The 143,050-nt window shown below is 46.6% G+C and overlaps 1 protein-coding gene across 29 annotated transcripts; it reads left to right on the top strand.

The window, feature by feature from the left end:
- The first annotated feature begins 28,372 nt into the window (after positions 1–28,372).
- On the top strand, positions 28,373–140,397 carry MBNL1 (muscleblind like splicing regulator 1). Of its 29 annotated transcripts, none has more exons than XM_082320627.1 (12): positions 28,373–28,730; positions 57,515–58,474; positions 85,061–85,150; positions 109,532–109,702; positions 115,694–115,894; positions 122,923–123,180; positions 124,271–124,324; positions 125,222–125,375; positions 131,125–131,160; positions 131,860–131,954; positions 135,322–135,396; positions 136,994–140,397. In XM_082320627.1, the coding sequence occupies exons 2-11, from the start codon at positions 58,301–58,303 to the stop codon at positions 135,376–135,378; spliced, it is 1,290 nt and encodes a 429-aa protein (XP_082176753.1). In that variant the 5' UTR covers positions 28,373–28,730; positions 57,515–58,300; the 3' UTR covers positions 135,379–135,396; positions 136,994–140,397. The 29 variants fall into 29 exon arrangements, with proteins under 29 accessions (XP_082176753.1, XP_082176748.1, XP_082176752.1 ...); XM_082320626.1 differs by lacking the exon at positions 28,373–28,730 and adding an exon at positions 36,946–37,149; XM_082320615.1 differs by lacking the exon at positions 28,373–28,730 and adding an exon at positions 37,337–37,464.
- Positions 140,398–143,050: the final 2,653 nt, after the last annotated feature.

Raw genomic sequence — 143,050 nt, 5'->3', positions numbered from 1 at the left:
TGAAGTTCGCTGTTTCAATATGATAATAGCCCATGAAACATGATCATCAGGCCATTTGGGAAAACAATGTGCTGGAGTGTTTGTGCCACAGACGATGGGTGTCTTTGGCAGCTGCCCGGACGAGTGTCCCGCTCTGTCGGGAATAAATCCTGTGGAGAGCTGGAGCCGCCTGCCCAGCCCGGAGCATGCAGCCGTGCCCCATTCAGCGGGGCTGGGGGGAAGGTAGGTGCTTTCCTGGGTGTTTTAATTGAAATTCTGTGTACTCAAGCCAAGATTTCAGTGGGTGTAACTTGAAGAATGCAGATATATGGTTCTTTCAACCAGCTGGTGTTGTCTACTGTGATAGAGTATTTTATTAGAGTTTATCATCTGCTCCATGCCTGCAGATCTCATCCCAAACCTTAATTTGACATTTGGGCCGTGAAGACGGCACACTGCTTGTTCTGTTATAAATTGTGCCTGAGAAGCTGGACGCGGGGACGGGCAGAGCCCTCTGCCCCGCTGCCACCGGCGCAGCCCCCGTGGGAGCCCTGAGGCAGGGCAGGGTGGGCTCCGGCCCCGCGGGAGGTGCAGGGCCCGCAGCCCCAGCCACCACCGCTCGGGTCCGTGGCGTTGGCGTGACAGGGGCAAGGCTGTGAGCGCAGCCGGGAGGGACTCACCAGGATGTCTGATGGGAGATGCTGCTCTGGGCATCGGATTATCAGTGTGGTGCTTCTCACTGCCAGTTTTGCTTCACTTAGAGAAGTGTCAGGAGGCATTTTAGATGGCTTTATTCCATAAAATCCCTTTTAATTCACAGCTTTTGTTTGTTTTTTAGGATAAGCATTGTGACCCCTGAATGCCTGTCCCCGTCCTCATCCTTGCCTTTGCCTAGAACCAGTTGCGCATCTTTTATCTTCCTCTTCATCTTGTGCATGGAGCCAGAGTGGGATGGGCAGATGCTCTCTCCTTTGGTTTAATTTCTGTTATTTCCTAGAGTGATTTCAGTAGTATCCTCAAAGCAGCCAGATATGAATTTTCCAGTCACCATCAGAGGTTAACATAGCCTTTGTTTTCTCCTGACTGCAATACCTTTGGGCATAGTATTTGGTTCAACTTGGCAAGGGAAGAAATAACATCAGAATTGACCTTGGTACCAAAATAAATAGAGAGGAATTGATGTTTAGTTATAATTATCCTGTTCTCATTAACAGTTCCTCTGCTTATTGTAAAATATATGATGTTCCAAGGAGTTTTGTGTGACTTTTGTCGTGTTTATGAAAGTAGCTTTTCAAGACCTACTGCCTGGGCAAGGAAGAAAGAATAAGCCTACATGCTGCTTAAAATGGTTTTCAGACTGCTCTATGTAACACTCAGTATTGCTTTACACAAGACAAAGATCAAAATAAACAGACTTAAATGCTTCCTCTTAACTACTTTATTCCTATTTTGAATTAAATCAAAGAGAAATAAGCTTTTTTGATAGTTGCTGCATATCACGACAATGATTCAATCTGTTGTATAATGTACTGATATAATGGAAAATAATCATTTTCTGAAACAGTATGTCTAAGCATGAAGTACTTGAATTTTATTCCTTGTGCTGGATTTAAATCTTATTTCTTATTTTAAAGAAGGTTTCCGCTTTATGCCTTTAACAGGCAACCTGTAAATCTGTTTTAATGGACTTGCTGTCTGGATGTGAACTTTTTATTTATTTTTGTGTCTTTCTGTAATTTGATCTTTCATACCTTTTCTTCATATCTGTTTCTAAAACATAAGGTACAAATAATGGTGCCCACATAATTTGGGACTCTCCTTCTGCAGAGTACTCCGTACGTGCTGTTGCTCTGCTATAGGGATATAGTCTGCCATGGAGAAGGCAAACTAGCCTGGAACAGCAAAAACACAGCTTGGCTGAAAATGCAGTGTTCAGAAGCTTGACTTCACACAAGGGCAAGAAATGTAATGTTTGTGACATTCCCCTACTCTTTATCCGTATTCATTACTTCAGCCATCTGAAGGCTATTAATTAAGCAGCAGTGCATTACAAATATTTTGGAATTAGGAGCGTGACGTCTGGTGACCCATGAAAGGAGCATCTCTCCACAGCTGGCTTTTCACTCCTGACATGCTGCTTTGTAGAGGCTGTACCACGACACAACACAATACAGTAATGTGAAGGTTTGGACAGTTTTTCTTCAGTATGATTTTTCAATACCCTTACGATCAGAAGTTGAATGTAATGACATATTTTGTTTTATATCAAGAAAGTTGAAAAACTGTAAAAATTGGAAAAATATCAATTTATTTAAATAAAGTAACTGGAAATGTGTGCATTCTGCAAATCCTGAATTGCTTACTGTAATGAAACTGCCTGCTGTTAACCTGAACCTTGCACCAGGCCAGCGCGGTCTGTAGCGGAGGAAGCACAAGGCAGGGCAGGTCTTTGGCGCAGGCGCCTGGTGATGGTGGGGATCTTGTGCTCAGTGCTTGCTTCACCTCTCTTGGAGCAACTCAGACTTAACCTCAGACATGAAAATGAGATGTGATCAATAATGAAATACACTTATTAGGTCTTCTCCTTGCAGCTATGATTCGGAGAGGGGGGTTCCCCTGCTGAGATCCTTCATTTAACAGAGACGGGTGACCCGAGGACGATGGTGCCAGGGGTCGGCGTTTGGGTCCGTTCGCAAATAGCAAAGTTCTTTGCAGTGGAAGAGGTTTAAAGTTTACTGCGGCAAGGAGAGGTAAACAAGACTGTGGTCTGTGAATCCTCAGTTTGTTGTTACTCATATGTTTAAACTGTGACAAGTCAGTAATATTAAACATGAAATACCTGAGTTACATGTCAAATAACAAAATAAAGGATAAATGTATTGGAGTATAACAGAAAAGTAATTAATCACATTTTAAACAGTTTAAATAAGGTGAATTTCCATTAACATCATAACTGCAGATTCAATAACAGAATGTGTATCTTCAGGAATAAAAAACTCCAGGAAAGTAGTTTTTACATTCATGCTACAAGTATTTTTGGATTTTTGTTTGTTTATAAAATAAATAGCAAAAAACCAGATACTTGCATATTTATCTCACTGAGCCAAAGGCACTGCCCACTGGCTTTGCCAGATCTCCTGCAATTCAGCCTGTAATAATTATTAATAGGTAGCAGGGAGCTAAATGTTTTTAAAAATGTTGCTGAGAAAACTACCAAAGAGTAACTGATAAGCTGAACAACAACAAAGCAGCTTGACTAGCATTTTTATCTCTAATAGGAATATCAGGAAATAAGTCAATGCTTATTAAATCTCTCAATACATAATGTAAGAATAAAAAAATCCGTATGCACCTTCCATTATCCAGTGCTCTCTTAAATTCCTATTATAAGGCTGCTTTCCTATAACCGATGTCAGTGTCTCCTGCAGGCTGACAGAAGATGCTGCCAGTGCCACTTCCACCTCCGAGGGACAACCCTGGCTCGCTGGACTCGGCCGGGTGAAACCGTAACCACCTAAACCACCAGCAGCCTGCCCCGGCTTGCGCCAGTGTTGTGGTTCTGTCCTCTGCCCTCCGGCTGTGTGTGACCAGGCTTTGCTGCCAGGGAGGCGGGTTAGAAACCCTCCTGCTCACCCGTGTAGCTGTTGATCTTGGCCACCCTGTTCCTCCAAGAAACCCCCCTTCTGCTCCCTCCCAACCATTTGCTGCGGGTACCACTGCGCTTTGCTTTTTGGGGTGGCTGTCCAAAGATTTGGTTAATGCCCAGGTCAGCAGTTAGTGGCACATGGAGCGTGCTGGTGATACGGCTTTATTGCTTCCCCTCTGGGATCCCCTGGATTGCCTTCGGCGTGCTCATTGCAATTTGCTCCCCAGGACTCGCTCCCCAGCTTCTTGTGTGTGTCACCTGAGTGGCTGCAGAAACACAGGAATGGGGAGATTAAATCTTTCTGCCACTACCGAGTCTTGAATATAAAATGTAAAGCTGAGCAGTTTCTTGTGCTTAGGAATGAAAGGTTTGCTTTTCTGTAACCCTGCCATGAATTTTGTTGTTTCCTGCAGGATTGGATAACATCCCAACATAAATAATATTTAAAACTACTTACATATAAGCATGATGTTAGCATCAAAAGTGTGTAATTTTTTAATATACTTGTCAGAGTGGGAGAGCAAAAATATGGAAACACAAATCTCAGAATAGACCTTTGCTCTTTCACATGCTGTCTGTTGGTATTTCACAGCCATACAATGACAGGACTCTCTTTGGTATTTACTGTTTATACCAACTTACTCAAATTTTCATCTTTCAGGCAGTTCTGACCTAATGTGGTCATTAATAATAAACCTCTAATGAGGACTGGCCAGTTCAATGCTCCCCTCTGTTGACATGCAGTCTTAGCTCATGTGCTTAGACTTCTCTAAGGTATATTTTTTCATTATGCCTTTTATTTTCTTTTAATTAGCAATCATTCCAAACTAGGAATCCTTCCTGCTCAGCTGATCATCCATGATGTGTAAATGATGGAGAAGCTGGGCGCCAGCACTGCTCTCCCTGCCCTGTTGGTGCGATGGCTCCCGCTGAGGGCTGGGCATGATGCTTTCATGAAACCAATTTTCAAGTAATGTAGAAGGCACTCTTTCATGCCACTGGTGCACCCACAGCTCAAAAGCTGGATGTTATTTTTCAAAATATTCTTTTTCATCACTGCTCTTTACACACCCCAGCTGTATCCAGGCCCCTGCAGCATCGTGTCCACCACTTGCTCGGCTCCTGAAGCCACCTGCGGCATCACCTCCTTCTCCCCAGGCAGCACTTCTTAAAGGTACTTTCTTAAGTATTTACCCATACAATTCTTTAAAGCAAAAGTAATCTAGTGACCTTAAAAAATACGAACTTTATATTATTACTAAAGCTCTAAGTTTTGGTTCTGGTTTGGAAATTTTTTTCTGTCTTGTCCCATAATAGCCCTTGGAAACAGTTAACTGTTTCAGTCTGGTTTCCCCAGTTGTGTCCTCTGCTGACTTAGTGCCAATGGTGGTTTTTTCAGACTAGCATAGAGAAATGATTGCATAACATTTCCCATTAACTGAGTCGTGTTTGAATTGCACTTCACCCATTCTTTCTGTCAGTGGTTAGTGACAGGAGGCTAGTACTTTTTTTTTTTTTTTTTTCATTTTATGCTGTGCCTAATCCAGCTGAATCCTTCTAAATGACTGTTTTACCAGTACTGCTGTCCCTCACAGGCCGTGCCATCCCATACCTCTGCAGCGCCTGCCCGACCAGCCCTGCGACCCCGACCCGCTGCCGCCAACAGAGGGGCCTGGCAGTTGAATAGCCCTGGGTTGGTGCAGGAGTCTAGATCTGTCCTACGTGCAAAGACAGTCCTATGAAGATCTTGCAGGAATAGGATTAGTATACCGACAGGCTAGTAGTGGATTCATTAGAAGGTTTTTTCCCTGAAACATCAAAATCTTTCAAAACAGAGTATTCTGAGAGGACAAATTTGAAGCTCCGCTCTGCTTTCCACCTTCATGCCCTGCTGACGGCACTGTTACTGCTCCAGGTGATCACCTGCATTGATGCAGCTTCTGGGGCAGGGCCAGACCAAGACACACATATTCTCCAGAGTCATACTCAAGTTTCAAATTTATTTTCAGCTTGAAAAAGAGCTTCTCAGCCTGGCAAGAAAGCTGATCAACCTAGTGGTCACGTTATTTTCCAGCGTACATCAGCTTCGGATATAACTCTGGGGCAGGAAAAGAGTCTGGCAAATCGTCAGCAATGTCACTCGTCTGCAGTGGAGGACCTCAACACTTTTGAAATGGGAATTCACAGTTGGAAGAAATAGCTCTGCTTTTAATATTATCTAATAATGTGAGGCGGTTGTGAGAATGATGAAGTCTGAAATCTTTTTTTTTTTTTTCCTTAAGTCAGAGTTTCTACCTTTGTGTCATTTCTGACCTTGGAAACAGATTGGTAAATCCACTTCAAATCCATAGTGGCCACTGCCATAGGAAGCAATTAACAGCTCACGGATTAGGTAAAATAAGGTCTGTACTAGCAGATGAGCCTGGAGTGTGAGCACACTGTCATACAGAGGCCAGGACTGCAGTGCCACCCACCACGAGGGAAGGTCAGGCTGGAGCCAGGCTTTCCATCCCTTCGCACTGCTCCAGACACACAGCCAGCCGGTCTGCACTCACGCGCGTCTTGCACCGCTTTGGAGTAAGCCTCTCTATTTACAGCCCTCGGTGCTATGAGACAGCAGCGACTTTGCCAGTGCAACAAGGCTACCATCACACTTAGTCTTCTGCAAGGATCCTGCAGAGGTTTGGGATTTTATCACCATTTATGTCATCGTGTGTTCAGTTCATTCTGGAGTGAGGTTACCAGGCTGCGGGCAACCAGAAGACACCTGGGAGTCAACTAGGAAGATGGTGAAAGGACATCACTGGAGATGGCTGAAGCGCTCTGTCAAGCACGACTGCAGACGAGATGCAGAGGGACCAGCTGTAGTGGGGAGCCTGGACTGCATTTCTGAAGGTGATGCTGTCCCCAAAGCAGAGATCTCTCTGAGAACACGGCAGCCACCCCAGGATACGCTGGGGTGGGGATTCTGCTCTTTGCAGCTCCAAATGAGCTTTTGGCAGAACCCAAACGAGGCAGCCTTTGTCATCTTGAAGTTGTTTCCACTGTTGGCCATCTTGTTTCTCCATCAATAGCCTGTTTCCCAAAGTTACTGTTACTTGGTTGATCCCAGATGTGGCATTTACCAAGTACAATTTTTTCAGTTAAAGTGATGTTTAAAAGCAGCTGCTGAATTTGACCTTCCTTTTTTTGCTGCTTCTTTCATTAGCAACATCTGAAGTTACCACCTCCAGCACTGTGCTCCAGATGGAGTGACAGTTCAGCTAGTGAATGGGCAAAGTGCTGCTATAGCCCAGTCCCCACCGGTGCTGTGTGGAGCCTTACAGGTTGTGAAGGTCTGTGTATCCCCCAAAGGCCTTTTTTCCACTAAAAAAAAAAAAAATATTAAAAATTGACCTAATATTCATTTACCTGAAATCTGGTTGTTATGACACGCTTCTATGCTTACTACTTATATATAAAGAGTACAACTTTAAATATTGAGTTAGAAAATCCAGCCTATGTTTACGGAATAAGCTAATCATTAACCCATGGTGCTAAGATATTGCCCTATGCCCTATGACGTCCTTAGCTTGTAATGATTGCATCAACTGAACTTTACTGAGTGAGCACTGTTCTGTCTTTATTTCAGTGGGATGGCAGGCTGTGGAAAGGCTGCGCTCTGAAGCGAGCGCTTCCAGAATACGGTCATGAGCCCGTACACTTGATGAACGGGATGGCTGTTTCTACGAACATGTGTGTCATAGAAAAACAGATCGTGGAATTTTTTGGGTTGTGTTAAAACGAAGTGAATGGCATGTTTTCTGTCTGTTTTCTGTCTGTCTTCTTGTCTGTCTGCTGGGGTTTGTGTTTGTCACCATGTTCTAGTTAAGTGGTAGGTACATGAGCCTGTTTGTAGTTCTTGAGAAATGTGCGATTACAGAAAAATCCCTGAAATTGGGTTTTTTTTTGACGTGGCCAGACTCAGATCCTAGGTGAGAGGAGGACAGAAGTAATACTTCTGTTGTCTTCCCATTTTTTTGATCTGATAACTTTTAATTTGGGCACGAAAGGATGGGTCTGGCTGTGTATGGACGAGGGCTGCTTGCAGGGGAAGCTGTCATAACAAAGAAATGTGGCCTCTTGAGATGCTGTAGACACAATGCCAACCCCAAAATACTTTATCTGTGTTGGTTAATTCCTTACACTGGGAAAATATGTGCTATAAAAATGCCTGTTTGGAGGGTGCTTCAGAGCAGATGACGAGTTTGAAAGTACGTCTCAACTAGACCCGTGAGAATTAGCAGTGTCTTCTAAAGAAATTGAGGACTATGGTTTATGGAAGAGAAAAGGAATTACCAAAGGGTGAGGCAGTAGTGATCTGTGAACTAGAATACCTTGGAATTAGAATTTGCAATCAGCAGTGACTGAGAAATTTCCTACAGACATCAGATTTTGATGTAACTTTCGCACCGGGAGCCAGAGCTGCAGCTGAGCCTTGGCATCTCTGGAACAAGGGGGGGAACTGTCGACATAATGCTGCAGTGTTTTTCTTCAAACCTGCAACAGCATGCTTAAGTAATGTCTAAATATTTGGTTTAAGCCACAGGATCCCATTTTCTGCCGTGAGTTGTAAAGCGTAAAGCACCGTATGTGCTTGCTCATGGCAGCCCTGGGTGGTGCTGGCCAGGAGGGCTGCGGGGCATGGGGACGTGCGTGGCTGTGCCAGTGCCTGTGCAGGGGCTTATGGCAACCCCCCGGTCTAACCCATCTCCCATGATGGATCCAGATCCCACAGTGGAGAGTTATCCCTTCCCACACGGTGCTGCTGTCCTCATGCTTCAACTTCTCCCCTTTGCTTTGGGGGCCCTTAATGTGTGTTTCTGTAGGCTGAATCAGCATTTTTTCCTCTAGATGATCTCTGCAGAAGATGGAATAGAGCGTGTGCTGCTTGCACGAATGTTGTTTAGAAGAACATTCTTTGCTGGGGGCTGGAGAAGCATGCTCCCACGCCTGCCTCCGGAGCCACCCCTCACAGATAAAGGGCTGGCTGGGCACAGTGCCCCAGAGGATGCTTTGGTGAGCTGGGAAACGCAATTGGGAAAAGTATCTAGTCCTAAGGCAAGTGGCCCTAGAACTGACAGCCCCAAAATGAAAGTATGTATACAGCTTCCTCCAGAGCACTTGTGATCCACTGCTGCGCTCTTCAATATGGAATTTTTTTTTTCCTTTTTCCTTTCTCCTTTTCTGTCTTTTTCTTTCATTTTTAACATGCTGTAGGATATTTGCATAATAAGGACTGTCGCTATCTACTACTGCTATGACAAAACATCAGATTTAATGTAGATTTTTTATTTTAATTTGAAAGGCCCCAAAGCCAGGCTGCTAATTCTTGTTAGGCTCAGCACCCTTTTTGGGGCAGGCTCTGTGAAGAGATGCTGAGAACGACTGCTGTCCCCTGGCAATATGTTTCATTGGCACAGACGGGACCCTCTGACCTATAGGAACAGTCACTCACTCTTCTGAAACTCAAAAACTGGTGTCCAGCACGTATAGAGCTTTGACTGTTTGTCATTTAGGGACTTAATCACTATGGAAATGTTTTGTAACTTCTAATGACAAGTAGTTGCAGAGTAATTCTATTACTGTCTGCAGTAACGCAGTCAACTAATTCCCCTGCATCCTTACGCAGCCTTCTGTAGCTTGCACAGAAAATGTTTTTCAACAAGCAGATTTTTCATCACCTTAATAAGAATATTTAGAGTGAGATTCTGCAATTCAAGGCTTTACCATAATGGCTGTATCTGCAGAAGCCAAACGAAAGCTCTCCCAGCTACGCTGCCCCAGCCGCGCTGCCCCAGCCATCATCAAGGAGCACAAAGCCCTCTTCCTAAATATCAAGTTTTCTAGTAGTTTTAATAAAGACTTGGGGATTGACAAGCCATATATTTGGTGAGGACAACATTATATCAATCATTTGGTCAACCGCTAGAAGAAAAAATGACTCAAGCACAAATGTTCGTTGATTTAGAGCACTGCCTAAATAAGGTCACTTCTTTCATTTAGAATATTCAAGAGTATCATTCATTGTAACATATTCCCAACCAACATTAATAAAAAAATAATTATTCAATGATTACAGAAATGCCTGTTTTCAAGAGCTCTCAAAGTTAAAGCAATTTTCAAAATACAAAAATATATCAGGCCCAAACACTGGGAATGTTGGAATTCCTCTTCTTTTCCAGCCGATACTAAAGCCTTGCAATCTGTCATGGTTCGGTAGCTGTCAGTGCGGTCTCCACCACTGTGGCTGGGGTCATACTGCTTCTCCTTGCTGCTGGGGTGGGAAGTCCCATTTAATTAATTTTGTTTCCTACCTTGATCAGGTGTCCAAGTAGGAAGCCATAAAGAGGGCAGAGACGTAGTTTGAAGCCAAGCAGGTTGTAATGCAGTGCATAGTGCTTCACATACAGGGGAACTAATCTGCAAAAGCAATGTGTACCTTATCGACCATAGCTTTATGTTTTATTTTTCATGAAAACTGCTGTAATGTTGTATTTACAGAATCCTGCCACTCGCAATGTGTGCAGAACAAGGGATGCTCCCGCACTGCCAGCAGGCAGGACACCAGCACGGCTTCTCTTCTCAGGTGTTGTACAGCTCCGGTGGCTGCTTTAGCTCAACGCGGTGTTTGGGAGCATCCCACTTCTGGGGAGCGGGAGTGGCACATCCACCGCCCCTCTAAAGCACCACCCGTCCCCTCGAGGTCCCCGGGAGTGAGGATGAGCCCCAGCACAACTAAAATCCTGATGTGCAGGATCCATCAGGTGGACAGTGTCGGGGGATGATGTGGCTGGCAGACCTTGATTCAGACTATTTCCCATTACTAAATACTTCAAAAATTTGAAAATCCCAAGGACTGGTGGTGGTGGTGACATGTATCTTTGAGGCCCTGTTTCTCAATTTTACTACTCTTATGTTAACAAAACGACAGGATTTCCCCCTGATTTTTGTCAGCTCTTCATCTTCGTCATTTAGGGATGGATGAGTGTGCTATTGCATTTCCCCTACGTACATGAAATCATCTTTGGGTTTTCTGGACTGGATATAGATTTGTCTCATTTATATATAAAACATTTTTTCTCTTTTTGAAGTTTACAGTTTCACCATATCCTAATGCCCACTCATTCGGTGAGCCTTACTGCGACACTGAAAATGGATATTTAAAAAAAAAAAAGCGCCAAGTGGCTAATGACTAAAATAGACAAACCACCATTAAATAACTGTCACGTAAAGAAATAAAGGAGGGGAACAATGTCTGAAACCATGACGCTGTCCCCTTCCCTTGGTTATTTAAATAACAGATGATGTGAAATGACTGCCTTGGGTGGAGCTGGCGGGTGGCTCACCCAGTGTTCCCAGATCCTGGGGTGGGGGGAGCAATGCAGGCGCTTGGAGCAAGGGAAACGGGATGAGATGTGGCATTTGCACAGATGACTGCAACTTCAACACGACAGCACTCGCTGTCCTTCTGTTGAAAACCAGACTGGAGCCAGCCCGCGGGCCCAGGGCAAGTGGGGAGGAAGGGTGAGCCAGCATCCCAGCTGCGCTCCCCCTCAGGCTGACCCGCTCGGGTCCCCGCCGTGAGCCCTGCGAGCCCCCAGCCCTGCGCAGCCTCCAAGCCCCCCGGGCACCCCGAGCCCTGTCGCCCTCCAGGGATGGGAGCCCTGGCAGGATCAGCCCTGGGCTGGTCACCATCTTGTCCCAATGCATCCCCCTTCCCCGGACACGCTCCAGGTTTGAAAGCTTTCAGGGACACGCTGCTTTGCAGGGGATGTCTGAACCAGGGCAGCTACCTCAAGAGGAATTGCAAACCATCTGTGGAGCTGTGCAAAACTAATTAACCCCGTGCAACTATTTCCCCACCACTTTTGGCCACCATGTGGGTCAGCCCCTGCCTTCCCATGGCCCTGGGGTCCTCCCTTGCGTCCACCCCCTCGCCAGGCAATTGCTCCCTCTTTCTGGGGGTGAAGGGTTGCAAAGGGCAGGGTTGGTGCTGAGCAGAAATTTGTGGTTTTGCCCTGCGGGTTTTCCTATGCCAGGCCCCTGAGCAGCCCTGGTTGGTTCCTGCCATCTTTGTCTTGCCTTTGCCATGTCCTGCCTCCCGCCTCAACAGCAACAACTTTGCCTGGCTGGGGAACAAGTGCAATCTTGCTCTGCCTTAGCAGATAGCCACAGTAAGACCTACTGTTTTCTATAACATCCCATCCACCTGAAAGCCCTCGAGTGAGCTACAGCCCTGGAAACACAGACATGGCTCTGGGCTAAAGGGGTGCACGCACCCGTCCCCAGAAACACTATGCAGAAATTAAGGAATCTCTAAAAAGCAGGTAGAGCATTTTGTGTGGCCTGCTCCATCAGTCATCTACATAGTACTTGAGCTGGTTATTAATTTTAAAAAATTGTACATGAAAGAAGAAAAAGTGGAACGGAGTGTGTGCAGAAGATCTATTGATTTGAGCACTTCAATTTGCAGGGTTGGAGGAGAACGTTAAGCATCACTTCAATAAAGTGATAAAAAAGTGATGCTCTTTCCTAGCAGGGAACTAAACGGCCTGTCTCTGTTGCTTCATGCTGCCTGAGCATTGCTTTTCCCCTGGCAGCCCCCAGGTTCCCCCGGGGCCACCCTCCCGCTCCGGAGGGGATGACTACAGCCGGTCCTCTCCCGGGATGCCGCTTGCTGCCCTGTTTCCTCAAGCACATTCAGCCATCCTCCCCTGGAGCTGGAGGAAACGTGCAGGAGCTGAACTGTGGAAACAACCTCCTTGCCATGCTTTTGCTTCCCTGCAGTGAACTGTTTTGTCAGTCTGATGCAGACCCGAAGCCAAAGGCCTTTCATGGCAGCCAGCCATGGCAGGTCCTGCCACCCTCCTCCCCAGCCCGTCCCCTCAGAAATAACCACCCCAAACACTGACTCACATGTATTTTTTTTGCGTTTGAGCGTTCATCGCTCTGCTTTGACACGAGAGTGCCCAAACTCCTTGCTTTTTGGCACCGCAAGGACTGCATTTTGTTGTTTAAAGCAGTGCAAGCAGACAGGGAGGGCTGTGCCCAAGCAGGCGGCTGTGACGGGCTGTGGGACACCCCCGGGGGTCCCCAAGCCCCATGCTCCTGTCTCCGCTCCCTCTCCCAGCAGCACCGCTGATCGGCAGATGCACGGCCGACAGGACGAGGGCAGGACGTTTGGTGGCCCGAACTAGGCTATTTGCAGAAAGATTTATGAAACGGCATTTCCAGTAGCAGCCAGAGAGAATTTGCAGCATTTTTGCAGAGCCAGCGTTGGTGCTTTGCTCCTGTGCTGCTCCCGGGCGCAGCAGCTCCTGCCCGGCACGCTGCCGCTCGCCTGCCTGCCCGTGCCTGGGCTGCAGGCAGGGCTCAGCTCCGACAGACCAGCTCCCGCCGGGGCCAGGACCGTGCGGCCAGCCTTAAAAGGAGAGGAATGGCATTGCCTGCTTGGCACACGGGACTGGCATTCTAAAACGGGAGTGAAACGGCCTTTGGCTTTGCCGGAGCTGGCAGAAGGGGTGTGAAACTAAACAACAGCGTACAAAAATGTGTAAGTCACCAAAACAAGGCGTCTAGCTGGAGCTGGGACACTGCTGCTGCCAGAGCTTTGAACTCTTTTGCTAAAAAATGAAAAAAATAGCATTCTCTTTATTTGGCTACAAATATGTGGGGCACAGAAGTCTGCTACACTCATTATAATGTAATTATTTACGTGTATGTGTAGACTAACCTGCAATAACTCTCCATGTTCACATCAAAATGAAATCTGACTTTGAAATGTAATTTTAATCTCCCTCATTGGCAGGAGGGAAACCATGCTCCCTATCACAGACCTCCCATCACACAGGACTATGCGAGCGCTGTTAGTGTGACTATACGTGAAAGGCCATGTATTATTTTACTATACATGAAAGGCTGTGTATTATTTTGGAGCCATTCTGCTACTCACAGTGTTAACGTGAGCCAGCAATATCAATAGGTCTCAGCATTTCAGTGGTAAATCCAGCCAATACCACTCTGGCGAGCTAATGTTAATCAGCTGATGTTGCTGTAGCAAATGTCAGAAAAAAATGATAGTTGTCCTTTAGATTGTGATCCCTTAAAAAAACCTCCATTCCTGAAATTGCTGTATTCTGCGTAAAGGAAGAGTTGCCGTTTACTTCCACTTGTGCAACCTGACCGTTTTGCAACAAAAGACTTTGAAAACGTGCTTGCTTTGGATCGCAGATATATAAAACCCGCTTGCAAAGCAAAGGAAATACTTTGATAAAATGCCAAAATGCCAGAGCTCTCAAACAGATGAGTTTACTGCTTCTGTTAGCACAGCAGCATACATACTTCTAGTTAAATACTATAAGCAACTAATAAGTAGCTGGCTACAGTGTCTTTCCATGAAGAATTTCTTCATTTCTAAATGTAGCTGGTAAACTATTTGATACCTCTACTCAAACTGCAGTTCAAAATGTCATTTAATTGCTGAAGCATACAACAACGTCTTGCTTGTTTCACAAGATAATAAAGGTCAGTAGACCTGTCCCTCAGGTGCAATTCTTTATTTGCTCCAGCTGATTGCTCTTTTGCTAAATTGCATCATTTGGTGTGCAGGTATGAAATGCAGAGCAAAGCCTCCTTGGGTGCTTTGGAAAGGTTTGGTAGTTCTCTCCTTGCAGTTGCTTGTTCATACAGCAGAGTTTGTGGTAGGGGGGATCTGCTGGCTTTCCAGTATGCGCTGGGGAGATGCAGGAGACAGGTACACCTTGCCCGCTGGGGCAGCCTGTTTATGGTGGGGTGCTGCCTGGGCAGCGGGGCAGCCCCATGGGAGCCCTTGGGCAGAGTGAGGGTGTGCGGGCAGGGTGCTGCCTGCTGGGCTGAGGCTGCCCATGCTGCCTCTCTAGCCGGTCTGTACAGCCCTAGGGACTCTGCTGTGGACCTGAACCAGGTAAGAGACAAGGAAAATATATTTTTTTTCCCCCTGAATTTCTGCATTATTGGCTATTGTGGGTTTTCAGGAGGATTCATGTCCAGGATTTTAATTCCTGCAAGGTCTCTGCTTAATTTGATCTTCATTTCAAACAAACAAGCTGGAGTCATTTCAAGTGCAATACCTCAGACAAATAAGAAGTTGAAGCTGCTGCATTGTTATATTATTTTGGCATAAACAGTATTTTTCCTGGGGAAAAAAGGTAAAGGAGTGCTGGGGGGCCAGACTGGGACAGAAAAATGCCTGTGCCCGGGCCCAGCAGGGCTCCCTGAGCGCAGAGCATCAGGGCAATCCCCAAATCAACCCCTGTGATTGCCCAGCCTTGTGATGAAGGTGTGCATGGTGCAGGGTCTGGAGAGAGCTGAATACTCCAGGGAAGCAAGGTGAACCTCACCTACCATGTCTGTTCCACAACTTACGGAAGAGATTTGTTATTGGTACAAGTTCCCAAATCCTATTTTATTTTATTTTTTACTAAAGTGGCTACAAGATGTTTTCTGCTGTTACAATAAATGCTGTTGTGTGCTCCCAGTATATGAACTGGGCGCTTGGGCTCTTTGGAGGGAGGAAAATAAGGTCGAAGGGAATGTTTCTGTGATAAAATATCAGGTTTTTACTGTTAGGTGAAAGGCCACTTGTGCAAATCCTGTGGGCCTTCAACTGTGAAATAGCATACAAGTCTAATACTTTGTATTTAGTTAAAAAAAGAAACGAAAGAGTGCTGGGATTTGGCCCGTGAAGGCCAATTTAGAATACTGGAGGGATGAGTTTGGCACAAAGAAATGATGGTTAGTTATGGGTAAGTAAAGAGATATTTGTGGTATTTGCTGGGCTTTTTCCTTTATTAGACATACAAGAGGTGTTCAGTGGCTGTTAGAAGCATTGTTTGTACTAACACTTGCGAAGCTATGTCTTGTCTGGCAATACAGGGTCATAAAATGTGAAGAGTTACATTAATGGACCTCTATATTTTAATAAAATCAACAATTAGTTGGTTTCTTTCTTTTGAAGATATTTCTTAGATGAAGGTATCAGGGTTGCCTCTACTTCTGGTTGGCTTCTAATACCAAGTATTTCTAATTCCAGTAAACATTTAGAACTGTTACAGGTTTTATATTGATTTGAAAACAGTGTTATTTATGCTGATCTAATTTACTTTTTGGGGACTGTCACAGACTGTCTTGTTAAGAATTAAGATTTAAAAATTGATAGAATTCAAGTGTTGTTAAGGAGGATAAATGAAAATATCTGTTTGTGAAGTTTGCCAAAGCCTGTAATAAATGGTGGAAATACTCTAACAATGCTGGCATGACCCTTTACTTTAAAGGGTTCTCATTGCCTGCAGGGTGTCCTCTGTATGGTAGCCACGTTTCTCCTTCAGAGTGACTTAAGCACAGCTTTGGCTAGATGTGTGTGAGTCAAAAGCATGCATCCTCTCATATTCTGTTTAAGAGAATAGCTGTATGTTTGGGGAAGCTGCCGTACTGATGACCATATAGCAAAACATGGGAGATGCAAACACAGGGAATAGGCAATGTCTCTCATGGATCTCATAGCTGGGTAGCTAAAATTTGACATAGTAGGTTTAGAGATGAGAGAAAAGTGTCTGAAGTTATGGTTGTACAAGATGGTTGAATAAGATGCTGGTGTGCTGAGGATGGCAGGAGACGGGTCCAGCTGTGCCTTCCTCTCCTGCAGAGGCAGGGGATCCTCATGGCTTGCACCCTGTTTTCACAGCTGGGTAGATGGAGGTGAGGTGGTGATTTGGCCGCCCTTAAGAGGCTGCTAATTAAGTGACTGCTTTTGATGGGCTGCTTTGTGGCTTCATGGTAATTCAGTGAATTCTTTAGATGGTCTGCGCTGTGGTTTCGTAAAATCTGAGACTCCAGATGGCTCCAGAGGAGGAGGTTGGTAAAATCAGATCAGGGTACCCACAGTTTGGTCAGGCTGTGACAGGAGTGATGGCTTCTCTGCGTGCTGCAGCCATAGAGACCACTGTGAGTTACTGCCTGCGTGGGGCTGAGGTACCAGATGTGGATAAATACATCTGTATGGGATTAGGAGAATAAGAAAAGCTCTTATACATATAGTGTGCTAACGACCCTCTGCTTTACTCTTGTATTTAATTGGAAAACCAGTCCAGCATGCAAATAATGCCTCCCCAAACAAGCTACCAATACTGAAGAAGCACAAGGGGAGAATCCATATGAAACTTCTGGCTGGATGACATGTATCTCAATTTGTTAAGGATTAGTGACTTTGGAAAACATTAGCAGCAGTTTTAGCCATTTCCAGAAGCCTTACTGCAGGGGGGTGTATATATCACCTTGGAGGAGAAAAATCATTTCCTTCTGTAGTAAATTCGGTTCTAGTCTCCCTACTGAAGTAAGGGAAGAAATAAGAGAAGCAAGAGAAAATGAGCCTCTTGATGGAAGCTATAACGAGCAAGGGTTTATGGTGAAGTTACCTTTATACGGTGACAGAACGTTTGATAACGTGCCTTATGAAGTGGTATTGAAGAGACAGTTCTGTGTGGATTTATAGAAAGGATGAAGGACTATTAAGGGAGGTTAGTAACAAATATTTCTTCACTATGATGTCAAAGGGGTGAGGTTAAGTCAAACCACCTTTAATATCATTAAGGATGTGGAAGGGAAATGTAATTATGCTATCGGATGACACAGCTCGGTAGGGATCCCACAAACCCAACACAAGCTTGTGGGTCGGGCAGGGGAGAAGTGACAATCTGCTCTGAAAACCCCAGCTGTGCCTGCTGGCGAGTGGCTGTGAGCACAACCAGTCCTTGGAAAAAGAGAAACCTGGCACGGGTGATGCAGGGCTAAGCAGCAAGTTAGATATTAATGTGTGACACAGCATGGGAGCTGAGGAAGCTCAGGTATTTCTGGCTGCGCACACCTGCATGCTGCAATCCGTGCACCAGAAGTGGAAAGCCTTCCTCCGGAGAGCTGCTGTCCGGCACCTGGGATGTGCCGTCGGCCTCACAGGCACACCAATACTGGCAAACCTCAGAGCTTAGGGGGAGCCTTGCCCAGAAGATAAGTGAGAGAGAGAAATGAGGAACATTTCCAGGAGTTAATGTTTAATTTGGCTGAGTTGGTATGGGCAGGAATGTAATACTGCTCTGAAAGAACAGGGAGGTTGTGAAAAGCAGGGAAGGAGAGGAGTTACGCTGGCTGTTTGCCAGGCAGTGGGGTGATAACAGGTAGAACTGAAAAAGAAAATTAAATAAAGCACTGGGCCTGAAAATCTGCAGAAAAGATCCATGGTGGTGCACTGCACTGCAGAAAGATGGCCCGAAGAAAGAGTGATGCCATCAGCTGGGACCTGCACAAAGCTCCCGAAAACATGCCGGGAAGTAACAGCACGTGCTTCCTTTTAGCAAATGGATATAAACTATTTTCATTCCTAAAAATCTACAACTCTGCTGTATTAGGCATTCGCGTTTGTCTTGTGAACGAGGCTCAATTGTGAAGAAGTCTGTCCTTTGAGAGGCTGGCATTGGCAGAATTGTTGCAGTAAGAAACCCATATTCCTCAGGAAATAATAAACACTTCAGTCTGATGATCCACTTCTCAAAGCCCTTCGGATTTAGGAGAAATGAAATTAGTTGTGACTCTTGGGAGTCAAAACAGCATTTTGAAGGGCTGAAGTGAATCTTCAGACTGAAGATCTTCATTATTTCCATGGCATGGAATGAGATTTTGAAAGTAATGTTGAACAGCAAGGCCGCTAGTGACAACTAACTGTGTCATAGGTCTTACACCAGTATTTGATACTGAGGAAAAGAAAAGGTATTTTGGCAAACAGAAGGTCAGGGTGGGGAGTGAACTGGTAACCTTACCAGTCGATTAACTTAGCAATACACAGTGCTCCATTAATGCTCCTGATATGAAATGAGAATGTTTCTGGTTCCAGATTCACAAAGCAAGTTAATTAGAAGGTGAAATGAAGATATTATCCTGTACTAAGAATGAAATGCATGGGAGCATGGCTGGCTTGCCTATTTTAAATGCCATGCTTATACTGGCATGTGTCCAAGGAGCAAAGTAGTCTTGAGTATAAACAGATTGTAAGAATCAGCTGTTTGGAGGACTTGTCAGCCTGCTCTCCAGAGCACTCGCTGGCTCACTTCTTAAAACTATTTATTATTTTATGCCTGGATATGTTTACTAAAAAAAAATCCAGCAGAAAGGCCTTTAATAGCTATCAACGTTGTTTGGGATTTAACTTCTGAAACACAAAAAAGCAAAACACGGAAGCCAAATAAGTATCAGCCATTTTACCTGGAGTATTTTGCATTGATATACTGCCTATCTTCCATATTCAGGAATTGCATGTTTTACTTCCTTGAGCCAGCCTCCTCCTACTCCTTATAGTTGGACTTGATGATCTTAAAGGTCTTTTCCAACCTAAATGATTCTATATCAGATGGAGCTCAGGGAAACTGAGGAGCTCCCACTGCTGCCCGTCAACACCAGAGCTGATGTGCCGACGGCGCAACTCGCGGCCAGCGCAGGTCTGCGCTCGAGTTACGCAATTTCTCATGGAAAATAGGAAAGTTGCCTGAACAACACATGAAGATACAAGAGGGTCTTTTGCAGCCCCGGTTTATTACTACAAATTACGCTGGTTCTTAATATCAAAATATTAGGATCCTGCTACTAGTTCCTGTATCGGGGAAGTGACCTTTGTTTCCAGTCTGGATCTGTTTGACATGATATACAGCAGGAAGGCAAAGCTGTTATCTCCAAACACTGGGACGAAAATGAGGAGAGAGAATACTTTATCTCCTAACTAGGGAGAGAAGAGTTTGTCCATATGTTTCCCATGTTTCCTCTGATTCAGATAACCCTTTACAAATTAATCAAAGTGTCCTCATTCTTTTCAAACAAAACAAAATGCTTCTGCCCCTGGAAACTTTTAAAATCATTATTTTTCAAAATAGACCCTAAGACCTGATCAAAATTCAGAAAAATAATGAAAAGTTTAAAGTCAGGTGTCTGGCCAGACAAACATCAGCTTTAATAAGAAAGTGTTAAAGCTGTTGACATATGCAGAACAGAAAACTCTTCAACACAGAAAAAGAAAACAGCACTGTAGGATCAGTTCTGTTCTGATGGAAATGGCCTAGATGTCTCCTTTCTCACTGGGAAAACAGTAGAATTCAGGAAGTTCCAAACAGATTTTTTTTCTTCTTGGTTTTGTATTTTACTAGATCAGCATTTGAACATGTAGCTTCAGCTTAATATATTAGCTTCCCTTTTTTTCCCTATTGTCATTCATCATCATTCCTATGCCACAGAAAAAATCAGATTTAATTGCACAGCTTTTGTATGCAATGTCAGAGACCCTCTCCTTCCCTTGCTATTCTGTGCCATCAGTGCATGTGCATTCCACATGGCTCCAGTTGCTTCTTATCTGAGCAGATAAAGTATCAGTGACCGCATTTTATCCTTAACAGGGGCTAGCAATTTTTTCCCATATTTCAAGACCGTCTTTTCTCTCACCTGCCTGATGGCCTCAGCAGGCTGGGACATCCATTGACCGTTCTGGATGACCCTGCAGTTGTCTGTGCCATAAGTGGCACTGCCCCTTGTTTCGGGTCTGAGGTGCCAGGGCTGGGTTTGGCTGTAGGGAAACAGGAGCTGGGAAGTGCTGGGACTCCCCCGGAGTGCGAGGCTGAGGCTCCTGGGAGCCGCCTCGTGGGCACCAGCTCCGGGCTCGCACTGAGACCATCCTGCAGGACCACCGAGTGGGGCAGCCTCCCAGCCCTGGGATGGCACACCCGCCCTGGGCGGACCCAAAGGGCCTTTCTGGGCTTTGTTAAGGGCTCCCAGCTTGGTAAAAAATTCTAGAATAGAAATTGAACCTGATGCCAGTGCTCCCCAAAGGGGGCTGGCTTTAAAGACTCCCAGGTGGGGATGAGCAACCTCAACTTCTGTTGCCACTAAAATTTGGAGAAAACACTCAACACAGGTTATCGCTAGGATTTCTGGCAACATCCAAGTCTGCCCCATGTCTTTTGGAAGTGAAAGATGTAACTGTCTCCTTAATTTTTAGTGATTGTTATATGAAAATCATATTAGTAATCTCATTTTTACAGTACAAAGTGTTTTATTAATGATCCTATTTTCTTTTTCTAGAAATATAATAATTTGGGCATTTTGCAGTTCCTAGGTGTACTCCAAAGTTTGTTTCCTTTGGCAAAAGGTTTATTAAGGTTTTACCATCTCATCAAAAGCACAGACACAGGTGTCATGAAACACAAGGGGTCTCCAGAGCAATGGAAACACTAATTTTAAAATGGTTTTGGCATGTCATAGCCCTTCTCTGCTAATGTTGTGAAATGAGAAAGGAAGAAATGAAAATGTAAATTAGCCTGCTGCTAAATGGGGCCAGTTCTGTTTAATACTTTACCAATCATCTGGACGAAGGGATCGAGTGCATCCTCAGTAAGTTTGCAGACAACACCAAGTCGGGGGGAGTATTGATCTGCTGGAGGGTAGGAAGGCCCTACAGAGGGACCTGGACAGGCTGGATCCATGTGCCGGGGCCAGCTGGATGAGGTTCAACAAGGCTCAGTGCCGGGTCCTGCACTTGGGTCACAACAACCCCATGCAACACCACAGGCTTGGGGAGGAGTGGCTGGAGAGCTGCCTGGTGGAAAAGGACCTGGGGGTGCTGGTCGACAGTCGGCTGAATATGAGCCAGCCATGTGCTCAGGTGGCCAAGAAGGCCAGTAGCACCCTGGCTTGTATCAGGATTAGTGTGGCCAGCAGGACCAGGGAGGTGACAGTGCCCCTGTACTCGGCACTGGTGAGGCTGCACCTTGAGTGCTGTGTTCAGTTTTGGGCCCCTCACTACAAGAAGGACATGGAGGTGCTGGAGCGTGGCCAGAGAAGGGCAATGAAGCTGGGGAAGGGTCTGGAGCACAAGTCTGGTGAGGAGCGGCTGAGGGAGCTGGGGTTGTTTAGCCTGGAGAAGAGGAGGCTGAGGGGAGACCTTATTGCTCTCTACAGCTACCTGAAAGGAGGCTGTAGCGAGGTGGGGGTCGGTCTCTTCTCCCAAGTAACAAACCATAGGACAAGAGGAAATGGCCTCAAGCTGCGCCAGGGGAGGTTTAGGTTGGATATTCAGAAAAACTTCTTCACCAAAAGGGTGGTCAGGCACTGGAACAGGCTGCCCAGGGAAGTGGTTGAGTCTCCATCCCTGGAGGTATTTAAAAGACAGGTAGATGTGGTGCTCAGGGACATGGTTTAGTGGTGGACTTGGCAGCGCTAGGTTAACGGTTGGACCTGATGATCTTAAAGGTCTTTTCCAACCTAAACGATTCTGTGAGGTCTGTGTGCCTTCCTGGGTCCTTTTAGCCAAGAAATTTGCAGAGCTTTCACTGAAGCTAGGAGTTTTATAAATGAGGTTTGTGGCAGCAGTGGCTGGTGCAACTTTGTGAGACCACAGGAACAAAATGGGAAATATCAGGCCACAGTGTGCCTGCATGGGTTTGCTGTGCGAAGGTAGCTTTCCCTGTTGGCATTTCTAATGATTTTTGATGGGGTTTACAAAGACTTTTTTCTGTGTCAGTGGGCCTTTTGTGCAGAGCTACCTGGGACTCTTAGGAACTGCCCGAATCCTTGCTGACTTTAGCACACAGTTTCCCTGGAGAATTATTTAATTTAGCTCTTGTTACTTGGCTATGCTGTTCTCTTTCAGGTCCTGTCCTGCTGAATATTGGATGACCGAACTGGGAAATACCATACATACAACTGACGGCCGGTTACATCCTTCATAGCACATGAATGCTATGAAGTACACAGATGATGTGTCTTACGTTTCTGCTTCTTGCTCAAATGTCTTTTTTAACATAAAACAGGTATTAATGAGAGTTATTCCCACCCAAAAAGCAGAAATTCTTTGGGGGGGGGGGGGGGGGAGAACACAACAAAACAACAACAAAATAACCCAAACAAACCACCACCAAGAAAGCCCTGACTATAAACTTGGAGCCTTTCAGCCTTATGGAGGATATTTGGTTTTGGAAGAACAGTTTGCCTTATGAATTTTTCATCTATTCTGCAGCCAATATAACTTGCATAATTATGAAATTGTATTATTGACTCAAGAAATGAAGTAATGTAGGGCTGTTTACAAACCATGAACAATTGTACACCCTGGTTTTGCCAGCAGTTACCACAACAGCTGTTGAACTGGACATTTGTTTGAGTCTTTGCCTCTGCAGACAGCAGTGGGTGATAATGTTGGGACTTGCTCGCCCGGAGGCTGGAGAGCAGGTTCCAGCTCCCCTGCGCCTGCTGCCCAGCACCAAGGGGCTCAGCAGAGCTGCTCTTCCTGAACGAGGCTTTTCTTTCAGGCTTTGACCTGAGACCTGCTGGTCTTCCAGCCACTCAGTATTCAAAAATGTAAATCTTCAGGTTGTGTTTGCCCACCTTTCCAACACCCAGATTCTGTTTATGAAGTGGCATCCCAAATAGAATAACTAAAAATACAATAATGATTTATTACATAAACAATACTAGAACACTCACCCCCCCACCCCCCAACAGTAATATGTGTTCAGCCCTGTAATGGCAGTGTCAGTTTATGGCTCTCTGCAGCCCTTGGGGGTGAAGTGCTCCCCCCAGAAGAATTGCCATGGGAGGGAAGGAGCTGAAGCTCACCCAAGGAGTGTTATCCCCCATCACTTCCCTGGTCCTGCACAGTCTGCAGCACTGTGTGCTCCTCTCTTCTGAGGCTTTTCAAGTGGCTGCCATGCCATGCAACGGCTTCTTCAGAGCTTTGTCATGTGAATTACTGATTGAACGTCTTGACACATTTACATTTTCAAACCAAAAGCCCAAGTCCCAGCAAACCCCTGGTGCAGGAGGCAGGCGCTGTGCCACAGTGGTGGCTTTGCTGCTGCACGGCACGAGCCCTGGGTGCAGGCATCTGCCCTCGGGATGGCACGTGTGGTCCTGCACAGCCCCGGGAACAGACACGTTCATGGTTCTCTCTGAAGATCCTTCCTCCACAGGGTTAGCAATTGCTAATGACATTTGCAGGGAGAAAAAAAGCATTTTGCTCAGCTCTTCTGCTTTTGCATACTGTTTTGCTCTCTGGCATCATGTTCCCATGTTTGCGATACAGGCATCTCCACAGCAACAAGTCACACGCAGGGCTATGACTTCAGCTGGGGAACATGCAGAAAGCATCGATGAGCTGCCAAGCAGCAAAGATGTTGTTCCAGCGTGGATGCAAAAGGCAGACAGTGACACTGCGCTTGGTCTCTGGCTGTCCTCCTTCCGCTGAGCTCCCGCTGGAGGGAATTTAGGCTCAAGAGAGAAGAAAACCCTTCAGAAGGAACTCGTTATTTAATATCTGCAGAATAAGGACTAAGAAAGACCTCAGGCTTTGAACAACTCTTTAGGAGTAATAATAATAAAAAAGGAAGAAGCTAGACAGAAAGCATTGTCATCTGACCTACTACCATAAACCTCTCTAAGCAGTCTGGTGTTGACAACACTTCAGCTCGATGCAAAAGAAACAGAAAAGCAAGCGACAGTCTGAGCAAAAATGTGCCAACAAGTTCGTCTTTAATCAGTAATTAATGAACAGTTTTACTCATTCATCAGTGTGTGAAGACTTCCCCAGCTGTGTTTCTGACACTGCAGTGAAAGAAGTGTACTGGCCCTGTTCTAAGCATCTTATAAGCCCATGTGTTAATATCACATTAAAGTGAATTACCTGGAGAGACAAGAAGGGGTGATGTTTGCTAACATGCTGTGCCTAGCAGCACAAGAACTGTATGACAAATGAGAAACATCTCTTTGTCATTTTCGCTGTGATTTTCAGACCAGAACAGGACATCTCTCCTGGGATGCCTCTGTTCCGACGGAGACCTCGAGGGCATGTTGGGCTCCTGCACAGGTGGCTGGCGCACATGGAAAACCGTATGTGTTGCACCTCTGTAGTTGAAATTTCTGAGTACCTTTCGCTCTCATCGGGGGTTTTACTCTGACCAGGCTGCTGAACCTCTGAAAAGCCTTGACAAATGACCAGCGTGCCTGTGCTTTGCCTGGAAAGCAGGCTTCTGGATGGGAAAAGTGGAGCTCCCCCATGCATGGTATCCACGTCCTTGCAAAAATGCACCAAACTCTACACTAGGAATAGGTCTTTCTTAAAAGTATGTTCCAAAATCTTAGTAAAATCAAATCAGCTTATCATTTACATTCTGCAATTTATGTGTATTTTGTTATTTATTAGACTCACTATTTGGATCTTCGCAATGTCCTGGATCTTGCCTTACGTTTGAACTCTCTGTTTGGGAAGGACTGCTGGTTACCAAAAGGAGAGAAGTACATTTTTCTGGAAAAGGTAACTACATTTTTCCTGCTCTGTTTACTATGGTAATTCCATCAGTTGATTAAACTAATGATGCAAACCCCAGAAAGAAAAGATTTTATCCTTGAAACTGTCAGAAATAAAGTTTACCCTGTGCTTCACAGAACATGCAATTACTTAGAATATATTTGTATGCTACGTGGTCCTGGTAGATTTGGGGCAACTGTGATACTTTTGAAAAGATAAGGAAAACAAGATTTTAAATGGAATAGCTCTTTGATTACAAAGCCTTACGTTGCTGAAAAATTGCATAAAACCATTCAGGCACACCAGCCCATTTTCAACTCTCTTGACTGCTTGCCTGCGTCTGGTGGCTCAAGAAGAGTTACTTAGTAATAATATTTCCAAGACTTTTATCTTGTGAGAAGCATTTTGCTGGTAAATATACATACCAAGATTGCACACGCTGCTTTCTAGTGTTGGCCTCGGGCATCCTGGCGTTGGCAGGGTGCAGTGTGCGCCCCGTGCACGGGCAGCCTCGCCTGCAGGCTGGGAGAGCTGGAGCTCTGCACGGCACCCGCCGCGTCCCAGCAAAGCGTGCTGCTTAGATGCTCAAATTAAGAAACTTTGCCCTGTGGTAACGTGCAGCAGATAACGCTGTCATGTGAAAAGCAGCACACGATGCCCGGCATCACCCCAAAGGGCAGGGGAAGCTGGCGCACTCCAAGCCGCATCTTTCCAATGCCGAGATGCGCAATTAGAGGAGCGCAGTGGGTCAGAACATAGAAATCGTTTATCTGCCCGGGGCTACCCTGTGCGGGACAGACAGCGTTTCTCCCCCGCCTCCTTAGCAGTCCCTTCTCTCTGTCAGCCCTGCTCCTGCAGTTGTGTTCAGTGGTTTGCATATTTTACACCAGTAATTAAAAAACAAACAAACAAACAAAAACCCCAAACCTAAGCAGTGTAAATTTCCTTAATCTTTTTCATTGTAAAACCTAGGAGCACGTGTGAAGTTTGTGGGCTTGGCCTTCATCCCCCCAAACAAGCGGCAGCTGTAGAAATAACATGATTTAAAAATTCACTGCTTAGTGGACAGCTGTACTATGAATTCCCTTAAATAGTTAATGCATTTTAATGTACTATATATTAAAGAGCAAGTAACACTTAAAGATTAAATGTGTTTCCCACTGCCGTTGCTGTGGATTAAGGACTTGCAGTATCTGATATTCAATCGTGTGCCTCAGCTTAAACAAACCTAACACAATTTAACAGCGTTCATACAAGGGATTTTGCCAACCTAGTTAAATCACTTTCTGACAGAACGAGGGCTCGTCTTTACAGGCGGGCGGGAGGAGGAGAGTCCGAGGGCGGCTGGGTGCTGCACGGGAGGACGTGGCTCCTGAAACACGCCATTCAACCGCAGCTGCCCCGCAGAACAGCGCTTTGCGAGTCATTAACAAACGTTTCCCAGGGCTGTCCATTAATAACTATTTCATTAATAGTTGTTGTTTGGGCTTTCAACATGGAAGAAGCCTGTTTTGTAAATCATCTCCTAATTTCCAGGTATAAAGGCAAAACATGGTTGTTGCATAAGGTGCCAAAGTAATAAACCTGGAGCATCCTGCTCCCTAAAAAAACAGGTTTTGGAGCTTTATCCTGTAGGAATTAGTAGTTAAGTCCCTCCACCTGCAAAACAAATGTAAGCCTAGTACAGCAAATATATTGTGCTGTCTGCTTATTTCTGCTTTGAAACCCATGTGTTATTTCCCAGGAATAGATCCTTGAGAGATGCTGTCTGAGATGCTCGGCTCTTTGAAAGAGTTAAGCCAGTGGCAAGAGCTTAAAATGCTTCAGATGAGGGGGACCTTGGGGGCTGCTGCCGAGGGAGGAGCGTGAGGGTCAGCGCTGCCCCACTGCTCCCTCGGCAAGAAGCCTTCCCCATGGATGCTGCCCCTCCAGCCAGCCCACGGTGCAGAAGTTTGACAGCGGTTACAAAAGGGAGCCCTGGCACTCGTACAGCTTCTCCTCTCGCCAGCGTGCAGGGCTGTACCGCTGCCCCCACTGCTGCTGGCAAGGGCCATCACCCAGCACTGGTCCTGCTTGGTCCTGCCAGCTTTTGCCTTCCCACCCCGCTTCAGGCTTCAGTGATGCCGATATAAATGACCAGGTCTGGAGAAACTGCATTTCATTAAACAGCAGCTCTTGCAGCGACCTCGGCGATGAAGCCATGCAGGCAAAGACACCTCCTCCCAGTCCCTGGCAGCGGGGCTGTGCCTCCTCTGCCAACACACCAGCTCTGGGTTAGCTGGTACATGCTACGGTGCTGGGAGGGGTATGAAATGGGCTGAGTAATTTCTGTAAAGCTGTTCTGTTAACTCATGCAGCATCCTGTAGGATAAGATGGTGAACCTTTGTGCCTTGACACCAGCCTTCTGACAGCAGTAGAGGGAGATACTGGTAGAAGGGCGGAAAGAAATAACAAGAAATCCTGAACATAATTCCTGATAGTGTTGACTACAGCATCCCTTTGCCATGGTTTCCAGGCTGCTTTTACCTGCAGGTTGCACCTCCAGCACACCCTGGAAGCCCGGGCAGTTAAGGGATGCAGCTCCTGAGAAACAGGCCGCTTTGCAAGCTTAGGTCTTGTGCACTGTACCCTGCGAGTAGGCAGCCCTCTTGCACCATGTGTGGAAAGCAGCTTAAACAAGCAGAAAGGAAGCCAGACAGTGCTTCCGCTGCAGCGGTGCCCGTGCTGCTGCTCCCCAGCTGCCACCCACGCACTCCTCCTGGCCTGTGCCATACCCGCCACGGGCAGCCGGCTCCTGCCGAGGCACTGCCCCGGGTTGGGAGCCGCTCTGCGGTTTTACAAAGCTGGTAGTGACTGGTGAAGCCGAGGGGGATAGCACTTCCCTCCCTGGGTTGAGCAAGGGCCATTTCTAGCAAATTCTGCAGCGCGCGGCAAGCTCTCGCTCTGCAGGGCTTTGGGCGGAAGGGCTCTTGCTCGTGCAGGAAGCCCAGAGATGGCGGCAGCTGCAGCAGAAACAACAAAAATGGTTCTAAATGTCTCTGGCCGGTGAGGCCAGCTGTGCTGTGGGCACTGCCAGCAGTGTGCCGGCAGCAGCAGCGGCGGTGCTGGCCGGGCAGCTGTTATCTGCGGCTCGCAGCAGGAAGGGAGCCCCAGGGGAACCGCCCCAACCATCGCCCCATTTCCAGGGACTGCGGGCGATGGCGCGGTTGGGCAGCCTGAGCCTGTCCCCCCGCCAGATGCCCATGGGCAGATTAACGGGTCGCAGCGGAGACGTCTTCAACCGGTGCATTTCAGAATGCGCATTTGTGCCCGAGACGCGAGCTTCCCCAGCAGCCAGCCGCGCTGCAACTCGAGATGTGGCTGCAATGCAAAAGCACTTCCCCTTGCGTCTCTTTTTTTATTAACTGAAAGTAATTTTTGCTTCTTTAAGAAAATATATATGCAAACCACAGCCTGTCGCCATGGTTACTGCTGTATGCTACTGCGAATAGCTTATTTCACATCCTTAGACCTATAGGGTTTGGAAAGCGTAATTCTTCTGGCCTTTCACCGTTTCCCCTCTCGCTAGGCCACCATCCCACTGTTGCAAAAAAAGCATGTTGTAATTAGCCCCGCGCGCTGCCGGAGGAGGCGGTGGCTGCGCTGCCAGAGCGCTGCAGCACACGCCGACGCACCCCGCGCATCAAGCCCCCCAGGTAAGAATTACGCTTTTTACCCCACTTTGTGGCCCTTGCCGACTGTGCAAATTCGCAGCAGAACAGTGTACAGTTGTTTAGTGGGTTACAGTAAGTTGTTCAGAAAGCTAAATTGGTTTATAATGTCTGCATTTCATTGCGCCTACTTTGGCATATAGGTGTTGCTATCTTGAGATAAGTTAGGGAAGACTTAAATAATACGTTAAAGAAATGAGCACGAAATGTAAAATTTTGTTGTGCAAAGTTTACCTAACAAAACTCTGGAGTTCTTAAAAGTATTAAAAGTAGCAGCCAGATTCTAAAGCAGACCCTACTGGGGCTTGCTGGGGGCGCAGCGGGACCCCCGCGGTGTGGAGCTCCTCTGGGACCCTGAGCGAGCACCAGCCCACCCCCAGGAACATGTGGGACAAACCCAGCGCGGGAGCCGGCCGCCACAGCGCCGGCGGATGCATCGTTCTTTTGTCTTCTGCTTTACTATCATTTTGCTAGTTAATCTCCTGCAGTGCTTGCTCCGCTGGAAAAGTTGAGAGAAAGATTTTCATGTGCTTTCAAGAGCCCCATGAGTTTGTTTAACAGTTTATTCTGTACTGTTGGTGGAGACAGGGCAGGATGCTTGCGCTGAGGCACCACCGCCATAGTTGTGCTGCAATTCGGGTGTATTTCTCAATGGGGGCCAAGCGCTGCTCCCCCCCGCGGGGGTCCCCTCCAGCCATGGGCAAGGCGGGTGGGTGCCCGTCCCCGGAGCACCACTCCCCGGCCCCATTCCAGCTCCCCAGGACTCGTTGGTAAAGCCCACAAGAAATTAAAGTGACATTAATCCCCTGAGAGTGAACCCTCAGCTTCCTGCAATGAAATACGGTGCTGCCGGTGAACGTCCCGCCAGTTTTCCGTGATTAAATACTATGTTGGATCGCAGGCAGGGTCCACCCGGGCTGAGCATCCGCGCTGCTCCCCATAGAGGTTAAAGTGGACCCTGGCACTGCCAGCTGGGCTCCAGCACGAACTGAAGAGCAATAAAGAAATCATCTTTACAGAGAACGCAAAGGATGTAGCATATATCATAATTATTCGCTGTGAAATTAACAGTGTGGATTTTGCTCATTTATATGCTTGTAGACTAGTAGAGATTTTAAATACTTTATTACTTTTAACAAAAATATTGTCATTGGCAGTTGCAGGAGGCTTTAAAATAAAAGGACAATACAGTGAAAGGGCCAAGTCCGAAATTTGTACATTATCTTTACTAAAATGCGCATGCAGATAGTATCATTAAAACAGAAAAAAAAAGTTTTAGCACTGTAGTGTGAAAGCGATGGCCTCCGTGTTGCCGTGAAGCAGAAGCGGAAGTTCGTTACTGGAGAAGTTGCACTGTGTTAGAAGAGATGCAACGATTGCTTGCTTTATTGGCAAGACTGAAATTTAATGTCCGACCTTTTCGGGGAACTTGAGTTTCAGGAGTGTCGAACAAATAACAGCCTAAGGCATCGAATAGCTTGTCCAGGACCGTAATTTTGTTTAGTCTGCATTTGCAGTAACTTGTGTATCTGCCTTTAATAGAGACCAGGAAAAAAAAAAAAAAAAAGGAAAATTAGAGTACAAGGTTTATTTTGTGACTATTGTATTCCAGCTATTTGGTATGACAAAATGAAGCCACAAGACATATTTCAAGCTAGATGGATTTGCACTGTGATTTTTATTTATCTGTTTAACAGACAGGGGTATGGCAGCACCCCGTACCCCTTGTGGGTGGGAGTTCTGCAGTCGATCTGCAGCGAAGAGCAGCTTGGTGCTGCTGTAGTCACTGTGCGGATCGGGGGGCAGGCTGCTAAGGAGACTGCGGATCTCTTAGTGGAGTTATCCTTTAAGTGCTATGTTACTGTAAATATTAAGGAGAGAAGCTTTGCTTTCGGGTGCACGGCGGGAAGTGCCTGTGCAGCTGAACAAACCGTTCCGCGCCCGTTCCTGCCCAGGGGTACCGTGGGCACCGGCGCAGTGCAGCACAGGCGGGGAGGGCGCTGGGGCACCGGGCACCTGGGAGGGCTGACGCTTCGTCCAGGCCGCACTCACCCAGCGCCAGCTACGCAGCTGGCTGGAGTCCAGGGACTTTTTCAGCTAGTTCTGAATTAAATTAGGTTCTTCACTGACTTTTTCTTTTGTTCTTCTTCTTCAGCAAAAGATTCCTGTTCAATTTACAATCTTACTCAAGCAGGAGCTGGGGTTTGAAGTAAAGCACTGGTGCAAGCCGAGCTGGAGGGTTTGGTCCTCGCTGGCCGTGTGTGCATCAGTTTGCACACCTCCAGTCACATACGCCTGCCTGTCTATAGGTACCAGGCCTCTATAGGGACCCTGAGGCTGCATGGGGAGGCAGCAGGCAGCAGACTGCCAGGGTGGCTGCTTTTATGGAGTAATGATTGAAAAACGGTTGCTGAGCTGGCGCTTAAAGTAGCCATGGTTCGTGCATCACAGGTTACCTTCTCCTGCCCATACTGAATGTCTTAAGAAACTGATCTCTGAGGGAGGGCTAGAAATCATGGCTAAGTCATCCATAACACAAGTTTCTCAATTCTGCAGACTTAAGTCATCTTTCAGAGTATTTATCGTTTGCAATGCCAAAGAGAAAATGTAAATACATTTTCACCTTGTGTCCCTAATGCCATGCCTGTTAGAGGATGACCTGTCACTCAGAGTTTTCACTTTAAACTTTACCCTTCAGATCATTCTGAAGTAGGAACTGAAGTGGGAAGTGCTTTTATTCCGCTTGAGGCGTAGTGATGAAGAGGATGCCAACAGCCATCTTCACACATGGCACCCAGGACACGTTGGTGTCCCACTGCTGTGCTTGCAGGGCTTCTGCCGGCCCGGGCTGGATCATTGTTGGCCCTGCCGCCTTCCTCACTGGGTTTTGGAGGGAAGAGCAGGCAACCATTGCACAATTTTCAGAGGTCAGACTCTTGCTTCACTTGCGCGAGGGCTGCGTTAGCTCAGCCAAGAGAGTTCCTCTTTTTTGCTCCAGTTGTAATAACACTTAATGACTCTAAAACATAAAATGTCTCTCAAAATACTTTCTCTGTACAGAACGTGTTTCTTTTTTCCCTTGTCTCCTAATTTATGTCTTTTTGTTTGAATGACATATGAAGCTAAGTGTACAATGACATATTTCTTTATCTTTCTCTGCTGGAAGATAATCAGTCCATTGTCTTGTTTGGTATCCCAGATGGTAGTTACCATGATCAGATGATAATCTGGGAGACCCCTGGATCTGTGATTTCCTTACGGTTTCCTCTTTACCATGCCCTGCCTGGACATCTTGTTACTGCAGAGCTTGTGCTTGGCATCTGTGCTCGAGGGTTTAACCCCCTGTAACTTGTATAAACCTACGTGAAATAGAATACAGTCACTTTATAGGATATAGTGAGAAATGACACCACAGGGCATAAACCCAACGATAAGGCAAACAACTGGCCCCGCACCTTGTCAAAGCAGGGACATGTCTGAGCAGGGCTCCCAGCAGGAGCCAGCACCAGAAGAAAGGCCGGGCGGTGGCGGTGGCAGCTCCCCGGCAGGGCTGGCAGGGGAGGCTGGCAGGGCTGCTGCCATCGCAGGCAGCAAGTACCAAACCCAGCAGGCAAGTTGCTGTGTGCTGTCACGTGAAAATGGACTTGATGGGAAAATGAAACTAAATAAACCTAATTACCAATGCAACCAAGTAACGGCTGTGGAGCTAGGCCCTTTAAAAAGAGGGGTGGAGGGGGCTGGGTAGGGAGCTGCCATTCCAGCTGTGAGCATCTCGGTGTCCACGTACCCACCCTGCTGCCGCTGCCGAGGCAGGACAAGGAGGCACAGTTTAGACACCAGTTATTTTTTAAAGCTAGCTCTGTGTACAGAAAAGATCATTTGTGCAGACACTGGCCTACCGAAGCTATTTAAGAGAAATCTGGGCAGTGAGGAGTTTGTACAGAAAACTTTGTGACCGGAACAACTGCTTTGAAAATGCCCAGCGTACTGATGTAAGCATATAGAAAGGAAACAGCCTCACGTATTTCTTTGTGATAGAACAGAAACAGGAAGAGCGACAAATGATCCATTACAATATTCGTTCCCAGAGACTATCAAGGCGTGTGCAACCAATGCTGATCTTATCTGAGTGGTACATCTGTACCGCTGCTGCTTTATATAATGACAGGCAAAGTCACGTATGTCAGGCAAATAGAAAAATACAACGGGATACCAATTGTCGTGAATTTTTTAGTGATCTGGATTAAACTTCTTCGAAACACAAGTGTAAATTCATGGCATATTTTCCTGAAAGAAAAAGGAATGTTTCTTTATGTCCTTTCAGTCTCCAGTTTCTATAAAAGAGCTAAAAAAGATAAACAGAAAAATATCAGAAAGCTCTCCCAGTCAATGACGTGCCTTGGCTTCCTCAGGCACTCGGCACTCCAGGACGCTCCCCGAGGCTGCTCGGGCTGGGCAGCTCCCAGGGAGGGACATTCAAGGCATCCCATTTCTCGCTGTGGGTTCAGAAGTGCTGCGTGGTCTGTTGCAGGGTGTGATTAGAGCACACAAAAAGAAAAGTTAATTATATTCATGTCAGGCTGTATAATAGAACAAAAAGCCTTAAGAAGGAAACAGCTGGAGTTCAGATCTCTTGAGCAGGTAATATGATTTGTCTCCCAAAGAAAAGTGAGGAATTAGTCATTAAAGCTGAAAAGCACGTTATCACATCATTTCACAAAACAGAATTCTTTGCTTAGTTCAGCCCCGAGTACAGATCAGGGAAAAAGGCAAATTTAAAGGCAAATTTCTTCTAGTCTCCAAGCCTAATAAATTTCAAAGCAAACACCAAAGAGGTTTGGCTTATTCTATTACGGATTGAAGGATGCGGCGGATGTAATTCTGGGCGATCATTTGAACTTTCAGAAGCTCAGTATCTATAAATGAATAAAAGTAGCATTCAGTTGCAGTGGAGATGCCCCTTTAGTACTGATTTTTTTCATTTGTAAGGTAAAAATAAACGTGTTTTGGAACAACTGAGTATGGGTAGCAGGTGATGCTCAGAATTATAAAGACAAATTACAAGATTTGGGGGGAAAAGACAAGCACGAGAGGGAGAAGATGGAAAGGCAAAGTTCTAGCAGAACTATAACCCCCAGTCTGTTTGGTAGAAAAAATAAAGTTGAAACAAAGTGCCTGTGTTGACAGAGATGCTTAACACAAGCAAGTTACACTCCTGATACTGGAGATGATAGATAAAGCCTTTGTCTTTTTCCTTGTCTTCCCTGATGTCGATGTACCTTGTAGTTTCCTTGTAATCTGCTGTTGACTGGGAACGAACACCAGCCTCACAGTTTAAAAAAATACATGGCATGGGAGTCCCAGCCTGCGGAAACAGAGGCAGGCTGAAATTAAACCACGTCTGAAAATGGGAGCCTGCTCAGGGGGGAGGGAGGCCTTGTGTTTATTTTCTGGCAACAGGGCACCACTGCACGACTGCTGCTTGTCACAGCATCCAGCCCCAGGTGTTGCTGTGGCCACCGTGCGCTTCCAGTTGAGAGAATCCAGTGCAGTAGTAGCACTGAAAATAGTAAAGAATAGAAGGATCAGAATTCAGAATAAAGTCACCAAGGAGCATAAGGTGTAAAGGACAGAGGCGTTCGGAGCATCTTGTATTTCCACACAAAAGGAGGTGAGCAGGAGGAGAGACATGGGACATGCCAAGCAGCACGTGCACCAGAGCATTAAATCAGCCCCTTTGGTGCAGTGCCTGTGCTGGGCTGGGGCACTGGCCTGAGCTGTTAGGGAGTTAGAAGGGAGATCAGACCAAATTTGAAAACTTAACCATGGAAAAACCTTCTATAGTTTTTTGTGTTTTAATTTCTGAAATGTGTGGTACACAACTCCTTGCAGCAGCCCTTGAACCTCTCCTCTCGCTGTGCCTGCCCCCATGCTGCAGTCCCTGCCAGTGAAGGAACGATGCTTAACAACTACAGGACTTCAGAAAAAATTGCCTCCTTATAGACATTATGATGTCTTTTTGGCATGGTGTAGATTACACTGGCAGCAGAACTCCTTTATAGGATTCACACTCTTGGTGAACACTTGTTTATCTGATGGCTCTTAATTTTCACAACCAAAGTGAGGAGAAAGCTCTATGAAGGTGGAGCTGCGAGCATTTGACATGCCCATTTGGTAATGCTTTCCAAACCTACAAGCGGTTGAAGCCTCTGTGGAAGCTCCCTGCGGTAACAGTCATTCCTGCGGGGAGGCAGGAGTGCAGCGCTGGCAGCCAGCAGCCGTGGGCAACCGCGCTGGTCATTGGGCAACCTGCCGCCGAGATACCTACAGGCTGGGGGCCGGGCATCGGCCTGGGCTTCGGCACCCACGGGAGCTGCTCAGGCAGAGCCTTCGCCGAGGGGGAAGCAGGGATTTCCTTGTCTTGACTAATTGGCCTACCGTTACATTTAGCAACAGGGACCAGGGAGGAACAGAAACTGTTCACCACTGGCCGTAAGGTAACAGTTCTCTGAATTGTTCCTTATGGAAGAAAACAGAAATTGAAATTAAAAGTTTAACGGAAAACAGAATAATTGAGGTTTTTTGAAAATGTATGTGTATATGCATTGAAACGTACTCAGACTTATCAATAAACAGTTGCATCATATGGTATAATACTTTGAAAAAAAAATACTAAGCAAAATGTCTCCTGGAATCATTGCAAATATTTGTAGGGTTTGGGTGTCAGTTTGGCTAAGACACGACTGCTGCCTAGATATCAAAAGACAGAGAATCCTGCTACTGATTTTTATTAAAATAGTAAAATATAGAGAAATGAAAAACATGGTTTTCAAAGACACAGGAATCTTTTATGGCAAATGGAAAAAAAAAAAAAAAGAATTAACAATGTAAGAGGTATATCGTGAGCCTCGGGGATGGAACAGACTGCACACTTTAAAAGAGAAGTATAGATCAAAAAGAGTAAACCTCAGCAGGGTCAGAGGAGGAAAGAGCTAGAAGAGGGACCACAAAAGGTCACTTAATCCATTCCCTTGCCCCAGGCAGGATGGAGTGTACCTGAATCACTCCTTGAGATGAGTGTCTAACCTTGATTTAGTACCCTTGTCCGTTCTTTTTTCCCCTCTAAGTCCAGCCCGAATCTCTCTCGCTGCAGTTTAAGCCCATCTTCTTGTCCTCACCACCATAAATACAGAGACAAGATTGTTCCCTGCTCTTTATAGTGTCCTTAAATCTTGGAAGATCATTGCTGTGCTTCCTCCAGTCTTGGCGTTGGCAGGCTGTTTCCAGTTCTTTCCATCGTTTCATCCCCACCGCTGTCTGGAGCTCCCATCCCGCTTTCTGCATCCCAGTGGGCTGATGCCAGTGCGACCGGACCCTGCGTGTCCCCCGGCCTGGCAGCCTGCCTGCCTCTCTGCGTATTTAGCTGTATGTCCTTCTCTTTTTCTGTCCCTTAGGTTAGTGCCACGTTGTTTTGTTGAGATTCCTTCACGCGTGGCCCTAGATGGGAGCGTCCCAGCAAGGGACACATTTATGTTGTGTCTGACTATATTATGGTAGCTCCTTTTTCTGCACTGCTCCCGTCGGCGTCAGCGGTGTGGCGGGACCGACACCTGCCCGTGCAACACTCGGCAGAGCAGAACTGTCGCCTTGGCGATGGCCCTGTTGGTCTCGACGGGACAGGGTCTCTTTGGAGCCCGGGGAGGCTCAGAGCAGCGCCCGGCCGTCGCGGTGGCTGCCAGCCACCTGCTCTGGCCAGCGTGCGTGCTGGGTGCCGTGCGTGCTGGGTGCCCCGGGGCCAGCAGGGATGCCCCTGCCCAGGGCACGGGGACCCCGGCGGCAGCCGTCACCCTTCGGGCTGGCCTTGTTCCGACCAAGCGGGCAAAAATCAGCAGTTTGCAACGCACTTTGTTTGCCAAGACGGAGTGGGGAACGGGCCGAAAGCACGGTCTTTTTGCCTGCTCTGGAAAGAAGAGCAGTACTATTGCCTCATTAGAGGAAAAGCATTTGGGGGGGGTCTGGAAAAAGCGGTATTATAACGGGTAGCGCAGCGTGAGGCCAGCTGTGGTGACGACCCCGCGGCGGCAGGCCGGGCGGCCAGCGGCGGTGCCGGCAGAGCTGTTTTGCCGGAGACATTTTCCACTCGCTTCCCTCCCCCCGCTTTTCTTCTTTTTTTTTTTTTTTTTTTTTTTTTCTTCTCCTTTCCTCCGAAACCGGAGGCGGCGGCGGCGGGGCCGGGCACGTGTGCTGGGGCTCGGGCACCGTGACTCATGAGGCGCCGGGCCGCTCCGCCGCGGCGAGGATGAAGGAGGCGAGTCCCCGGGGGAGGGCAGCCCGCGACGCCTCCGCTCTTCACCTTTTCCTCGGTTTTGTCTCGCCCGGATCCCGGAGGCTGCGCCTGGCTTAGGTGAGCGCGGCCGGGCCGGGCCGGGGCCGGGCCCGGGCTCCCCGCGGGGCCGGGGCCGGGGCCGGGTCTCCCCGCGGGGCCGTGGCGGGGCCCGGGGCTGCCCGCGGGGCCGCGGCGGGGGCGCGCTTCCGGGCGGGGCGGGGGCGGCGGCGGAAGCCGGGGCCGGCGCGGGGAGCCCGGGCCGCTGCCGCCGCTTCCCGCCCGCCGCGCCGGCGGCGCTGTCAGCATGCGCCCCTGACTGGGCCGGGCCGCCGCGGCCGCCACCGCCGTGCCCGGGCAGGGCCGCCGCCCGCCCGCCCCGCGAGCATGCCAGAGGTGAGTGCCGGCGGGGGCGGCTGCAGGTGCCCGGGGGCGCCGCTACCCCCGGCCCGGCCCGGCCCGGCCCAGCGGCCTCCCCCGGCGCGGCGGCTGCGGCGGGCCCCGCGGGCGGCGGGCCTGCCAGGGGCGGCGGCGCCGGGGGAAGGCGGGGTTCTCCGCTCCGCTCGCCGGGCTGCGCGGGCCGGCGGGAGCCGGGCCGGGGCAGGGGGCAGCCGCCGTCCGCCGCCGGGGGGGGCCGGGAGCGGGGCCCCGGGGCGCGGCCGCGCCTGCCCGGGCGCCCCTGCCTGGCGCTGGCGCCGGCGGAGGTGTTGCAGCCCGGCTGTGGAAGCTCGCCACGCGTGACCCGTCCCGGGTGCCGGGAGCCCTTCCCGGCCGCGGCCCCGCTGCCGTGCGGGGCAGGTGTGGGGGGCGAGCGGCGTCTCCCGGGGCGCTCGGGGGAGGAACGGCCCCGAGGGCGGCGGCGGAGCTGGGCGGGAGGCCCGGGCCGAGCCGGGCCGGGCCGGGGGTGCCCGAGGGCCGAGGCGGTGTGAAGCGGGCGGGTGCCGCGGCGGGCCGCCGTGCTGGGGCTGCCCCCCCGGCTGTGCCGCGCCTCTGTCCTGGAAACGCGGGTGCTGGAAAAAAGCACCATTATTGAGGTTAGATTTTTAAAGAAGACGGTAACTTCAAAGGGACGTCACCAGCCTGGGTGCGCGCACATCGCGGTGCTGAGCTAAATCCCACCTGGGTACGTACTGGCTGTACTGCCTGTCCCTTCGGGAGTTTCCGGATTAACTGGGTGGAAATAGAGCTTTTTTTTTTTCTTTTTTTTTTTTTTACTTTTTAGAGAAAGCTTTTGAATTCAGAACTTTGTTTTGCATCTAGTTACTGCAAACAAATCAGTTTGTTAAGATGTTAGTATAGTGGAAGAGAAAAATGCAGGGATGTCGTCTGTATGAAATGGTTATTTTAGAAAAATATATAATTATTTCCTTGAGAAAGAAATTATTTCCTTTGGTGATTTTTTGAGGGGGGGAATATATGCTGCCAAACATATGGCAGTAGCAGAAGGACACAGGTGACAAAGAAGTAGAGATAGCGAAACTGCATGAGAGCAGGTTTAACAACGAGACGTAACGGATAGGAGAGAGGTATGTAAATAATGAATAATAACATTGAACAAATAGCTGGACTGTATCTGCTTTAGCACTACAGAAAAAAAGGTTCTAATGAAACGACAACATGTTCCAAAGTGACAACAAGGAAATAATTTGCGTAACGAATAATTAACCGATGGTACTTATTACTGCAGGGGAAGTTTGAGGGTGAGAGCCTGAGGTCGGTGATGGATCGCAGGCTGCCGCTGGGGCGTGCGGGCTCTGTCTGCTTTTGTTTGGTGCTTACCCTTGCCAGACCTGCTGACATGTAACAATATTATGACAGTTTAAAGTAGATAAAAGAGAGAGAAATTAAAGGCTTGGCATCACCGGTTTCACTGAAATGGGTGACCAGACTGCTGTACGTGGAAGGCTGGGACGTACCAGCGCAGAAACCCAAGGTGTCGGGAGTCTCTCCGCTTGCAGGGCGGTGCGGGCTGAGCCGGGAGTGCTGCCTGTGAGGTCTTCTGCAGAGCGGAGCACCCCGGTGGTCCGTCTGGAGGGGACGGGGATGCTGGGTGTACGCTGAGCTGCGCTCTGTGGTCGCGGCGTGTGCTTTTGCAATTTAAATTTTGTGAGGCCTATGTCTCTCTGCTTTCCTCAGCTCCTGTCGGATCAGGTGTAAACTAGAACATTGTAAAGTGGAATTGGACTTCCCTGGATTTAAAGGCTGAGCTTTTTGAGCTGCAAAACTTCTTTAGGCTTAGTTGAAACAAAAGATGTTTAAATAGAAGAGTGATGGTGATGACTGAACATTCTAAGTTTTATAACTCCAGACTTGATAAAATTTTGAAAACTTATTACCCTGTGTGTTGTATGCATGAATTAATGGTAATTGTGGAGCCTGCCTAGTTTACATGACACCTAAAAGTACAGGATTGTGCACTTGTTATTTACTCGGGCTACTGAGGAAAGATATGCAGGCAACAGATTTCTTTGTCTAGTACGTGAGAGGGAAAGTGACAGGGCATATTTATTGTCCCATTTCCTTAAAGCCATCATTGGATTAAATTTATTTTGAATGGGCAGGCAAGGGTCTGAGTCCAAGGATGCTTAGTTGTACTATGAGGCAGTTGAATCAATGGGCAAAATTTGGGCATTATGTGAGCAATTTGTAATTTGCTTGAATCGGGAAGCAGTGTCAGAACTGTCCTGTGAAAACTCCCCTCAGCTGCAGCGGAGGGTATGGTTTCCATACATCCACTGCACAGTGCCGGCATTCCCTGCGGTGGGAACAGCCTGGCTTTGTGATTTCTTTTCATTTACCCACAAAATCCTCCTTTATGCTCGCTGTCTCAGGAGCGTTGTGAAGCACAGCTGTGCCACGTGCTGGATCGGCACGAGCTTCATGTTTTTCTGGGCTGGAAGCTGTATTGCAAATGCGGGAAATCGCCAGTTCAGATGTATCCGACAACTGCCTGCAGCTTGGATCCTCCTGGGCAGTTGTCTGACCCACGTTCTTCACCCTCGTGGCAGAAGATGTTAAGAGTTTTAGATCTAGTAGATTAAGAAGGCAATGGGTAGTATCTATATTCAGAAGTATCAAAAAACCAGTTTAATTAGTGGAAGCAGAGATTTTTAATTTAAAATTTCTCTGGTGTAGTATTATCTAATTGTGGAAGTAATTATAATCATCATTCAGAGTAGTCTTTACTCAAAGGTTTTTCTGTAGGCAATCGGGGCCAGGAAGGTATTCTTTCACTGACTCGCTGCCGTCGGCATACAGCATTGTGAGAGCTTTCAGCCCAGTTCATCCTGGTGAGACTTAGGAGATCAGGAAAACATAATCCTAAGCAAGATACCTGAATGGGGGTTTAGTAGGATGCTGTGCAGGTTCCTGGAGTACCTCACCATCGCAGCGGCCACAGCACGGGCGCCTCGGAAGGGCTGGGGCTGCGGTCAGCGAGGGGCACGCAGCCCTCTGCTGCTGCCGGCGGTGGCATGCCTGGGGGGGACACGTAAAAATTTCAGGGTTTTTTGCTGATCTTACTTTAGACTGGAAATGCTCTTACTTCATTCTGCTTTGGGAAGTTCAACAATATAATCGGAAATAAATAAGTGTGAATCAAGCTGCTTCAAGCCTTAAAAATAGACATTCATTTTCAGTTACGGAGAAGGGTTAATTTTGTGTTGCATTACTCCACCTCTTGAATTCTACTACTTTGTTGCTTCACTAAGTCTCTGATGCTGTTCATCATTTTCTAGTATTGCTAGATAATAATTACTGAGTTTATCTATATTCTGCTTCTTATAGTGAGGCCAAGGATTGAATAAACTAACATTTTTAGACACCTCTGTGACAAATACCACACGGTGACAAGCATTTGAAAGTAGCAGGTGCCGCTGTTGCTTTCTTTTGAAACCTGTTTTGCATGGAGGTTTCTGGTGCTTGTCCAGTTTGCATGTCTCAGGAGCACTGAAAATGCTACTTTCCAAAATTTCATAAACACGGAAGACAGTATTGAAAAGACTCTGTGATGCCGTTCACTGCAGTATGTCCTCCAAGGGATTTTTAGAGGACTGGTAAATGTACTTGGTCTGTGGCCTTTGCACTATGTCCGAGCTGCAGCGCTTTGCATCCCTGCATCAGGTGCAGATCTGACTTCCCTGAACTTAGAGCCCATGTATATTGGAAACCTGGAAAACAAATTTGAAGTACAGGAGATGGTGATGCATCACACCACACAGCTGAAACAAACATTAAACAGTCAAAAGGGTGTTGCTCCCCAGAGCCATTATTTTGGTTGCCCAGAGGAGACAGACCATTAAAGCTGCATGGTCTTTACCATATTGTCCAGGACGGGTTACGTGGCCACAGTAAAGGTTCTTAACGTGTGGTGTAGATGAAGATCTTGTGGCCAGCTCAGATTAAAACATATGCTTTCCTCTCTGTTTTTATTTCCTTTAAGTACTTGTTTTATTCTGCTCCTTCAGATTTAATGCAGAGGTGGTAACGGCACAGGAATGCCTGTAATTAGGAGGATGAGCCTTAGCACCTCTTGATGTCCAGAATAGAGGATGATTGCTACTTAGGAACCGCGTATATAAACTGCAACCATCGTTTTTCTAACAGCGCTAACCCTGAGGAAGTCGCACGTGTTGGGTTATAAAAGATGCCTTGCAGTAGCTATTCATTACCTTCAAAGGCTTAATATGTGTTTTCCTTTGCCTTATGTGCACTTTAAATGCAAATGCTATGAAGAGGTGATTTTGCTGTTAACAAACACCAGCTCATTAAGATAAAATGGCAAAAAAAGTTCTGTTCCCTTTTGTTGTCATGTTTTTTATGATTTTTGTCCATGCTGAGGATGACTTCTGTAACTATGAATATAAAAAAAATCCTGCAACTGCTCCTGTCCAGAAGGAATTTTACTGTGGTTGTATTTTGTGTATTTTTATGACAATCTTCCAGTATGAGCAAGGAAGGACACTAATGTCAGCGATCGGGTGTTGCCTGAAATGATCTGGTTTTGTACTGTTGTTCGTTTGTAAGCAGTGGCAGGATAACCCTGCGCACAAACATGCAGGTGCTGCCAGAGGGCTTAGAGACCTGCCGGAGTGTGAGCAAAGCTCGGATGTGTAGATCCAGGATTTTGGTTAATGTGCTTTATACACCTAAGAGCTGTAAGGTGTGGAATCTGGCTGGGTTTGATCACGTCCCTCGGGACTCCTGTGTTCAAATCTGCCCTGCTATTTTCAGCCCCATGCAGGGCAGAGAGGTGGCAGAAGGACCCGGGGCAGACAGAGGCTCCAGGGCTTTCCTTTGCCTGCATATCTGGTGGTCTCCACTATTTGTGTTCCTTAGGGATTAGAGCAGTTGCCTATGATTATTATTATTTTTTTTTACTTTATTAACAATTATATATTGTAAACTTAGTTTTCCAAGTAATGCAGCAAAGTAAACAACATTTCCTTCCTACTACCCCATAATTATTTACTGAAAGGATAAACATGTGAATGGTTTTTCATTGCTATCCTCGGTGACATTTGGAGTCTGTTCTGCCATGAATATGTGCAATTGTAATTCCCATTAGTGTCAATGAGAGTTGAGAGCAAATAACAAGGAAAGAGAAGGGACCATTAAAACTGTATCACAGTTGTGATGAAACTTGAATACATCCCAAGATAAAAAAAATACACATTTAATATAAAAAGTTGAGAGGTGAAGGTTTTGCATATGGCATTTTATAATGGAGCGTGGTTCCTGGTAAGGATGTTCAGGCGAGCAGTCGATGTCACCCCTTCTCGTTCTACCTTCAGTAGTTTGTGCAGGGTGAGGGTCTTGGTCATTGCTTGGTTTGGAGAACAAAGCCAGTGACAAATGTTGTTTTACACTGTTATGTGCATTCAGAACCAGCAGTTAATTTTCCTGCTCTGAGGCTGATCTGCAATTTCTTCTGTAGCTTCAGTGGACGCAACAGGAGAGCAACAGCAGCAGCGCTGAGCTGGTGTAGGTCGACGCACGCGAGGCTGTCTGTGCCCATCGGACTGTTTGATGACTGTGTGAGGGTTTGATGTGTGCTGACCTCAGGATGAAATCCAGATATGTATCAGGAGAATTGCTTTTCCTCTGGGATCAGTTATTTTTTTAAAATGTCTGCTTACTGTCAGCTACTATCCTGTGAAATAGTCCATGTTTCGAATTATGTGCATATGATGCATTGTTATAAAAGAATATTTGTATCGAAAATATCTTTATTTTAGGTAGCTGGGAAAACTTTCTTTTACTGTACTATAAAGAAAAAAAGTCAAAGTTTGCAATAGATATAATTTGTCCTCGCTAAAGTCTAACTTAATTTCTCACTAAATGCAGCTTGAATTTTCAATGGGATAATTGCTATTTGGAATTAATTAGAAATAGCAGCAGCACTTTATAAGGTAAAAGTATACTTCTGTCACGAGGGTGCTAAGTAGTGCACTCAGAGTTCATTTTCATTTGAATCTACAGATTGCACAGGAAAACCAAGGAAGCCAGGATTGAGTAAACCCAAATTGGCCGTGAGTTTTGTGTAGCCAGATTATCATTTCCATGAGCCAAGTGTATAAGCAGCATTAACCCAGCGCGGGGCCACGGGCAGTGCTGCCCTCCCCACTGCTGCACAGCCCGCGGGCCAGCTCAGCCCCCCGCGTCTGTGTGTCCTTCCACCGCCCCGCTACCTCCTGGAGCTGCCGGTGGCTGCTGGCAAGAAGTCTCAGGGAGAAACAACTCCCAGCCCTTACTTGAGCACTGTCGGAAAGCGTGCAAGTGCCTGTGTTGCTCTTAGGACCTTATGTTTTTGGCAAATATGCCAAATATGTGTTTTCACAGAAAAATATTTTGGGACATAAATACCCAAGCTGTATATCCGTGGCTGAATCGGAATGAATTTCAGCACAATAGAAAGAAATAAGCGCTAGACAGGTTAAAATATGTCTAGTCATTTGACATTTTGAGAAATGAGCTTTCACATAGCCCTCCATTGCTAGCCCAGCTGTATTTGACTCATTTTATCAGTTCTTTGTTTGAATTTACCGGTGGCAGTTTAAATTTCTCCATATAGTCCACGTTTTCCTATTGGAAGCATACCTTGCTGTCTGCTGGTGAGGGAAGCTGCTGTTGTAAAAGGAATTTTTTTTTCCACTTACGTACTTGTCATTAATGTTACATTCGGAGTTGGTTCTTGCAGAAGTGCGTCAGTCTTGCTTGCAGTAGCACAGAAGAAAAATTAACAGAGCGCACACTGAATTTCCCCCTTATCTCACTATACCACATTTTATATATCTTGTAGTGAGATGTTTTGTTTCTACAGTTTCAGACTTCGTGTTTCAGAAGATTAATAGACTTAGCAGCCCTGTTTGCTAAGCTTAGCAATGATAACAATGTAATAAGTCATGAGACGGTTGCAGATCATCTGGCAAGGCAAAATATGCCTTGGGCTTGAACTCGGAGCAGGTATTTTTTGGAGAGAAAAGTAAACTGTTGAAAGTATTATAAATAACGTGTCCTGATTTGGGTGGCTCTAAGTTCAAGTTTGCTTGAAGAGCCTGCATGGGAAGCTCGGTTGACGGCATCTGCATTCACCCTCTATACAAATAGAGAGAAACAGCATTTATAATGGTATTTAATGCAGCAAGTACAAAGCACAGAATTGTTCCCCTGGCTGAGCTCTGGTGAAGATGCCAGCAGTGCAGGAGGAGCGGAGGGCAGCGCCGTGCCGGACCCCAGGCTCCCGCAGCCGTTGCTGCCCGCGCTGCCTGGAGCGGCTCCACACATTCCTGCTGCACTGCTGGCTCCCGTGCAACTGAGTCCGGCTGCAAGCAGTGAGTAAGGACTTGGGAACCCAGAGGATGTTTGGGCTCTGGGCCCAATCCTGCTTCCAGAGAAGTTAATGGGAATTTTTCCTTCTAAAAAAGGGAGAGCGATCAAGAGCTTGTCAGCTTGGTTCTGCAAGGCCCTCAGCGCTCTTCTCTTGGTAGTTTTTTAACCCCAAGCTCCCCCTTTGCACGGGGAGGAGATGGTCCATGGGTGCGCGGCCGAAGCCCAGCACGGGTCAGCCTGCAGCGGGGCGCGTGGGACGGGAGCTCACTCCTGAGACCACTTCAGCTCTGGCATTGCAGTGACGTTATCTCTGCTGCAGCGACACCTACACAGTGTTCAAGGAGATAAGTGTTTTTTTTAGATTTAAGTAAATTGCTGTAGGAGAAAATGAAATTGGCTGCGTTAATTGGGTCTAGATGTACCCGAGGTCTCGAGCCTTTAAACTCCACGCTTCCCGGCAGTACCGTGGAGGAGCGTGCGGGCTCCAGGAGCATGCTGAACCAGGCAGATGTGTCAGGTTTTCCGAGCAGGTTGCCAAGCTGAAGGCAACAGTAATTAGGCCTGGATTCACCATAGAAAATAATGTGTGTCTGTGCGCGCAGGCGCCTGAGAGCCGGTGCTCCAACATCTGCTGAGTTTGCTTGCAGAGGTGCAGGCGGGATGGCGGCTGCTCCGGGGCTGGCTGTGCGGAACCACCCGCCCTTCCTCCTCCTCGCGATCCCCGAGGGTCCGTGCTCGCCGTCCCAACTGACACTAGCTATTTCGGTGTTGCTTGTGCCATCTGGTTTCCATGGAGGAAGGGTCCTGTCAACTGCACATACTGATAAACACAGCATGATTTACTTGTGAGAAATAAACTCTAGTATTTTTTTTTTTCTGTGGCTCTCTGAGGCTGGAAAAAAAACTCCAAGCAAAAAAAATGTTTCTTCCAGTGTTTGGAAGACTTTATTAGTGCCTGGGCGGCATTCTTGACTTTGTGTGATCGCTTTTGGTTTTCAGTGAAGTCCTTTCCATATATAATTTTATATGGGAATCCCTCAGTGCTTGATACGTAGGCAAAACTCAAACTGACTTTGAGACTTCTTTCACAAGCAGTGAAAAATCAAAGGTAGTGAGTCCGTGATACTGATAATGTAATTATGTGCTTTTCAGCTTTTTGATGCGTAACGGTTGAAAATGTTCTTCTGGGAGTGCAGACACTTGCTGCTATGACAGCCTTGCAGACTGCTTAGAAGAACGTCCCTGGGAAAATATCTTGCTGCTTATCAGCATTTTATTGAGCTCCTGTATTTATGTGCAAATATATTCCATAAATAAATATTTAATGATGTGATTTTCTGTGAAAAGTAGATGCAGCTCTGTTCAATTCTTCTAATTAAATACAGCTAATGGTGGCAACTAAAATATAAGAATTTGAACTTCTTTCACTCATTTTTCTGCATGACTGACAAAATTATTGCTTTGGGTTTGTTTGTTTTGTTTTCTACAACTTCTAAGCATTCTGTCTTTAATCACCATTTATATAAAAATTGCTTCTTCTTAAATCTTTTCAGAAGCTATTTGCCAAATATTCCATTTTTTTGTATAAGACTAGAATTTTAAACTTTCACATTTGGTATTTTTAAATGGCTTTTAGAGGTAAGAGTGAGAATACAAGGAAAATGGTAATCTTTTGTGCTTTTTCCAAAATTCCTTCACTGTGTTGTTGAATTTTGGTAGCTTGCACAGGTGCATTAATGAAAAAGGGGACACCGTGGAGAACTCAAGTAGAGGATAGAGAGGAATCTTCTATGTGAGAAATACTTTGGGAAAGCAGATAAAAATAGCGGAGGTAGACAGTTATGATAAATGTTTTGGGTGTTATGCAAGCCTCTACACTTGCCGTGCAGTGCTCAGAGCATTAATTGGGACAGTGCTGGGGGGCTCGCAGGGGTCAGTGCGGAATCACGGGGTGCTCTCGTCCCGGGAGGTTGAGGGGTGGCTCGGCTGGTGTGCCTATGTGGGCTCGCACCCTCGCCGTCTGCTTGGCAGGGGGACCGCTGCCGTGGCTCTTTTCTGGAAAGAAAATAGGCAAGGAGCTGCAGAATTAGTGCTCAGCGTGTAAGTGGCACCATGAAATGGGCTTGAGCACTTTTTTTGAGTTGGGTTTTCCTATGGCGTCGTTCTTCAAGCTGTTATTTTCAATCGTTTGAAAAATAAGAATGTTTAAAGTAACTCTAATGACAGGGGTATAACCTGAGTCTTTTAGACACTTAAAAAAAATGTCTAAAATCTTTGGTCTACACCTGTGGTCCTTTGACGTGGTAACATTGGTATTTTTATTCTGTTGTAGCAGGCTTTTTGGGAAAAGTGATCCATTTTTACGTTGCATGAATATATAGAGGCTCTTTCTTCTGCAAGGAGAATTAATTGGAATGTGAAGGTTATGTGTTTTTTGATTTGGCACCGGTTGAGCATAAAAAACTTCGCCTACAGAGCGAGCAAAAAGGACACAGTTCGCTTCTCCTTGCTCACGCAGGAGATTGTACTGGAGACCAGACGGCGAGCCCTGTGTGCAGGGCTTTGCTAGGGCGGTGGGAAATGCTGCTGCCTTGGCCTGACCTAAGCGGAGCAGGCTGAGAGAGCAAGTCGCAGGCACGTGTTGTTGGAACAAGAGTGATCCAGCAGCTATTACAACGTGAGACCATGAGGAATCCAAGGGTGATAAAGGCTCCGTGTTCATTCTGCCTCAGAGACGTTCCTTGATTATTCCATGGAAGATGGGAGCTCAGAAATCGTTCAGATAGCTCAGCCATGCAACAGCTGTAGATAAAAACTTAGCAAGGTAGTGGGTTACAACCCGATCCATAACCCAGAAATAAAAATTATTAAAGATCTGACTGGCCAAGCTGGAAACGCCCTGTAGCTACCATTTGCGCTGATGCAGAAGGTGCCACCGTGCTCACTGCACCTTCCAGGGAGGCTGCTGCTTGCTCTTTTTTTAAAATATGATAAGTTTAGTGAGCTCAGGTGATAACAGCCTGTGGGTGATCTTGCTTGCCTTTGTGTGTTACACCAATGGTGCCTCTGAAGCAGTTTTCACTCAGTGGCCCCAGGACCCCGCGCCGGCTGGGGTTTCTGCTGCAGTGCTGGCTGCAGGGCTGCAGGCATGGCAGCATTGCAGCTCCCTCCTGTAAGAGCACAGACCTTCTGGAAGGGCCTTCTTCTGGGTGCTGAGGTAACCAGAAATCTCTTTTTCGTCCTCCTCTAAGTTCATCTTTATTACCCACAGCAAAAGGCTAAAAATGAGAGAAAAGTTGTATGCAAGCACGTACTGAAGCAGTGTTACACCAGCTGGGTCATTCAGGCATCGGGGAATCCACTAACAAAATGACCGTTAGCAAAATTCATCACCAAAGCCAGCTCTTGATGTCATTCCCAGATCCTGACTGCTCCCGAGAAGTGGGAGCTACAGCACAGGAGCTGCTTTTCCCTCTGACTAGTCATAGCCTCCGGAGCCGGGGAGGAAGGCTAGCCTTAAACCCTGTGCGCAGCGCACCGCTGCACCGGGGAGGGTGTCCCCGTTAACTGCATCGCTGCCGTCTGGCGCGCTGGGAGCAGCCTCGCTCAGAAGCCCCTTTGTAATTCACCTCCATCAGTCGCGCCGTTTCTCCTGGCTGAGGTTTTGTGCAGAAGAAGCTGTTCTGAACAAGGGCCGTTAGTGGGCTGTTTTTCATGATTATTGTTAGCTACGTAAGTCTCATGATTCAAGATGAACAAGCATAACAATAAATTACAGCAAATGCTGATTAAAAAATGGTCTCAAAGACATTCTTCACTTCTTTCCTAAAATAAAGCGTAGTCATGGAGGTTTTATTGTTTCTTTTTAGTACTGGTGACTAATTCGGAGCTTTTTCTTGATGTCTGAAGACACGTGTATTTATTTAGCTTTGGTGAGATTGTTCATAATGCAAAATTAATCACATCAATAAGTGTTTCTGTGCTCCTGAGCACTGTATGTGTAGTGATCTCTGCTAAGTCAAGGAAAGCGTCTCCTAAACTTGATTAGTTTTGCTGTAAACGGAAGAATCATTTTGCTCTTACGTTAGTGCCTCAGATGGTGACAGAGCATAGAGAGTTAAAAATTCTGTTCTCTAGGATTTACATTATATATAATAAATAATGAAAATAAATAACAAATAATGAAAATAATAATGAAAAGAAATTATTTTAGATTAATTTTATTTTCTGGTAAGTCGTGTAAGTTTTTACTTTCCTGGAAGGATATGACTGATAAATACAAATTAAATGGAAGGCCAGAATGTATTAAAACATATAAAATACTCTATTTTGGATTTGAGATTCTTTGGGAAACGGAAAGCTTTGAACTGAAACGCAGTCAACTTTTATCTCCTATGTTGTAGCAGATGCTGGAGTAGTTTTCCAGCGCTGCCGTTGCCTGGCAATTCACGTTAGCAGGAGTGGGGCAGTTACACCCTCGCACTAAGCTGGCGATGCTTCACTGCTCTGGGTGTCCCCGGCGTGGCAGTGCTGTGATTGTGGGAGGCTGGGGTGCTTTCGGAGGCGCGGGTCCCCCGGGCCCTTACTCGGGAGGTGCTGCATGGTGGTGTGCTCGGCGCTGCTGTGGTGCCGGCTTGGCGCTGCCATGGGTTTGTCCGGGGCAGTGCTGCTCTCCTTCAGTCCCTACCGCATCAGCAACCCCACTTTCACCCATTCCCATGTAGTTTTCTCATCCTTGGAGAGAAGCATGTGATCGTCACAGCATTGCCACAGCTCACCGTTACTGCGCTGAAGTGACCAGGCCATCGAAACATGAGTTCTAACTTGCTGTCGAAAGCGGAACTTTGCATAACGTGTTCCTCATTATCTGTGTTTGTGTCCCTTTTTGTTTGCCCTCAAGTCAGATGCAAGATGAAGCAACGCACATGATGATAACTTCTGATTGGCCTCGCTAGGAGCATGCCCGTTTATGCAGCAGGCCGTTAGTGGTAAGGTGCCCACGCCGAGTGTTGCTGAAGACGCCCCGGTCCTCCCTGGCAGGCCCCGCTGCGGTGGTCCCCCTCTCCGCAGGGCGAGCAGGGGTGCGTGGCGGTTCAGGGGAGTGGGACAGCGGCGTGTGACCGGGAGTGAGACGACGTGCCGGTTTGGAGCTGGTGATGTGAATGGCCTTTTCTTTTTCTGGTCATTAAGTTCAAATTTAATCTCGCCAATTAATTTGACGTGTGCAAGGATGTGGTGGCTGCATCCAGTCTCCTAGTTCATAATTATTCACATAACAAAGCGATCATCATGTGAATGGGCGAGAGCTTTGAAATCTAGAGTTTGGTGATGGGGGCAAACGTGGGAGAGGGTGCCCAGACTGGGGCAAGTTAGCAAAGCTAAGCGGAGCAACTTGTTGCTTGGAGCAAATGCTATTAGTAATAAATGAATAATAATGTTAGTGCTGACCGTGTATCTGCCGTAATCCATCAGGTGCTCACCATAGTGGTCTCTCAAGACTCAGTTTACCCACTGCTGGGATCCAGCCATTTCTGGGGAAGGAAAAAGCCACCCTTTGCAACCAAGGCCACATGGCAGCTGCTTTAGGAAGGGAAGGGAAAGACAATATATCTGATTTTAAAATTGGGAACTTTTGTAGAGGTAACATGTAGATTTAATTTAGAACCTTAGTAGTAATAAGGTGCCAGTATATTTTCCCTTGCTATACAGTAGATGTTAGGGCATCTGACCTGCAAGAAGCTAGGCTGGGTGTCTGCTGCATCTCACGCGAGTGAGAGCTCCTCAGGGTCACTTTTCCTCCCTGAAACCATCGACATCAGCTGAATTTGATGTTAGAGGGAAACGGTTGCTTCCCTTGCTGAGTCACGGACATTGCTTTTTTCTGTAGCAGTTGTTACCATGGATGATGCTAATAATCATGGGTTTTATATGTATAACATTTTATATATATGCACGTACAGTTAGAAATCACCTGTCAATGTGGGAGTGTTTTTCAGTGATCTTTATTGCCACTGTTACAAGTACCTCCCAGTTTTGAGTCTCAGTTGTGGGACTTGTCCTTAGGTTCGGCATGCGGCTGTGTTCTTGAGGAAAGCACCCAGAAACTGCTGCGTGCGGGGCGTTCTTTATTAATATTCGGTTGATTGATATTAATCAACAGGCACCCCAGCCTGCTGCCACTGAAAAAAGCAGGAGAAATAACACGTAATATAAAGTCACACACGTGCGTGATGCAGGAGAGAGCAGGAAACGTTTTACACGTGAAATGTGCCTTTCTAGTGGCAGGGGACCGTGTGGGGCGGACGATTTGGAGTGACCGACCTGCCGGGCCAGCCATGCTCACACACCCCGTGCTGCCCCAGAGGAGACGCTGGGTTTGGGGGAGACTGATCTTGGTGTGATGCCATTGATGTAGGTCATCTCGCTCCTCCTCTCCTGCATCCCTTGGCTTACGTGCATTTGTAGTTAATCAAACAAAACGTCTTTAATGTGCAAGAGTCTGCTTAATAAATAGCTTTTTACTTTTTAGACAGGTACATGGTTGTTTATGTCTAGTTATGGCCTCTTAAATATCTTTGTATAGAAACTCAGTGTTTAAAATTAATATTCATTAGAACAAGCACATAAGACTGATTTTAATAAAAGAGCTTTTGGTTATTTCAATTCAGTTTGTTTTCTTTTTGAAAAAAACTGCTTCTCGGAGTTTTAAGTTAAATCACTAGATTACTGTTATTTTTAAAGATAAACAACTACTTCTTAGACTTGCGTGGGAAATGTCACTTATTTTGTGGTTGAAATTCCCCTATGCCAGGGTAATACAGAACTTCCTATTTCTAAAATATGTAAATGTTATGGTAAAGGAATTATAGTATGGATATGTTTTTACTACCAGAAACAATATTTGCAACTTCAGTGGTGTGGATGGGTATGTGAATGCTTTGTAATACATAAATCAACGGCAAAATGGATTAAATGCAGAGCGGTCCTTCCTGCCATTTTGTGTCTCTGGCTTAGCAGTTGAAAGAGCAGAATAATAGCCAGTATACACATTGCCTAGTCTAGAGACAGGCACTGACCTTTCCCTATTTTAGTTTATAAATACACATCCACCTAATGCTGTCAGGTAATGTGAATTCTGCATGTCTGAAGTCCCAAATTTTGTAAAGGAGATTGAAATATACCATAGGTTATTAAAAAAAAAATTCAGCAGGCATATTTCTTGACCTTAAAGTTTTTTTAAATTACAGTAATAGTGGTTAATTCATAACCGTGTGCTCTTTAAAGGGGAGAGGGTTTATGAAATTTGCAGTAAAACTTTCTGACTTGAAAATAGCATTACTGTAATTAATCTAAAGTAAGAAAAGATTGGGCTATGGGATTTGTACATCAGTGCCATTGCACTGTTGTTAGAAATTGGTTCACAGTTTGACTAGGGACGTAAATCTTGGACAACTGATTTCAAGGAAATATCTTACGTCTGCACACTGCAGTAACATGTACACAATTGGGGGCACTTACTTTATGATGTTGCCTCTTTTTTCATTATTTATCCAGTTTTCATGAACTGAGTACACTTGGATGTGTTAAATTCAGATGTAATGTCACAGTTAGGTGTTTCTGCTAAAACGGTTTCAGAAACTGTGAAATATATTCAAGATAAAAACACGTCTGATGAGGATCTGCCTAAGAAGCCCACTGAAGTCAGTGGGAGGTTGCATTGCCTTCCCAAGCAACTCTGTTAGAGCTAAAACAGTACAGAAATAACCTTTAAAGCACTACTACTAGTACTACTACTACGAAAACTATGTATATTATGCAAAATATCTGGGTCATAGAAGTAGTGTTGGCAGTTTTTTTACAAATCCGGTGTGGGACTTCCTTAGTAGGTCAATGCTAATATGTGCTTGTAGTTTTACTAAGCTCTGTTAATGTCAGAAGTTGCTGGGCTGGGGCGGGGGGGCTATGAAATACATCTCCAATGGTACAGTGTCGGGGCATTCCCGCTTCAGAGCTGGCTGTTCTGTGCTGCTGCCTTGGCGCTCTGCTTTTTCCCTGATACATGCAGAAGTACAAAATTGAGAGAGGGGTCTGTTTGCTTTTACGTGCTGTCATTTCGGTGTAGTGGGTACGGTTCCTACAGAGGTAGAGTACAAGACCACTTTGGTTTGTTCAGCAGTAGTTTACTAAAGAATATTTTTCTTTAACCAGTCCTTCACTGTTACGTGGCCAAGATGTTAATTAGCTCATTGTTTCTGCTTAATTTTGTGACAGTGCTATAATTATATCCCTCATTGTGCCATGAAGTAATTGCTGTATCTTTTCCAAATTTTATGTTGAGATGCGTTATTGGTAAACTTTGAATTTGGCAGAGGTGTTTTGAAAATACTGTAAGGCAGTCAGTAATTTTTGTATTTCTTTATTTAAAAGACAGCCATTTGGCAATTTCAAGCTTTGAGACCGTACTGTCAATGTAAATAGAATATTGATTTTATTCCATTTCCTGTCTCATTAGAGTCATTGTCATGAGGATGAATTCACGTTGTGTAATTATCTGTTCTTGCTGACAGTTCTCATGTCATTGCGACTGGCGCTTTCAGCTTCCACTTTCTCTGAGCATAAAAATAGCATTCTTCACTGCCATGTTCTTCTTTAGTGTTGTGCTTTTTGCCCGTCCAGCTTTATACATCTCTCTTTCTAAGAGACATGTGTGAATTGAGATACAGAAAACAGGAACGTCCAGCAAACCCAGTTACAGGAAGAGTGAAAACAATGGCTCCTTGGGAACAGTTCCCAGTGCAGTGAGACACTCCTGTTTGGATACCTTGTTTTTGTGTCAGAAACTGGAACAAGAAGAGGAGGAAAAATCTGTCATTAACCTGGCTGTACAACATTTCTTTATAGCAATAACAGGAAGTAATAAAAATTGAACATGTTTAATCAGAACTTAGGAACCGTAGTCACATGGTCCTTTCTGTGTTAGTTTCACTTTCTTGGGCATTTTCAGATAACCTTTCCATTGATTTGTGAAGTTGTTTCTTAATTGTTTTCATTGACCCAGCTCAGCAGACAACTAAGTCATCTCTCTTACCCTCCTAAGGAATGACTTCTCAGTGTTATTTCTCTCTTTTGTCTCTTCTGAGAATCACTTTTTAATTTGCTTTCAATATTTTTAGCTTCATTTTCCTTGTATTCCCAATAATCAGTGAAGGCAAGGTTATGCTTTGTCCAAACCAATGTTGCAACAGTCCCAAGACAAGTAGCAAATACTTGGAAATTTCAAAAGGTGAACTTCAAAAACCACCCGTGGATTAAGAACAGCATTTAGTACTGAATGGCCTACTAGGTGGAATCTGGAAACTGTCAGCCCCCAAATAAATTTTAATTAAATTAAAAAAAAAAAAAAAAAGATTAAAAATCAACTCAGCCCCTTTCCTGTCCTCTCACTATGGTTCTTGCCTCTGGATTTGTTGCAGTCTTTCCTAGCTTACCAGAGACAGCCCAAAGAGACGCATCGCATGTATCTGGTGGTTTGTTTTTTTTTTTTTTTTTTTTTTGCAGACAGCGGTATCCTTTAGTATTTGAGGCTTATTGGGGACTCCTTATTGACTTGGAATATCACAAAAGAATTTCAAAGTGAAGCGAAAATAGTGTATGCAGATAAAAAAATTATAATTCTGTGCTCACATCTTCCTTTATTTAGTGGAGATATTGAAGATATACCTCTGGTTTGAAGTCAGTCTGTATTTTTGCTAGAATGCTATTTTTAAAGCTGACATTTCTGGCTATGTTTTCGGGTAGATAACAAATTCTGACAAAACAATTTTTCTTCAAGTAACTGTGCAGACAAAATATACATCTAGCATTTCTCCACATTCAGAAGATTTACCTCTGAGGCATCACAGCTCCTCTGAGTAATACTTTTCTTTTCGTAGCTGGTAGCCTGAAGAATGAAGGGTGAAATTCAACCTTGTTTAATGCAGTTACAGATATGTCACTGACCTCAACAGGAGCAGGATTTCACTGCGAGTAAGTGGCTAGTCTGACTCCAAATGGAAAACTATTACAAATCTAGGAATAAAACATAGTTTTGTGAGTTTTACCAGGAATATTACTCCTTTCACTACATGTGAGCACAAAAGATAGTTTTCATCTGTTTTCGTTTTGTGTGTTGCCTTCATGCTATCTTTCTTTCCTCATAAGGGGTGACTACTCTTGTAATGAGAGTGAAATTAATTATCTTGTTCTGAAAATGTGGCCTTTAACTTGCTTTGGCTTTAGCACATAAAAGATAGCAATTGCTGCTCTAACTCTTCTTGGTATTTGGAAAAATCAATGCTTGGTATGGATTGTATACCAAACTGATGAACAGGAGAAAATCCCTGCTTAGAGCTGTTTCACAGCTTTGTTGTAGAGAGCTCTTAATGCCTGCATCGGCATCGCCCTCTCCTGAGGGTCTCACGGGGAATAAACTTTCATAACAAAATAACACTCAGAAGTTGTCATTTTGGGCTGTGCAAGAGTGATGGTGGGAGTTAGCGGATACATCTGTCTGTGGGGGACAGCGAGTTGCGGTATGCTTTGGCTGGAGGCCGGGTGATGTGTTTTAGGCGTCCGAAAGCTCTCTGACCTGAAGGGCAGTCCCACACGAGGTGCCCAGGTGGGCCTGCTGGCATGTGGCCGTGGGCAGGCGGCATCGTGATGTCCGGGGATATTGTTCTGCGCTTTCAAATCTCTTGGTGCTAACCCATTGCGGCTGGGTTGCCTCGCACAGGTGGGAGAACCAAACTTGTTTGCCCGAGCACTTGTTACAGGACGAGTTTTCAAGACCCGAGCCTCTGCTGTATCCCCAAGGGCTGATCAGTAGTGACTGCTGGCACGGGATGACGCTGACTTCTGACTTTCAGGCAGTTGAAGCAAATGAATATCTGTGTTTACCAAGAAGACACCTAGCTGTTAACTTGTGCTTGCAAGTAATTATGCACAGTTGTTTGTCTCCTGCTAGCAGGGATTAAGAATGTGGGCATGATTAGAAGAGTCCTGGCAAGGAAACCATGGTGCCTGTTATAATCTTATTAGCTGTATTAGGTGTGCTTTACTTCTCCTGTAGTTTGTTGTTATAATCACTTAGTCCCTGGAAAAAGACTCCTCGTAGATTTTCCTCCTCTATTGGTTTGCATCCGCGCTGACCAGCATCACTTCCCAAGATGCGTTTCTGATGACAGCGTCAGCGATGCTGCTGTGGGGGTGGGGGTGGCAGGACATACGAAGATTATGGAGCAGTGTCTTTAGAAAGACAGGGATGTGAGCAACCTTCCCCCTAAAGGCGGGGGGGGGGCGGGATGCTGCTGAGGGTTGCAGTGCTGGCAGGAGAAGTCCTCTTGCCCACGGTCTCCGGTGTCCCGCAGCGGGCTGTGGGCGCTGTTGCGAGGGCCCCTCTGCTCTGCGCTCCAGGCTGCTCTTTTGAGATGTCCAGGCTGGCACAAGAGTTATGATTTATTATAGAGTTATATTTACACACGGCACCAGACTTCTGTGGCAAAGCCGGGCTCCTGAAACTTGTCTCAAGGAAACGCCCATTCCACCTTGGCACCTGAGGGGAAAGGTTTACCCTCTCGTTTCTGGATGTTAAAGGCCTGGGTGGTTTTTTTAAGTGTATGATGTTTATCCCGAAGCTTGCAGTTCACCTGCAGGACGTTGACGGGAGGAAACAAGCAGAGTGCTGCGTAATCGTTCTCTGCGGGAAGGGGCAGCGGCACAGGTGCGGGCACGTTATTTCCCGAGGTCTCGGATGAACACGGATCCAGGCTGGTTTGCGGTGACCCCAGGCTGGCTCTGCATGAGTGACCGGGCCACAGGCGAGCGCACGGTTATCTCGGGCAGCCAGCTGCGGCCCCGGGGCCGAGCCGGTCCTGTGAATCAGCGGCGTTTCGGCTCTGTCCTTAAGAGAAGCAAGCGCGGGCGCCCGGGGGAGCGGAGGGGTCGCGCCGGCCGTGCCGCTGCCTGACCCCGGGCGGTAACGACCGGGCGGTAACGCGGCGTTGTCACGGGCTCCCGGCGGGGCGGCGGGCCCGGCTTCCCGCCTCCCTTCGGCCGCGCCGCTTCCGTGCGGGGAGCCCGTACCTGCGGGCCGGCGAGGCGGGGGGGGGACGGGACGGGACCGCGCTGGGCGGGGCGGCGGCGGCGCGCAGGCGGGCGGGTCAGCGGACGGTACCATTCCCCGCGCCGGGCGTGGGCGCTCCGGCGGCGGCGGCGCGATGGTCCGTCCCCCTCGCTGCATGTCGGGTAGAGCCCGGGCCCACACGCCCGTCCTCCGGCGGCCGGGCGAGCCCCGTCGGGCGGGCGCGCTCGGCGCTCCGGGCAGCGCAGCCAGCGTCTGACAGGCGCGACCTTTCATAAGACGGCCCCCGCCATTGGCTTCCTGCCCGGAATATCGCTGCAACGCTATCTGCGATTGGCTCGCTCCCGATCATGCCTGGCTCCGCACGGGGAAGCGGCCCCTCTCCTCGCAGCCCGGCGGCGGCTGGCGTGAGTGCCCTGCGCGGGGCGGCGGCGGCGGCTCCGCGGGACACCCCGAAATGCCGCCCGGTGAATTGTAACGTGTCTCTTCTCTCTACAGGTTGGTACTAAGAAGTGCCTTTCCTGACGTCTCTGCTGCTTGGGACCGCTTCTAGAGCAGCCGCTGCTTTTTGCCTTGCTTGCTGCCAGCTAGACTGCGACGACAGCGCATCCGCCCGCCACCTCTAGCCAGACACCCCCACTGCCACCCAAAACCGAGAGAAAGGCGCTATCGGGCCTTGCCGTAGGCTGCTTTACTGTAAAAATAAAAGTTTGCTGAGAAGGTCAGATATCTTCTGCCCGAAAATCAAGGAGAGGAGGAAAAAAAAAAAAAAAAAATCCAATCTCGATCGTTGCTCTAAACTGCTGCATCTGTCTATGCCAAACTAATCGATACCGATTGCACCACAAAACCCCCGTTGCAAATTCAGCTGCGTGGAGATTACCTTTCAGACAACTTTACTGAAAGCAGCTTGGAAATCCCGTGTCAGAGGGTCTGCCACGTTTTCATGCTTGCATTGTGGGCTCCGGTTGGCACTCAGGATGGGTTACTGAGCGCACGAGGCTAGTCCCGGGCCACACTTTTTAACGTTCACCTTGCTGGTAATCCTAGCATTTCGCTAAGTACGAAACCTCTGTCGATTAACAGTGTCACGCTGTGAACTCCTGGTGGCACATCTTTTCCTTGAGATTGCGGCCACCCAATTTTACATGTACTTTTAAAATAGGGAGTGGGGGAAAAAAAAAAAGTATTCTGGAGGTGGCGCTTTCATCATTTCCAGTTTATCAGTTCAGCTACTCGTTTGTCCGTTTTATTGGAAATTTTAACTACCTGTAAAATCTAAAGATGGCTGTTAGTGTCACGCCGATTCGGGACACAAAATGGCTAACGCTGGAAGTGTGTAGGGAGTTCCAAAGAGGGACTTGCTCACGACCAGACACGGAATGTAAATTTGCACACCCATCGAAAAGCTGCCAAGTTGAAAATGGACGCGTAATCGCCTGCTTTGATTCATTGAAAGTGAGTAAATGTTATATTATTTTCAAGGATATACATACAGTTAATGAAAGAAGCAGTCGTAGCCAGAGAAACCCTGCAGCCCGAAAGGGAGCAATTGCTGGCTGCCAGCAGTGGGATGTTTTGCTGCTTTTATTTTATTGATGCTTGTTGATTTGTTTTGCTGTTTTCCTCAGGGGAAGGGGAAGGATAGGGGGAATGAAGGGAAAATACGCCTGGCAGGGCTCCGATCCTCTGGTATGGCTACAGCGACTGGTTCTTTGCCTCCAAATTATTCTGTGCTTGTAGCTGGAATAAAGGGCACTTCACGTAGAAACAGCAAAGTCACTGTAAGGATTCTTTGTTTTTAATAGCACAAACCACGTAAGCAATATGAGGATTTGTTTCCATCTCGTAACTACCAGTGGGTTGTTGGTGTCTCTGGACAGCTGATGGTGAATCTTAGAAGAGTGTTTTCCTCCCTAGGTTATTTGGGTGCCTGTGAGCACCCTGCTTGTATTTCTGTGTTTGGGACTGCTGTGGTTATCCTGTCTTTTTCACAAATGCACTTGCTGAAGGGAAGGACAACGCTTAGCAGAAGGCAAGGTGCCTCTAGACATGCAAGCAGGGCTGTAGCAGAGAGGCGACAGCCTCACTGTGGATTTTAGGAGGCATATCTGAGTTAGGCGCTGTAAATGTATGGCTGCTGTTTTACTGTAGCTGTAGTTTCAGTAATAGATTAGATATTAAACGTGTGGATCCCAGCACCTTCCCTTTTCTATGAATTAAATAATCTTAACATTTAAAATACTCATCCCACAAACAGTACAGAATTAATTCAGTAGAGTCATAAAAAAATCGAAAGTTGGGACACAGAAATATATCTCTCAGTTTTTTCTACAGCATAATTCTCTCTTCTTGGGACCAAATCCCGGGAAGCGGAGCAGAGCCCGGGTGCGTTGGTTGGCTCATGGCAGAGACGTGCTCTGGGGAGGGAGTTGTAGCTGTAACCAGCTACTGCAGGTCGCCTGTGCAGCCAGGCCCCGGTCGCAGCGGGAGCTGGGCAGGAAGTGGGTTTGTAGCGGTTTGATATAAATCCTGCAGCGCTCCTGAGTTTAAAAACGTGTCTTGTCACAGATCAGGGTAGGGGGTGAACCTTTAAAATGCTCTCGGGCCCGAAATACCCAGCCCCACCGCCCCCAGCCATGTTTTAACTTACGGACATTGAAATGCTTTTGTTTGTGTTTTTCAAATTTATTTTAAAATTACAGTAATTGTAATGCATGTGGGGGGGGGGAGAAAAATTCATTTTAAACCATGGAAATAAAATGTTTCTATGCGTTAAAAACATGTTGGAGTTAGGAGCAGCGCCAGGGGCCGCCAGCGCCGATGGGGAGTCCCAGCCCCGAGGCGTCGCCCTCAGCAGCGGAGCGGCCCAGCGCCTCTGCCCGCCATGGCCACCGCCCCTGGGCGGCAGCGAGCCCCCCTGGTGCTTCCTCTTCGCGACGAGGCATGGCACGGTGTGCGTGGCGCGGGCCAGCCGCCGCTGGGAGGAAGCTGCACCGCGGACCCCACCACAGCCGCCCCGCCGGTGCGTTGGCGGAGGCTGCGCGGCCTGCCGTGGCGCTGCGCCCATGGCGGCATACCTGCCGGAAACGCAGGCCTGGCCTTGGAGGCTTCAACCTGCCTCTGTGTGAGAGGGTGTGAGAGTGAAGACGTATTTACTGGTAAAATAGCACCTGCGGTATCCCCCGGGTTAATTTCCCACTGAACTGGTATTGGATCGCACGGCGCACTGCAGTCGCAGCGGCCTTACTCCGCTGGCCTTGCGCTTTTCAGAGCGAGGATCCAACTGAAAAGGTTGAAACAAGACACCAGAGTTAATTGGACCTGAATCCCCTTGCTATGGGAGGCATCACCTGAGTTCGCTGTACATCCGCGTCCTCCACTCAGATATCTGACGGCCATGGTCGTTGGAAGCTCCCTAAAATCTCGGTGCTGGATGAGGAGGCCAGCGGCGCTGGAGCCGGAGCAGCGGTGTGGGCTTGGGTCTGGATGAGGGACAAAATGGGGACGGGCCAGGCTTCCCCAGCCCTGGCGGCACGGCTGGCTCTTCTGTTGCCATCACCAGGGCTCTTCCATTTCCTTTTTTAATGAAGGAGATAATTACCACCTTTGTAAAGAGCTGCAAGGTCTGTGATAAGAACTGTAGGTAACATTACAGCATTATTACATTGCTTCAAAATACCCTGTTGAAAAGAGTCTTCTGTTGCCCATGTGAAGTCAACGCAGCAGCCGGGCTGTAAGCTGGGAAGGAATCTGCTATTTAAAAATACACTGCTTACCAGATGTGTTTACTTGTGTTCATGCTAAAAGGTTTACTTGTGGCTGAGGTGCTTCCTCCATGTGCTGTGTGCTGGAGAGGCTCCCAGGGGATCCAGTGGATCCCCTCGCTGCAGCCTGGGGAGCAGGGCTGGGTCGTGTTGCTGCCGCTGCCAGACGAAGCGGAGCTGCTTGCGTGGTGGGTTCTTTTTTTGTTTTTTTGGTTTGTTTTTTTTTTTGTCCTTTTTAAAATTTATTTTTAGTGAAAAAGCTTCTATAATGTATGAAAATACCTTTGGTAAACAGAAAATGGAATATCTCTTCATTGAGTTCCCTGTCCAGTCCACATGGTAGAAAAGCAGTTACTCAGTTTTGGTTTTGTTTCACATCTTGTCAATTTTTGTGTGTGCTAAGCTAAACAAGCACTAGTTACTTTGTTACATTTTCTGCAATATCACAAACTTTAGGTGTTTACACAAAAACAATTTAGGGAAATGTTATACCACATTTGTCTAGACCCTGTAAGGTCCGTTAATAGCTTATGAAAGAGAAAAAAAGATTTTTTGACTGGGACATTCAAAAGTAATTTTTAATATTTCAATAATTCAGTGTGGATATAATGTCCTTGCTCTTTACTAAAATAGCAGTACACCTAAAAATTGACCTTAATATTAAAATACTTGATTTCTTATAAATGTATGTAATATTAGTATTAACTGAACAGCTATTCTTGCGTTGTCTCTTGGACATAAGACAGGTATTTAGTCACTGAATTTTTCTTTACAAACTATGAATGCATCTTTCACTCATAGCACTCCCAAGAATTAGTGTTAATGTGTCTTAGAAAAAATGCTCTGTATTAGCTGACATCAGGCAGGTGTGTGTTAGTGCTGCAGAGAGCTGCAGCCCCCGATAGCGATACTTGCTCATGAGCTGGAGATGGCCGGTGTGCTCTGCTATATTTAGAACATAAACAGGCAAAGCGAATACTTTCTGAGGGGACCCCGTGAAATGGCAGTACCCTTCAGCTCTGTCCAGCAGACTTTGGCCTCCGTCCCAGGTGTCCTCCGCGGATGTTGTGCAGGGACAGAGCACACGGAGCTCACAGCCAGCCACAAGCAAGTACGACTCATCTGGTCTGCTCGTAGGAGGTAAAAATAGATTTCAGAAGTGGAACTTTCAGCTTGGGTAAAATTCTCCCCCCGCCCCCCACGTGAAATGAAAGCAAAAACTGTATATGTAGGTCTAGAGCAAAAATAGAGGGGCATCTACTCCCACAAGCTCTCCTCCATGTTGTGTTGCCAGCCGCAGGTACCGTGTTGGCATTTGCAGGGGCTGCTTGCGGAACTGTGGCACTGCAGCGTTGATCTCCGGACACGTGTCATTTGTTGGGAAACACGTCCTGTGTGTGCACCTTACGGGTTCTTTCTTAATTCTGAATTGGTAACAAACAGCAGTTGTTACATGTTAATTAGAAATGCGGGGGAGAAAAAAGAAGATGCATACATTTCTGTGACCTCGAGGAGGTAGTGCAAGGAAGAGGTCAGGGCCATGTCAATCAGAGCAAGATTTTATCATCCCTCTGTTGAATACCCTGCTTCATAATTAGTCCTAATGAAATCTGCAAGGCTGTCCTTAGGGTAGTGCATTAATCAAGATAAATGCGTGTGGGATAATGTAGCCCTTAGATGTTAGGAGGATAATTTTAAAACAAGAATGATTATGTAGTATATTCAAATTGTGCGCTCGAGTGGCTGAGTCAGCTCCAGCTCTGGCTCTGCGTTGTTCAAATGCTGTAGGATTTTTTTCCTAAATTTGGATGCCTAGAAGCCTGTTAAACTGTCTACAGCAAAAATAAGCTCTTGAGTTCCTAAATCAGGAAACCAGTTTGCAACAGAAATGAGATTTTTCGCATAATTTTAAAACATTTTTCTTCATTTTTTGCTTGGAAAAATACGCCTAAGTAGGATTCATTTTTGAAATTACATTAACTTCATCAGATGTTCCGATAGATGAGTCATCTGACGTTTCCTGAAAATTGAGATAAAGATGTCTTAACAATAGGGAGATGGATGTCAAATGCAAATCTTGTGGGAGGCTGCAGATGCGCTGAGGACACCCCATCAGCCTGCCTGCAGCTTGTCTGTGCGCGCCACATCCTTTGGCTGCCACAGTGTCTTTCCTAGCCATATATTTTTGAAAGTATAAAAACAATGGGGAAGAAAGTGGGGAAAGGGTGATGTGGACTCAGACTGTCTTTTCTGTAGCGCTGCCTGGTTGCGGTCAGTGCTGCTGTTAGTCGGTGCTTCTCCACTGCAGTCGGTGGGCTTTCTGCAGGGTGCAAACTGTTGTGATCCAAAACATGCCGGTTCTAACTGAGCTGAACTTCACATGATTTCAGTGGGCTCGGTAACAGTGCAGGCTTTGGGCTGAATCACAGTTTATCCCTTTGGAGCTAATGTTCACTACGGGCACTGCAGCTTTCAAATAAATTTTTGCTCTCTTAAGTTATGGTTCTGCTAAGGCAGCTACTTCATGCTTGAGTTGGATGTCCTCATGAAGTGTAAAAGCTTTTTCCTGCTCTTCCTTCAACAGCTGAAAAGTCTTGGAACTTTCACATTTCTCTGCTTTTTTGAAATTCTAAGAAAAAGCTAGAGACTAGAAGTTCACATCTTTTCACTGATGATGTCTGAGTTTGAAGCTCTGGTGCCTTGTGTCTAAGATCGTCCAGTACATAGTATGTTAGTATTTTATCTTCTGTTGTAGAAGTACTTATTTTTCAAAAATGAAACTGCTGAACTCTGTAAAAGTGACATGCCACTTTTTACTGAGAAGCCTTAAAAATATATAAGTGCATTATTATTATTATTAGAGACGAACTCAGTGAGCACCTTATTTCTACCGCCTCAGAGAGGTAATTGTTAATTGTTCAAATCTCTCTACTTTGTCACTTCAAAAAATAATGATTTTTTTGACTTGTCGTTCCCCTTCGTGTTATGATTACCTAAGGGTGTAAAGTAACAGCCTTATTTATTTATTTTGATACAGAGAAAAGAAAATCATGGTAAGAGTATTTCACTAACAATGTGAGAATGGCAGCTCATTGGCTCTGTCAGTCCTTTAATTAAGGCAGAAGAAAAATCCAGGAACATAGTTACAGAACAGTTTAGCAAGTGACTCTCTAGTAGTTTTAACTTCGGGGTGTACAGCATCACTTGAGTGCGAGGCAATAACAGCATTCAGGGAGCAGAGGTGAGGTTTGGCTCGGGGGCTGGGAGGCAGATGGAGACACATCTGATTCCAAGGAAAATCATAAAGCAGTAACCCTTGGAAAAAAAAATGAAAATATAAACAGTGTTCAAATTCCTAAGATCTGATTTGCCATTTTTCTCCTCTTCAGCCTGTGCGTCTGCCAGTAGGCAGAGCTCCAGAAGAGGAAGCAAAGGGAAAGTGGCAAATACATTGGGAAAATGGTGCAATTGTTAGGCTGAGTGGCAAATAGTCCATTAAAAAACCAAACAATCGAAACCATGCATGTTCCTCTGTGGGAATATAAATGGCATTTTGAAATCTTATCAGATATTCAGACAAAAGACTTATGGCTCACTGTGGTGTTCAGAGTTCATATTACAGTTTCAGCTCTACATCTGCAGCAAGAAATTTAAAAAAATTAAAACATTGCATTGCAGCATTTGCACTGTCCTTTTTTTAGAGGCTGTACATAATAGAAACCAGCGTGGGTTTCTGTTACGTACGGTCAGGAGCTCTGCTGTGTACAGTCAAAATCAGTAAAATTCTGACCTGATTTTCAGGTAAAATTTAAAGAGGCAATAAAATAAGAAAACCTCATGTCAAGAATAATCAGTCATTTGTCCCAAATCCTCAAATGAGTGGTCAGAAGCAGCCTGTGAGGCCTCTCTCCTTCCTGGGATGACCCCAAGTCTCTGTTGCTCTGTTTTTCTGAATACAGATGCCTTGTTGCCAAGGTTCACTCTAAAATTTGTTGGAAGCAACAAATTGCATTCAAGACCAAATGATCACATCTGTTTTTTGACTTTGGAGAAGCATTAACATTTCTTCGTTGGGACTGCATAGCCTTGTTCGCCCAACAGGATACCATTTAGGAAGTACTGCCCTGACTGCTTCTTAGATGTCTGTGCTTCACATCAGGAATAGCTCCTGTGTTGGGGCTGTCTCTAATGTCTGAGAATGGCCAGTCTTCTAGGGAAGAAATCTCAAAGCCAAGGCAAGTCTGCTGCCCTCCTACCAATTCTGTCAGATTGTGAAAACCCTCTTAAGAGAAAAACCAGCATTGTTTTGGGGGCGATTAGTAATGGACACCTCTTTAATCCTCTCTCTGTTTTCTTGTGCTTCCTTCTGTGCCGCGTTGTTTTTTCCCCATGGGTTGGTGATGGATGCGTGGGGCCGGGCTCGGTGGAGAGCTGGGCCCCTGCTCTCCCTGTTGCGCAGCAGCGTTCTCGCCCTGGGAACCAGCTCCCAGCGTGGTCCCGCTGCTGGTTGGGGTCTAGACTTGGGGAGGGCAGCAGCGCCCCATACTCGAGCACAGGCTTGGGGCAGAGAAGGCTTTGGCGAAGAGCAATTAAAAAGTATTCCTGTGTATCCTACATCTTTCCACTGCTCTGTGTTGCTTTCAAAGGGAACAAAAGACAGAGAAAGCAGAGTCCGGTGCCCACTGGAGCACCTTCAAGGGGGGAGCACTGCCTGAGGCGTCAGGTGAGCTCTCCCGTTCTGAGGGCCAGGATCCAGGATCCCAGACAACGTGCAATTTCAGTGACACTAATTGCTTGATTTCATCCACTGATTGCCTCGCTGTGTGTTTCCTCCCACCGGGACTGTGTTACAATGCTTGGGGGAAATTAGTCTTTAAAGGATATGAAGCCACCTCACTGAGTCTCTGTCTTGCCGGCTGTGCTAATTGGCGTGCTTGCTGGCAGCCTTAATCGCGAGGGACTGGACTTGTACAGGTGAATCTGTCTGCAAGCAGCACAGTGGCAGCTGGTCCCTGCTCGCCTGACTGTGCGAGCCCCACGTGATGGCTGGGGGATCCAGGCTTTTAGTTTCTTCATCCAGGGCTGCACAGCAGCACTTAAATTAGTTCCTGTACAAAATAACAAGAGAGATGCTTTTATTCTGATCTAGAGTTCTGTCTTTTTCCTTAATTTGCACAGTGCCACTTGAAGGGCTGCTGCTATTGAAATAAGATTGAAGTAAACACTGAATTGTAATATACTGAAACACAGGATTATGCAAATAAGAAAACCTTTTTGGGGTTCATGTTTGACTTTATTGAAATATTTATAACATACCCTCTTCGTTAAGCAATATCTAATTATTTAACTGATCCAAAATACTGGTTGAGGTAGTTGGAAGCAGCTCCAAGATTTTGATCAAATAGAGGAAAATACTAACATCTGATAAAGTGTATTTTTTTTAAAGAGGAATAATAAATCCAGCTACTTCATCTGCAGGGTGTAGTGGTGCTGGAGTGCTTCACATCAGCAATGGCAAGCTGTGGGATGCAGCAGCTTTGTGAGCTCCTGCTGCATTAGTAGCAGCAATGTAGGAGACCTCGAAGGACCACTGCTTCATGTGATCCCACCAGAAGCTGCACTGGAAACCAGTTGCATACCGCGGCAATGCTGGTTTGAGCTCCAGGAGCTCCGGTGTGTCCTGTTGGGAGCTGCCCCCGCTCCACCCCTGCAGGGGTGAGGGGCTAGCAGGGTCGTGGCAGAGGGGTCCGGCGCGTGCCTCCTGCCCAGCCGGGTCTGTCGTCTGTCCGCAGGCGGGCAGCAGGGTTTCCCGAGGTGCAGCACTACTACAGAAGTGATGAGTGCCATCGCGGGCGTTGCCGCCCCGGGTGTCTGTGTGTCCAGCCTGGAGCCGACATCTGCTCTGTGACAGAGAAACGGAGCTGTGTTCCGTGTGCACTGCCTCGAGAGGTGGTGTCCCTGCTTCAGAGTGAATAGAGACATTCCTGGATGTTACAGATACATTGATGTGGTAAACAGGATCTGTTTCCTCAGATTGCATTTTTTAATATCCCAGTCACTGCATAAACTTCCCGGTTGATTAAAGTGCTAAAGTCAGCAGCCTTTTGCACCCCAATGCACTTTGACTGCCAGCTATCAACTCTGGAGATCCTGAAAAGTTCTCTCGCTTTTCAGAGACAGGATGCTGGGAACAGTAGTGCTGCTCCGATGAGAAAATGCTGATACTGTAGAAGTTTGCTCAAAGGCTGCTGAAGAGTGATGGTGCTTTAGCAGGAGGGTTTGAAGGGGCCGGCTGGGGTAGCGGGTTTGGATCAAGCTTGGATCTCAAGAGCACTTCAAGTCCCGTGAAGTTCCTGGAAAGACTCTCTTCTGCTCCAGATTCCTTTGGACCATTCCTAACTTGGCAAAATAGTACAGAGAGTTAGTGAAAAAGGAAGAGACTACTATTTGAAGAAGGGAGCAGTTTTTTGAGGAAACAAAGCTGTTTACTTTTTGTCGGCGTGATTTCACTGAAGTTGAATGGAATGGTTTCCAGGCTTAAATATAAACATAAATAATTGTAAGATTGAGATTTAAATTTGCAAAAGAGGAATGGCAGAGTATGGAAATTGTCCTTCATGTATGTGCACACTGTCCATCCTGCTGTGCCGGCTGCATGGGAAGGCACGTGTCCTTATGTGCCCAAGGGGCCAGGAGGCGGCCAACGTAGAGAAGGGTCTGTGGGGACGCATTTTGGATCACAATGTGAAGAGGGGGCTGTGGGAGGTGGGTAGCTCTGAGGCCCCCTCAGTTGAGGGAGGTGCCTGTGGGACCAGTAGGACCAAACGCTCTGTTGAACCCGAGATGGAAGATGGCGGCTTATGGCTGGGGCAGATCACGGGCAAGAGTCAGCTCAGGTACAAGGGTTCTGCAGCGTACCTGGGGAGCAGGATCATTTGTTTGTGGACGCACTGAAAAAAATACAATCCAGGAGCAGCCATGCCAACCCAGAGTAGCTGCAGGTGTAGTAGGTAACGACTGCTTTGCAGGAGTAAAGGTCATTGCTTTCTGCTCTTAAGTCTTTCCTATTTCGTGGTGATGGATTGAGTTGCTGTCCAAAGGAAGTACCCACCCGCTGAACTTCAGGGGCATCGGAAGCCCTATGGCATTTTAGCTCCTAGCAATATTAATGCTTCTTCAATTTCCAGCTTTTCCAGCGTTGTTTTCCCTTTCCCTGTCCTTTCTCTAGACGTACATCCTTTTAAAAACATCCTCGGTCTTGAAAGTGCAAATGCAAGCTGATCATAAACATTACTAGGCTAAGATTGCAAGAAGGCGCAAGAGTGAATTTTAACAAATTTGACTAGTGCAAGCTTTATACGTGCTGGGGAGAGATCTAAGGAATAACCATGTGTAAAAGTGTGCAAGTGAGCAAGCAGAGTTCCATGATGAATTTATAACAGTGGTTACACTCTACGAGCACAGACTGATAACCCATTGCAGAAGTGAATTTCTTTATCCTGATGGGATTCAGGCTAAAATCCTGTGCGATTTCAGTGCTAGTCTTCTCTATGGGGTGAGGGAGAGGTTGCACATTTATTTTGAGAGAAGTCTTTCCAGCCTTGATTGGCCCACAGAGAGGTTTTTCACTTCACAGGAGCCTGGCAGATTTTTAGCTCTGTGTAGTAGCTAGCATAGCAGTGTCAAGAACAGTGCATGTTTTTTCTTCGTTCGTTAATGTAGTATGCACGTTTAACTGAAGTCTTTTGAAAACAACAGACAAGAAAATGGTCTTCTGTGAAATGTTTTCTGGGACCTTGAGACTCACTATAAACTGACATTGGTGAAGCAAATACTTGGACAAAAAAAAAATTGTACACTTGGTCCTGCTCTTTGAGCAGAATTCAGCTGTCAGCGTGCAGCAGCTCTGCGTTCAGAGCACGTTGTACAGCTGGAGACAGGGCGAGCTGAAGCTGGGCAGGCTGCGCGGCTCTTCTGTCACTGCCTGTTTTCTACGGTGGAATTGGGGTTTAGAGCCAGCTTTTAGTGGTTAAATTGTGTCTATAATTCAGCTTTGTGGTGGTAGGGCGCGTTTAACATATCCGTGCTTGTCCAGTACCCTGGTAAAATCTTCCCTGCAATGAACTGAGTTAAGAGACAACTCAGATTTATGCAGTAATTGCAACTGAACAGACATACAGGCAAGTTAGGAAAAACCCTGATTGGGCAAACTGAATGATTAAAGATTTCACACTCAAACTAGACGCTCCTTGACGGAAACAGGAGTCAGTTCTTTGTTTTTATCATGTTGTTATTTATTCCTGTTCTTTATTGAACGCTGAGGCTGCGCCTGGTGTTTCATGGAGCAGAGCAAGATGTTTCCCTTGCACAAGGCATGCAGGTAGTGGATGGCTGCATACCCATGCATATATATGGTGGCTTTATTGCAAAGTGAAGTACCTTAAAATGCAAAGTTCTTTTTGATAGTGGAGCGCAAGGAATTGTTTTGTTAAAAAAAAAAGTAATTTGTGATTTAAATATTTCCAGTTGATGCTGGGGGGGGGGCTTGTGGTGAGGTTTGTCAGTCAGGGGAATTTCTCACTTGGCCAAGGACCAAGCGTTTGTTGCACAGAAGTGAATGTGCATGGAGCTGCAAACTGGCAAAATATGCCTGCAGCAAAAGGGTAAGCACACTGTAGCCAGAACTATGTATTTTAATCTTGTTCTGTGGCTGGACTGAACAGGAGGGAAAAAAAGGATATTTTAGGGAAGTAGTACCCTGCAGCTTCAGTTAAAGCTGGCTTTTTTGGAAATGATTATAAACTCTTGGGAGCACTAGTTAAAAGGGTCTCCAGACTGTAAAGTCAACTCGGCTTTTCATTGCATTGAAAGTAAAACTATCTGCGCTTTCCTACTGGTCCTTGCAAAGGTAGTATCAGTATAGGATTGGATGATAGTTTAAAATACCGCTGGAAAAAGTGTTTAGAAGCATTTAAATGTTTCTCTCCCCCCCCCCCCCCCCCAACTTACTTGTAACAACTTGTTTGCAAGTTGTATTTTGTGTTCAGAAAACATTCTTAGTGTTGATTTCATCAATGTGCAAACAGAGCAGTGAACACACAGGTGCAATTTCTGCTCTCTCCCCTGTGAAAGCACACAATATATGGAGCAGTATTTGTGCTGAGGGGAGATAAATTTGCAAGGAAGTTATTGAACTCTTTAGGAAGAATAAACCTGAAGGCATATAACAATGTGGCAACGTTGGTGAGAGATTCACTTTTCTGCATGCAATTGTTAAATAAGCCTAATGGCAACAAAGCAACTAAAATATATGTTAAATATAAGGAAATTGATGTGCTAAGCAAGGATCAGTTTCAAAATGTAGAATAAGGTATTACTCGAGGCCTGAAACGAAGAGGGAGGGGAAGAGCAAGACGGAAGCGCAGCCGGTGCGAGCCGGCAGCCCGGGCAGTGGGGTCTGTCAGCTGGTGTGGTGTGAAATAAACCCTCCCTATTACGGCCTCTGGGCTTGGACTTGGCCCCTGATGCGGCCGCCAGCTCGACCTGTGCTTCCAGAGGTGGCCAGAGATTGCTTTGCTCTCAGGAGCAGTTGTGGCACACCTCAGTCAGCCCAGGTAACGGATTTAAAAAATACTTAAATGGCAACCCAGTAAGATGCAGCACACTAAACTGGTCATTTGCTAACACAGTGAGAGGACCCAGTCTGGAGCATCATGAGTAAAACTGAAGGGAGACAAGTAGAAACACATGTAATAATTTTTTTTTTTTTAAATCAGTAGTTTTCTTAGTGACTCGATTGAGAGAAGAATGGGTGCTACCACATAAATTGGAAAATAAGACCAGCCATGTAAATAGCCTGCATAATTTTTCAGAAATATCTAGATAAGTACGTGAGGGAGAAGGGCACAGTGATTACATATAAACCAAAATTTAAATGCATGCACAGTGTGATGCAGCTGACTTTTGTTTGTGGTACAGCTACTTGTATCATTAAAATAATTGGCAAGGGTAAGAATGCCATTGTGAGAAGGCAGAAATACCAGCTTTTTGGCAACTGTATTCAGTTTATTAGATCATGGATTACTGTGTTTAAAGCTTTCCTGGAACATTACTTTCCTAGAGCCTGGAAATTGACTGAAATAAGCTTGAATTGTACACAGAGTCAAAGTCTGGTTTATATACTCTGCCTTCTTCAGAGGTCTTACAGCAATTCATGTTATCTTGCAATCATTTAGCTGCCCTCTTCAGTTAAATTTCAGTGGAGCAGGACCTTGCAGCCTTCTGCTCGGAGTGTGGAGTTCAGCCTGTTGGAGATGCTCGTAGCAGCTGTAGCTGGAGAGATCTGGTTAGTGGTCAGAGCTGACAATTGCCTTTTCCTATAGTCAGTACCACTAAAAGGCATTAATTAAAGTAGCTGTAAATGATGAAGGTTTTTTATGTGCCTGCTTCCTTTGAATAGAGATGAGCATTTCAAAGTGCAAGTTGTATGCTGTGTTGCTCATTTTACTTTTATAAAAAAGTTTTGAATCATGCAGATAATTCATTCATATGCTGATTTCAAAAATGCAGAAAAAACTGTCTCGGGAATTATTTCTCATTTGGTTCTAAAACCTCCTTGAAGTGCTGGGGGATTTTTTGTTTGGCTTCTTTTTTAATTATCCACTGCAGGTATAAGTTGATAATGGCTTCTTTATGTTGAAGTAAACCGCTCTTCTAAGGAGGTGTGCCAGTTGTAGTGGTTAAGGTCCAGAATACTAGGATTTCTGGCTGCTTTTTTGTATCACATCTCTTATTTGAACTATGGATGGCTTGATGTTATACTTAGGAAAAAAAAAAAGAAGGGAGAAACAGAAGGAAACTTTATTGAGTATAAACTCAAATATCTCATACCAAAATGATCTGCAACAGACATACCATGAAGTGGTTAATCGTAATTAATATTCATTTAACTATCATCATGTTACTGACCCCGCTTAGGACCTGGTCAGAAGTGTGGATGGTGGGGTGGTTCATTTGCCGTCACCACACTGGTTCGGTAGGGTAATGCCCAGCCAGGTCAGGGGCTTTGTGGTGCCTGCAGGCGCTGAGCGAGCGGGTAGGTACCTGCTAGAGTGCCCTGGGGTCTGTGTTCGCTTCGCTCTCTGGGGTAACTCCCACTAAGTGTTTTTCAAGTACATAAATGTTGACAGGATGGGAGCCGTGAATATTTGGATGAACAAAATGTGTTACAAGTAGTTTTTTTAACAATATGTGCAACCGTGTATAGAAGGAAGAATATCATTTTAGTTGCTGTATGCAAGATTTTGAATGCAGCTACTGCACTTCTTCCTTTAAGTATTTCTTGAAATCAGAAGTTTCTTTAATCTCATTCTATTTGTTATGTAAGAAATTCAACCAATTTTCTTAGGTCTATTTTTATTCATTTTAATACGTTAAAGGTATATTTTTGCAGGAAGTTCCGTAAGGAGGGGGTTGGTTGGTTTGTTCTAATTCAAGGCTGGAAGAACAAAGACGTTTGGGTGCTAAAATTTTTATGTAAATGGCCTTATCATAGCCAGCTAAGGAACTGGTACATTGTTAATGCCATTTTGCCTCATTTTTTACAATACATTTGGCTGTAAGTGAAAGCAGATAGTGTATTCCTGTGTTGGGTTTTGGAGGAGAGCTGGGGCACGGGAGGAGGAGCCGCTGCGGGGCTGAATGGATCAGCAGAGCGGGCTGTATGTCTGTCCCTCACCCCTTCTTTGCACGTGTATTTTCACTTCACATCTTGGAGGAAAAAACCCGCTTCAGACGGAAAGCTGCAGCTATCCGAAGGGTGGCTGGCTCTGGCTGGTAGCGATGGGTGGGTCTGATGTTCTCCACTTCACCGGGCAGGGTGCTGGTCAGTGCCAGGCAACCCCTCGTAATGGTGGGACGGGTCCTTCTGCCCCCGAAGGCGCCTTTGCCTCTGAGCTTTGTCACGGCGGGGGCCCGAGCGTGGGGATCGCTAACCCCACTCCACAGCCCACGTGGGGTAGCCGTTGCCCTGGGGTGGGAGCGGGGCCAGGGCCAGGCGGTGCTGCCCAGCCGGGCCCAGACCTCTGAGCGCGGCCCCCGCCATGGCTGGGCTCCTGCAGAAACCTGGGCGCTGCCGTGGCTGCCGTGACGGTTGGCCCTGGGCACGGGAGCCCAGCTGAAGTTGTGAGCAGGAACCGCAGGAGGCACGGCCGCTTCTGCTGTGCCCGCTGCCACACCAAAACCGCAGGCAGGCGCCGGCACGGCCGGGGAAGCGTCGCCACTGCCTCCTCCCCGAGGGGAGCTCGGCACTGGCGTACCCCTGCACTGAGGTCAGTCATGGCGCTGTTAGCTCCCAGCTTTACCCCCATCTGACAGGCATGGCACAGGGGGCCCCCGCGCTGCGGGGCTCCTCTTGGCCACTGCGCCGTGGTTGAGGCCCTGAGCAGAGAATGGACCATGGCGGTGGCGGCCAGGTTCAGCTGCCCCTCCTCGCCTCGGGGCTGAGCCCTGTCCCGGGGAAGGTGCTCGTAGGTGAGATGGCGCAGGCCGTAGGTGAGATGGCGCAGGCCGTCGGTGAGAGGGCACGTTCAACGTGCACAGAAATGGACATCATCATCAGAGGGAAGTGAAAAAAGAAAGTAGTCAAAGGGGAAGAGGAGGTGAGAACCACAGGCGTTCTTCAGCTTACAGAAATAAAATGTGTAAGGAGGTGATTAAATCTCTTAACTAGAAAAGAAGACAAAGCAGAAGAAAGAAAGAAATTAAAAGGAGAGACAGAAGACAGAAAAAAGGCATGAGGTTGAAGGAGGTCAGATGCTGTTACACCACCTGAAAGATAACAAGGAGAAAGACACTGTTTTAAAAATGTGAGCAGACGGAAGGGGAAGAGGAAGAAAGAGTAAAACACAAGAGAAGTCGAGAGCTAAACTGTTCAGGGCAGTGCATTGGCTGGATGTAGCATACAGACAGACTCTTAAATTCCTTGAGAAAATGCATTTGTTCTCAGTTTCTGCCAGCTCTTTGCAAGACAGTTTTTTGTACCTAGTTGCAAGCATGGTTACTGGTGTGATTTTAAATATATCTGAAGAGAAAACGAATACTTGTTGATGGTTTTTTTGAATATGGAGCAAAGTGCACCTAATTTTGCCTTGTGGGAAACTTTTAACATTTGGCTTAATTAAGGCAGGCACTGAAAATACGAAGGGAAGCAGAGGCTGCCTCTTCATGTTTCAGGCCATTAGCTGAAGATATTTTTAATATCTGTAACAATGTTTAGATGTTTCTGGTGATTTTAGATGTGTAAATACCTAAGTGGTTAGACACTGCAAAAGTGGCTACAGTGGAAGTTTAAAGTTACTTGTTATAAAGCTTTCAACTAAGTGTTTGACTCTGCGCTATACATATATGTATATATACACACTGTATGCTATTTGTATATATATGCTCAGTATATGTCTGTATGTATATGAACATCACAGAATAAAGACAGAAAATAACACAAAGCAAGGTTCGCTGAAGTCAGGTGAGGGACAGGAGGTGTAAACTTACAGAGCTGTGTTGCTTTTGGGGGTTTGTCGGGGCTGATCCCTGCCGCCCCAGCGGTGCGAGCTGCGGGGAGGCCCTGTGCTGGCAGGAGCAGCTTTCAGGAGGTGCTCAGCTGGCGTTTCCCCAGGGCGGCCGCGCGTGCCCTGGTGCTTCCAGTGCCGCTGGCGATGAAGCCCGGCCTCGCGCCACAGGGGCTGAGCGGCGAGGTGCCTCCTGGCCCTGCTTACGCAGCACAGCTCCCTTATAATTTGTGTGCAAGCCGACTGGCTTTAGATCCAGGCAAATGCTGGAGAGGATGATGAAATTCAAGTAGATCTGTTATCGAAATTGCTCTGAGATTCCAGTGATGGGTTTGGATTCTGATGAAAGCGTTTGGCACCCAGGCATGGAGAGGTGTTCTTGTTCATTAATTAGCTGCGAGCAGACAGGCTTGAGGAGCAGGCGTGCGCATGTGTGTGCAGACGCATGTCAGCAATAGTTATTTGTAATACCTGTTTTGTGTATTGGCATAATGTAGATAGCAAGAGGTATTCCGACTGTTACATGATTTACTAATCATAGCCTATTGCTTTCTTCTGGCTTTCTATCTATCTATATCACGTATAGTTTTTTAAGTGTCAGTTCACTAGCGTGCAGGAAACCAAAAGAGAGCTCCCCCCAGAACATGTGGGTGAAAGGCAGGGGAAGTGCTCTCGTTACATTTAACAGAAGCAGGGCTTTGGGGTAAGGATAGAGTTTTGTTCCCTCCAAAGACAAGAGGGAAACCCCAAGTGACCTGAGTATTGCTGACTTTTTTTTTTTTTTTTTTTTTCAGTGGTAAGCTTAAAGACTTAGTAAAGTACAGGAAATGCAACAGTTGAACTATTTATTTAGTTTTTTAAAACACCTATCTTAAATTCTAGCTTGGCAATCTCTGTAAATAAAACTTTTACAGTGAAGTATTTGAAACATCAAAAAAATTTTAGGAAAAAGAAAACATTCGCAAAAGCTAAGACTTAGTCAGTGTTTTCCTTTCCCACCCCACTACAAGACATCCCCTCCTTCCTTTGAGTTGAGGCTCGGGAACAGGCAGTGTCTCCAATAGGCTGGGACTGGGCTTGAGGAGCATGGCTTGCCGGCAGCTCCACAGGCACCGTGGGCGTTGGGAGCCAGAATTTTTGGCATGATCAGCAGGTTCCCAAGAGAGTCTCATTCCTATGCCTGTGGCATTTGCTGGTAGAAAGCTGATGGCGAGAAGAGTTTTTACTCGCTCCGGCCCCACACGGCTGGGGTAGACGCAGCGCACTGCTGTGCTCCCTCGCACTTCCCCTCTACAGCTGCCAGCGCGGTCACTGCGCGTGGTGAGCAGGACGGGCTCCGCTGGCTGCGGTGGTCTGCGCCCGCGCGGCGTGTCTGGGTGCTCCACAGGCACGTGTCGTGCCCCGGCAGCGAGGGCGGCCCGCTGTAATTCAGAGTCAGACTCTCTGCTGGGGGCGACACCGGGTGTTTAGGTCAGCACCCCAGTACAGCTCTCCTGGCGCATGGCTTTTTGGTGCTGGAGGTCTGCTGAACCAACAGACAAGTGTGCTAAAATAGCACAGAACGGACAACTGCGTTATGGGTGGAAAATGGAGACGTAGTGAGCCCGCTGCGCTCCAGGTAAATCAGGGTAGTATTCAAACCAGGTCTTTGATCTCCCTGCTGTAAGGCTGGTCTCACCTTGCAGTCTGTCTCATGTACCCACTGTTATTCAAAGGGGGGGGGGGGGGGGAACACCCTGAAAGTAATTTGAGTTTGATTTCTATTTATGTTCTTCTCCCTTATTAACTGCACTGGTTTGAAAAATAGCTGAGCTTGGCATTAATCTATTTTATTTCACATGACAGTTTTTAAAAATTAAACTTTATGATGTAAATTACACTGTCAAAATTACTTCTTGGTTCTACGCTTTATCTACCACTGATTCCAGAAGGGCTCTGGAGGTGAACCATCCCTTTCCTGTCTGACTTTTTTGTCTCTGTGAGTACGTGTTCTGATAAAGTTATGGTTGGTTGTGGTGGGTTTCCTTGGTTTGTACATATGGACAGGTATTACTGCTGCATGTATTTTTGCAGTACATTGATGGTTTGGTTTTGATACTTTTTGAAAAGTAATGTTTTCCTAATTTCATTCCCCATTGCTTGAGCCTGGAGGGAACTGCCCTCAGGCTTTCGGAAGGTGTGACAGTGACACCTTTCTGACACCCAGAGTGACGCTGTAGGGTGTTACTGCTCAGATTTAGCAGGAGTGCACAGCCCTTGGCCTCCAAAATACTGCGTGGTGTGTTGCTGCTTGGTGTGGTGTTGGTCAGGTGGGTACAGACTGGCACTCTGACGACATCAACGGGGATTTTCCTCGGGGTGGGAAGTCAGTAGTTTGGGACGAGAGAGTTGTTATCATCATGATACACCCTGTGACCCTGCCTGCAGCAAAGAGATAAAGTGGCCATGGATCACTGGGGCGGCATCCTTAGACACCACCAATTTTGTCCCATGTCTCTTGACTTCTTGGCCTTTCTGTGGATTATTCCAGCAATTGCAGCAACAGGTGCCAGGTGGCTCCTCCAAGTTTTTTCAGGCTGCTGCGTTTTGTGTATTGACTTTGGGTTTGTATGTAAAAAGGAGCCTTCAGCAGCTGGAAAGGCCTTTTGTGACTTAAGAAACTCTGCTTTGTGCTTATACAAATCAAAAATAGCAGTTGCTAAAAATACACCCATATTTAATTTTTAAAATTTGGAAAGCATTGCTGGATTTTGTTGTTGTCTGGAGTACAGCAAAAGGTCACTTGTCCAGCACCATCCATAGTTACTTCATTCTTTTCTCTCTGTTCTATTTAAACGACAAGTAGTTAAATATTATTAAGTGACTACTTAAGTTGTTTTGATCACCTGACAAATTACTCAGTTCAGCTTCTGCTCCTTAACTTTGTTTAAAAAATGTATTAGCCCTCGGGAGCTGAGAAGGGCAGGGATTTCCAGTGGCAGTGGTATTGCTGTGTCACTTTGAGTGCTCTCATGGTTGGGAGGTGATTTACCTGCTGGAAGATGGGACCTGTATTCCCAGGCAGAAACACTCGGTGCTGAGCACCTGGTGGAGGATGGGGAACTCTTTTTTAAGTGCCTGCTTAATACAAGTTTAGATACTGTTGATAGGGCCAAGTCCAGGAGCGCGTGAAGGCATCAGCAGTTAGGGTCCGCCTTGCTCTCTGATGTTGTTGTCATTACTGTGAAGCCTGAGGAGGAGGATGGTGCACGGTCCTAAACAGCGGTGGGAGCAACCGTGGGCAGCAACGCCAGCTCTCCCTCCAGCCTTCTTCGTCCTTTCTTTTAGTATTGACTTCTGGTCCCATCTCTCCTCCCTCCTCTTCTCCATCCTCCTCCTGTTTTTGTGATGGGAGCAGACAGGCCCAGCCCGCATTCTTGGAGTGGGAAAATTAATTTTGCCAGCACTACTGAGAAGCCTGACATTAAGTGGCTTCATCCATGCAGAGGAAGAGGAGGGAGGTGTGTGCCAGTGAAGCTGTTTCTTGTCTTTTGCCGTCACCCTTGGAGGTGCCACAGTGGAGCGGGATGTGAGCGGTGGGGCAGCGCAGGGGACAGCACCGGCTGTTGGGAGCGGCGCACCTCCGGATCCTGTGAAATACCTTGCTGGGGCTTTTAGGGCTTGGCAGTAGTAGTGGGCAAAGCTTTCAGCTTGAACTTGTTTTATTGTAGGGATGTTACAGTGTAGAAAGTTCTCATTTGCTATTTTACTTCTTTCTTGTTTTACTACTTTTGGAGCCAATCTGGTCTCACTTTTTTAAAAAAAAAAAAAAAAGGTGGAGGAAAAGAGGGTAATTTGATGGTGTTTTTATTTCCTTTTGATACTCAGAAATGAGTTGTTTCCTCTCTCATAGATCTGTGTGAAATATATTAAAGGAGAATTTAGGTTCTTCAATAACAAACACCTGTAGTGCAGCCCTCCAGCCCAGCCCTGAGGCCAATGTGCTCATCTCTCTGACTGATTCTGCCTCACACATGCTGAACTTGGAGAAAAAGTGCTTCTCAAATGAGGTCATGATACGCTGGTATTCCTTCTGAATATTACTTTTTGTTTCATCAGTTCAGTTGGCTCCCACACATGGAAAATTTTTAATTTCCCACCAACTATGTGGCTGAAACTTGAAGTGAGAGAGTTGAAGTCTTCAGGCCATAGGCATGTTTTTGAGCTCATATTCACTACAGATAACATCTGCAGAGGCTGTATTTTCTTTTTCTCCGTGTATACGGGAAAGGTAGTGGAACTGTTGAAATGTCTTATAACGAACTTAAACTGCCGTTAGTACAAATGCCATTTCCTACAGGAAGATTGCTTCTCTAAAACAAATACCCCCACCCCTTTTCACCATTGCATTTGGGTTTTTGTACCTTCCTCCTGGTGGGTGGGACCCCTCGCCCGGCCCCTGGGGCAGCCCCGGCTGCTGCAGCCCGGGCGCTGAAAGGACCTGGGAACTGAACTCCCACCCAGAGGAAAGTTGCTGCTTCTGTCTACACAGTTTGTTGTTGTGACAGGACATTTCAATTGTCAGTGCCCATGTTAAAATAAACAATTAAAGGGAATGCTGACCACAAAGCAGCATTTTGGCGTGTTTCGTGATTATTTAACTTTAGAAAAATAAATCCTGCCATCTGTGTTTCCCACTAATTCATGTCCATTGACCTCCTCTATTCAACAACTCAAGGAAAATAGCAAGGGCGGGTTAATCTTCACCTCTTTATTCCTTCAGAGCCCAGATGCTCTATAAGACCTTACAGATGCCAAAAAACAGTTTCTGCTGTTAATATGTACTTTATGCTCCTCTAATGTCATTGTCACATATTTCATAAGCTTTTCTGATCTATCATTGCCTTTTTTTCCCCAATATGTGACTTTGACAGAGTTCAGCTTTTCAAGGCTTCGATACCAAATATTCATCCTGCAGACACGTTTCTGAGCACACACGGGCTTTTACCTGGGTCCTTTCCACCGAGAACAACGGGTGTATCTCAAAATCCTACCGGGGCTGCCAGCCGGTGCCAAGGCCAGCAAGCAGCCTCCGTTTGGGAGTGGGGAGGGGATGCAGGGATGTGCCTGCAGCCGAGGGGGACGGACAGGCACCGTCCCCTGGCTGCACCCAGAGCTCCCAGCCCGCTCCGTGACAGTGCTGCGGTGAGTGCTCTGTGTTACCAGCTTCGTCTGGGGCCATACGGAGTCGCAGCTCCTCAAGTATGAGAACTATCGGACTCGTTCTAACAGTGCGGATCTATGCAATGTATGTATGTATGTATTTGCTCTAACAGAGTTGCATTTTTAAAAGTAAAGCCTATACAGGGGCTTTAACAGAGAGAGGATAGAGAGCTCCTGAGAGCAAGTGATGTTTTCTCACAGCCTTAATTATATTTGCACTGCACTGGTACGGACAACGTAGATACTATCTTTATTTGCACACTGTGACTTACAGTGGATCTTTTGTTCTGCTGTTTTATTGTCATTTTGGTTTATGTAGAAAGTGAGCAAGGCAAAACCTCTGGTGTAAAAGCTAAAAGGGATACAGTGTGTGATTACAGCAGCGCTGCTTGTTAGATATGGTTTAATTAGTGCATACATCCATCATGCAGCTTTGTCTTTGTAAAATATTGATCTACAGTATCAGTGTCATGAGGCCTGGAAAGCACTTAGTGCAGGAAGTTATTCCCAAGCTGTATGAAAAAAAAAAAAAAAAAATCTGTGACCAATACAGGGCCTGTTGAGTCCAGGTTTGCTGCTGGGTCAGCAGCATCCTGCCATTCCCCTCTGCTTCAGGCGGTGCAGTACACAGGTCTGAGCAAGAACTTCTTCATCGGTATGCGTTGAAACTTTCAATTTTTGTTAGCATTTCCGTGTCCCAATGTTAATGATTATTGGATCATGTCATGGCATGTCAGTGGTGGAGCCAGACGTTGACCTGAGGGTGCAGTGGCAGGACACTTGACTGAGCCCATGCCTCGGGTGTTGTTTCGTTATTGCGTGGTGAAGGCAAGCCACAGCTGGCCACCACAAATTAGAAATTAAGCAAAACTTCATTGCTTGTGGCATTGGGTGACCCCCTCCAGAACCGGGCAGAAACAGACTGGGCTGGTGGACCCAGTGCCACCTGCTGAACCCTGCCATCTTGGCTGTGGCTCTGCTGACGTCCTGTGGTGCCCGTGGCCAGGGAGCCACTTCCAGAGCTTTCCTGCACTGCTGGCCAGCCCTGGCTGTCCCGCTGGGATGGTACCAGCAGCAGAGGCACAAAGGGACCGGCATGCGTGGCGCTCCCCGGTCCTTTGGTCTGTGGAGGGCCGCTCCGTGCCCATCGTGCCATGAGCGCTGACTGTGCACGGTGTCTGCCGGGTGAGGTTTGCAAAGGCAATGCTGGCTCTGCTCGGCCAACCTCAGCCACGTGCCCGCTGACCAGCCCTTTGCCCTCTGCCTGCGCGCCCTCAGGGCCACGCTGCAGCCCCCGGCAGCGCTCCTGCCGTGGCGCTGGGCTCGTCCCGTGCTGGCCCGGGACACTCGAGCCGTGCGGTGGCTGCTGGGGTGTCCTCCACATGCGTGCTCCGTTGTGCTCTCCCTCGCAGCTCCTCCCCGCCACGCCACGCGTGTGGCGTGCGCATATCGTGCACGTTTCTAACGAGGCAATGCAAGCTTCCCTTCCCACCAGCTATGACTGGTGTCCTCGTCATTCTTTTTGTTTTTCCATGTAGCTGTTATACCACTTCAGGGTTGTGTTTGGGTTTGTTTTTTTTTTTAAATAAACATGACAAGTGCATCCCAAAATGTATCATGAAATAGTGCTTTATGTGAGGTCTCACGTGTTGCTCCACTGCTCGGATTCACTGGCCCAGGCCTCCGGCCGTACACCCAGTTGCCTGATTTTGCCACAGCTGCGGTTAGCTTGCAGGGACTGGAAGGTTGTTTATTTGGTTTGGAAGCTTTTATTGTGCCTTAGCACACACTTGCTAGATAAAACAAACCTGATGTATCAGCCTTTATTTGCCCATGACACTTTTCCTTTGCTACCCTTGCTTGCTTAAACTTGTTCTTTGTTAAGACTTTTAACTCCCCCTTTTCTTCCTGATACCAAATATATGTCGACTGGTTCTCTTTTTTTGCCACCGAAATCTGAATTACTTATAGACAGATCTTCATTGTAGTAATTTTTAAACCGTAAACTTGGTTAAGTTTTTTTATTTCTCTGCTGCTGAACCATTTGTTCATTACGTCCTTTTCTTCCCTCATTTGCCTAAGCAGTAAAAAACTTTATTAATCAAGCTTGTCTTCATTGTGGCATGGTTTGGTTGCTTTCTTTATCTAGTCTGCAATTATTTTAAATTTGTCTTTCTCTCTTGCTATGCATGCCCCTCCAGATGATGTAGTAGAATTTTGGGTTTGTGTTTTTCTAACATAGTCCCTTTACTAACAATCAGTGCCGTTATCCCTTCATCAGTGAGCAGTGCAGACTGTATTTTAAGGGTAACAAGTACTTTTCAATGTGGAAGATAGCCATCAGGGAAATCTAATCTTCTTTTCAACTTTTCTCCCCACTTCTGAGGCTTCTGCAAAGTACCCTTATGGTCTGAATACCATATTGCTTGAGAGCTGCCAGAAATGTGCTAATTCTATACACTAGCAAAATGTTCTCCAGGGTTACGCTTTGGTGTGATGGTTCGTGGTCCGCCCGCCTGGGTCCTTTCCTCGGCTGTGGTTCGCACACTCCTGTGCAGCCGCTGTTCATCTCCAACGCCATTTCTGTGGCGGTTCCTAATGGGAGAAGGCGATCGCTGTCTCTGAAAGGTGGCGGGTGGCCTGTGCTGCGTTGGTCGTACTTGACTCGCCACCTTCTGCAGTAGGTTTGAATGATAATGGTAACTGTTCAAAAACAAATATATCCTTAAATTCTAACTGCTGGATTTCAGCCCTCTGTGGCCTCCCGTAGTACTTTATCTGCCCCCAAGCTGAGCAGTTGTGGTGCTCTCCATGCTTAGGAAGGCAGACAAGCTGGGGATGTGGTTTAACTAGGTCACAGTTTCAGTTCAGTCATTAGTGCAAGTCATTAGCTGGAGTTGCCTGGGTATAAAAGGAACCTGTGCAGCAGATCCTGCTGTATTTGCAAAGGATTTGCTGTAGCAGGGCTGCCCGTTGCCCCGACCTGGCACCCCGCGGGGGCACCGGGGCAGGACAGCCCTCCTCCTCCGGCCAGTCTGGTGTCCACGGCAGAGCCTGTCCCCTGCCCATGCCTGCCTGTCCTGCGAGCTGAGCTCTGCTCCCCGGGCCCTCCCAGCCCAGCCGCTCTGGCCTGCTGCTCAGTTCCCCTCCCTCCCCTCTCTCAGGCACTTTGCTTTTTTTGTCCAGAAGTGACTAAGCTTCCTGTTATTACACTCTGTCAGTTTTTCCCCAATACTGGTGTCGTGTTGAGCAATATTTACTTGCCAGCAGCTTCCTCTGCCGCTGTCCCGCTCCAGCTCTGTTGTGTTCCCGCATACCTTTCACCAGCCATGCTTTGCTATTAGCAGCCCTTACGGATGTTCGCATTTTCTCAGTTGGACTTGTATCCACCAAAACCAGTATTTATAAAGAGAAGTCAACCCCAGAAGAGCTTTAACCAGTTAGTTCAGGAATGCACTGTGAACCAACGTTGAGTCTGCAGAAGGGAAAGTTGTACTTTGGTTTTTCCTTTAAGCAATGGTATCGGTGCAGGTAGGGTGGGCATCGTTAAGTTGTCCTCAGCTATCCTCAGCTGATAAATGCTGCTTGTGTGTATGAAGGAATTGTTTCTGCCTTGTTGGAAACGGTGGGCACATGATAATTTGAAGGGCTTTCCTCCAGATGATTGGAAATCACACTTTTCCTCTCCAACAGCAGCAGCTCAGGCGAAGGCTTTCCCTTCTGGAGCTCTGAGGGCAGCATGGGGGCACTGGCTGGTGCTGGGTGGAGGTGGAGGATGGCTTTCCCTGGGTGCCCAGCACAGCTGGCAGGGTGGGCAGTGGCTGAGGGTGTCTGTCGTAGACCCCCCCGGGTATGAGGACCTCTCCCAGCCCTGCAGGGCAGCCCTCTGCACTGAGGTGGGACGACCGGGCTGAACAGGGACGTCCCTGATCCAGCACCCTGCAGGGCTCACACACCCGGCCCCCGCTGCGTGCCTTCGCTGGGACCAGCGGCAGCAAACTGCCACAGATACCCAGAGCTGCTGGTGTAAAAATAACACATCAGGAGGAATAAACAAGTTATTTTTGTGTATTAGGGGTGGCCATGTGTAACTGACTCAGGGCCTCGCCTTGCTCTGCCACCGAGGGCTTACTCAGATATCCCGAGCATGTAGAAACAACTTGAGGCGTTTCCCCTGTTTTTCGGAAGGCAGGATGGGGGCCAGTGGGGCACAGGGGGGTGTCGGTGCCCCAGGAGGGGCCACTGGCCCCCAGGTGATGCTGCTGTGTCTCGGAGGAGCGGGCATCTGAGTGCCAGGTCCGGAGGTCCTGCAGCAAGACAGGCTCGTCCTACCAGAGCCGCTGCCAGTTCTGGTGGTGTTTGTGCCGGGGGAACCATTAATTACACTGGCGTGTCAACAAACTACAAGGGATACAAAGCACTCAGCCTTTCTGAAAATCAGCTGATTTATAAAAAATTCTGGAATTTATACTTAAATTCTTTAACTAGTAATATTTGAAATGCTGCTGGCACGGTTAAATGGAAGGAAAAGAGCCTGTTTTGCAAAGTTAATGTTGCTGACTGCGACCTCCCTTCCCCGCTCCTCCGGCTGCACTGCAGGGCACTGCAGCAATATGTTCTCTTCAGCAAGTTTAAGATTTTGCTTTCCTTCAGAGAAACATTTTCTAAAAGTTAATAGAGATAAAGATGATAAAAAATGAATAGCGCCCAGCAGAAATTGGGCATGAAAAATAACACAGAATGGAAAATAGTTTCTCTCATGTAGAATTAAACCACTTGTCACTTACAGACTAGAGCAGGCCTGGCTGTGCAGGGGAGATCATCTCCCTCTTTTTTTTTTTTTTTTTTTTTTTTCCTTTTTGATGGCACTATACCATTGTAAAAGGTATTAATTTTCATTGTTTTAATTTGCATGCGCTGAATTCTGTCAAATACTAAATTATATGGAATAGTGCCCATTCCCAGTTAGGCTTCATATGTTTTATGTTGATGAGCAATGACCATATAACAAAGCACTCCTCATTTCTGTAGGCTTTCTCCCTATCCACTTCTAGAGGTTTTCTTCTACAAGAGCAGCAAGGCTTTAAGCGTGCCATAAGTGCTTGTATCAGAGCCCATATTTCAGATTTAATGTTATTCCTGTTTTACTTAGATAGATCATTTGCACTGGACACGCTCTCTCCGTGGCCAGGGAAGAGTGCTGTTGGGTGCCGTGCTGGTTGCCAAGTGGCCTGCAGCATGGGCAGGTGCAGGTGGCTGGTTGGGCCAAATGGCCGCCCAAGCAGCCGTTAGACGTGTGTGGAAGGAAACACCTCTTTTTGACTATAAAAGGTATCTGTGCAAGTCCTCGTTGTTTATTTGCAACCATATAAATAGCTGCCCGCGTGTACCTGGTGGTGCGAGTGCTTTGGCTAGCGTTTGGCAGGTGGCTGCCTCTGAAGCTGCCCTGGCTTGGCTCCTGCTGCCGCCCCCGCAGCTGCCCGCAGGCGCTGACTCAGCGTTCTCTGCAGCTCCTAGTATTGCAGGCGCTGGGACATGAATTATGGGTGTCTTCTGGATCTTTACCAGAGCAAGAGGAAGCCTTCTGCTCTCTGTTGAAGGTAAGGAACAGGGGTAACAAGTGGATATGAATGAGAGGAGAGGATTTAACGAGCACCAGCCTGGGGAAAGTTTAATGGAAGATGGGACAGCATGGGGAATTCAGCTGGGCTGCGGCCATGGCCACAGTCAGGACACATGGTGCCACGTACACAGTGAGCTGCGAGCTGTTACAGACACTTCTGCCCGCGCTCTGCCTGTCGTCCACGCTCGCTGCCTCGGGACCAGAGCTTTGACCTTCCCACCGCAGCCCCCTCGGGTGCTGCTGTCATGGTGTGGGCAGAGCCTGAGCCTCTGGGCTTTCCCGTCTTCTTGCAAAGCTTTTTGTTCTCCTCCTCTTCAGTCCTCCCCCTCTTCCACCCCTCTCCTCTCCTTTCCACTCACTTGCCTTGTGGTGGTGTGCTCTCTGCAGTGCTTTTTCCTCGTGTTCTTTTGTCTTACCTATCACAATCAATGGTTTCTATTTTCTCTTTTATTCCCTGCCCTTTTTTTTGCAATGGCACTGATTTTCACCATTCTCTAGATCTTTGCTTACCTGTCCTGAGGGCATCTCTTCTGTCAGCAGCTATTCCTGGCACGTTTCATAGAGCTGGCCTCCAGGTCTCTGAAAAACTCGACTTACTGCATCTCCCCCGTGTTTCAGTACCTGCTGTCTGACAAATTTCACATGTGAAATTTGATTTCTCTTTTCCACCAAATCCTCCGCTCTTCAAACACCTTCTTTCCTTCCACACCCAGTAGACAGCAAGGAGAGTGCGAAGGAGTTGTGAAGAGCACAGAAAGTATCCCCTGCCTTACCCTGTGGCAGATGGGTAATTTATTTATTTTTTTTTAATCAGAGAAGTTTCCATGAGAGTTGTGTGCCATATAGCCAGCCCTTCCCCTGTTTCCTTTTGAAGTGTGTTTACTATTCCTTTACATAAAACTTATTCTTGTATATGATTTCTAGTAATCAGTCTTAACTCTAGGAGAAAGATTTCACTATTTGGTGGAATATAAAGTTCAGCTAGCTAGGTGGAATATAAAGTTCAGCTAGGGCCAAAGCTAACAATTTTACTTATGTTATAATTATAACGCAGCAGAGAGGAAAAAGAGGAGAGAGGTGTTTGTTCTGTCTTGCACATTTAAGGAAAAATGCAAGTCTGATTTTCTGTCAGCCTAATCTTTGTCTTTTAATGATTGTTCTTCAAAAAAGACAGCATTAAGCTTTAAAAGAAAAATTTCAAAGGGACGGGGGGTGTTTAATTGCCAGCTGACAGAAATCAAGAGGAAAGGTGCGGGGACATGGCAGTGCCCTGTGGGTAGATGGCACACCAGGGTTCAGGAGCTGTTGCTGATCTGTGGATGCTTTTAGGCTTGAGGTCTGTGCATTGTCCTTGCTCATAGGTGCATGCTGCTGGGTTCATTAATTCCTGTTGAACTACTGATTAAGTCTTGCCAAATTTCATTGCCATTGATAATTCGTTAAGTGTAGTAATATCAAGCTACAGGAAACTTTGTAGTTGTCTAGTTGCAGCACAGGCAGCATGGCGAGATGTGGTGAGGAGCTGTATTTCACGCTGATCCTTGGACAGCTGGTCTTGTCCTGTGCTGGTGCATGATTGCACATTAATTACTGCTTTGTTTAGTGTACTTCTGCTTACAGCAGCTTCTGACAGCTCCAGCTCCATCAGCGCAATAAATAATAATCAGATGCTGACACTTCTTGGCTTGGTTGGATATGCAGACCAACTGTTCTCTTTGGATTCTTCTTGTGCCCATCCCAGGGATACAGTTAAATTAAATACGTGTTTTGTCATGGTGTGTGTACCTGCCAGCGCAGGTATGTTTCTGTGGGCTCTGGCAGTCCATGCCTGCCGGGCTGTGGGGCACACGGGGGTGCCAGAACCAAGGCTACGCAAGTGGCTGCGCCTCAGGGCATTGCATGCTGCTGGTGGCGATGCTTGGTGTCCTTTGGAGACGGGGCAGCGGGGACCATGTGCTGTGGGGGCTGTTGCAGTGCAGGAGCACGTGGCTGTCCCAGGGCTTGGCCAGCACGCGTGCATCAGCCTGGCTGTGAGCCGCTGCTCCCAACACTCATTTCTGCTGTCGGTCTTAGGAGGACCAAGTTGGTGGTTGTTTTTTAAAGATGCATTTTGTTGGCAATCACTGTCTTGTCAAAAGCTGAATCCATTGGCTTCACTGAGTTCCCTCTTGTGGAAAACAGGTGGATTTTTCCTTAAAAATTGTTAAAGATTTCTTGATTATTTTTTTGTTTTTGCAGAACAGAAATTCTTCAGCTTTTATTAGTTTCCAAAGTTCTTGTTGGACAGGGAAGGTATTTTCTGCATTACTCAAGTACGTTCGTGGTTTTGTCCTTTTGATCACAGCAATGATGCTGGCTAGAAGAGGGACGTCCTCTGGCCTGACATCTCTTGTTACTGGAAGCTTTAGGTGTTTTTCTTTCCTTTTCTATGTATTGTGAAGTTTTTCTGTTCTCTTCTGTGTCTCTTTTTAAACACCCCCTTAAGGTCAGTCTCTGTTGTGCCATTTCATTGTCCTGTGCTGACTTGCTGGATACCGTCCTGTGCCTGACACTGGGATTAGCTGGACCTTCGGCAGCCGGGCACAGACGAAAGGCGCATCTTTCCTCCTGTGGCAGAGGATGCCCTGAGCAGCAGCCACCAGCGGTCCCCAAGCGGTGTGGCACAGCAGTGCCTCAGCATCACCTGGTCCTGGGGAGCAGCAAGCAGGGCTGGCACCGCTGGGGTTTGCAAGGTGGCACTCGGTCGGTTCTCCATGTGCCTCCATCAGTGGTACCATGATGGTGGCAACCATGAACCAAAAGCAAACCTTCACTGTTAAAGTGTGAGTCACCCCCTGAGTGGTGCAGCAGGTCTGCTCGGGTTTGTACGTGGGACCTCATGCCATTACTCTAAGGGTTGCAATGTCCAGAGTTTGCCTGCTGTGATGGACGTTAGTGGTCCATCAGCCCTGGCATCTTCATGTAACTCAGAGCTGAACCCACCGTGGAAGTTACATCTTGGGGCTTAATGTTTTGTGGTGTAGTGACATTAGACTAAGCCAGTTTTGAAATCCAGTGCAATTAGGGGTAAATGTGAACCATGCCTCCTGCACAGGCCTTTCTTGCGTGGCTGTGTGTGTTATTTCAGTCTCTCCTCTCTTTTTTTTCTTAATGAGTAGTCTGAATGGCCTTAATTTGATTACTGTATAAACAAACTGTACAAAAACAGCCAGAAGTTTTAAGTTTTCGGTGTTGCCAAAGGCAGAACTTGGTGTCAGCTGCCAAAGGCAGCCTGTCCTCTGCTGTCGCACACCTCTGCTCAAGGGGCACCCACACGGGTGTCCCCACAGCTGTAAAAATGCTGCTATTTGCTGTAATGCCCGAGAGTGTCTCTGTCACAGTCCCCTGACATCTCTCCCCCTTCCCCTCCATAGCTACTGCTCTCTGTTTATTTTGGCAGTACCGGGTATGTGCAGTAATTAAGTAGAAAGGTTTGGATGTTTTGAAGAAATATGTTTCCATCTAAGAAAGTTTACTGTATTGTATAATTTCTCGTGCCTGTGGGGGTTAGGGACCAGAGAGCTGTTTGCATTCCTGAAAATCAGGTCACTTTTCCGTACCTCCTTTCAGCAACTTTCAATGGACAGCCATGCCCTGCAGTTTGTGGGTTTTCCTAGCAAGCGAAATGTGCTGGGTTTATTTTGTCTGGTTTGACTAAAAATGCCAGCCAGCTCTTAGAGAACTGCACAGAGAAGCGGAGTGTGTTGCTCAGCGGAGATTTCAGTGTGGCATTACTGAAAGAGATTCAAGATCATTTCTCACGCCGGCAATTCAAAATTGTTATCCTTTGCAAACTTTTGGAAAAAAGTTTTTAGCACTGAAAAAGTAGCTATTCACTTTTCCAGGTAAAAATAGCAGTTGCTTCCCATAGTGCCACTAACCCACTCTTTCTTACTCGTGTAAAGATTTGTTAGAGCCCCATGCTTGGTGTTCGCTTGGTGAAGATTCACTTTCTGCTTTTCACATTCAAACGAAAGCGGTGTCTCAGAGCAGAGCTCAGTGGATACATTTGGAATCATTTCCCTGGGCTTTTGGTATTGATTCACAGAACAGTTCCCATTTGAGCGATTGACCTTGGTTTTAGGGAAATGTTTTATTTATCTGAAAATAATTTTCGTATTTGTAAGGAGTACCTCAAGTCCTTCAAAAGTTCACATTCTGTCTTTTCCCCTTCCCAGAAACTGATCCTCTCCCCCTAAACTGATTGTATCAGCAGGGAGAAGGCATCATTTAGCTCTTTGCTGTTGGTGCGTGCTCAGGCATCTCCTTCGTTCTCTGCACGAATCTGACTGCTCACAGGAGAACCGCTGGTCCTCCCGGCTGAGACCTCATCTGCCTTTTAGTGGTGGAAATGACCATTTAGATGTTTAAAATTTGGAGGACAAATTTTCAATATTTGACTGAAACATAAGACAATTTTTCAGCACAGCTTTGAGATACCAAAATGAGCTGAAATTAGCCCGTACCCAGTGTAGTCCCTTCCAAAGGAGGGAGACCAGCAGGAGTGATGCAGGTAAGTCCTGCCAAATATTGAGTATCTCCTGCAGGACACTGAAAACCTGCTGTTTCCAGTAATTTCAGTTAACATTTGGGGCTGGTAGCATCCCCGGAGGGGAGCTGACCTTGCCCAGTGCTCCTTTGATTAATGCCAAGTCAGCGTGTCTCTCCTGTCACGAAAGAGGTCTTGGAGCAGGTCCTCTGTGAGCTGCCTGTGTTTTGGGTAGGATTCACAGTTCTGGTACTTCTAGCCTCTAATTAACCCTTTGGCAGATCCATTCACCTCTGAATTTGCAAGCTTGAAGCAGAGGGTACGCAGCAGCGAGGCAGCCTGGGCTGTGGTAGGGTAGTTCTGCTGCAGAAGTGGATCTGAACAGGCACATCTTTGGATTTGCTTGGGGAAGGAATCTGGTTGAGAATCAAAAGCACAGAAGGGCGGTAAGGCACGGACACTCGAACAGGGCAGGGTGCGTGGAGCGCGGCTGACAGCAGCCACCGGTGCACCGACGTGCCCAGCGAGGCATGGGACCCACGGCAGAGCAACCGTACGGGGCCCACGCGGCGGGGTGGGTGGGTGGGAGAGCAGCAGCACCGTCCGCTGCACCCAGGGTGCTGGAATCACTGCTGGGAGGTCTCACCATCTGAAAGCAAATAGTGGGGTTCTCTCTTTGGATGCTGTGGCCACACAAAGTACAAACTCGGAAAGCTTTGTTTCACTTGTGCTCAGTTGTCAAGTCAACTCCTATTTTGAAATCAAGTTTAATGATTTTCCATGTTTCAATCATAATTTGTCATTTAACTTCACTTGCATAAAATAGTATTTTAACAATAACTTTCCCCAGTAATGTTGTTAGGTAAATTTTAGTCAAATTTAGAAATAGTTTCAGTCAATCCATATTCATTATTTTTCAATCAATAAAATATTTGCCTAACAAATTTATTCTAATTGCACTTAAAATAACATGTCAAGATGCTGTTTTTGCTAAAACCAAGGAAGAATACTACAAAAGGGATAGCAAGAAAATAGAGAAATGTGTAATTCTTATGTAAACCACATCAATAAAAAATCCCAAATATCATAGAATCATTTAGGTTGGAAAAGACCTTTAAGATGTCGATGTGTTGGCATTTTCAGGTTACAATTCCAGCAGTGATTTCCAGTGTCAGTGGCATGGGGCTGCAGTTTTCAGCAATGCTTTTAAATCAACCTCTCTTCAATAAAAATCCAGACAAAAAATAATGACAGCAATTGACCTTCAGATGGCTAAAAGAGGGCCGTTGGTGTACTGTTGGAAAGTGGAGAACAATTTATTGATATGACGTTAATTTTTTTGTTATTCAGCAATGACCTTAACTATAAATGCAACGCCGATGCATGGCGTTGGCAGGCTGCTCAGCCGCTGACGTCTCGCCCGGCACAGCAGAGCATTGCAGTCTGTGTCCTTGTTTCACCTGGGGCTTCATCCCTCAACAGCCAAGTTATTAATTAGGATGGAGGCAGATTAGACACTTCCCAAGTTTCACTACCTGCATAATACAATATGCCATTTACTTAAAACCTAACCCTACAAGGGACCCAGCACAAGGAGGTTTCAGGAGAAATTAAATGCTGCCACTGCAAAAATATACTAGCAAAAGTAATGTGCATTGTAAGGGGTAGTATTGCATGAAAGCTTGTAGGGATCGCTTCTCTTAATGGAGTAAATACAGAATGAGCCTTCAGAATAAGTCTGGTTGTAGGATGTTACAGAAGAGATTTAGCAATGAGGATTTCAGACATCCAAACACACTGGTGAGATTACTTTAGTACAGGAGAGTAGGGGTGGGGAATGCCTTTCTTTTGGTCACTATCTGGCTATCTGGGACCGGCTCCCCTTTGCAGTGTCTTCATGGCTGTACCTGAACACCGGCATTCAGGCTTTCCTTTTCCGAATGCACCTCCACCTTCCGTCTTGTTTGAGGCAGCCTGTAACCAGGTCTTGGTTTTATCTCTGTTTTTAAATTAGTCCCACAGGTCTACAGCGCACTGCTGGTTTTGTGCCTTGAAAAACAGGGATACATTTCAGCAGTGGTGGTGAGGTGTAATGTGGGCAGCTCCAGATACCGCTGTATTCCTGAGGATTCACTGGCTTCCGCTTCCCCCATTATGTAAAGGACTGCCTTCAAATTACTATTATTAAAAAAAAACAGGCACTTTGCAGAAGCAGTGGAAGTGCAGGCAGGCACAGCTGTGAGCACAGCTACAGCGTCGTGGAAAGCTGTCGGAGCAACATGCTGGAAATGAGATGCAGAGCTTAAAGAGGGAAATTAATTGCATGTGTAATTAAAGTGAAATTTTCTGAAAATATTTTATATCTTTTTAAAGGATATTTTTGGTTTTGCAGTGGGTATATTGTGAATTGGTTATCAAATCACTCCTGTTTAGAAAGAAGCATGGCAGTTTGCAGCTGTAATCTGTTAACATTGCTCATGTCTCAGACACCATAATTGCAATGCAATGGTGTATGAGCGCCGTAAAGCGTCGTCAGAGCTTAAAGGTGGAGAAAGTGGGCTTCCCCTTTCTAAAGTAAATGATTTAGTATGAAGAGGAGAGACTTTGCCCCACTCCCCTCCTGGTCCTCGTGCTGGAGCTTACCCCAAGCCCTCTGTGCACGTCTTGAAAGGGGCCCTTCAGTCTCTGGCCGCATCCAGCTGCAGGCTGGGGGGGGATGCTGGTCCCATCATGTGTCGGAAGGGCCGGGTGCCCAGTCTGAGCGGGATGGGTGCGGGGAGGCCAGGCTGGGGATGCGCTGTGGCCGCAGGTGTCAGCGGGAGCTAAACGCGGCCTTCAGGGGTGCCGGGGCTGGGGGTCCCTCCTGCAGCGGGTGCCCCTCGCCGGGCTCCATCCCAGGGCTCTGTGCAGAAGGATTGGCGCAGTAATGGTGCCTCTCGTGCCGCTTGTTTGCTTTATCTGTTCTGTATGTTCCAGGTTAAATTTATTATGAAGATGCCATAATAGCACTCTGTGTCGTGCCTGTGCAATTTAGGGAAGAGCTTTATAAATCAAGCATCAGACTGGCATCACTCCTGCTGCAGAGGCACGGCTGGCGAGCTCGCTGGATTTGGCCTCAACTTACTCTCTGTTTGCAGATGTAAGCAACAGGTGATGACAATTTCTCTCTCTTGAAATCACAAAAGCAAGATTTTATTTTTAAACTGTAGCAATTCCATTCTAAATATAGCACCTATAATGGAGAATTCTGCTTCGTATTTTCACTTGGGTGAGGACACTAATTACCCAATTCAGATCACCATGCCAACCGCCTCCCCTTTTCACCAGGTACAAGAGACTTAAAATGCCAGCGTGCTGCAAAAACAAATAAAAATAGTTACATCTGGGTTTTTTTTTTTTTTTTGTACTTTACATGTGCATATATCTACCTTAAAATTTACATTTGATATCTAATAAAACTATGCTTGAGTCAACAGAACCATAAAGAGTGTGCGGCCAGGCGCTGGAGGCAGCGCACAGCGAACGCCCTGGGCGGCAGTGATGGAGCCGGGGCTGGGACGGAGGGAACGCCCCTGCAGACAGCCAGGCCGGGTTTCTAAACAATTTTAAAATACATCAACTGTGTAAAAAGAATATGGTAACATACATGGTGTCATCCCTCTTGTGGTATTCCCTTTTTAAATTTTCTGTAAATAACATTGGCCTGTTTCAGCAGCTCTGCTGAACAAGGGCTGTGTCCTTTTTGTTTGTTCCCCCAGTTTGGATGCAGTGTTTCACAACTTGCCTGTTTTCTGTCATACCACACCAAAACAAAGTGGAAGTCTGAAAATAGGATTAAATATTAATTCTGCTGCAGTACATCCATTAAACAGTTGTAGTGGAACCCGATGGATCTTCAGCTTACTGCTCATTTTAGTCATTTACTTGGAACTACTGAGATCCTAAGCGCAGAGGCTGGATGGCAAGGGGACTGCTTTTCAGACCAAGTCATTTACAGAGAGATTATACACTGTGAACAGAAATGTTGATAAAAGTAATCCTCTGTACCTGCAGCTGGCGAGGCTTTGTACAGCACTGCTTTGTTCACAGCCGCTTGCTGGTTGGCACTGCATGAAGCTGTAACGATAAATAGATTAAATCTTGCATGTGTTTTACTTGATCTTGACATAAAGTCATTCATTTTACTCTTAAAATGTTAGTCATTATATGCTTGAGTAAAGATCATACGGATTACTAGAGATTGCTCTAACAGGATTTTATGGCTTTAGGAGTTTAGAGAGAGCAGTTTCTGAAGTCCTTGCTAGAAATGTTTTGTAGTTTCTAATATTGTCGTTATCCACGTGCAACCCCTGGGAGATAACCAGCTCTTGAAGGGGCATTTGGTTTTCCTGTACAGGCCTGGAAAAATGCAATTCCCTCTCATCCTGCAGTACAGCACTGGTTGGGGGGCAGGTGGAGGGTTAGTTGGGAAGAAATCCGGTGTTTATCTCAGTCTACAGTTTGTGTGAGTTGGGAGTGGCAGTGGTGTAAATATAAATATTGGTAAATTGATACATATAATGTGTATATACAGGCACATGTGGATATACTAATATTTGTAATAATATGAATATCAATCCCAAATTGTATTAAAGGATTAGAAACATATTTACATTTCCATAAGCTATTGATGCGTTTGCCATTGGCTATTACGAAGCAAAGATTTGGGGTGGTTTGGTAGAGTCTCCAGCGGCCACCTTACCCCCAGGTTACAGGCTGTCTTGAGCTGGACGGACATTTCGGTGATGCTCTTGCAGGTGCTGCGCAGGAGGAGGAGGGTGCAAAGCAAAGTGGTGCAGGCGTGAACGTCCCCATCCGCATCCCTGTCTCCATCCCTGTCCCCGTGCCGCTGTTCCTGGAGCTGGGGATCATTCTGCGTTTCCCCTTGTTTCTCTGTCTGCTCCTGCTTGGGACTGTGCAGTTTGAATTGCCGGTGATGCCAGGGCAAGGGCTTGGCCGGGCCGGAGCAGAAGGTGCATCCCATCCCACGCCGCGGGCTGGGGGAGAGGCTCGGGCGAGTCCCAGAGCGCGTCCCCTGCCTCCGTCCCCGTGCGTGGGCTGGCAGGAGCGCGGAGCCCTCCCAGCAAAGCCCGGGGCAGCTCCCGGCAGACTTCAGAAACAGCAGGGTGGGATTTGTTGCTGTGCTGTTTTCTTTCCTCCTGGGTTCATGCTGGGAGTCTGCTTACTCTGTTCTCTTTTTTCTGTCTTTTTTTTAAGCCTGTTGAATTTCATGGCAATTCGACGGCTCCTCTGCGGTTTTTCCCGTACAAGTGCCATTAGCAGTATAAGCCAAAGTGATAAATCAGGGGGTTTGAGACTTCGTCTACAAGGTACACACACAAAGACGTCATTAAGTGGTCACTTCAGTGTGTTTTATGGCTACACTGGATATGAAAAGATGCACAAAGATAATTAAAAAGTATAAAACTTGTAGCCAAATCAATTCAGTTATTATAACCAAGATCACATCATGCCAAAAAAAGTGAGACAAAGCATCTTAGCAAATTCAAGTGAGTCAGATTTCTTCTTTTGTAAAGGCCCCTGCGACACCTCCTGGAGTGCTCGTATGGGGCAGCAGCATGAGAGTGAGACGTGTGGTCTGTAGCGCATCAGTATTTTGAAGAGGTTGATTTGTCCAAGTGCTAAGGAAGTCATTAACCTGTTGTTTATTATTATTAAATGGTGAAACATAATCTAACTGGATACATAAAGCAGGTGCCAAAGCAAATTGAGGTTTGTAGGAATATTAATGAACCAAAAATGTTGCAGTTAATTAGAAAGGGGAGCAGGCGTGTGTGTGGCATCTTCCAGTGGTTCCCTGTAGTTGTTTCTTTTTTCCATTTGTGATTAACTTAAGCAATATAACATTCATAATTTGCTAACGTCAGTTATTTTGGCTGATGAGTTGCTGGGATGAGATGGGGGCGGTTGGGCATCGTCTCTCTGCCGCCGGCTGGAAGCAGCAGTGCCCCAGCACCCCGGGGCCGTACCGGGCCGGGTACGCTGGGTGGCTGTGCACCGCAAGCTTGTCTCAGTGTGCGTGCAGCATGGATGCGGCCCCTCTCCTGGTGTCACTTGGTGCTGTGGCCGTGCACTCAGCACCATGCTCCTTAGCTTCAGTGTTCTATAATGGGGATATTCAGCTGTGACTGGCTGGTGCATGTTCATGTGCAATCCTTTGTTTAATAGAAATTCAGCGGTTGTTGTCAATATTTATTCTCATCTGCTGCTGTTTAATCAACCCCTTATCACGTTTTCTGCTGCTTTCCCTCTGCGAGCAGGGACTCTGCTGCGGGTGTCATGGCTGCAGGTCTCTGTGTGGCCGTACCAGCTCGGTGCCATGCCCTCCCCGGGCTGCTGTCAGACCTGAGCTCTCGCACCCCACGGCTGCGGGAGGGGTTTAGCTCGACCACGGCAGCTCTGTGCTTGGTTTGTAGGTTGGATTTTACCTTACTTATAAGTTTCCTTAATTATTTTGAGGCTAGTATTATAAAGCTGGGGCCGGTGGCAGTCCGCTCGCCTCAGCGGCCACTGGAACTGGCATCTGGGACTGTCAGGGAGGTGGAATTGGGCTGTCGCTCAATGGGACATTTAGGGATGATTTTCGAGACCAGAGTAGTGTGCTTGGGTGGATCAAAGCGTGGCGGTGATAATTGGGGAAACAGATGAGGTCTGAAGGGCAGCTTGAGCTGCTAACGAGGGGAGAGACATAAACTGCCCCATCCATCACTGCTGGCCTCTGCGCCTGCCGTCCTCTGACACTCCGCACGTCGCCGGGCCACTCGCTGTACTCGGTAGGGAAATGTGTGTTTCAAGGGGGGAGCATTTGTCTCACCCAATTCTCCACGTGTTTGTTGTAGCACCTGCACCGGCACGCTTGCTCACAGGGTAGCCTGGCCACGATGGTGCCAGGAATGTGGTTATCGTACATAGAAACAAGAGCCTGCTGGGTTTTGCCGTGCTGTGGTGTATTTTCATTTTATGCGTTGAAACCACATAAGCAGAAATGTGCAGATGCTTTTCATCTTTTTCACTTGGGCACAAAGCATTGATTATCCCGTCTCTGCATTTGCCCTTCTGCTGGTGCTTTGGGGCTGGTCAGTTTTCCTCTGGTGTGCCAGTGCTGCGGAGGAACCGGCAAAGGAATGCACTGCTCAAATGGCTCCAAAACCAGCAAAATGCAACAATGTCCCTGCTTATCCTATCGGGGTGAAATTACCATGGTGCAGGAGGTGCGAATCAGCGAGGCTGCAGGAAGATCCTGGTTTGGGATGCTGCATCGAACTTGGGGCTGGAGCCCAAGTCCCCCTGTCCCTCCACTGTCAGGAACGTCACCAGTTTGAAGTCGAGTGGTGTGTGCCGAGGGCCAGCCCTGCCAGGGCCTGCACAGGGCAAAGGGGTGCTGGTGACGGGGCCGACTGCCTGGATTTTAATGAGTTTGGAACAGCCTAATTTAAAAAATAGAAAGCATTTGTTTTTAAGGACAGATCCTCAGGATGGTTTGTGCAAAGTATGAAATCAAGTATTCCCATCCCGGGACGGATAAGTATGTACTTCTCATTTAAAAACCTGTGTGCTCCCTGGGATGGAGTGCTGCTAACAGGTGTGATCTGCACCCCCTGCAGTAATCTGGTCCCTAGTGAAGGGCTGCATCGCGCGGCTGTGTGCTCACCTGGCTCATGTGAGTGGCTAATGACAAGGCACACCTCGTTACCCTTCAGTGAGCGGCAGGTTTGTCCGGCTCAGCCTCCAGAAGAACCTCAGGGATGCATCAGGGTGAAGGATGTCCATACCCTCTTGTATGCCTCTTGGAGAGCAAAAAATGAGCTCCCCACACATCTGGACTGTGCCGTTTTGGAAAAAAGAAAACAATCACAGCCATTTCCCCCTGGAAAAAACCCGAATTCATTTTCAGCTTTCACCTTAAGTGGAAAAAGTGTGTCCGCAGAGGGTGCGAGCACCAACTCCTGTGCTGCTGTTGGCACCCCCATGCCACAGCCCAGGCCTGGAGGGGGCTGGGAGGATCTGCATGGGGCTGGTGCCCTCACCTCCTTCGGTGAACCAGCAGCTAGTTACGGTGTCTGACTGGCTCTGGGGAGAGGCACCTGCAGTCCCACCACAAGTGGGGAGCGTTTGGCCATGCTGCGGGGCAGCAGAGAAGCTGGCGGAGGAACTGAGGTGCAGTGACTCCTTCTCCGGTGTGTGTTGGGCTGGGTCTCGAAATGGGCTGGACATCATCGTTGTGTAGTGCCTCAGCGATCATGGTCCTGCCTCTAGATCGCTGCCTGGCTTCAGAGTTGTAAGTGTAGCCGTTGACTCACCGGGACTGCGGTTTGTATGCTTCAAGTCAGTACATTAGGTGCAGTAACTCTTTTTGTTTAATATTTTAAAAGTTTATCTGAATGTATGCTTGGTGGGCCAGCTACTATAACAAAGCAAGTGCGAACAGTTTATTTTTAAAAAGCAAACCATAGCTTACGTGTAGTTAAATGTTTTCCTGTAAAACACATGGGCATTGGTATAAATAGTTTTACCATTTACAGGCAATATTCGGATTTTACGTAACAGCCATCTTCCTGCTTGGGTTTTAACGCGCCAAGCTCTCTGCTGTCAGAAGGAATTTATACTGACTAAAAGAGGGAGGTGTTTGCATGTTTGTTTTGGATCAAAAATACTTAATCTGTTACAGCTGTGCCGTTCAGCGTGGCTGCTGGTTTGCTAGATCTGGCTCACCCAGATGCGAGTAGATCGGGTACCCACAGCATGGGGGGACCAGCGTTGCTGCTGCGGAGGCACCAGCGACAGGCAGAGCCCCCTGGCCGAGGGGGGACGTCAGCGGAGGGTCCTCAGCTGCGGCTGTTGCCATTCAGCATCGTGGCGCGTTCGGAATACCCAGGAGTGATTGCTTTAATTATGTCAGTCATTCATAATTGTTAAATAGTGATGGGGTGGTAAATGTTCATGCAGTGCAGATGGGATGTGCAGCACTCATAGGAGTGTCTGCTGGCCACAAGAAGCTTTTTCTTTTGTTTTTAGGAGATAGCCTGTTAAATATTAGAGGGTTATACGTCTGATTTTGAAAAGCAGGACTTGGTAACTCTAATGGTGCAGAAATGCTTTGGTGAGTCCATCATAACATTGCAGGTGGTTAAATGCCATGGTAGCTGCTGAAGGCCGTCAGCAGAGATTAAAGCCTCTTTCTGTTAGACGCTTTTATGTTTAAAAGCTGAGTTCTTTGCATCCTGTGGCATGGAGGTTGTCTCATTGATTTAATGGTAGCAACAACAGCAGCAATGCTGCGTGCAGGATAATACATTTAACCATCATTTCACAAAATCACCTGAGGAAACAATGTTTGCTCAAAACCTGGAACAACTCCATAGGCTGGTGTTTCTTTCACTTCAGTTTTCTTTTGGAATAAGCAAGAGCAGAGTTTGGAGCAGTTTGGGGTGCAGTTTGTGTTTCCCTGTGGCACTGGAGGGTTGTTTTTACCTGTTGCACACAAGGTGCCCCACGGACACCTCCGTCGAGGCGGGGGTCCAGCACTGGCTGTGGGCTGTGTGCCCCGGGGCAGAGGCAGCCTCGCGCCTGTCCTGCCTACCCCTGGCCAGCCATCATGGGCATCCCGCTTTTCTCTCCTGCATCTCAAACCCCATTGCTAAGCACCAATTTTTAATTGGAGAATTAATTTGGCTCCAGGACATCCTGAGCAGCAATGTACACCAAAAATCTCAATTGAAACGTTGTTGCATCAGTCCTGTACTTACACTGTGTTTATAGGTAACAGTCCCTTTTTTAAAAAATATTGTTAGCTAAGGGGAGCGAGGGGAGGCAGCTGCTGTCCCAGCAGGGCAGCACTGCGGGGCTGCCAGTGAGTGTCGTGGCTCGGAGGCGAGCAGCCGGCTTGGGGTCGGGGCGAGCAGGCCACCCTAGCACTCGCGGCCGGTGGCATCCCTGCCGCACCGTGCAGGGCCCCGTGCTCCTCCTCAAGCCATGCCAGCGGGGCGTTGTGCCTCTCCCCGCAGCGATGGGGCCGGCGCTGGGACCTCGGGGGAGAGCAAGGGTTTTATTCCAGGGACCTTGGGGGAAGAGCCAGCGTTTACTCCAGTAACGTCTCCACACGCAGTGAGTAGCACGTTGGTGCTCTGGGGTCTCCTCTGCCCCTGGACTTCTACGGTGATATTTTAATGGTACGGTGTTGGTGGATTGATGAAAAACAAGAAGCTTTCCTGTTTGCTTTTGTGAGCAGTAGTTTTTGTATAAACACGCGCAGAATGGTGTAGCAAGTGCTCGGTAACTCGGGTTGTGCTACCGCAGTGGTATAAAAATAGCATAAATAAACAGACCCAGTAGGCTGGCGCAGCTTAGTTTTAAGACTTTCCCAGACCAACTGCATTTATGAAACTTGTCCCTACAGATGTATTTACTTCAGATACGCAGAGGGTGATCAATGTTAACCTAACTGCATCAGCATAGAGAAAAGCTCCATGTGGAGTCAGGCAGCTTGCCCTGACTGAAATAAGGGGTCAGTGCCATACCAGGGACGTGCGGAGTCAATGGTGTACACCGGCTTGCTGGGTCTTGTTTGTTTTTTCTGGTTTTATACTGCTGCAGAAGGATAACTTTAAACCACAATGGCAGGATCACTGTGCTCAGTGTACACTCTCTGGTGTTTATCAAATGACAGCAGTAACTGATCTTTATTTAGTCTCTGTCCGTGCAAAATTCTTCTGTATTTCTACTTTGGCTGTGCTGAATCTGATGTTTGCTGATCCTCCCAAATCAACTCTTCTGCAAAGGATGCCCCCTCTCCAGAACTGCAGGCATCCCAGCACTATCGGTCTGTCTAATTGCCAGTAACATTGCAAATACAAATGCAAACGCAATGTCACCTCTCTGCTGCCTCTCCCTTGGTCTCCTGGTTTGGTTGCAACTGTGCGGTGCCGAGCAGTGTCCCCCCATGGCTGTGCGTGCCCCATCACAGTCCAGAACCTGTCCAGATGCTAGAGGGAGCACTGACAACAGTTACACATTGTGTTACTGCAAATAGTGTTCCTGTGGAAATAACCAAACACAGGGTAAGCCCTGCTTTGAGGAACCTCAGCCTGAAATTCAGCGAGGTACTGGAGGCAGCGGATGTGGTGGGCTCCCTGGGGCTTCTTCTGGGAGAGGAGGATTCATGTTGGGTGTCTCACTGGGTGATGGCACCGCAGGTGCCAAGCCACAGCAGGGTGGTCTGGGTCCTCCCTGCCTTCCCACACGCTGCGAGGACTTGGTGTGGAAAACCTCCTGTTGCCTGCTCGCAGAGTTTCTGAGGACGGGGCGTCTCAGCTTTGGCAATGCCCCTGCACGAGGGCTGCCTGGGATCCTGCAGGTCCCTCACGCAGGCACCGTGGGGTCCTGACGGCTTGCGCACGGAGGAGTAATGACCTTGCAAGAGCAGTTTGCTAATTAGACCTCATTTATTGCATCACCAGGCTGTGCTTTCCAAGAAAGTCTTAGACTGGAGCCAAGTCCACCAGGGTGATGAGTTTACTGTTCTTCCTTTGCGGTGCTTCTAAGGAGAGGTATTGGGAAGTAATTATTTTGAATTTGAATTGGTTTATGAGAGTGCTGAAGCTGTAGACATTTGCAAGTTCTTAAAACAGCTTTGAAGGCCAAATACCAACTACTCAGACTCAACCTACTCAGGGGCCTGCTTTTCAGACCTTCTGCAGATCCTTGCACAAAGCTTGTGTGCTTTGGCCTGAGTGTGCATGAGACCGGGCACTCACACACACCTGACCAGAGCGGAGGTAGAAACCAGCAGCGATGTGCTGGAGATGCCAGGGCCATGGGTGCAGGAGCTGGACCTGATGCCACCCTGAGATCTTCTTGGCAGATTGCGTGGTTGGACAAGAGCAACTTGGGTGCTGTTAATTTGTAAACCCACCCAGTGTCAGCAGTGAGGTTGCTGCCGTGATTTCTGCTGCTCCGGTGGAAGGGGGAGAAGGTTCACCTCTGGTCTTTGAAAGAGCGTTTGCAGGGCATGGAGGATTTTGCCTGAAGCTGTGGGCTGCGCCGCGGCCGTGGATGAGCACTGGGGGTGTCGCAGCACCACGCAATATGCCTCGGGGCTGCCGTGGGTCATGCTTCTCTGCTGGGTGGCAGCGCAGTTGCACAGAGGGCTCTGCAGTACACTAAGCTCTAATTATCTTCTTGTTAATTAGTTATTGACTTCTGCTGATGTTTCCATTAAATATTCCCTCAAGGAAGAAGTTAAAATTGTTAGTACCAGTATTACCTAAGCCGTAACTGCCATGGATAAAAGAGCTCGCAACCTCAGAAGTGAATCCCAAGAATACTTTTTCATTATTAAACATGCAGTCAGGGTATTTTCTGGAAGGAAATTATTTTCAGAGAGCAAGAATTGCTGTTGTATTTCTAACATTTAGTGTGAGATCTCAAAAACAGGACATGCTGCACTTCACAGAAAAATGGTGTTGTAGAGAACATGGTAGTGACCTCCCAGAAATGGATTCGTTTCTTGCTCATCTATGTGGAAGTCTTAAATATCTAGGTGTAACATCAAAATCCAACACATTTTTCAGATGATCCAAGTCTTGTAGAAATACGTACGCTGCATTTTCAGAATGCAGAATTTTTTGGGGTGATTTTTCCAAGACAGGATTGACTATGGTTTCCTTTTTGTCCGAGTTTTGCATGCTTTCTCTTCTACAATTCTGCAAATATCCACATGAAATGCCTCCCGCTTTGTGGGGAATAAAACCAAATTGCATAGCTGGGAGGTGCTTCTGGCGGTCTGTGGGACAGGTACTGTGTCCCTGCTCCCCTGAAGGCAGTGGGAAGAAAACTCCTGACCTGACTGCTGATCACCAGACCTTGATTAACCCTGCGCTGCACCTCGATGCAGCGTTACAGGAGACTGAATGCAGCGGGGGTCAGGCACACACGTCCAGGCTGCAGCCGGGGCATCCTGATCCCGTGACCAGAGCAGACTGTTCTTTTTTACAGCATTTTTGAGCAATGAAAGTGAATTTACAGAATAGGAAATAAATTTGTATATTAAAAACTAAGAAAAAAATGGAGAGCCAGCATGAGTTTAAAAGATTTACTTCTGTAACGAGAGCAGAAGCAAATGTGTACTTGCCCCCATATTTCAAATAAGACTTAAAAAGTCTGTCTTTGTATAGTAGCTGCTGTCAGCTAAAAAGATTATACTTCTTCCTGGTGTTTTACCAGTCATTTAAACAGAAATCTGCACATCTAAAATGTGTCTGCCCCCATAAGTAATGATTTTTTCAGTAAGAGAATTTGAAAAGTAAAATAAGAAAACATTTCCCTGTGGTAGTACCATACCACAGAAAGGTTCGCCCCCTTCACTCCGTCCCGTCCGCGTCGCGGTGGTTTCCCAAATATAAAGGCAAGTGCTGTTGTCTGGCACTTGGAGAGGGGAAGGCGCATGCTGAGTGGCAGCGCTACTCATTTCCACCTGTCTAGGGAAATAAATAGAAAACTCAAAGAAAACAGGCATTTTCTGACAACAAATGAATAAACAAAGTAAATATTTTCCTACAGACACATTTTTGTTAATTCCTATTTCCAACTAAAAACTCCTTAGCACATTAATCTGACTAGCAGTTTTTAAAAAACGCAGTAATCTTCAGGAAAGCATCTAGATTGCAGGGTTTGCTGTGTAGGTCATAACAAAAAATTGAGATTAGCAATAACTAATTTTTAAGGTATGTTTTGGGGTCTATTTTTTATTTCTTAGGGAGCTCTGCAAGGATGAAAGAGCCGTCTTTGATGGCTTCTGTGTAGCATCCCGATGTCCCTGGCCATTCGAGGTCATGCACCCCTACGCTGGCTCCTCGTGCAGCGTGGCAGTTCCCGCTCTTCTGCAGTTGCCATCTTTGCAGCTGCTCCCAGTTTGGCTTTTTTTTCACTTACCTGGCTGCCACGGTTTTGGCTGGGATGCAAACCCAGCTTCCCCGGAGCAGTGCCGGGTGCCGATGGCGCCTGGCAGCGCTGGCACAGCCAGTGGTGTGTGCTGAGTGCTTGTGAAGCCAGGGACGAGTCTGCAACGCCCTCTGAGCGTGGGACCTGGCTGTCAGCAGCAGGGAGCGAGTGGCAGATGAGGACCTCCGGGCGTTTTTGGGAGGAGGTGCAATGTGTCCCCCCATCTGGGGTGGGCCAGCTGCCTGCACGAGGGTTCGGGAGCCGCACCAGCTCAGCATCACACACAGGCGTGAGAAGGGCTCTTGGAAACTCTGCTAAGAGGAGGAATGGTGCAGAAGGTAACACAAAGGTAGATCAGCTTGCGAACAAATGTCTTTTCTTGGCACTGCCCTTGCAAGCCCTTGCCATTTCATGATGTTTGCGTGGTGTTTAGATTAGGCAGGTATTCAGAGGTGGGCCTGATTCAGCAGGCAGTGGGGGCGGATGGATGGATGGATGGAGGCCCCGGGGCGATGCTGGGCCCGCAGCCCCCCGGCCCCATCCCTCCTGACTCCCCAAACGGTGCTGGGGAGGCAGCCAGGTCCCCCCACGGCTCCCAGGCAGCTCAGCATGTCTGTGCCGTGTGCTCGGGTCAGTGACCTGTAAATATTTAACATGGGTGCGGGAAGTGCTGGAGGGTGAGGCAGGAGGCGTTACCAGCAAACGACACCCTTGCACCCCTGGCCCTGTCAGGGCGGCTAATGCCAGACCCATGGCTAGCACCGCGGTGGGACGCCTCCCGGGGCCCCGCACGGGTCCCTGGCAGGTGAGTGCCACCCGCTCCTCCCTGTCCCTGTCCTCATCACCTGCTTTGGGCAAGGCTAGACAGCTTAAAATACTGCAGACATCATGCTGCCCTCATTTAATGAGAGTCAGGCTGGCTGTTTAGTTCAGCCTGGGCTCTCTGCCTGAACGTTGTTGATATGATAGCTGGAGAAAAACATCATGTGAGAGCGGCCCGCGCGTCCTCCCGCTCCAGCATTCCTGCTGCGAGGACACCGAGCTGCCCGGCTGACGGGCTGAGCTCGCCCTCTTCTTCCTCACTCTGCAGGGCATATTTGTGAGCAGGGTGTGCACAAAGGCTCATCACGGCGCAGAGGGCCATGTTCTCGCAGTGCCACTGCTGTCAGGAGTTTGGCACCTGATGGGTGCTGGTTAGTGACAGCAGGATTTCTTAGCGGGAACGTGTGTGGGGAGGGTGCTGGCACAGCCCTGCATGGCTGGCAGGCCACCCAGGCCTGGCCTCCCGTGGGACGCTGGTGGCAGAGCCACAGCGTGGCCACAAAGCGCAGCTCGCTCGGGCCGGTGTGCCCCGGGCACCGCAGCGGGTCCGTGTCCGTGCCCGACTCCAGTGGCATCGCCTCAGCCCGTCCCAGCCTCTTCTCACGGCTGCTGGCGGGGAGCTGCCGCTCCGGCTGTCAGCTGCAGTGTGAGCGAGAGCTGGGTTTCTTCCCGCAGGAGTCACGAGCGCAGAAGTAAATGCGGGATCTTGGCAACAGGTTTTTGCCCAGATACCACGTCGCTGTGTGAGTGATTCCCCCGCCACTGTCATGCTCGGCACCCCAAGTTTCCCTGCTGGCTCTGCCCATGAGGAAGGTCCTGTCCCACTTGTCTCGAGGGACCGGAGATCTGCGGGCAGCCTCTGCTGAAGAGCGTGCCTCAGGAGCCTCGGGGGCATTTTTAATAACTTCTAGTCCAGCAGGATTCTGGTAAAAATCCTACCAGTGTGCTGGTACGGCATTTCGGGACACTGCCAGCGTGCTCAACTTCCGCTTCTCTGAATTTACTTGCTTATAGTAACGATTTTTTTATGATTGAAAAAACAGCAAATGGTTCAGAAAAGGTTCAGAGAGATGAGAATCTGCCTTAAACTTCGTTGACTGAAGTTACCAGAATCTAGTGAAAGAGTAATTAAGAAACTACTTGCTCACAGTATAAAGGAGATGAATGCAGTCTGTGTTGCTGATCGAGATTTTTGACCGTGATTTGCAGCCTGTGGTTTCTGTCTCCTGGGCACTCTGTGGACCATTTCTGAAGGTCCGTGAATATAAGTAAGACAAGAAAGCCATTTCCCAAACAGAGACGTCTGTATTTCTTTTGGAAAATTTGCTAGGATCTGAAAATTCAAAAAGGTTGAAAGTTAAATGCTGCATTAGACTCCAAAGCAACATACAAACAAGAAAGACGTAAACTTTTTGGTAATAGCTAATGATAACTAAGCATAAGCACAGTTTATCTGGAGATGTGGTATATTCTTATAGTCTTTAACTCAGAGTAAATTGTCTTCCTTAAAAATCAGCTGCTAAGTGAAGAGAAATGATGGCCTTGATGGAGAAACAATGGAGGGGGCTCCTTGTTTCCCAGGAGCCTGAGGACATTGCATTAAATCACTGGAATGGTTTCTTCTGGCCTTAAAGCATTTGAGTCTATGGAAGTACATTAAGCGGTCATGATCTAGTGTTTGGATCCAGTCTGGAGAGGTGTGGAGCAGCCTAAACCCCACCACTGAAATAAGGACATGGCGTTTAATCTGCATTTTGGAATCAGGCTTGTTAATTGCTCCTCTCTGATTCCAGCAACACATGTTGTAGTTTCATGTTACTCATTTAGCAGTAATTAAGTCTGATTTTTACACTGTGCTAACATAAGATACCATCTTCCAGGCAGCTAATAAATGTGTAATTTTGCCCTGTGTTACTTAGTGGTAACAACAATTAACTGAGCTTTAGTATCAAGAGAAAAATTGACATAAATAAAGCTGTTCCAAAGTACTTGTCTTTTACCTACCATTTCATATAATTGTGAAATGCTTGGGGGGGGTGGGGGTGCTGAAATGAGGTTGGTTTATTTGTGCAAAATGGCTTAAATACTGAACTGTGTTTTCAGTAAGGCATTAAAGGAGAGAACTGAGGGTCATTTTGTCTGAAAGCATCCCCCCAGGCTGAAGGCAGGCTTTCCCTCGAGCATACGGATGAGCTGGGTGGGAGACGTCCCGCACATCATTTTGGCTGGTCCACCCCAGGCCCCTGCGCAGGTCCGGCCGTTGCTCCGGGCTGTCGGGTGCTGGCTGTGATCCCCACAGACATGGGCGGATGCAGCCCTGCCGGCGGCCGCCCGCTGCTCTCGCCGCGCGGTGCTGGAGGTGTCGTGGGGAGCTCCCACAGGAGCAACAGCAACCAGCAGATGCGTATATGCACGCGTGTATATGTGTATATACACACACATGTATAAAATTCATGCTCCTTAAACACTGATTCCTGTTGCCACCATCGATTTGTCTTTTCTACTTATGAATCATTAATGTTTGTTACTGAAGTATCCTAATCCTTATTTGTAGTAGGAAACTCCATTCCCCTGTAAAAATATTTTGTCAGGCTGCACATGTTTTTTCACCCCATCTTATCTGTAGCATAGATGTTGTGCTTTTAGCTTTTGTGCATTATCTGGCCCCTGTCTTGATTGCTTTCCAACATTTGGAGCTGTGTTATTAGGGAAATTTTCTTGCAAGTGACTTCAGTGGTCCTTTCCGTGCGTCAGCTCTGCCGAGGACAGCCCGTGCACCCCTCAGTCCAACAAGCAAGTGCCTGCGGGAGCCCTGTCACAGGGCTGCATAAGGGGAAAGCGAAGGCCCCATGCCACAGGGCTTGGAGGAGCCCTGCGACTCTTGCCGCAAACGAGAAGACTGACGTCTGCAGCCCCGCGGCCCAGGGCCAGTAAGGGGGCAGCGAGCACGGCCAAGCGCCGGGGCAGCCTGTGCCGGGGTTTCTGTTCATCTGCGCCTTCCCATCGTGACTGCCAGCAGTCACTCAGCTCTTCTGTGTTGTCTCTGGAGGTAGCTGGGATCGTGTAATGGAAAACGCATTTCGTTCAAGGAAATATGCTCAGGGATTACGAACGGATGCTCTGAAAGATGAACTTTCTTTGCCGTTCATTATAGTAGCGGTCTTCATCTACATAGGGCTTTCTATAATCTTGGTGCGTGGCCTAAAGTTATCCACAGAACTTTACGTATTTTTCTTTGTATCAGGTATATCTTCCAATGCAAGGATCACTCAGATGTCAGTTGAGTAACTATGAAAATGAGTTTTAAGAACTTTGGACTGCCAGCAGGAGAGACGGATTGGGAGGTGGGCAGCAGCAAACCGTTTATCCCAGCCTTAAGGGGAGACAAAAATCATCGTACAATTAGATTTCTGACAGATCTTATAACAAGAATACATTTTAACTTTCTGAGCAAAATTGCAGTATAAGGTCAAACTATATTGAATTAATGTTTCCTGATAAAAACTGTTTCTTACTTAAATTAAGGCTGTCTTTTGCTTTGTCATTGTTCCTGTTTGGATTTATTTCAAAGATGAATGAGTAAAGGAAAAAGAATGTAATTTAAGGAACCTGTTTTTTTCCAGACAAGGATTTGGTTCTCCTTTTTAGCTATTTTTTTTTTTTAATTATTATCATCCCTTTAGTGAAAGTATGGGCTCCAGTGTTACAATTTTAAAGAACAACTAATGTGTAAAGCTTCCATATTAATGAATTTGCATTTTCTGAAGTCTCATGGCATGCGAGATCACAGCTCACATGCCACGATCAGAGGGGATTCTCTTCCCCAGGAGAGGGGGTTTCTCTTCCCCAGCCTCCCGCTGCCGCACACCGTGTCCGAGCGGCTGTGCGGGCAGTGCCCTTGGCTCAGGCCATGCCTTTCATTTTAGAGGTTTTTACAGTGGAGCCACAGCTGGGGGGACTTGGGACTAGTTTTCAGAAGTCACGTTCGTGCCCAGCTCCCCGTGCCCCAGCCGCCGGGCGAGTGCCCAGCGCTGCCAAGCACCAGCCACCCCGCTCCCAGCTGGGAGCCCACAGGCGGGGGCACCCAGAGCAAGAGCCCGCGTTAAGGGAGTTCACCAACCAGGGTTGTCTTATGTGCGAGGCTGGTTTACTTGGTAACAAGGCGGTACAGTGGGGTTTGGATATATATCGTACATAGAATTATTTTTTATTATTTCTTGATGTGAATGGTTGTAAATTGATGAATGTCCTTTCATCCAAATAAAATTAGCGCATGAAATTTCTTGTTTACCACATCTGAATTTAATGACAAATTTAGAAACAAGTCAATTCTGATTTTCTTGTTTGGTTTACGCAATTGCAACAAAAATGCTTCATATGTAAGAGGTTTTCTTCAAAGATGCTGTATTCCGGGTCTAGTGAAAACGCAGAGCTGGTGCTGTTTTCCTGGCCATAATGCTAGTTTGACCACACGTCTTGCTGTGCGCCCGGTGCTTCTTGCGCCCCTGCACAGCAGAAAGAGAAGCGAGCCTTTAACGTTTTCAGAGTAGCACGTGAGCTGTTGTAGGCTCACCGCTGCAGCCAGGCCGTGGTTCTTTTGCTGGGTTTCTGGCTCCGCAGCCGCCTGGTTCCCAGCGGCGGCTCTGTGGGCAGGGGGCAGCCGTTCTGAGTCCCCATGGGCATAGCTTTGACTGAGCAAAAACGCGTGCCCGCAGCGGACAGGCATGCTGTACTTTCAAAACAACTGATATTTGCTCACCTTCAGCAACTCCTAAAAGAAACAGTATTTTTTAGAGTTGTACTGCAGAAATACATAGTTTAGAAAAGCAAAGCAAGAAGCTGATACTAGAATTGTCAAATTGCTCTGGTCAGTATGTGATAGCCTAGAGAAGTAGCCGGGGGCTTTCCTCCTAGGTCTGCAGGATGCGTTGTGTTTGTTTTAGCCAATGGTATAAGGTACGAAGATACGCCTATAGCTTCTAAGCCAACTGTATCAATTCTCTTCTTCAGGGTCGATGTTCAAGGGAAAACTGCAAATATCTTCACCCACCACCACACTTAAAAACGCAGCTGGAGATAAATGGACGCAATAACCTGATTCAGCAGAAGAATATGGCCATGCTGGCCCAGCAGATGCAGCTTGCCAATGCCATGATGCCTGGTGCCCCATTGCAGCCTGTGGTATGTGTGCTTTTTGGCTTCAATCAATGAGTACCATGAGTTATAGTTGAATTAAGTTTGCAGGTGTGCTTACATGCCTGCAAAATCCCACAAATGTCGGTAACTGGTGGAGAAATCAAATACAATGAAATGCTGGTCTGTGTGTCTTTGTTCTGCTTAATTCTCCCTTGGCTGAAGTAATATTGTTAATTTAATTAATTTTGTTAATGTTTTGAAAATTTAATTCATTTTTTGCAACTTATTTCTTAAAATTAAGAAAGTGAGTGATCTGCATGGGATTTTCATACATAGACGTTTCCTTTGCAATTTCATGTGCTCTAGGAAATTCCTGGGTTTGAGAAGATTCCCACTGGATGTTTTCCATTCACTCGGGGGAACCTTCTCAGGGAATTACTTGCTGGAATTGGACTTTGTTTTTTACAGCACTTTGTCAGAGCTTGCCCTGAATGATGTATGGTGCATGCCAGTCTGACCTGCATGATCCCCAGCTCAGGCTTGGCAGGAAGAAGGAGAAGTAGAAATAATCATACTTTCTACAAAAAACCAAGGGGTGGGGGAAGGAGAATCTATCAGAAGTCTCTCATCTGGTCACAGTAAAATCTGATCATATGTTACATCATATCTGTTTATCTTACACCTTAGTAAGTAAGCGCAGTGCAGTGTTCCACAAAGTCAAGCACGGGGGCTGAGTTTCTTGCTCTGCAGTAGTCCCTCGTTTCAGTAAATGTAAAGATGATTGGCATCAACCCGCCATGCACGTATGCATTTGCGAGCTGAACACCCTGTACCTGATCCCTCTCTAATGCAATCCAGAGGGGTCATTTGAGCTAACCTATGGATAAATTTGGCCCAGAACTCTTTTGATATAAATTTCCAGCTCAGACATTAGAGGGTACTGATTAATGTATGAGCGAGACTGGCGCTGATTAATGTATGAGCAAGGCTGGTATATTCTACGTAAAAAGGCAAACAATGCTCCGCTGGCTGAAGCGCTCTCTTCCAATGGGTAAATGGCAGCAAAGGAAAAAATAAGTCGAAAAATAGATATAAAAGAAATATATCTGCATTAGCACTTCTCTGACAGTTCTTTTATTCCTTTCTTGCTGGCAAAGGTAGAATTTAGGGAGTTTAATCTGCCTATAGATACCTTCCATTAGGAAACCTATATTCACTCTGTTAGATGAGTTCTTCAACTTTTATTTCAGAAAACATAGCGGCAATTAATACTCCTCAAAATATAGCTAAATCCTTAGGAAAAATCATCTCAGTAGAAAGGACTCTCATTCTTGTGCAAAATGGTTATTTGGCCCCATGTTTTGTGGGTCTACAGAATACCAGTAAATATTTTGTAGCTTATTTGATTCAGTTAATCTGTTGTTCTCCCACAGAGCTTTATGCCTTGGCTGTTTCAAGAAAAAGTGTCCGTGGGGAAGAAAAGCAGAAAATGTAGTAGAATCGTCACAGTAAATTGACTTTAGTACCTGTTAGCGCAGCGTGAGAAGATACCACATTTTGTTTTCTCTCTTTTGATTGGCTTTTCTTTAAATAAAATTGTCTGTGTCACCTAGGCAAGGAGATGAGCTGAGGCACTATCGGTGCAGACACCAAATGCTGTGGCATCGCAGTGCTTCAGGGGATGCCCTGATGCTGTGCTGTGCAGCCTGCTCCTTACTCACGTCTTGCAGGAGAAATGGGGCTGCCTGTGGGCTGGTGCCCACCACTGATGGTTTTCAGATCAGAAACAACATTAGGTGTCTGTACAGCTAGACAGCTCAAAAGCAGGCTGTACTTTACATGCTTTAACTCCAGAACAACCTCAAAATGATTTTTCAGTTTCAACAGCTCAAAACAGACGTGTGCACATGCCACAATTTTATTTTTATTTCCTGATTTGAGTACAGTGATACAGCCTTAGTGCCAGCAAATTCATATTTGGGACTATGAGAAAGCTTAAATCAAAATGCAGCCAACAGTAAGAACCATTGCTTAAAATATTCTTCTCTGTTAACCTGTTTGTTTGTTTCATGAATTGTAACCAAATACGGCTCTCTGGGGTTTATACAAAGCAGTGTGTAGGCACACACCAACATTTGGGTAAACATGAAAAAAAACGACTAATGCACCTTTTTAATATAAAGAGAGGCTAGTGTGAGGATAACATTTAAATCAAATTTAAATTCTCCTTTATGCTACACTCACACTGTCCCTAACGAGCAAAACTTAAGTCAGTGTATTTTGAAGTGCAGCACAAGCCTCCTACCCGTGCCTGGGTAATTTCTGTGTACTTGAGTTCAAACATTACAGACTATGTATTTTCAGAATTCAGTCTCATTCAATACGAGGGTTCATAGCAAGGCCCATTGGCTGTCCCAGCAATAGTGTTTCCAAATGGATGTCATCCTACTTAATTTGGCCTTAAAATTACTTTATTTTTTAGCACAGTTGAAAGGGATGTTATTTCGGGGTGTTCTAGCAAGTGATTTATATCATCCCATCTAACGATGCTTCAGTCAGTTTGTTTTGTTTTACAAAAATCAATACCCTATGCTTTAATAAAAATAAGTGAACTAATTTAATGAGAGACTCTAATTTGGTAAGCAAAGCGGTAGGATCCTTTCACTCATGTTTCTGTTTGATAAATGTTTTAATTATCTTAGTTGCAAGTAATGTTTGTGGACTTTTCCCATCTTTCCTTTTTAGTTCGCTCTTTTGTCTTTAGCTGGCACTTGAGGGAGGGGATGTCAGATGGTGAGAGGGGATTGCGTGTTCTGCTGACTGCAAGCACTGAAATCCTGAGGAAGAGCTCTGCCTGCTCGGATCGGTTCTGCCCTCCTTGCTTGTGAACTGGTTTGCGGGGCGTTGGGCTCAGCTAGCCTATGGCTTTGGCACTAGAGCATCAGTTGGTATTAGCGCATCAGTTGGTACTGGCACATCGGTGGGTGATGCTGTGCTGCTTCACTATAGCAATGCCAGACCCTGGATTTGCCTTTTCCAGTGTGGAAGAGTGTGAAAAATACTAAACAGAAGCAGAAAGATGGAGATGTGAGACCAGAAGAGCAGAGATGGACTGCAAGGTGGCTGGAGGCTCTGGGGCTGTTCCTTGCCTCGAGGGGCACACGGGGGTGCCGGGAGCACGGGGAGCCCCGAGGCTGCTTGCTCTTCACGGGCCTGAGCCACGGGGCTGTCAGTCAGGCATGCGTTTCTGCGGAGCGCCGGCGCTCCAGAGGCGATCAGCTGCACACTGCAGGTGCGAATCTGCAGCAGAGCAAGGTCCCAGACCTTCCTGCAGGTGTGTTTGGAATTCACAAGTAGCTGTAGGTTGTCAGTGTTTCTGTCAGCGTATGTGGTACGCTCTTGTGCTTTCCTTGGCATGGCAGGTGCTCGGTAGATGACTGCTAAAGATGCATTAAACGAGTCCAGCTCGTTCTCTGCGGGCAGCTGGTCCTGCAGGGCCGGCGAGCTGGGGCGCTGGCAGAAAGCCCATCTGTCTGTCTGTCTGTCTGTCCAGGGAGGAGCCACGGCTCTGCTGTGCTGCAGAGGCCAATTTCCAGAGGTGCCCCCGTGTCTCCTTCCAAATCGATAGACCCCGTTAGCGAGCAATGACTTTGAAATGCAGACCCATGGATATCAGACCTGCTGGTGAGGTTCGTGTTGGTTGTGCACAGGCATTTTTAGAGCAGAATTATTCAGTAGATGGGACGATGTGGATTATGAGGCATCTGGCAGCACAGAGCTGCATCCAAGGCTATGTCCTCCTTCACCTCTGTTCTCTCTGCGGATCTACAGGAGCTGCTTTTTTCCTTTTTAGCTGGTTTGCATGATGTACAGCATAGTAGGGCCCTAACTGTGAGGCCAGTAAGTTCTTGTATGGTTTGGTCATGGTGATAGAGAAATACGACCTCTGCTTCTAGAGGTGGGGAGGTGAAAGCTTGCTGGAAAACAAATAAGCAGTAAGCAGCAGAGGAGCCCAATGGGTTGGACTGGCCTTGAACCAGCCCCCCCCCCCCCCCCCCCCCCCCATCACTCCTCTCCTGCATGGCATCGTGGTCCCAGTTCTGACCAGTTTGCAGTTGCAGGCTGACCCTCGGCAGGTGCTTATGGATGGCAGCGGTGTGCTTGGGGTGATCCTCGCGGCAGAGGGAGCAGTGCGCTGGTGTCCCACTCCTCCCTGTCCCGCAGCCACCCAAGCCTTGGGTCGGTGCTGGGGCAGCTGGGGACAGTCCCTGGGGAGATCCAGTCTGTGCCATGTGTCTGCCAGGGCCACTGAATTGCCAGAAATTTTTCCTGGGTGCAGGAGTTTTCAGTGGCTTTGTGCCCTGGCAGACGACTCTGCTACCGAGAAGTGGTTGTGTGCTGCCCAGGTTTCACCGCTTCATGGTCTCTTTCTGCCAGCAACGTGGCTCCAAGTCTGGGCTGATAAGACTGTAGGATAGTCTTTTATCTCCTAATTTACATGTGTACGGCACATTGCAAAATACCTGTGAGTTTCAGAATAAAGTGAAGTGTCTCTGATAAAATATGCTATTATTTTGCAGTGGTCTAAAGGCCATAGGATATTTATATTACTATAAAATGATCTCAGCAGAAAATAAATGGGATAGTCTTTTATCTACTGTGAGTATTTTGGGCTTAAATCCAACATTGATCTCTCTTAAGTTACACGCTAACAGACTGGTTCACAGTTTTATTTTCAATGTTCATTATTACACAGCTGATAACACAGTAATAAAAAGTGTGGTTAATTAATAGTATATTTAAAAGTAATATTTTATTTCCTGTAAAATTTGCGTGTTTGTTTTTCATTCACATGGATGAAGAACCAGAGACATTAAAAGAAATTATCCCCATTTCCACAACTTTCAGTCTCTTTTCTTCAGTAATCTCTCCATGTGTTTTTGTCCAGTGTTTCAAATGGACTTGTTCCTTGCTTCCAAACAGTTCAGTCATTTCCTCAGGAATACAAAAACATGTGGTGTTCTATGCTGTCTGGCTTAAACAGATAGGAAACAGAGAAAAAGAGTTGCGTTAACTCTGCAGTTGGTTTTCCCTCTAAAAACTAGTTTGGAAGAAAAATCTAAATGCCTTGAGTAACTACTTTATTTAGATACTGAAGATAAACACTCCAGACTAAATTTTATTTGGCAATTACAGTGGTAGCGCAGTGCCTTTGCATTCAGTGGGGCAGAAGAGTTATTTAATCTTTACTGCAGTGTAACAGCTCCACGTTTGGTCTTATAGCATTATTTGGTCTTCTACATCCAATTATCTTCTCAACATGTGATAGCCTACAAGGGCATCTGACTCTTTCTTTTTTTAAAACAAGCAAACAAACAAAATAAACAGTATTTGCATGCTTGCTCTCTCTTTCGCTAGCTTAATGTTTTAGTCTAAATAAAGCATATCCTCGATGCAGTGTATTTCTTTCTGAATATCTGCATGGACAGCATGTTTAATTTTGTAAAAATAAATGTTCCCATATTAAACCTCTGTAATTTTTGAAGCAGTGCTGGCTGTCATCAGGGTCAGAAATGTATTTATCTGTGTCTGAAGTTGAGTGTGGTTTGATGGTGTGTTGGAGCTCTCGCGCAGATGCCTTTTTCCCCAAGAGCTGATGTTTGTACATGTTTTGGACGTGTCTCTCCGAAAGCCTCAGACTTTCTCCTGCGGCCATGAGGAGTGCTCGTTTATGATGGTGTCTCATTTGATGGATCAAATGAGAGTTTGCTCCAAGAGCTGCCACGTGTTGTAGGCGTGCAGGGGAAGCTTGAGCAGGAGAACCAGCAGAGGCTGGCAGGGGATGCTTGTCCTTGTGGTCTCGCTTGTGTGCAACGTTTGCACGGGTGTTCTCCATGTCCCACAAACACGACAAATGCGTCTTTCCCATTAGTAACAGAAACTCACCACTGTTGTACTCAAGATGATAGCCAAAAAGTTAGGCTGACAGCATGGCAAGTATAAATATTTAAAGTGTCCTTCTTTCTCTGATTGCAGCCGATGTTTTCCGTTGCACCGAGCTTAGCCACCAACGCATCAGCCGCCTTCAACCCCTACCTGGGGCCTGTCTCCCCAGGCCTGGTCCCAGCGGAGATCCTGCCCACTGCCCCGATGCTGGTGACAGGGAACCCCGGTGTCCCGGTTCCTGCCGCTGCTGCTGCCGCTGCCCAAAAGCTAATGAGGACAGACAGGCTGGAGGTAGGAGCCAATATGTGTAACTTACTCTCACAAGTTGTATCATTTATTATGTCTCCTAGATATAAAATATTTTTCTTGTGAAAGAAAATAATGCAGGTTTCACTTCAGCTGATAATGTCATATCTCGGTGACGGGTAAGGACGGGGAGTGAGTGAGTGATCGTACAGTAAGTTAATGCTTGCCATTCTGCTTCTGACCCTCCATTGCAGAAAGAAATGGAAATATTGAGCCCTTTTAGGAACAACCGTGGCAGCAGCAAGAGTGCCTCAAACCTGTGTTAGCGTGTGCCCAGAAGGTGTTAACGTGGGGAGGGGGCACGGGCACGGGTACTGAGCACCAGGGGCAGGTGTAAGGGCAGAGCTTCAGCTACCTGGGTAGAAGATGGCTTTCAGCCTCTCTCTTACTTTCACTCTGGACAGATGGTGCCAGCACTCCCCTACCGGCCTCCCGCACCCGGCTTATCATCCTTGCTACAACCCTGACAAGTGTTAGTGCTCTCTAGCTGGTACTCTCCCTTGCCCTGAATCTTTCTTATCTGAAAGGCCTGACAGTGTTTTCGGCACCTTATCGGCGCTGCGGCAGCGTGGGCGGTGAGCCAGCGACGTGCCGCCGGCTGCCACGCGCCTGCGAGCACAGCCTGCGAGCACAGCCTGCGTGCAGGAGCTCGTCAGCCCCGGTCAGGTCTGGTGGTTAAAAGACAGCGATAGGAGAGGCTGAGGAGGTGGGGTGATCCGCTGTCACCCCGTTTGTCTGTTGGACACGGCTGTGTGTTAGGGCACGCACCGCCTGGGCGAGGTTGGCTCTCCCTGTAGCATGGCCGGTGGTGCTCTCCGTCTCCGGCACTGCGCAGCAGCCAGCGGCAGCTTTCATCGGTGGTAGGGAGAGCCGAGCTGTGCCGTGACCATCCCCGCAGCCCCGGCCCTCCTGCTCTGTCCTCCGCCCCCACCCCGGTGACCAGTGCTCGGCACTAGCGCTCTGTAGCGTTAGTGCAGTGGCAGGTCTCGGATCCTGGAACTGCAACATCTCTTCTGCATGGGGAGGGTGTGAAGGCTTGGGGGTGTGGGGGGTGGGTGGGTTGTTCTGCTCTTCGATATGGTCCCTGAACTTAGGGAGCATGATAGGAGGAGCGAGAAGGATCTCTGCTTTAAAATGCAGCCAATTGTAATGCTTTTCTTTCTGCCTGTACATCTGCATTAACAGGGATTAATTCTCCTTACAAGGAAAATTAATTCCTTTTTCTTAGTTGCACCTCTGACTGACAAGCTGCTGCTCAGAAGGCTGCAAGCCGGGAGGAGTGTGGAGGGTCATCTGGCAGCGAGCATTTCCCGCTGCTGCTGTCACTGTCACTATTCTCAGACCTCACGTCACCACAGGTTCCCCTTCTGCGGGATCACATCATTTCCCTTTTTAGAGATGTTTTCTCCGAGGAAAGCGTTCCCCAAAGAACGGTCAGGTTACAGGAGAGGCAACCGCACCAAGCTGCGAGCTGGTGCACAGGTGGCTGTTTGGAATCACCAAGGGATGTTTTTCCTTTGAGGACTCTATTTCACAGTGGACATCTGCCAGAGGTGGATTAAAACCAAAATGCAATTAGATAAATTCATAAATAAATCATGCTAGATTCAGAAATGAGTACCAAGAGGAGGATGCCAATGGCAGGGAGCCCTTTGGGTCACAGCACCGAGGTCAGCTGCTGTGTTTGATCGTGCTTCCACCCGTGTAGAGGCCACGGCGCTGGTCAGTGGTGTTGAGGACATGTGGGCTCAAAAACTTTCTCTTTGTAAGCAGGAGCAGGACGTACCCGAAGTCCCCAAGCACCAGCTCTGCCCGTGGCCAGGGAAGCACGTACGTCAGTGGGAGCCTGAGAGGGGCTGCGCAGGGGCATCTCTTCACGTGGAGCCTCTGGGACGGAGTTTGTGCCAGTCGGCAGGCTGTAACCAAAGTGCACTGGGAGCTAATGAAATTTGGGACTTCCACATGCAGGATTTGATCCTCTGGACGCTTGCGTTCTCTTTATATAGCTATTTAGAGATTTGATACACTGCTGAGCCAAACTCCTCTGCACGAAAGGGAGTTGTGAGAGTGTTAGTCTCACAAAACACCCAGGGGCACAGTCTGCTGTAAAAAACATTTTTATCAATTAGGAAAAGCCAGCAAAAACATCTGAAATCAGTAAAATTTTAAAAAAAGGCTTAGTGCTTTTGCTTTGAACTTGTATGGAAACGAAGATGATGGCCAAGTTAGAAACCCCTGAAAATAAGTGCTGAGACTTGGACGAGTGCCTATTTTGTCACCTTTCCTGGTGAAACGGCACTGTGCGGGGATTCCTCCGGGAGCAGGCTTCATTTCCCGCAGGAAACGCTGGCAGTGCAGGAGCGTGCCGGGTCCCTGCGCGCTGGCCGAGCTCCCGCGGGGCAGCACCCCACACCGGGGAGAGCCCTCAGCGGGGCTGGGGAGGCGGCACCAGCCCTCCCGTGGACTCAGCTCACAGCCAGAACGCAGTTGAGCAGGACACCTACAGCCATGTTCTCCAACTGACTAACGTCCCAGCTCAGTCAGCACCCAGCAGCCTTCTCTGCTGTACTTGCATTTATCTCAGTAGGCTCCACTCTTGGGAAGTGTCCGTGTCCTTGGAGCAGGGCTGTCCCAGCCCAGCCTTCCTAACAGGGCCCTTCCCTTCACTCTGCTCTAGCCATTGCACCATGTAGATGACTTTAAAGAAATCCAGCTTCTTCTACCCTTTAAGCTATTTTAAGTTTTGCTTTTTATTTTGACTGGCATCAAGAGCACATCCAGGTTGACCCACCGACTCTGCCATTCCACACCACGCTGCTATCTTACAAAATTAGTATCTGTTGGGGGGAAGGGGTGTCTTTTGCTCCTCATTTTTTCCCTTCAGCAAATGCAGTTTAAATAGTGAAATATGTAGGTGAGAAGATAATTTTCCAGTTCTTTCCAGTGTATTGATCATTTAATCTGGAGTATCTAAATTTAGTATACAAATACCAAATAAGCAATTCATTTTTATATGAACAGCAAAACATTTTAATGTACTTTATAGATTACAGAAGTGCAGAACTGATTTGAAAAAATTTGCATGGTCTGATTGTTACTTCTCGGAGAAGCCAGCACGTATCTACCTGCTCTTTAAGTGAGCTTATTGCTGTCGGTATTGCCATTTGTTATGACATGATTAGAGAGCTTTATAAGGCTTAGCTCGGTCTCCCTTGGAATGAACTGTCCTTGAGAAAAATAACCGCTATGATGTTAGCATCTAATCTTGGAATATGATTTGTTCTGCTTAGAATTTTAAATACTTATTTTCAAGAATGATGTACTGTGGCATTAATTAAGTTAGCACACGTATTCTGGGATACTGAATCAGACTGTTGCACAACTAAAAGCTCTCAATACATATACCTGCGATTTTAAGGAAAGCAGGCAGACAACACAGACCTGTCAGGCAGTGTGCCTAGTCTCCTGAATTAATATGAATATTTGTAAAATAAGGTCAGTGACTGTTACTAGCAGTAGGATTGATTTCATATGCATTTGGACCGTGTCGCATGTACAGATAGCATGCAGATGTTTGGGTGTCCAGTGTGCTCAGCCACTCCCGTAAGGAATCTGGATCTCAGGGTGGAAATTTCATGGGTTGAGGCTTTTCCTGCAGCCTTCCTCACACTCCTCTCCTGCCAGAAATATCTTGAACAAAAGTGTGGCTCTTCGAGTGAACTAGAAGAGAAGCAAGAAGGACAGGGAAGTGAGAGATAAAGGAATTGCCTAACCATTTTATTTAAAACGCATGTGTTTCCATTTGAATGCCATAATTTTCTATTAGAAATATTCAAGAATCAAGAATGACCACAACTAAGCTGCTGTTTCCTGCTTGCTTCATATATACCTTTTTTTTTTTGCCAGAAAGAAGCAGCTTAGAAGTTCTTGGAGATTTTCAGATCTTGGGTAATCAGGAAATCTGACCTCACGGTGCCGTTTGTTTAAACGTCCAGAATGTATTAGATAACAATATGCCCATTTTGATAAATCCTCTTCAATGCAGAGAAGGAGACAGGAGGTGTGACTTGCTCATGGAAGGGCAGGGATCTCGGCTCTGCTGTCCATGTCCTTCCAACCAGACCTCTGCCCGCTTTGGGTGAGCAGCATGGGACCTCTGCCGTAGCTGAAGTGATGCAGTGGTTGTCTCCCCACCAGGGTGGGCAACTTGAATCCCAGCAGGGCGATCAAAATAAACTCAGCCCAAAGTTAGAACAAGTTAAGTGAATTACGATGAATCAGTAATGTTGCAGCACTAACTCAGCATTTTTGCAGACAGGCTAGAGACGTACAGGTGCCTCTTTTGTTTATGTTTCTTAACATGCTGAGTTGAAAATTATGATACTAATTACAGGGCTATTAATAAATAACTAAATGAAAGCTCTCCAGATCTGAAAGACCAGACAACATATCATGCTTCCGTGCCTCTCTTTACTCAAGCAGATGAATGATATATTACTGCATGCCTGTGGCAAAAAATAATACCATTTTCAATGCTTGCTTTTAAATAAACAAGAATTGGAAACATTCTTGGCTACCACCACAGTGTTTGAAAAGCCACTGCTGGTCACACTGATTAAAAGGACTAGCAGTATTATGGTTTGTGTCTGACTGCTGTAAACCATCGTTCAGAGATCTGTTAAGGAGCACTGAGAGCGAGCCATTCATTGCCTTATCTCAGCTGCTGCATGACAGCTGTGTGAAAATTTGCTCTGGACATGCCAAAGATTATCTCTATCTGCCTGACTATTTCAGTTTTCTGGTCATTCTTCTTTGGTTTTTAACTACGATAAAATTAGCTTATCTGTGGATGCATTTTCTTTCTCTCTCTGTGTATATAGATACTTTTTTATATATATATATATACACACACACATATATGAATTTGTATATATCATCTTTGTTTTATTAATGTAGTGGTTCTTGTTTACACGTGGAGTGGTTTTGAGACCTCAGTTTTGTGGATCACCAATACAAGACAAAGAGCAAAGACAGTCAGCTGACATTAGTTGCACCCTTTATCTTCAGAGGAAAAGACTTCTAGACTGCAAACAAGTAATCAAAGGGAACTATCCATTTTTGTGTATTTGGGAGGCCTGTGTTTGGGTAGAAGACACTGGTTCGTGGCACAGAAAATATTCCTAGATGATGAAAGAGAACAAGCCATAACGTAGGCAGTGGGGCTGGCCAACCCAGCACAGCTCTCTTGGAGAAGCAATGATGCGCCAGCTCTGTTTGGTGTATGCTTGAGAATGAGGGGGGAGAGAGACCAAGGAGTCTCGTGTGAGCAGGGATGGTGCTAGCACGCGACAGATACCAGACGCAGACTTGTATTTTTTGATGGCTTAAACAGGCGCCACCTCCTTCCCCAGTCACTCCCTGTGTCATGCTGGCTGGCAAAGTGGTCTGTGTCACTGCATGGGGACTAGACCAGGGAACACATCTGGCTGAAGAATTACCTGGAAGGCAAGGGGTTATTTTCCAGCTGAGGAATTTGCCCAATCTGTTTCATGTGTGCTGCAGAAACAGTTCTGTAAGGACCAAGCTGCGAGCAGTAGGGCCATGGGGATGAACGAGAGCAATGGCGGTGCCTGAACTGGCTGTATGGCTCTGCTGCAAATATACCTCCAGAGTCTGTCACTGCATGGAAAAAGACTATAAATAGGGTCATGCTGGAATGACCCTGGAGAAATGGATGTTTCCTGCGAGCGGGTTCACAAATGGCATTGCTCTTGTCCTTCGGGGATGGTATTTCATAAGTCTTAGATGATGGGCAGCTGGTACTTGAAGCAGCACAAGGGTTAAAACGCAGCTAGAGCACTAGCATGGATGGAAACCAAATAACAACCAAATTTGGCTTGTTGCAGGGATCAGAGCCAAGGTCCTTGAGGAAATACTGATGATCCAAGCTCATGGGCACCCACCTTTAAAAGGAAATTCCATCTACTAAAGTGGTTTTATTTTTATACAAACTTGGTTGCTTTTGTCCCTTTCTGTTTCCTATAGCCTTTGGAAAACTAAAATGACAAACGCATTTTTGTTTGTGGTTTGTGAAGAGCTGACCGTGAAAAGAACACACGTCATTTTTTTAAATACAGGGTTTGCAAGGTGTGTGAAGAGGGAGCCAGTGCTTGTCACACTGGTGGTGAAGTTAGCGTCTGCACCGCTGGCGGTGACGGGAGGTCTGGCAGGGGTCTCTGCCGGCTCGGGGCCAGGCTGGAGCCTGCGCACCAGCAGCAGGGATGCTGCAGGGGGATGTCCTCCAGCCAAGCAGGTTTCTTCCTGTGGTTTCTGATTCCTTCAGCTTGCTTTGGCTGCTGTCGTGCGGCAGCAGTGCGACAGCAGGACTGGTGACCGCTCTGGCTGCAGCCTCGGCTCTTTCCCAACGCAGCCCACCTTCCGCTGATCCGCAGGGTGATCGCCAGGCCGCCCAGGAGACGCAGCCACTGCCACTGAGGGTTTTGGATTGCCCTCTCGTGGCAGACGCCTGGATCGGGGAGGGCAGTGCGGCACCGCATGCCCCGACGGGTGCAGCTCACTCCCTGGCATGGGCACCAAGCGCCCGTCCGGTGGGGCTGCTCGGGGGAGGCCATGCACTCATCCTCCCGGCACCTGCGGCTGGTCACCTTAATTAATGCATCGAGCGTTGCTAACTTGGGCACAGCGAGATCACAGTGGAGCGCAACTGTGTCCGAGCACCGTGGTGCTTGGGGTGATCTCTGACCTGCTGTGTGTTTGGCTCTTGATCCTTGTGGGTTTTGATGCTCTTTGATGTCAGAAGTGGCTTTAGAGAAGCCAGGTCCCTGCTACCAGGGAGCCAAGCCCACTGTCCCAGCACCGCTCTGCTCCTCCTGGGGCCAGGCACCTGTCCTTGTGGCACTCTCGCAGACATTCAGAAATCCCAGCTCTGCTCTGAGCCGTGCCCACGACACCCATCACCCAAATTAAGCGATTTTCTTTTCCCGGTGTCACAGGTATGTCGAGAGTACCAGCGTGGCAACTGCAACAGGGGAGAGAATGACTGCCGGTTTGCTCACCCTGCCGACAGCGCGATGATTGACACCAACGACAACACGGTCACTGTCTGCATGGATTACATCAAAGGGAGATGCTCGCGGGAAAAGTGCAAATATTTTCACCCTCCTGCACATCTGCAAGCCAAGATCAAGGCTGCCCAGTACCAGGTTAACCAAGCTGCAGCTGCCCAGGCAGCAGCGACTGCAGCTGCCATGGTGAGTTTGGAAAACACCTCTGGAATAGACGTATGTTGACAAGAGAAAATGATGGATGTGTTAGCTGTTGTTGCTGGAGGGGGGTGCGTGTGCGTGTGCTCGGGGATCCCGGTCACTACACGGTGCAATGAGCTTTCTCAGCATGTGGTGCCAGATCTGCTCTTAAGTAGTTTCAGACCGTTAAGGTGTTTCACTAGTTTTGCCTGCTGATGTACAGAGTATCTATATGTACATATATGTGTGCCTATGTGTGTGCGTGCGTGTACGTGTGTGTGCATATATGTATATATAGTTTATTGTATGTTTGTGTGTGGGTAGATTTGTATCTATCTAGTTGCACAGATAGATAAACCCATATTTCAGTTACTGTAAGTCCATGTTTGTAGAGACTTAGTTTGAAGTCTTACTGTGTTAATGTCATTTGTAGCCCATCTTCCCCGGCCCCCACCTGAGGGCTGTCGGCAACTCTCGCAGGGCACTAGAGCAAACCTCGTAGTTGTAGCAGCCAGATCTGGAACTACTCAGGGATTGGTTTCCTAGCGAGGAGAGGACAGCACCCCGAGGAGGGCTCTGGTGGCATATTGTCCTGTCTGTGCTGAGCCCCATGGGGGTGTGGGAAGAGGAGCGCAGTGGGCGCGCTGGGGCGCAGCAGCCAGGAGGAGCGGGAGCGGCAGCGCCAGCGGTGCAAGGCGGCGGCCGCGGGCTCCCGAGAGGCGCTCCACCGCCGGCCGGCACGGGCGGTGAGACGGTGGCCGGTTGCGGGGAGCCCCGTTTCCGCTCCTGCGTAGCCGTGAGCGCCCCGCGTCTCACCCAGCCTGCCCGCGGGAGGGTGGCCGGGGCGGGAGGCGGCCGCGGGCGCCGCCCTGCCTGCCCTGCCCGCCCTGCCCGCGCGGGGGCCGCCCGCCGGCCCCCCGTGCATGCCTAGTCTTGTTACCGTTGTACACGGCATCCGGTGATTTGTTTTTATTTGTTTTTTCTCACCTACCCAAATGCACTGCTGCCCCCATGATGCACCTCTGCTTGCTGTTTATGTTAATGCGCTTGACCCCACTGGCCATTGCCATCATGTGCTCGCTGCCTGCTAATTAAGACTCAGTCGGCTGTCAAATCACTGAAGCGACCCCTCGAGGCAACCTTTGACCTGGTACTATGACCTTTCACCTTTTAGCTTGGCATGTAGCTGTATCGTAGAGTCGAGTTTGGGGTTAATGTGTAGAAATGGAATATCCCGGTTCCCCCCCGACCCCGATCCCCGGCAAGGGGCGCGGGGGCGGCCGGGCTGGGCCAGGCCCCAGAGCAAGGCTCCAGAGCAGGACCCCGCCGCCCTCGCGCCCCACCGGCCCCCTCCCGTCCCCTTCCCTCCCCTCCCGTCCCCCCCCGTCTTGTCCCATCCCATCCCGTCCCCTCCCCGAGGGTGCCGCACGGGCGGCCATGGCGCAGGGCCGGCCGCGGGCGCAGGGTGCGTTGGCATGGCTTCGCGGCGCTGTGGCGCGGAGGCGGCCTGGGGGTGCCGGCATGCGGCGCGCGCTCTGCATGCCCGGGCAGGCGCTGGGGCCCGGGGAGTGGGTTGGCGCCAGCAGCCCTGCCATCCGCTCCGGACGGTGACTATTAACATCGCTTCTACGTGTTGATCCTCATGGAGCTAGCAGTGCTGCTTCCCCCTACCCCAATAGCCTCGCTCCTGATCAAAACCCTGAAGCTTTACCGTAGCGTAATATTTACGCCGGTTCCTATAACGTACGGCTCCAACACGTTACCTGTGCCGCTGTAATGGTAGGCTAAAGTAGTGCTCCCTTGTAAATCTTTTACCTCGCCTTTTATTTGGTAGTTAAGTCTGCTATGCTGCTTGCTTGCTCATGGATAAACATGGTGCTGCCTGGTTTTTTTGCCTTCTACTGATTTTTCTTTTTTCCTTTCTCTCTTTCCTTTTCTTCTCCCTCCCTCCCTCCCGTCCTCCTCCACACCCCACACCCCCTTCCTTTTTTTTTTTTTTTTTTCTTTTTTTTACTGGACTTTATTTTTATACCCATCCACCATTCAGGGAATTCCTCAAGCTGTACTTCCCCCATTACCAAAGAGGCCTGCGCTTGAAAAAACCAATGGTGCCACCGCAGTCTTTAACACTGGTATTTTCCAATACCAGCAAGCTCTTGCCAACATGCAGTTACAGCAGCATACAGCCTTTCTCCCACCAGGTAAGTGCTTCTTGTTTGCCTTTTTCTGGGGAGGAAGAAGGGGGAATTCTGGAAAAAAGGTACTAGGAAATAACCATTTGTTCCTGCCTGCAAATGCGTAGAGGTATTTGCGCGGTGGCTGCTAGTGCCAGGGCAGCTGCTGCCAGGTGCAGGCAGCCTCTCTCCAGGCTGAGACACTGCTGTGCCTGGTGAGATACGGGCAGAGGAGGTGCTGACTGCAGGAAGGCTGGCTTCTCTCTGCTTCTGTCGGAAGCTGGGTGGGTGTTTTCAAGTCTAATATAAAAATCAGCGTCATGCTCTGTCATCCCAAATCAAAATTTGAAATCTCCTCTCTCGTTCCTCTTTCCCTCGATTAACTTCTCTTCATTACACATCTCTTAAGCTGTTGTATTTGTTTCTCTTTGCTGTAAGACCCCTTTGCCTTCATGTGCCTAGCAACAGTTGTTCTGAGTCACACACTTGAAGGTTTTGATTTTAATGATGCTGCAGTGCTCATAAAAGGCACAGGCAGGCAGTCTGCAAATAGGCTAATCATGAACCTACACAAGAAATCAAGGTTCAGGCCTCTACCACTAAAGCCTCAGGGCTGATTTTGGTCTAAGCAGAACCAAGGTGCATTTGCTTTTATTCAAGAGTGATCAAATCTATACTTGTCCTAGTGTAATTGCTGAAGAATTGATGCCTGTACTATTTACATAAGCAGAAATCCCTCTGAAGTAAATGGGACTTAAAGTTGGAATATATGTTTTGGTTCTGCAAACAGCGCTTCATGAAAAATCGTATATCTAGTATGTCATGTGAATTTATGCCTATATTAACACAGCTGAGTTAGTGTTTTTACATGTGAACCCACATTAAAACAGCACTATCATTCTAGGAGCTAAGTTATGAAACACAGAGGACATCTAGTAGATCTGTACTCAAAATATTGGAAGGAGTCTGTGAGGACAGCCCTTTGTAATACTGACTAGCTGAGGGGAGGGGAGAAAAGAAAATACAACTATTCAATCTTTACCAAAAAAAATTAAGGATTTTATCCTAAACAGTTTTGGCAGGTGTGTTCCCAGGAATTCAGAATAATGCCTTTTAGCATTCTTTCTTGATGGTACAATCTGGCATACAACCAACATCTGTAATTTAAATGGCACAAAAATCAGTTACTTGATGTAGTACATTGTAATAACTTACTTAGGTTCCAAAAATGCATTGCAACCACTAAAATATATTAGTAAAAGCTTGTTGCAAAGCTTGTTGGAGTCAATAGAAAGACTCTGGTTGAGTAAGCTTTAGGTCAGGTCTCTAGCCCACAAACTAGAATTCGTATAAAAATGCTTGCGCAATCACGGTCCTTCCTGTAGATATTAAACAATGTCACAGATTTCTTTTAGCAAAGCATAACTGATGTAGTTAGTAAACCACGCAATTTTCCAGCTTCCATTAAACCAGCGAGGGGCTGGATGATTTCTGGAAGTGCTCGAGCTGCTTTGAATCATGCCTTTTGAACGTAGAAGCTGGGGTTGTAGTTTGTGTGCGTCAGAGCTCATTTGCACTACATCATTGACCAGGATCTTTCACATTGGCACTTACACACAACCTACCTCAGCTCTTCCTCTAGCAAGTCTGTACTGAAGCCTACAGGATTTTTTGCAGTGGTTCTTGATGCTTCATTTGACCTTTCTTGACCACTGAAGTTATGTATATGTTAAACAAGAAGAATAAAGGATTTTTTAGCATGAGCTACTATAAATTATCTTTTTATATTTTTCAGATAGCAGCAGTTTGAGCTTTCCAGTAATCCAGTACTTTTCCAAAAGTTTGAAAATTTTACTTGCCACCTTGCCCTTCTTAGTTTTCCCCACTTAAAATTAACTAGGATCAGTCCTGTTTGTGCATAGTCATTTGGAAATAAGAGTTTCTCTGTCAGTCCCTAAGAACCGACAGGAGAGCACAGAGTGTGGGTGCCCTCAGCGCCACTGCCACGGAGCAGAGGCAGGTTAATTCAGTGGGGTCTGAATTAAAACGACATTTTTCAGGTTCAGACACCCAAAGTGTAATTACTCAGATATGTTCTTAGTTGCTTCAGCTGCAACTTATGAAAGTGCAACAGGTCTGGAGGGCAGGACACTTGCAGAACCTACACGGTACAGGTGTATACCCCCTATGGAGGATCTTGGCAGGACCCTCCTCTCTGTGGAGGACTTCACTCTTGATGTTTCACCTTGAGAGTTTTCCACTCATGTTCCAGGCAAACCCAGATACCTCTTCTAAATTGTAAGGCTTAATTCTGGCTGCCAGTATGCAAAGGCATGTGAAAGCAAATAAAGGGATCATCCATGCCAGCGGATGGACACTGGCGCTTCAGCACACTTTAAATGATTAAATGGTCTTAGATACTCATCTCACCACTCTCAAATAAAGCTCCCTTTTTGCACAGCTCCCCTGTTGAGGTCTCCCAGAGTCCTCAGCTGCTGGAAGCTGTCCCCAGGCTGAGAGGGGAGTCGAAAAGGTGTTGCAAGAAAGAACTGGGAACACTTGTGGTGTTGGCTAGTTGAAATAAGTGGAGTTAGTCTGCTGAATGAGGAGGCTCTGCACAACTTAATAGATGTTCACAGCTTGTTTTGGTACTTCAGTCCTGGCTGCCGACTCTTGACACCTTGGCAGACACGTGGGCAAATGTTTTGCTGTGGGGCTGTGAACTTGCAGAGCACCGATTACTTGGCGTTCACTACTTCTGCACGTGCTCTTTGTCCTGCAGGAACTGTGAGCTGGCTGGGGGCATGTTTGTACGTGCAGACAGAGAGCTCCTATGTGCAACTAGATGAAATTCATGCCCTGGTGCTTGTTACCATCCTTGTGCGTCAGTTCAGTGTCTCCTCAGTTGTGCTGATACAGCTGTTCTGGCCTGTGTGTGTAAACTGGGTGACCAGAGGGTCTTTGAGAAGGGTAATCCTCCAGAAGAAAGGGGTCAGGTTTACAGGATACTCCCTGGAGCTGTTGTCCTGATGCACCTGCAAGGGGCAGAATTGCAGCAGGGCAGCTGAACCACGTAGCCAGCAGTGGCGAGGCTTCAGCCACCTCTGCCGTTAACGCATTGCATATTTATTTAGTTACTGCAGCTTCAGCTCCAGAGAACTTACTTGCTCATCTCTGGGACTCAGTCAGTGCACAGATGCTTTCCTAAAGTGATATTGGTGTAAGCACCTTCCTCCATGGGGCTTCTGGGTCTGTGTAAAAACACTGCTGCCCTCCAGAATGTTAGGGAGGGAGAGATCAGGCACAACTGTTCACCTCTACAGGAGTGCTTATGTTGTCTATGATGATATTTTTAATTAGGATTTAGTAGACTGGACAGAATAAATAGACTGAGAGGAATAATAAGAGGGAGAGAAGAGAAAAAAAAAAATGCTTAAAACACCAGTAAACCTATAATATTTATAAAAATAGCTTTATTCCACTGCAGAAATAATCTGGTTGTGAAGTTATGATCAGTTAACTGAGCACATCCTTGAATTAAAATTCTGCCTTGTGCTGAAAAGCTAAGGAACATTTGAAACTGCACATTTATTATTCATGCATTCTCATTAGTCAGTCAAAGCTTCTGAAGTCAAGATGAATATTAAGGTCATAGCAAAAATGATTTTTATTACTGGTAAGAGGGTCATACAGCATTATGTCTTCATATTTGCAAGTTATTGCACCCTAGCTAGTATTTTCATTTCTGCCTTATGTTCATTTGCTTTGATTCCCTTTCAAAACTGTGTGCGCTGGTTATAATGTTAATGATGATAACTCAGACTAAAATTTTGAGCTGAAAAGCTTTACAGTGATATTTCAGAGTCATTATGAAAATCTAACTCGTCTTTAACATGTAGACCTAATTATGCATGGAATGACGTAATATTCCAGATTTAATGAAGTATGTACAACCTTATAAATAGGGCACTTCTGCAGAGACAGAACTCAAAGGTTCTTCTGTGTAACCTCATTAACACCACAGAGATGTCATAAGAGGGACCGAGAAAGCAGTTTTACTTACTGTTTGCACTTTATAGCATTTTTTAATCTTCCAAGTGGTCCCGTTGCCTTCACCCAGGATTCATGCATGGGAAAGTCAGAAAAGCTACCCTTCTGTTATTTAACCTTTCTTTGTGAATATTTTCAGTCTCCTCCATGACACAGAAAGAGAAGGGTAATTAGGAAACTTGATTATGCCCTTTTCTTTGTAGCCTTGCAGATACAGTGATGACAGAGAATAACCTTGTCCCCAGCAGTAATTATACTGACTGACTTTTTCCCTGCTTAGTTAAATGCTCTTGAGATTGTGCAAGCCACTACAATGCTTGGCACCAGCTGAAACAATTTCCTGTGCCCCTTGTTACGGTCACGTAATGTCAAGGAAGCAGCATTGCCGTGGCTCCCACTGGCAGTCTTCTAGAATACGTTTCCATTTCCACTCCAATCTCTGTTCCCAGATTTCAGAGCTTATTTCAGTTTCTGCTGTGTCAGGCATAATTAGCGGTGTTAACAAATGTTAAATAAAAAAGTAAATCGTTTATTAAAAACGGATATTCTGAAATATCAGTATATCTTTATCATATCATATGGGAAGCAAAAATAGAAGATTCTGAGTTCAGTCTGGTGGAAGGCATTTTGCTGTGTAAAGCAAACAGAATTACCAACTTAGCGATAGTTAAAAAATGATACCATAATGTTCCTGAAAACACCATACTGCTGTTGGCTCTCTAGTTGCAGGGCAGAATTCACCAGGTGCTGTCACTTCAGTTATTCTTGTCTAGCCTAAAGAGAGTTGCAGGTTGTGAGCCCGGACACCAGCAGCTTAAAATATGTCCAATAATGTAGAAAAAAATGCTGAACAAGTATTCTTAGCTGCTGCCATGAGCTGCATGGGAGACTTTAACTATTCAGTCACTCCTCTGACCTGCATATTAAGCACACAGACCAGAGGGCGGTCAGGATCATTTCACCAGCAGCTCACAGGGGTCGTACAGATATGACAGAAGTACTGCATGCCGAATTCACCTGGTTTTTGCCTATATATTACCTAAATATTGGAGCAGTCAGACTGCAACTAATGAAACAGTATAGATCAAGTCATCACTCTGTGAGGAATCGTTGCTCCAGCCCATCCGAGATGGGCCCCAGCTGAAAAGGCTGTTCTAGCAGGAGGGGAGAGCCTCGCTTGCCGCCTCTCTCCGCCTGCCTTCCCCGGACAGAACAAGCCTTAGGCTGCGCTTCCCCAGCAGCTGCAGGGAGAGGGCAGAGCGGTGCTAATCCCTTGCTCTGGCTACTCCGTGTGTGTCCTAGCAGGGGTGGACCTCAGGTACCTGTAGGCAGGTGCAACTTGAAAGTATTTTAATCTGAGGAAACCAGGGTAAAGACCATTACAAAGCTTATATCAAAAGGCAAAAAGATTTAAGACTAAAAGAGTTTTAAAATAAAGCTAAAGAAACTTTTCCTAGCCATGCTGATATTCCACAGTGCTACGAAGGCAAACACAATATACCAGCACACAGTTCAATCAGCTCTTTCCCCTTCACTGAAGACTAGTTCTAATGGATCACTGTGCTATTGTATGGTTTGATTGTGCTGACAGTTACATGCCACTGTTCCCATAATAACAATTTTTCTTCTTTGTTCAAATGAAATTTTCTAATTACACGTGTGATGGGTTGTTTTAATTCTTTTCCCTTTCCAAATCCACCTTCCTGTTGCAATGCATGATGGGCAGGCTCAATATTGTGCATGACACCCGCTACAAGTGTTGGTAGGTGCCAGCTTTGTTTCTTGATTATCTTAAACCTGTGGTGCAGCTCACGGACCCTCAAAATCCACTGCTAGATTTTAACTTATAGCTCTTGTGCCAATCCATCTCCCTTAGCCTCCTGCACTAACACCTGTCAATTAAATGCAATTGTTTTATTTAATTGACACGGACACATAGACGTTGTTAATTTTGTATAGCAGTTGTTTGAATTGCACATGGTTCCTTGGTGGATTTTGATTGGACTATGAGTTCCAGTGTTTAGAAACTTATCTCGTGTTAAGTAAAGACTGTACCTTACTTTAGCCACATAGACATATACTGTCCTTCAACAAGATACATTTTTGTTTGCAGTAAATATTTGGGTTGAATTCTTAAAAGACAAAAATTTGTAAATATAAGGGCATTTAAAAAGTCTTCTGTTGATTTTTGTATTGAAATGGTTAAGCTTGTTTGTGTCGATTTTCTTGATTTGATGGTAACAAGCATTTTCCCCTTTTTTTCTCTTTCATTTCCCTCCCCTCTTTCTCCCTGGAATGTTGTCCTGCTTTGCACTGTGGTTGCATGTCACGCGCTGGCAATGATGTCTCGGGCTTTTTGCTGTGATAAATACCATGCTCAATTATCCTACCACATGTCGCTCTGGTTCCCATACTGCTACACTCTTCTGTATGTTTGCTTATATGATTTTCCTTCCGAAAGTTCCCATGGTGCACGGTGCTACGCCAGCCACTGTGTCTGCAGCAACAACATCTGCCACAAGTGTTCCCTTCGCTGCAACAGCCACAGCCAACCAGGTTTGCTAATTTACAGCTTTGTTCCTTACAGACAACTTGAAATTGGTGCTTTTAATGAGCATGGGGGTTTTGATTTTACCTCTTGTTGGCCTACACATTCTCTTTAAGACCTGCAGCACAGCTTAATAAGCCTTTATCCATGCTCAAAAGGTGCTGCGGTTCCATTTCTGATGCTAAAAATAATTGATAATAGAGTTTCTGACTCAGTCTTAACATTTATGGGCCGTGCTGCTTATTTCTGCTTTCAGAGATGTAAAGAGAAAGGGATAGTACACGGAACCCATTATTTATTTCTACTTCTGTGAAGCCGACAGTTCCTTTTAGTGCAGAACTCCAGTGGAAGCCAGTAAAACCTTTGTGCAGAGGGGTTGCAGGATCAGAATTTTAACAGTCTGAATTGAGCAGTCTGAACATGTTCTGACTCTCCTCTTCCAGGAGCAAAACAAAAACGTTTGAGCATGGGCCACACAGAAACTTCTTTTAAACCTTTGTTTCAGCTTGTGATTCTGCTAGGAAAGGGCCAATTACTTCTTGCAGTAGACAGACGTCAGTTAAGAAAATGTCCATTAGAGCCTGGCTTTATTTCTAAATAGCTACCCCAATTGTTGCCGTGTTTGGATGTATTTCAGGAATAAAAGAATTAATGCTGCACTAAATAAGCGATTAAAAGTCCTCCCTGAAAAGCTAGAAACTATAGTCAGAGATGAGTACCAGGGGCCAGAGGAGCTGCACCTGAGAACAGAACGTGGCCTGCTGTTTTTATCTAGCTGGGTTGTCAAAAATGCAGATTTCTGTAGAACATCTGGCTGAAACTGCAACAGTAAAAACTTTTAAAAGACCCTCTTCTTTCTTTTATAAAAACAAATGTTTTTTTGAGATTTACTAGGAAGTTAGAATTGCCTTATGTCATGAAACTATCAGTTCTGGTCTAATATGCAGGTATTACTCTCGACTCAGTGGGAATCACACATGCCTTGTAGAAAAGGGAACTAAACATTTTCTTTAGCATTTTGCAGGTGTGGTTCTGTATGTGAAATTAATTCTGAGGATAAATGTCAGTTTTTAAGGCAGGCTCACCTGACAAACTCAGCTTCCTAAGTCATTAGAGCTAACTCCTTAAACAATTTCAAAATCCCATCGTAAAGTTGTCAGGTTTGCAGCTGCAGTTGGACATTAAGCAGCAACACCCGTGTGCGTGGCCTGCTGCACCTGCACCTCTGTGCTTGGGGTGGATGGCGCCGGCTCCTGCAGAGCCGGGAGCCCCCGGCCTCGCTGCAGTGCGAGGTACCAAGTGCTGCAGGCTCCCGCAGGATTAAGTCCAGAGTCTTTGGCTTTGAGCCTTTCCACCTTTGCCTGTTGAGCACTACCATTTTGTACTGCGCCCAGCTGTACGTTCTTTGTTAACCTGTCTGCTTACTGATCTCTCAAAAATATTCCAAAAATTACACTGTTGCAGTGATACATAGGTGTGCACCTCCTGAGTCTCAAAAGGGACCTGGATATTTTGCAATTCCAAACAATACTCAGGTTAGTCTGCTTAGCAAGTAGCACTTTCTGCTCGAGGAGTGTTTGCTGAGTGACCATGTCACTCACGGATTTAAACCAGCATAAGAATTGCTTTGTATTTTGAAAAGCTGGTTTATAGATGTGACTACCTCTGCACATGTGTCACCTAAGCAAGCAACCACCTGTATGCCCAACGTTTCTTAATATTGTAATTTATTGCACCATACAATTAAGTGTCTCTGTACCCTCCATAAGTCCAGAGAGTTGTGAGAACAAGCCAAGCCACAGAAAAACATCATTATTTTTTAAAATCATCTCTGTGTAAACAACCATGCACTTTCCCAAACAGATTACAGGGAAACTTTCTGTTGTAGAATCTGATCATTTCATGCATATCCTCCCTGGAGCCTCATAACACACTTAGTAAAGTACTGCAGCCAAACCTCAATATATACATATATTGTGAATATATGTATATACTACGTGAGCAATGCTGAAATTATTTAATGCCACACAATGCAATGTGCATGCATGCCAAAAGTCTTAAGATCTGGCCCTTCATCTTCATTGACTGGTGTTGAAGGTCCTTGGTATGTTCCAACAGCACTATCCCTGATGCTTCTACACAGTTGGGTGCAACAGCCTGTCCTGCAGCAGTAGAAAAAAATGGTATGAGAAGCTTCATTATGCTTGAAGCACATTTCTGTACAAGTTGGCAATGTTGTAGAGGTGTGTGGAGTTGCTAGGGGAGGAGAGGGCACAAGGGGTGGAAACCGACACCAAGACCTGTGAATGATTTAGTTAAGAGGAAACCTCCCCATTCCCTTTCTTGTGCGGGTTAACAGGTCAGCCTTAGCATCCACGAGGAAAAAGAGGCTTTTCAAGTGCGACAGCTGTTCGTGATGCTACAAATCAATTTTGTGTCGTATGCCCCAGCATGTTTCCCTGTACATGGGCGTATCTATTTGTTCCCTCCAGCCGGACTCCCGGTCCTGTCTGTAATGCGAGGTTGCTCACGGTTCCTCCAACACCTGCATGCTTTAGTGCTCTCCCTTCTCAAGGGAGACCTGCGAGGTCTCTTTGGGCTCGCTCCCGTGGACTCCAGCCTGTGCACTGCACACAGAGGGCTGCACGGCTGGGACCCAAGGGTGGGATGTAGAATATAAGTTTGTTACTTGTACTGCTGGTAATTTACTCTGATTTTAATTTTTTTTTTTTGAATGGGAAGCTGAGTTGATGGGGCACTTCAAGAGAGCCCCGTAGTGAATTCTGTTTATGCAGACAAACATTTTGAGAATTGTTTCACTGCTTTGGGGAGTCTTAGCTTTTCAGCTGATCCACCGTGATGCCCGCAGCGGCCATGGGAAGAGCAGGCAGCTCTTCTCGACAGTGGATTTTTCACCAGCCGTGAAAATCAAGCTCGGGGCATCCTAGGTTTGGCATTCAGAAACCAAGACAGTGAAAGCAGTGAACACTTCACAAAATCAGACTGAAACAAGGCCACTGTAGAATTTATAATTTTTAATGATACACTGAAAACACAGAATTTTGTGTAGGCCAACAAAAAGGGCTATTTTCAATTACTGCACTGCATGACTTTTTGTAGATTTTAACTTCTCTTATTTCCTAAACAACCAATAATACTTATTTATATTTGTCAAGTAGTACTTAACACAATGTTTTCCAGTTTTAAGTTGCTATTGTAGCACTTCAGTTGACTTTAACTTATAGTTACAATATAAAATCCACCAACTCACAGCTGATCCTCACTTTTCCAAACTTATGTTCTGTAGCAAAATGCTGTGTCTCTGGGTCAGCTCATGGCACATGTTATTCATTGTTTACATTTTTTTACCTATAGATACCCATAATATCTGCCGAACATCTGACTAGCCACAAGTATGTTACACAGATGTAGACATTTTGTCATCAAACAGTAAGTTCCTAATGCGTTGTTCCTTGCAGTTTTCTTACCTATATGTGTGCATAATTTGTCTTTTTCAGGGACAGAATGTTTTTATTTTCTTTCTAAGAAACTCCACTGACATGCCATTCCTCTCTGAGCAGAGAGCCCGTAGTTTGCAGTGACCACATTAGCTAGTGTGTTGGACCAGATGTCGGTATTAGTTTGTACATATAGAAGGGACATATTATACGTATGGATAAACTGCTGAATAGCAAAATCAGAGAGTCTAAAATTAGAGTTTTACGTTTTGTTTATAAAGGATGATGTCTCTAGCGCTGATGTGAGCCAGGTCTATGGGGGGGGTGGTTATGTTAAGCAGTCTTCAGAAAGAACTGATTTTAAATCTCCAAATTTGGAAAGCCGGCATCTCTGAAAATACAGATGTAGTAGTCTGCCTAGCTGAAGCTTGATGTCTCTTGAACACAGGTTATCAGATTACAATGCATTACATACAGCATTTTCCTTGCATGGGTGATAACGGCAAGAGAGGTCCCACAGTGCAGGCGCAGTTCATACCTGTGTTGTGTTGGTGTGAACAGCGATTGCAGACAGTGTATATCAGCTTTTTATACTGCAGCCTATTCATCCCACAGTCTGAAATCTAGGTTTGTGTGCCTCAACTTGAGAGATTTTTTTTCCCCTGTGTCTTCCTATGAGTAAACTGTAGTTTCCAGTCTGTCACTAAATTGCCTGTTGTCATTAAGACCACCCGCAGCACATCACCTCCCCTAGGATAGCTTGTCATTTTTTATTACCTTTCTCTCCCTTGCACTCCATTTCTGCTGTGTTTTTTATCGAATGGCTCAGCTATAATGGAATTATTACTTAGGGTGAGGATTAACTGATTTGCCGCAGTGGGTTTATAATAATAGTTATTCCTTTCAGCTTAGCGTAAGCATTTTTACACTGCTTAAGTGACTCAGGTGGGATGCCTCTAGTCTGCAGCCTGAGCTTGCTGCCAGGCTTCCCTCTGCAGTCTGCTGGGACTGGGGTGTCCCCATTTTGGAGACCGTCTGGAGGTGGAGGAGCAATCACTCTCTAGAGGTGTGATAGGCAGTAGAGACCAGAGAAATAGCTACACTAGATGGGCAGTTAAGTAAGAAAAATTATCTTGGGAACATAGAGCCTGGATTTCTAAGGGTGCTTAGGTGCCTCTCTGATACTGGTTGGGCTCCCAGCTTTTACAGGGCAGCGGCAGCAGGACCTGGGAAGAGAGAGGAGCCCAGGGCTGCTGGGCAGCGCTCACACAGCACTTTGTGGGGAGCTGCCTCCCAGGGTCTGGGCTCTGGGGTCTGGAAACTGTCCCCGGCATTCTGATCCCACGGCCAGGGGCTCAGGAGCAGCGGGAGGCCAGTGTATTGTGCGCTTTTATCGGTGCAGAATTAGGGTGCAAAGTGAACCTCTGCTGCAAGAATGTTACTGAAGGGAAATCTCGCGGGGTTTGGGTGCAAGCTTCCCCGATTCTCGGTGGCAGATTTCCCTGTTGCAAATGCAAAATTTGGGCTGATGTGGTGCTAACAAGAAGTTACGACTGTGTTGAAAATGCTTTGTCTTTTTTCCTTTCTAGATCATAACTAAAGAGAAAAGGACAGTGTGTTTGGGTTGAGAAGAGGACAAGCTCATTAGCCATAATGTATATACCGTCAAGCAACACTCGGAAACTCCCTCAGCAGTAAGACATCCACACATTGCATGTTAACAAGATGAAACAAGAACTTGGAAATCCACTGCACACTGTTGCCTATATACTTTGTACATTTAATTGATATTTGTGCTGAGGTGATCTTATTGTCTAAAAACTACAACATTGTCTATCTTTTCTAGCACCGAAGTATGCATATGGATTTGAATATGCATATGTAGTCTATTTCCTACATAATCATGTATGTCACCTTGAAAAGACAGACGATGATGTAACCATAAATCTATTATGTATTGGTACGTCTGTAGACCAAGATATAATTTTTTAAAGTAAGTTTATTTCTTTCAAGGTTTACAAATAACAAAGGTGCACCTTGTATTTAAAATTGCCATTATAGATGAGAGCGTGCATGCACAGTAATTTTTGTTTAAGAGTAATATTTTTAATGTAATAGATTGTAAGAAGTGGTAAGAGAGGTATCTGACAGAGATGAATGTGCCAAGCAAAACCACAACTGTGTATATTTTAAAGCACATCAATGGCTTTAAATACCATGTTGTTAAGGATTCTCATGAAGTGCCATAGACTGTACATCCGATTAGAGTATTATTTCTGCAGTGTTATTTTCAGAACCACGTTTTCACTTACTTTAGTAGTACTAATCAGTCAAAGGGCACCATTCTGTTTCAAACCAAAGCTGTCTCAGAAATGGCCAACTATTCCTTACAGTAACAGTAGACAGCACAAGAAAGATAATCTAGCCGTACAAATTAACCCATACTGGACATATATATAAACTATTTTAAGGCATTGTAGTTTAATATTTATGCATATTTTACTGTATAACATGATATATGAAAGGGAAAAGCCATTTCTGAGACACAGTAACAAATGTTTGAGGAACTTCTTTTGCTTCTATTTATAGCCTCTGTCGAAAGTCAAAAGGACTATAAATGTTTTGCAGAGATGGGTTTCACTTTTACTTCATCAGTCACGCTTTACATGGTGACTCTAAACAAAGACGAAAGAAGCACTGACATCAGATGCATGACAAACCAAAATATGAAAAAATGGAGATGTTAATTAGCATAGAAATTGGGTGGGTTAAATACTTGGGTGAGTTTTATATGTGATTTTTTTGTTCAGATTAACTGCTTATAGCCTTAGAAAGCCTTTACAAAATAAAAACAAAAAAATAGATGTGCATTCAAGTTTTAAGAATGGATTCATCCAAAGGAATTCCTTTTTGTGGTTTGGATGTTGCAGCTAGTAAAGGATATTTTTGCTCTGTTCAGCAAAGTGCTGAAGTGGGGGCCAGGTCACTGGTAGCGTAGCGTGGAGTGGAAGAAGCGCGAGTTCGGTTGTAGAACTCTCCATACTTCCAAGTTTACTGCAAGTTTTTATGCTTGAGAGAGATGCTTTATAGTATAAGAATGATGTGTTGATTTTACTGATTGTACTGTACATCTATTAAAGCCTTAGATTATTACATTACGGGTTAAAACCCATACCAATGTAATTTCAATCGTGTTAAGAAAGTATAGGTGACTTCACATGTTATTGTAGTTACTTAACATTATAGAATATTACTTATTTTTTTCTTGTTAAAAGTGTAGTTTTTATTTCTTACATTTATTAGATTGTTTTCGTTTTCTATTACCAGTTGAATACCATTTCAGTTTATAGAATTTTGTTTTATTAGAATTTACTGATGACTTTTTCAAAAATACAAAAAAAGTAGTTTTCTTCATAACATACTCAGTTTTGAATTTACATGTAGTGTCATATGAGTATTCGTATTATTGTTAACTAAATGATTTATATTTTACTGATTTAATATTACAATGTAAGAATGTCAGTCATTGTTAGTTCTTGTCTAGTTTTCATTAAAAGAACAAAGATCTTTTATATGGATATCTTATAATTATATAATCATTGCTAAGTAAGAAGTTAAGTTGTTGCTATCGCAACAATCCTGGCAGACAATTGAGTAATATTTTGATGATTTATTTTGTTTGTAATTAGTTATTATGAGAAAATCTAGTTCCTAGATATTAGAATAAAATTTATTTTCTACTGTATCCATTTCAAATGTTAAAATATTGTTTAAATATTTTTTGAAATCCCTGAATATCAGGCCTTGTTATAAATAAGCTGCATAATCAATAGATCAAGGGACTTTTTGTTGATAATCCAAATACTCAAAGTTTACGTAACAAGAATTATAGTGTGTGTGTGCAAACTCTTGAGGGTTGATTATGCTGCAGTTTAGCATGTGGGAACGTATAGAGAGAAGGTTGACTTTTTGCACTTCTGTATATAGTCAAAAAAAGAGAGAAACCTGTATAATAGTAAGATCTTATTTTGAATAAAAATGTCTATAATTACAAGGAGTTTTGTTAAGGCTAATAAAATGACAGGCTGAACAAAATTGCTTGCAAAAGTGGCACAGAGTTAGCACTCCATACCCCTTCAAAAAAGTTGCTTTGCTTTATGTGGACAGCTTGTAGTTTGCCAGGATTTTTTCAGCTGGAAAGATATGCCATCCTTCCAAGATCTCATGACTGACAAAAGCTCCACTGGTTCAAATCTGCCTGAAAATCATTAATAAAGAAAAAAAGAAAAAAAAAAAAAAAAAAGAAAAAAAGCAGGTACTTCAAACCATCAAGGTGAAATCATGGCTCAAATATTCCGTACATTATTCAAAAACTACTGCATGTTTAAAGTATCAAAAAAATATATTAAAGATATATGCTATTCAAACCAGTTTCTGACAATTTCAGTGGTTTATTGTTCACAAAAAAGATTCTTCAAAACAAGTACTGACGTTCACAAAAGAGTTAAATCATGAACAGGCAAACCAAACAGCACACCGTAGCTGTAGTTGTTATGTGATTATTTTTTATTGCTGTAGTGGTCCTGTTCTTTTAGCAGGTGAAAAAAAAAAAAAAAGAAAACCTGGGAAATGTTACCATTTTAATGGAAAGCATTCAAGAAACCTTGTCATTATATAGGCCAAAGCTGGAAAGAAAAAGTGATTAGGCCATTACTTTGTCTGATCTCTCCAGTACTCACACTGAATAATTAATGAAGTTGCACTTATTTGCAACCCCGCAACTTTCATCTGCTGAAAGGACAGATGTGCTTGGTTTTACTATTATGTAATCACAGACTTACTTTTTGCTTGTAGTTGCTCCAAATTATGTACTCTGTCCTGGGCTGCAATTTGTTTTTATGCTTATTTTATTATTACTGCTATAGTTGACCTTGCTGTATGGAAAAAATAAAGTGAAATTGCCCTAATAAAAATTCTCAATGATGTTTTTCTATATCAGGTAAAAAATCGCACCGCTTTCTTTTTTTACACCTTTTTCATTTTATCTGCATGTTTGTTTGACTGAAGGGATATCATTTATTTGGGGGAAAAAACCTGTATGCTGGTATTGGGGGTTTTTTCTTCAACAGTGCGTAGTATGTTAAATATACAGGATATATATTAAGAATGCTAAGTATACGTGATACTATTGTTAAATCCGGAGGATAAATATAAAGCAACCGAATACCATAGATCCAGACCGAGCTGTTATTACCCTCTTGTGGCAGTACTTCCAAGATGCAGGTAAAAGAAAGGGACCCTCGGCATCTGCCTGCCCCCGGTTTTAGTGCCCGCAGCAGGCAAACGGGGTGCAGCCAGGCGGTGCCTGACGTTAGAGGGAGCCCCATTTCCACCCGTTACTGTTGCTTGATTAGTCTGGCACAAATCGCTCTGATAATCAGAATTACTGACAAAATCACAGGCTTAATTTGGGAAAGGAAGCGCATCAGAACGCTTGTTTTCCACGAGGATTTCGGGTGTCTCCTGCGTTTGGGAGCGCAGCCTGAGCGGCCTCACGGAAGAGCTCGCGTTTCAAAGGCCGGTTTTATTTGCTTCAATCCTCAGCTCAGCACGTGAGGACGCCTCATTCCTATCAGCTGAACAGCCAGCTCGTTTGCACTGCCTTTGCACCAATACTTGCGACGACACCAGCATTTTCATTTATCATTGCATTTAGCTGCCAAGTTAAAAAATAATGTGTCGAGCAGCACGAATGTTCTAAATTAGCAAAAATAACACGACTCTATTTTCCTCTGTAACCGATGAAGGCGGCCACGGAGGTTCCCATGAGAGCTGCTAGCGGTTAGTGCTCCCGCGACCGAAGTCGGGCAGGAGGCAGCTCGGCGACGCTGCCCCTGGGTCACCAACCCCGCGGAGGTCGGTGTCGCGCAGGACCCTCCGCTGCAGCCGGGCGGGTCTGTCCCATCGCGCCCGGGCGGTGGCGGGGGGCTCAGGCCGCAGCTGCCGGTCAGCAGGTACCGAGCAGCAGCTCTGCCCGCAACGGGGCTCTTGCTGGAGAGCTGAGAGAGCATGAAACCACTCGGATGCTGAAGAGAACCACGAGAAGGAGCTCCTGCCAAAGCAGCGCCTGCCGCCTGCGGCCCGGGAAGCCCGCGGCGGTGGCAGCTCGCCAGCCGGGGCCGGGACGGTAACAACTGCAGGAGCAGTAACAACTCTAACAGTTGTTACAACCAAATAAAAGAATTTTGTTCAAAGGGATCCACGCGTGTCTGCAGCTGAGATGCTTTCTGAAAGGAGGAAGGGATTCTCAGCCTTTGGGGAAGGAGGAGCAGAAACCTGAAAAGGAGTTTTAATTGCCTTTGTGTGATTTGCGATGAGAACAGGGAATGGCCTCAGGAAGAAGGAAAGAGAAGAATTCTGAGGGTCTTTTTGCATCCACATATTAGTTGTAATATAAAAAAAAAAGCCTATTTCCTGCCCAAACAGAGCTGATCACACCACTTTCTGTGGTCCCAGCAGTGGCATCACGCGATGCCTCGGTGCCTCACGCTGGTGCCAGCGCAGCCTTGGTGCTGGGTCGAGGCGCTGGGTCGGGCACGGCTCTGCCCTCCGGCAGCACACAGGGACACGGAGCGAGACGTGGGGCCGGGGAGAGCGGCACGGCCAGCCTGCGCGCTCACCGTGCCACCGCGCTGTGCCGTGGGATGCAGCGACCCATCACAGCATCAGCTCCTGTCACCCCTGAGGCGCTGGGAAAGCAGGTTTGGAGAATTGCACAGGTGCCTGTGGTGGTGCTGAGCAGCCCCGGGGGTGGGTGGGGGTGGGCATGATGGGGATCAGCTGGGGGTAAAGGGCTGGAGGCAGCAGGGCAGAGCTGGAGGGAGCTGTGGCTGCAGGAGGGAGCTGGAGGTTGATGGATGTGCAGGTAGGAGCTGGTGTGGGCATGGTTTGGGGTCCCTGGGGGGAGATCCTCCAGGAGACAGCTCATCTACAGCTTCAGGAGGGCACCAGGACTGAGGGAGACCTTGCCCTTGTGCTTGCACAGGGCTGGCTGAGGTCTCCTCACCAGGTCAGTCTGGCCAAGGTCCAGCCCAGCTCGCCTGGTGTCTGGCTACTGGTGCAGAGCGACGGTGGGGCTGCAGTGCCGTGGGATTCCCCTTGGGTTTATGCCTCTGTCGTGGCTCTGAGGGTGAGTGATTAAAGTGCAGGATGGTAACGGGCCCCTGATGCTGCTTTTAAGGAGTTAAGAGGGGGATGGACCTCCTGCAGCTGACCTGCCCGAGGTGGTGGGGCCTTTCCATGGGGGGACCTGCCTGCGGTGTGGGTGCACCCCTCTCAAAATGCTTTCCAGTTTATTGCTGTGCAGAGCTGTTGGGTGTTGGAAAGGCACAGCTGAAAGGCCCCAAAGCAGCTCATGTGCAGCTGCTTTAACTGGTGCTCCCCATTGCATGTTGCGAGCTGGTGGTGCGGGGAAGCCCCGGGGGAGGTGGGATGGCTGGTGAGAGCAATGGTTCCTCATGGTGCTTTGTGGTGTTTTTGCAAAAGCTCTGGCTGGTGAAGGAGCTGTGCTGTGTGCCGGAGGAGACCCAAGCACCGCAGCAGGGTGCCCTGCGCTGGGTGCCCTGTGCTGGGCGCCTGCTGCCTGC

Source organism: Platalea leucorodia (genome assembly GCF_965183815.1).
Source record: "Platalea leucorodia genome assembly, chromosome: 8".
Classification (NCBI taxonomy): domain Eukaryota; kingdom Metazoa; phylum Chordata; class Aves; order Pelecaniformes; family Threskiornithidae; genus Platalea; species Platalea leucorodia.
The sequence above is the reverse complement of the archived record's forward strand: the minus strand, read 5'-3'. Positions and strand labels throughout refer to the sequence as shown.

Bases quoted from the DNA above. Each gene is read 5' to 3' on its own strand.
- MBNL1 (XM_082320627.1), top strand. From the start codon at position 58,301: ATGGCTGTTAGTGTCACGCCGATTCGGGACACAAAATGGCTAACGCTG. The intron at 58,475-85,060 runs GTGAGTAAATGT...CGTTCTCTGCAG, and splicing joins CCTGCTTTGATTCATTGAAA to CTCCTAGTATTGCAGGCGCT. The intron at 131,955-135,321 runs GTTTGCTAATTT...TTTTACCTATAG, and splicing joins CAACAGCCACAGCCAACCAG to ATACCCATAATATCTGCCGA.